The sequence below is a fragment of the Chiloscyllium plagiosum genome, unplaced genomic scaffold, assembly GCF_037043375.1.
Source record: "Chiloscyllium plagiosum isolate Xiang-an unplaced genomic scaffold, Cpla_swu_hap1 HiC_scaffold_48, whole genome shotgun sequence".
NCBI classification, from domain to species: domain Eukaryota; kingdom Metazoa; phylum Chordata; class Chondrichthyes; order Orectolobiformes; family Hemiscylliidae; genus Chiloscyllium; species Chiloscyllium plagiosum.
In genome coordinates, this window is record NW_028270186.1 from 48,079,170 (window position 1) to 48,223,348 (window position 144,179).

The window sequence follows — 144,179 nt, forward strand, 5'->3', positions numbered from 1 at the left end:
TTACTTTAAGATGTCCACAAAGTTTTCGCTTTCTCTGGAGAGTCAGACGAGTTCGTAGATCCATTGAAAGCAATACAGAGCACCGCTGGCTACCGTAAGGAATACTGAATCCAGAGTTCCCTTCCCCTTCTTTTGATCTCATCAAAAGATTTTCTTTCTTGAATCACCGCCGCTGAAAAGTCCTGAAAGAACATAATCCTGGAGCCCTCGTGAATTAAACCCATCGGATCTTTCCACTGGGTTCTGAAAGCTTCCATAAGTCTTTGTTTGTCCCCTGAACTATGTAATCGCGTAAGGACGGGATGAAGGCGTTGGTCTGAGTCTGACTTCCGCGCCGTAACTGTCTCCCTCTTCACCCGTCCCTCCTCAGTTTCGAAGTGAAGGAATCGCTGCAGCCAGTTCTTGAAAAAACTCACCAGCTGACCACTTTCTGTCCGCTCCAGCAAAGCGATGATGTGAATATTCTTCATCTTACCCCTGTTCTCGCGCTCGTCATCTTGTTCAGTTAAGGTGCAGAACTGTTTTTCAAGGGTGAGGATCCTCTCCCAAGAGGAATCGTTCACAGTCGCTGTCGCTGCAGTTCGCCGCTTAGCATCGTCTGTTCTGTTTCCAAGGCTGTCAAGTTGCTGCTCATGTTTTGGAGCACGGCTGAGAGCGGCTAGAGCCACGGCTGAATCCTTCTTCAATCATGCCTTCATTCGTTTCACGTAACTTGATGAACTCAGTGACCAAGGCCTGGTGAGTAACTTGGTCCATCGAACGAGCAGAGTGGGTTGCAGCTATGGCCTCAGGTATGCTCGATGCTTGTTGGGACTTACTCGATCCTTTCCTCATGTTTTGTCACTTCACTTTGACAAATCGGGATTAGTAAAGATGCTATCGCTCTTTTAGTGTTGAATTTTACGTAAATGGCTGGGATGGGGTGGGTTAGAGAATCACTTTGCCCGTGTGTTGATGTAGAGCCCAGCAAAGCAGACCTTCTGGATCACCGCCGTCTAGTATTGTCGTTTGTATAGTCCAAATTTATTGTCATTGTCATAGAACCTCGACAGTGTGGAGGCAGGACGTTCCGTCCATTAAGTCCACACTGACTCACCAAACAGCATCCCACCTGGACGTGCCCCACCAATCTTATCCATGTAACCCGGCATTTCCCATAACTAACCCCCCTAATCTATGCACCCTGGGCACTATGGGCAATCCACTTTAAACTGCACATATTTGGACTGTGGCAGGAAACTGGAGCACTGGGAGGAAACCCACACAGGCACGGGGAGAATGTTCAAACTCCACATAGAGGGTCGCCCGAGGTTAGAAATGAACCCAGCTCCTTGGTGATGTGAGGCAGCAATGCTACCCACAGATCCAACATACACCTCCGTTAGTTCTGTTAGTAACCTGTGGCTGAGTAATGAACTAAGCCTGACTTGTTCTTATCACTGGACCTGACCCAGTCTGAGACCTTTATTACCGGCCGTATCACCAACCTGTTTACATTTAAAATTTGTTGTTAGCAGTGGAAGAGTGGGACGAGAAAAGGAAAGAGTGACACCCTCCATCCTCTGTCACAACTGTAGTGAGAAAAAAATCACAAAGTGGGAATTCATTCAAGTGGGAATTCTCTTTCCCAGAAGTTTGGGATGGCTGAATCTTTACATTATATCAAGGTTGGCTTCGTCTGATTTTCCATAGACAGGTGAATCAGGGATAATGGTGCATGGAGAGAAAAGTACAGCTGGAACCACAATGAGATGAGCCATGACCTTATTTACTGGTGGAGTAGTGTCAAAGGGCCGAATGGCCCACTCGTGTCCCTCAGCTCTGTGTTCTGATGTTCCGTTCAGCCCTTTGGATCTGCTACATAGGGGCCGATCAAGGCCACTCCGATGGTTAGGTGCAGTTTTGGAAATGTACTGGGAAAATCCAGGCTGGGTGAGGAAGTGACAGTCACCCCCAATCTATGTTTCCAGGCTTCCCCTCTCCGCAACCTCTGCTCCAGATGTGAGTGGTGTCACAGACTCAGATTTACTGTGAATACAGCCCCCATACCCTACCCAGCGTTAACTCAAACAAATCCTCATTCACCGAGTGTAGCATTACATAACACAACTTCCCGGAAAATAACCAGTTACTTTGCAAAAGCATAACATGTGAAATTAATAAATAGTAAGAAGAATAGGGTATTCGGCCCCTCAAGCTTGCACTGTCTTTTAATACCACATGGCTGATCTACTCCAGGGCTCGACTCCAATTTCTTCCCGAAACCTTGTATCCGTCCACACCTCTCTGGGTTAGGGAATTCCAGACATTCACTACCTTCTGAGAGAAGACATCACTTTGCATTTCAGATAAATACCGAATATAGAATATCGATTTCTATGTCCTCGAGTTCGAGACTCCACTCAGGAATGGTAACAACCTTTCAACATCTACCTTCTCAAGTCCCTTCTACGTCTTGTATTTTGCAGCAGTATCACTCCTCATTCATTTAAACCCCAATGAATAATCGCGTCTCCATTTTACAGATTCTCAATAACACAACCCTTTCATCCCTGGAAGCCGGCTAATGAACCAACCTACTTATTTGCTGCCCCAACATGCTGACTTTATGTTTCATACACAGGAACACTCCAATCCCTTTGTACTGTTCTTTTTCTGGAAGTTCTCTCTATTAAATAACAGCCTGCCTTTTGATTCTCAGTGTCATCCTCAAACTCGAATGTATATTGCACTCAGCTCCCTCCTTCAGACTATCAGTATAGAGTGTAAATAATTGATGCCATCGGACTGATATACCTTTATCATGACGATCCATTAATCCTGACTGTCCGATTTCTATATGTTAAGCAATCATTATCCCATGTTAACACATTTTCCGTAATCCTACGAGCTTCTGTCTTGTGTAAGCACTTTTATTTTGTAATGCCTTGTGGAAAAATTCTGGAAAGCCTGGTGTCTAAAAGATCCCCTTTATCAAATCCGCTTGTTACTTTCCCAGGCATCTCCAGAAGTACTTTGCATGATTTTACAGGGCAAAATATAATTTATCTTTCACACAACCTCACTCAATCTGCGTGAAGCTTTTCTGAATGTCCATGCTGGCCAGGTTTTCCAAATTAAGCTAGTCCCATCTGCTTTCATTTGGCCCATATGCATCTAAATGTTTCCCATCCATATGTTTGTCCAAATGAGTTTTAAATGTTTTAGCTGTACATGGATTTACCACTCTTCCTCTGGCGGCTCATTCCATACCCACGCCACCCAATGTGTAAAAACACTGCCCCTGCATCCCTCTTAAATTTTCCCTCTTTCACCTTAAACCTGTGCCTTCTATCGCTGAACTCCCCCATCATGTGGAAAAGACCTTGGCTATTCACCCTATCCATACCTCTCATGATTTTAGAAACTTCTCTAATGTTATCCCTCAACCTTCTACACTCCATCCAATACTAACTTCAAGAACATCTATTTAAAGATAAATAGTGCAAATTTGAAACTATAGTAAACATGACAGGTAAACAATACTGAGCCCAAACTTCATACTGTGATTTGTTTTTTTTCCCCATTACGATACTAAGGCAGCATGAAACGCTTACTAGTGCCAATAAGAAGTCAAGCACCTGATATCCTTTGTCTGAAGGAGGTGATGATCTCGACAGTGAAAACGCATTTATGGCCAGATCTTTATAATGCCACATAGTCAACATTCTCCCTCCTGGCCTCCCTATGACCTTGTGTGCTTGTGTCTTCTTTATCTTGCACTCAATAGAGAGAACCTCCTACTCCTTAATTTAAACCCATTTTATATCAGCTTCTCGTTCACTACTGCTAAAAGCCGGTTTATCTTTGCCACTCCCTCTTTTCCCTGTCACCTCTGGCAAACTATTAAAAAGCCAAGTTTCCAATGCTTTTCAGTTGTGAAGAAGTGTCACATTGGGCTTGAAATGCGAACGCTGTTTCTCTGTCTCTGCAGATACTGACAGACCTGCTGAGTTTCTCCAGAAATGAATAGGCACAGAACAAATTTTCACAACACAAATAACTATGGATACTGGCAATAAAAATGCCAAAATTGCTTGAGAAACTGGGAGCTTTGTCGAGGGTCACTGGACCTGAAAGTTTAACACTGCATTCATTCCAGAAGATGCTGCAACATCTTCAGCAATTTCTGTTTTTGGATAATTTTCAATGTAGGATGTCAAAGATGCTCAAACATCCTGTCCAACATGGAGTGACGAATATTGGGAACTGAACAATAACGCATGGTGCGCAAGTTCCTTGACTCTTAAACAACATAAGTCTGGCATCACTGACACTACGGAGCTCTTAATCATGGTCAAGGAGAAAAACAGAGGGAAACACATTCAATTCCAATACAGAAGGTGACATTGTGGAAGAGAAACGATTTAGATCATTACTTTAAATGGATTGAGTTAAAGTAACAAATTAGAGGCGTGACACCAGGGAGAGGCCCTCAGCAGAATGACAATGTGACAATGCAAGTGTTACCGCATCAGAAACCAGGTTAGGTAGAGAATACAGGGCTGATGGGTGAATGGGTCTCGGTGTGAACTGGGGGAAAGTCAGTAGAATTGAATTGTAGATATTGCAACTCAAACTGGGTTATTATTTGATGCTGTAGACCACAGCAGCAGCAGAAACAAAATTGTATTCAATGACAATATGAAATATTTTCCCGACGATAATTCATCAGTCTACCATTAGCATCAGCCGATCCATGGTTCAGTGATGAGTGTGGCTGAACATGCCAGGGTCTAAATCACGTGGACCTAAACCTGGTGACAACCCAATAAAGCTACCACACTTAACTGGTTATATTCCGACCAGCGGAACTAATGTCTGATGGAGAGGGGAAATGATCCTAAGACTAACAGATCAGATCTAAGCTCTGTCATCCTGCCAAATCCAAACATAAATGTCGATGAATGATTAAACAATTTGCAGGAGGAGAGGACTCCACAAATATCCTCATCCTAAATATCTGAACAGCCCTGTACGTCATTGAAAAAAGTCAATGATGCGGTGTCTGCACTATCCTCAGCCAGACTTGTTGAGTTGATGGTCCAACTCACACTCATCATGATTCCTGTAGAATCACAGACGCCAGCCTTCAATCAATTCGATTCGCTGTACGTTCATGAGGAAACAGCTGAACACGACAGATACGACAAAGGCAATGGACCCTTACTCCATTACTGCAATAGGACTGAAGACTTGTGCTGCACAACAAGCCGTGCCCATGTGGAAGACGTTTCATTCCATCTCTAACTCTGACATCTCCCTGGCAATGAGGAAAATTACTCAACTATGTCCAGTCCCTGAATAGGAGAATAATTACAATCTGACCAATTACCACACCCTCAGTCGCATCTCGACTGTCAAATTGTTGGGAAAGTAGCACCAAAATGATCAGGTCAGTGTGGTTTCTGATCGGTCCCCATGTGGACATGGTGCTGTAGTGGACATAACATTGGATTACGAATCCAGACCAGGCCAATGCTCTGGCAGCTGGTGGAAGTTAAGAATAATTAATAAAATATCGAGACCTAAAATCTGGTGTCAGTAATAGTGTCCAATGTTGATTGTAAACATCGATCTCCTTCCCCAATGTACTTTCAGGAAGTTAATCTCCCGTGCTTTCCTGGTCTGGCCGAAAAGTGACTCCAGACACACAGACATGGTCTCTGAATCGGCCAAGTGAGACACGCAATAGTATCAAACTTCCCTGATGTCTTAAAGGATAAAACCTGACAGATCATCCGGCATCAACCTCGTTATCAGAAAAGTGAATGGGAAACACAGTCCTGTTGACCCTGCATGGACATCCTTCCTAACATCTGAGAGCTTGTGACAACATTTACAGAGCTTTCCCACAGACTGCACAGACACATCGGGAGAGGAGGAGGTCATTCAGCACATTGAGCTTTCCCCATGCTAATTCATGGCGGAACATTTCCTCAATGCAGTTTTCCCCACACAATGTTCATATCCTAAAATATGTTTAAACATGATGGGCCTTCGGCTTGTTTATTAAGTATGATTTGACTGCAATGCAATTCCTGAACCATTTTCTATAAAGTGAAATATCATCTCTGCTTCAAATCCGTCACACTCTGTCAGAGTTTTATATATCACAGAGATCTCCACCCATTTTCCTAAAGCCCGTTGTTTACAGTCCGAGTCACCCCAAACTCTGCTCCCACAACTAACCTGTCATCCCAGAGATCAGTCTGGTCATCCTTCACTGCACACCCTCAATGTCATATTTGCCCTTTATTAGGTAAGGACACCAAAACTGCACACAACACTGCACAATGTTCGAGATGGGGTCCCACCCTTTTACAGTTGCAGTAAATGAGCCTTACTCCAGTATTCTAAATCCCCCTGGAATGAAGGTGAATACACCATTTATCTGCCTACCTGCTTTCTGCTCCTGCAATATTGCTTTCAGTGACTGGGAAACAAGGAGATCCAGATTCTTTTCACTGTTACAGCTCCCCACTTTCTGGGTCTATGTTCACTCTATACAGCGTGCCATTGCCATTCCCAGTATTGACTTCTGTGTTCAGAACTCACTGCCCTACATGGACTCGGAAGGTTGGGCAGAAGAAAACTAAAATGCAGCATAAGTTCATTTATTGCTCAAAATTTTCAACCAATCACTTTTCAAATGATGGGCTGCCATTCAATTGATCCCATCAAAGTACATAACCTGTCATCTCTGCCATTGCTCTCCATCTGCCAGGTTTTTGCCCAGTCACTCCACTTGTCTCAATCACCTTGGAACCATTTTTACATCCTCCTCATCCACTCACAAGCTGACATCATTTAGTGCTGTCAGTGGTCTTGGGAATATTGCAATTGAGCCCCTCAACCAAAAAATATGATGTGTATTAGGAGTAGCTAGATGCCAAATCTCGATCCTTGTTATATCCTCCAAGCCTTCCATTCAAAAAACATTGTTTTGTTCCTACTCACTGTTTCCTGTCAGCTCTCTCATTCTAAAACCATGATCATATATTAGCCCCAGTCCCACAGAATTCGAATTTGCACAAAATGCTTGGGGATTAACAAAAAAATCTTTCTGATTTTCCAATCGTATTGCGTTGATACCTTCTCTATAATTTTGCTCAAATATGATTCCTATTTCATAAACCTCTGTTGACTTTGTCTATGCCTATTAATTTAAGTCCAATATTTTCTCTAAAACGTTTTAGTTGCTAATTTCATTATATTCACTTTTTCTCACCAGATTAAAGTTCAGCAGTATTGCGAGGAATCTTTGCTTTTTTAAACAGTGGGTGGGAACCATCCCACATCTTGCTAAAGGTTCGGTTCAGTCTGATACATAGAGCCAAAGGTCAAGCAAACATCACACTTTCCATTCACTTCTACAAAGGGCTGACATCACATTTCTTCAGGATTTAAAGTATTTTATAAATTACTTATAAAATCATTTGTCACGTTAAAGAACTGGACAATAAATGTCATTGTATACAATAAGAGTGAAGCCTGTGACAGCAGAGTTAGCTTTGGAGGACAGTGTGTGCACTTTCTAAATTCTGGGAGCAGCACTTTGGGAGACTGCTCCCAGATGGTGATAGTGAGCATATCTGGAATGCACTGTTTAGATTTGGGAATCCATGGGAAACAATCTGTGGTTTCACTAATACTTGGCTTGCGTTGTTGGTGTACAGTAAGCAATTCATAAGTAGCTTTATGTATTGGTGTTGACTACCTGAATGGTATTCAAATCTGCCAGGTTGCCTTCAATAGTGTGAATGCATCTATTGTAAATATTTGGAATATTACAGAACTGCCCAGTGCTTGGCAAATTCAGGGGGGACAGAAAATCACTGAGTAATTTGAAATTAAGAATCCAAGAGGACGTAACCACTGAAGTATTCAATTCAAATAGTTAAATGAAATGCTCACATCTAAAATACCTGTAATCCATAGGAATGGATGGACTGACAGAATTGGGATCAAATTCCTGGCTGGAGAGTGTGAAATGTGCTTTGATAAAGTCACCTGCATTTACCAACAATAATTTGGCAAGCTCAGAAATTTAAAAAACAATACAAGCTTCATTGCTGCTCCAGTCGGGTCCCAAACTGTGAAAAAAAACAATGTTCCGGTTTATTGCATACACTCTGAAACATGTGTTTCTTCTACAGATCTTGCAAGTTTCCCCAATGAGCATAGTCCATCTGAATGATGTTGCTAACTTTGGCCAACTCATTTCTTTCCGAGCCTCTATAACCTGAAGAGTGACCAGAAGCAATTACTCCACATAGGTGGGAACATTACCGACGAGGATTTTTTCCTTCAGAATTGACTTCCATATATTCAGTGCCCAGAGCAGATAAAAAGCTTGTTACCTTATATAGAGCAATGATTCAGTGGGAGTAAAATGCTAACCTTTTCTTGCTTAACAATCACGCTGCCTAAATTTTAAACATGAACACTTCTGAATAGTTCACCACATCCTAATGAAATATTTTGTGCGAAACAAATCACATGATCCATAGTTATTCAGATAATAAAACAAGTTTGTTCATTGAAGAAACCAGAGGAAAAGGTCATGAAACAATGTGAGTTTGACATACCTCAATCATCATTGCAAGTGCATTCTCTGCGTAAATTCTCCTTTTCCTCATCGAAGTATTTAACTTCTTGAATAATTGAGAGAATGAAGTCACAGTTGTACAACACAAAATCAGACCCTTCAGTCCAACTTGCCCATGCTGACCAGATATCCAAAATTAATCTAGTCCCATTTGCCAGCATTTGTTCCATATCCATCTTAAACCCTTTCTACTGATTATCAGTTTATTTTACATATCAGACTTGAAATACTGAACTTTTGTTTCTCCCAACATTGGTGAAAGAAATCATAAGTTCATTCATCCAAATTAATTTTGTAATCTTTCACAAAGAAACAAGTGAGAACAACATATAGCTGAGTGCAAAACAAAATACTGCAGCTGCGTGATATCGAGAAAAACTCTAAAGCTGAGGCACTGATATTGCACAGGTTTGTCAGCACGGTTTCAATTATTAACAATAATTTAGTAATGTCGTAGCCTTCACATAGTAAAGGTAAATGTGAGATATATGAATTTCATGAATTGATTCCTATTGCACTTTGAGAAGATTTAACCAAGAATAATTTTTGTTGATAAAAGGAGAAAGTGACGACCAAAGAAGCTGGACATCAGAGTCGAAAAGTGTCATGCTGGAAAAGCACAGCAAGTCAGGCAGCATCCGAGAAGCAGGAGAGTTGATGTTTCGGGCATAAGCCCTTCATCAGGAATCACAGGCTTCAGAAAAATAACTGGCATAACTTATGCCAATCCATATGCAGAAGGGTCAGAGCATGTTACTATCAGATTAGAGACTAATTTCAGATTTGGTACCATTCATGCAACATTTCAGTATGATATTTACATATGTACCTAAAAGAGAAGTTGTCTAAAATTACAAGCTCTAGAATGATTATACGATTAAACCTGGAAATAAAGCTGGTGAACAAGAATGGCAAAGTGAAGTCCCATCAGTATCGCCTTGGGCAGTGTCAAGTAAGAATTTGACAACAGAGTTATCACTTTGGTGTAACCTGCAGTCTGGCCAAATTGCAGCAAAAATCTGTTCAATTTTATCTGCAAACTATAGAATGCAAAATCCTCCTTGCATAATAATGAGGCAGCATTTTGGCATGTCATTTTTAAAATATATTATTTTCAAAGTTACTCACAATTAACAGTGATCACTTGGTGCTGTCTGCATAACACAGTACGAAAAGGAATTAACAAAAAAAACATTATAACCCAAATTCAGAGTCACTAATTCATTGATATTGCATGGGTCCAGCATTTATAAGTAATCAATTTTTAAAAATAAATACAGATACATTTACTAACTATATTGGAGTACAGTCAAGTTTCTTACTGAACAGTGACAGGATTGGACAGAGTCCGCATGGATTTAAGAGAGGGGAATGATACTTAGCAAATCTACTGAAAGAATCTACAGAGTCGAGTCTTAAAGAAAAAATTGCAGGACATTTGGAAAAGCTTATCATTAAACATGGTAGACTGGGTTTTGTGAAAGAGAAACTATATTTGACAAATTTACGACAGTTCATTGAGGAGATAACAAGCAGGGCTGACAAAGGGCAATCCAATGATGTTCCGTATTTGGATTTTAAAAATGTAAATGATAAGGTGCTACATAAAAGTTAATTGCACAATTTAGGAGCTCATGGTATCGGGGTAATGTATTAGCATGGACTGAGGATTGGTTAACCACACTGGCTGTTGCTGAGTCCTCACTTGGAGTACTGTATACAATGTTAGCTCCCATATTTAATAAAGGATAAAGTAACATCGGAGACCATTCAAAAAAGATTCACTTAGCTGCTTTGAGGACAAAAGGGTTGACCTATCAAGAATAGATGAGCAGGGGTGATCTTATGGAAACAAGATTCTGAGGAGCTTGACAGGGTAGAAGTTGACTAGATCTTCGAGCACCAGTGAAGTCTCAAACCAGGGGATATTACGAAGGGAACATACATTTTAGAAAAAGTAAAGAATTTTTTCTCTCAGTGAATGGGTAGAATTTTCTCGCCCAAACAATTGTGAAAGTTAAATGTGGGAGGGGAATGGTTGGGTTACTCTTCGGTGGGTTATTCTGGCTTGTTGGGCTGAAGGGCCTGTTTGTTTCCACACAGTAGGGAATCTATGATTCAATCACAAATTATTTTAAAAGAGGGCAGATAGATTTTTGAAATATTGAGCAGTTGAGGGCTATGCGGATCAAGCACAAAAGAGGTGTTGAGGTCTGGGTTGGCCCAGCCATGATCTGATAGAATGGGGGAACAAGCTGAAGGGGATGAATGTCCTACTCCTGCTCCGATTCCTTGAGTCTCCGTTTCATGTTTTTTTTGTTTCCAAAGAAGAGTGTGATACAATGTGCTAAAGATCTCAGATGTTGTGAAAAAGTGGTGTTTATGTACTGATTCAGGTGGCATTGATTCATCAATCACAGCTGTACAGTCATGAGTAGGAAGGCAATTCCCTCCATGAATAAAGGAAATCTCCTGCAGAGCTCACACAAAGGGAATCCTTACCCTCAGCAAACTCTCCCATCACATGACCCAACATATCAGCTAAAGCAGGACACACTGCGCATGCTCTAGCCAACAAAGGGACCCGGGTGATTGATGTCAGCACCGGACCAATGAAAGGACGGTGGGCGGAGCTGGAGGACCGAGCGGGATGTTAGTCCTCCAACCAATCAACGTGAATGAAGGGCGGAGCTAAACTAAACCATGTGATCACCCTCGCGCGCGGCGCAGAGTCGCTGTAATGAATGCTCGGGAAGTTGTGGAGAGAAAGGATACGGTAAGGAAAGAAATAAACAGGGAAGCGGAGAAAAACTGTGTTGATATGAGCGGAGAGGTTTTACAAACAAATTGTGCGCATCGGAAAATACAAATTTGAACGTCCCAGTCCCGTGTTTGCAGTAAATGGGGAATTGCCTCAGCGCGGCTGCAGGCCTGAGTGAGCGCCGCCATCTTTATTCGGGACAACGATTCACTGGACACGTGCGGAGCCGCCATCTTTGTAGGGGGCAAGGTGCAGCCAGGCGCATGTGCAGCCTTTCTCTGGTATAGAGTCATTGTGACCATAGCAGCCAATACAGCTCTGATTCACCTCTGGGCTCCCTCATCACCACTTTGTCAATATCTAGCTTCCTCAGTCTCGAACCATGGGTGTATTTTTGGTCTGTTTACTACTGTATTATTACTTTTATAGACCTTTGCAAATGAGTTTTTCACTGTGGCCCAGCCCCTGACCATGCGCTGCTCTATTATCAGATTACTTTTTTCTTGAATATTTTTGACAGTCAAGAATTCTTTTCTCCAATAAGCAAATGTATTTTCCTTCCATTTCTGATTATCAAATTCTGCACCATTTTCATTCCCTGTAAATCCATTTTGCACTCCATGAAACATCAACTGTGTTTCTCCTTCCACAGATACCAGTGATTAATGCCAAAACCCTGTTGCCTGGGGAAAGGGTGATGTTTGACTTTCTTGTACAGCTGCAGTTTGTGTGGTGAAGGTGCTCCGACAATGTGGTTGGGTAAGAGACATTACAGAGTATTCATTACAGCAACAGTGATGATTTGAAAATAATGTCAAATCAACAACAGTTTGTATTTTTATTATCATGCTTATAATTTCACAAAAATACTATTGAGAACTTTAGACATAAGGCCAGAGATGGAGATATTAGGTCAGGTGACTAAAAGCAGGTTTTGAGGGATGTCTTAAAGGTGGAAAGCAGACCTGTGAGATTTTGGCTGCGAATTTCAGACCATGCTGCTTCAGTAACTGTAGAAACAGCCACACAGATGAAGTAATGAATTAACAAATGGTTGGGAGTCTCAAAGAAAATGGGTTGTCGAGGTCTCAAAGGGTGTGTGGTGCAGGAGGCTAGGGATTATCACAGCCAGGAATTAAATCAAGTGTGAGAAATTTAAATTGAGGGATATTGGCCACATGCTGGCAGGTGAGACTAGATTGGGTTGGGATATCTGGTTGGCATGGACGGGTTGGACCGAAGGGTCTGTTTCCATGCTGTACATCTCTATGACTCTATGTTGTTGCTTATGAATAGGAGACTTTTGATGAATCAACAAGCAGATATTTAGATGTTCTTGAGATTAAAGGGAGGTTGAATGTGGGAAGCTGGCCAGGGAGTGAGTTTGGATAATGAAGTCTAGAGATAACACAATGTGGATGAAAGTATATGAGCTGAGACAAGGGTGAAATCAGCTAGAAATAGTGATCTTGGAGTGGGACTGAGCTATCACCCTCACCTCACCTCTGGGATTCAGCTGGTTGTCAGGTTGTGAATCAGGCGGTGACACAATCGGGAGCTGAGTGGCCCTGGTGGAGCCTAAAGTGAGTGTCGCTCAGCTGGCTGTTGTTGAGCAGCTGCTGCTTGGTAGCCCTGTTGATGACTACTTCCATCACTTTACTGCTGATCGAGTGTGGACTGATAGATGGAAATTGCCTGGGTTGGATTGCCCTGTGTTTTTGTGTTGAACATCCCTGGGCAATGTTTCGCATTTTTGGTAGATGCCAGTGCTGGAGTGGTACGTGGCTCGGTTGGTGGCAAGTTCTGGAGCACAAGCCATCAGTATTATTGCCAGAATATTGGCAGGGCCTGTAACCTTTGCACGACTTAACCATTTCTTGATGTTATTCAAACTGAATCGAACTGGTTTAAAACTCACATCTGTGATGTTGGAAACCACTGGAGAAGGCTGAGATGGATCATCCCACTTTGCACTTCTGGATGCAGATTGCTGCAAATGCTGTCATCTTATCTGGTGAATGGATGTGTGAGGCCCCTCCATCAGTAAAGGTGGGGATATCTGTGATGCTTCCATCAGTGAGTTGTTCAATTGTCCATCATCGTTCACAACTGGGTGTGGCAGAACTGCAGAGCTCCGATCTGTTCCATTGGATGTTGGATCACTTAGCTCTGTTGCTTGCTGCTGATGCTGTTTGATATGCAGGTAATTCTGTTTGATAGCTTCACCAGATTAGCACTTCATTTTTCGGTCTGCCTGGTGCTGCTCATGGCATGCCCTCCTTTACTGTCCATTGCGATGGGTGAGAGCAGGATTTACAACCCCATGAGATTACAGATTGTGCTGGAGTACAGTTCTGCTGCTGTTGATGTCCCACAGTGCCTCATAGATACCCTGTTTGAGATCCTACATCTCTTTGAAGTCTGTCTCATTTAGAACTGTGATGGTGCCACTCAACACAGTGGAGGTTTTCTCAACTTTAAGGCAAGGCATTGTCTCCAAAAGGAACATGTGATGGTCGTTCTTACCGATACTGTATGGCCAGGCGTATCTGCAGCTGGTCAATTCATAACAATGAGATCAAGTATGTTTTTTTCCCTCTTGTTGGTTCCCTCACCACCCGCTGCAGACTCAGTTGAGCAGCTATGTCCTTTAGGACCTGGCCAGCTCAGTCAGTAATTCTGTTGCAGAGCTAGTCTCGATTGTGGACATTGAAATCCTGTACCCAGAGTACGTTTGACACCATTTTATTGCCTCAGTGCTTCCTCCAAATGTTGTTCAACACGAAGGAGAACTGATTCATCAGCCAAGGGAGGACAGTACGTGGTAATCAGCAGGAGCCATGAGACTCCCAGGGCGAATCCTCCCTGTCTGTACACCACTGTGCCACCACCTCTGTCTGGTCTGTCCTGCCGGTGGGACAGGACATATCCAGAGATTTTAGGAGAAATTGAAGACTGCAGATGCGGAGGTCAGAGTCAAGAGTCTGGTGCTGGAAAAGCGCAGCAGGTCAGGCTGATGAAGGGCTGAGGCTCAAAACGTCGATTCTCCTGCTCCTCTGATGCTGCCTGACCTGTTGTGCTTTTTCAGCACCACACTCTCGATATCTCGGGATGGTGATGGTGGTGTCTGGTCATTGTCTGTAAGGGATGATTCCGTGAATATGACTATGTCAGGCTGCTTCTTGACTAGTCTGAGGTACAGCTCTCCACGTTTTGGCACCAAAAACTAGATGTTAGTGAGGAGGACGTTGCAGCATTGAGAGGGCTGATTCTGTGATTGCAATTTCTGGTGCCTTGTTAGATGCCACATGGTCCATTCAGTTTCATTCCTGTGTTGAGACTTGGCAGTGATTAGTACAATGAATAGCTGGATGGGCTGCTGTCAGGTTGGCAGGATTTTTTTCACCATTGACAATGATTCCATGGAGATCAGGAGATTCCTAATTCCAATTATTTCTCGTGAATTCAGATTCTACCATCTGCCAAGACGGGATTCGAACCAGGACTTCAGTCGTTTGTTTTAATATTCTGGATAAAAGCTAAATACATCAGGTTTGTTCACTCATTTTAAATATCACTAACCCTGGATTTGTTTCTTGTAAAACACTGTCCATCATCCTGTCTCCTCCATCCTCCCCTCCAACAACGAGTGAGGGGCACATGGAGTTTCTCTGTCACTAAGACTGAGATAATCCGATCTGCTGCTTCCCTCCCTCCCACTAGCCCACTGAGCCAAACTGCCTCACGTGGTGTTCCTGGTTTTTGTCCTAAACCTACATCTTTCTCCAGTCTCTTGTTAAGCCTTATCAGAGCTCATCTTAACAATTTACCCAACGCTCGCTAAATCACAGACTTTCCAACACTCTGTCTCCTCCTCCTCCTCACCGATTCACAGATCTTGTTCTGTCGGTCTGTCTTTTCTGGTTATGCCCTTCTCTCCCCTTCTTTGAAAAACCTCCTTTTGACCTCACGGTTTTTGGAAAATCCTGCTCCATTTCCACTCTCTCTTTCCTTTCTGAATTCCTTGCATTTGGTGTCCCTCCAGTATCTATCCTTGCTCTCTCCTCTATCTCACCTACATACTGCCAGGAGTTGATATTGTGAAAAAGCACCATGTTAGGTTTCACATGTACACTGACACTGCCCAGCTCTCCCTCCCCATCATCCCTCTCCATTACTCCACTGTTACTCAGTTACCAAACTGCTTATCACATTCCCACTACTCGATTAGCTGCAGTTTCCTCCAGTGAAACATTGTCACGGTTAAACCCATTGCCTTCAGTTGTTATTCCAAATTCCTTTCTCTTACTGCTGAGCCTCTCCCTCTCCCTGGTAACTGTCTGAGGCAGAAATATGTTCTTCACAATATTGCTGTTATATTTGACCCCAAGGTGACCTTCTGATCAGACATCTGCACAATCCCAAACACCAGGGAATTCCAATCTCTTAAACATTGTTTGTCTCCACCTCACCCCAGCTCCATTGCGACTGAAACCCCTTACCCGCCTCTGTGTCGCCTTAAACTTGACGAATCTGAAGCAGAACCCTTGATTCCGCGACTGACCCAGAATCTGTTTCCAGACTCCCTTTTCAGTATTAACACTCGGAAACATCCACTCAGTATTTATCCTGTCAAACCCCTTAAGAATCCCATCTGTCTCAATGAGATCACCTCTCTTTCTCCAAAATCCAGTGAGTAGAGTCCCAACCTGTTCAGCCTTTATTTAAAAGATAATCCATCCAAACCAGGGATCATCCCAGTGAATCTTCCCTGCTGAAAAATGTGTTGCTGGAAAAGCACAGCAGGTCAGGCAGCATCCAAGGAGCAGGAGAATCAATGTTTCGGGCATAAGCCCTTCTTCAGCTTATGCCCAAAACGTTGATTCTCCTTCTGCTTGGATGCTGCCTGACCTGCTGCGCTTTTCCTGCAACACATTTTTCAGCTCTGATCTCCAGCATCTGCAGTCCGGACTTTCTACTCGTGAATCTTTCCTGAAATGCCTCCAATAAAGTGACACATTTCCGTATCTAAAGGGACCAAAACTGCTCACTTTACTCCAGATATGGTGGTCTCACCACCACTTCCTCATGTTACTCTCAGGTATATACTCCAAACTCTCATACTGAAAACCCTCTAAACAAAACATTCCATTCCCCTTCTTGATGACCTGTTGTAACTATGTACAGTAATCCTGCGCCAGGAGGAGGGGATGGTGTGGGTTTCTAACTTGAACTGAGAGTGACAGATTTTATAAACTTGTATTACAGGATATTACAGGTGGACATTCAGATGGTAATCTCAGTAAATGTTCTGCCAAACTCTGAATTACTCAGTACATCAGGACCTGGATATTCGCATTGTGAGTATTGCATTCCAGATCAATCCCTTTTGCTGCTTAAAAATTCTCCTTTGAATCATCACATTCTCTCAAAAGGTCTCCCCAAACCATCATGTGTTATGTAATCTTTTTATAATGATGTAATGAGTGTAAGGTTTATTATTCGAATGTGTAATTTTTGTATAAGAATGTCTCAGAGAGGGAGAGAATATTCTTCAAGGGGAGAGTAACCATTTTGAGGGGAGGCTGTTGTTTATTGGTATCAATGACATAGGAATAGAAGAGTTCACATTGTTGGATCATTCGAATCTCTTGTGGGGTAGAATTGACCTCCATCAGAAGGATGGATTGTACCTGCACTGAAAGGGAAGAGTTGCTAGTGCTATTCAGGAGGCATTAAACCAGTGAAGGAATGGAGGTAAACTCAAAAGAGTGAGGAAAGAGCCAAGTCTGAGGCTGGTATAGTTCAGGCGTCAAACAGTCAAGGCAGGCAAGGGCAAGGCACAGAATGAGGTAGGACTGAGCAGTTACACTGCATTTATTTCAATGCAGGAGGCCCGATAGGTCAGGCAGAGGAGTTCAGGGTATGGTTTTGAAAATGGCACTGGGATATTACAGCAATTACAGAGGTATGACTTAAGCTACTGGTCCTAACAATTCCTAATGTTCCAAGGTATAGATGCTATAGCAAGGATAGAAAGGGGGCAACAGAGCAGGGGGGTGAGGTGGTTTTGATGAGGGATAACATTATGGCTGGGCTTCAGGAGGATATTCCTGGAAGTACATCCAGGCAAGTTGTACAGGTGGAACTGAGAAATAAATAGTCAGCCGGGAATTGAGAAGCAAATTACCAACAGATCACTTATCTGTAAGAATAGTATGATTGTATACAAGACTTGACCTTTTTTAATTCATTCACAGGATGAGGGTGTCACTGGCTGGGCCTCAAGGGCAGTTAAGATTCAACCACGTTGCTGTGGGTCTGGAGTCACATGCAGGCCAGACCAGGTAAGGATGGCAGATTCCTTCCATGAAGGATATTAGTGAATCTCATGGTTTTTTTTTTTTGCAACAATCAACAATGGATTCATGGTCTTTAATCGATTCTTACTTCCAAATTTTTATTGAATTCACATTCCACTGTCTGCTGTGACGGGATCCAAATTCTAGGCCCCAGAACGTTATCTGGGTGTCTGGATTATCCATCTAGCGATAGTATCACTAGACCATTGGGCAGGGTGAGTGACTGAGGTATCAGTGGGGCAGCACATCAGCACCAAATATCCCATGGTCTCTGTGGAAGGGCTGGGGAGGGAAATATATCCCTGGTGGTGGGGTCTGACTGTAGGTAGCGGAAATTTCAGAGGTTAATGCGCTGTATCTGGAGATTCGTGGGGTGGCAGGTGAGGACCGGTGGATTATATTCTTATTGTGGTTGGAGGGGTGAGGGGAAGGTGGAGGTACAGGAAGTGGAGGATATGCATTAGAGGGCATTGTTGATCACGTGGGAGGGAAATGCAGTCCTTGAAATAGGAATCCTTTCTGGGATGTCCTGGAGTAGAATTGCTTCTCCTGGAAGCAGATATGGCAGAGGCGGAGGAATTGGGAGTACAGGTTCATGTTTTTACAGGAATATACTCAAGGGAAATCAGATGAGCAAAAAGGGAACATGAAATATCTCTAGGAAATGGTTTAAGTAGAATCCAAAGCGATTCTACAAATATATCAAGGATAAAAGAAAAAACAGACAAAGAATACAACTTCTTAAAGATCAAGAAGGCCATCTGTAGAACAACAGGAGGTGGGAGAGATACTATGCTACTCTTTTCTGGAGAGTTTGGAGAACTTGATAGTTAACAACAGTGATAACTTGAAAAGAGGAGGTGGTACTGGATGTCTTAAATGGCATCAAGGTGGATAAATCTCTGGGTCCTGATCAGGCGTATCCCAGAAATTTGTGGAAAGCTAGGAAAGCAGTGCCCCTCCCTGAGGTATTTATATCATCGTTTGTGACAGGTGAGGTGCTGGAAGACAGGTGTTGTTATTTTAAAAAGGTGGTAAGGAAAGGCCAGGGAACAAGAGAACAGGCAGCCTGAAGTCAGTGGTAGGCAAATTGTTGGAAGGGATTCTGAGGGATAGGATTTATATGTATTTGGAAAGACCAGGAAAGATTAAGGATAGTCAACATGACTTTGTGTGAGTAATTCTCTCTTTCTAACTTGATTGAGTTTTTTTGAAGATGTGACAAAGATGATTGATGAAGGCAGACTGTGGACGCTGTCTATATGGACACTGAACGATGTTCCACAAAGCAGACTGGTTAGCAAGGTTAGATAACATGGAATGTTGGGAGAACGAGCCATTTGGATACAAAACTGGCTTGAAGGTAGGAGGCAGAGGGTGGTGATGGAGGGTTGCTTTGCGGACTGGAGGCCTGTGAGCAGCAGTGTGCTGCAGGAATGGATATTCGGTCCTCAAATAAATGACTTGGATGTAAATATGAGATATAGTCAGTGGGTTTACAGAAGACACCAAAATTGGAGGTGTCGTGGACAGCGAAGAATGTTAGTTCAGAATACAACAGGATCTTGATCAGATGGGCCATTGGAGCAAAGAATGGCAGACGGTGTTCAATTTAGACAAATGCGAGGTGCTGCATTTTGGAAAGGCAAATCAGGGCAGGATTTATACACTTAATGGTAAAGTCCTTCGGAGTGTTGCTGAACAAAGAGACCATGGAGTTCAGATTCATTGTTCATTGAAAGTAGAGCCGCAGATAGTCAGACTAGTGAAGGGTGTTTGGTATACTTATATTTATTGGTCGATGCATTGAATACAGAAGCTGGGACATCATATTGTGGCTGGACAGGACATTGATTAAGTCATTTCAGGAATTCTGTTTTAAGTTCAAAATCCCCTGTTCTGGGAAGGATGTTCTGAATCTTGAAAGAGTTCAGACAAGATTGACAAAGACTTTGCCAGGGTTGGAGGATTTGGGCTACAGGGAGAGGCTGGGGGTAATTTCCCTGGAGAGTCAAAGATTGAGAGGTGACTTCATGTAGATTTGTAAAATCATGAGGGGTATGGATAAGGTGAACAGCCAGGGTCTTTCCCCCCCCAGGTTAGGTGGTTCCAAAACAAGATCACATGGGCTTAAGTCAAGAGAGCAAAGATTTAAAAGGGATCTGAGGAGCAAAGTTTTCAAGCTGTGTGTGGTGTGTGTATTGGATGAGCTGCCAGATGAAGTAGTGGAGGCTGATACAATTACAACATTTGAAAGGCATCTGATTGGGTACATGAATAGGAAGGGTTTCGAGGGATACGGATCAATAGCTGGGAATAGGATTCCATTAGTTTAGGATTCCTAGTTGGCATGGACAAATTGGACCAAAGATCTGTTTCTGTGCTGTACATCTCTGTGATACGAATAAATGAAAATAAGATGTGTTCCTCTTTTGTAGAGAGCTAGCAGAAGCACAGATAATTGTATGTGGAGCTGAGAAGGTTAAGCAGTGAGTTTGACCAGCTGCAAATTTGTGTCTAGGATATTTAATTTGCAGAGAGAAGGGAATTGTGAACAATGTCACAATTTTAGTAACTATTTTCAGGTAATTGGCAAACAATATGTGAACATGTGAACAATATTTTATTCAGTAAAGTCTGAGCATCTGGAACTGTCTGATTGGCAGCTGGACACAGACTCGGCAGTTATTCATAAAAAGATTTGGAATTTTACTTTTTAGGGGAAGATTTGGGGGGGCTATGGGCAAATGGGAAGGGAATTGGGACAGATGTGCAGCATCTCCAGAGGGAGAGAGTACAGTCCCAATGGGCTGAATAGCTCCCAGCCCCTGTGCTCTGTGATACTGCCCCATTCACTATGAATGATGAAGCTCATCCCAGGACAGAGAGAGGGAGGATCCCACCACTCACCTCACAATGGGTCTCGTGTGATTGATGTCAGCGCAGGCCAATGGGGGCAGAGGGCAGTACTAGAGGACCAGGTCGTACCAGTTTGTCTTCCAACCAATCAGAGTGAATGAGGGCATCCTCAAGGCTGGAACTAAAGAAAGGCACTTGTAGCAGAGATCTGAGAAACTGGAGGACATGAGATAGGGAGCGTTCTGTGGCTGGTGAGGAATTATATAAATAAGGAAGAGTTGTGAGGCTGGATGAGGTGACAGTGATCAGGAGAGTTGAGGATGGAGGGATTTAGAGTTAGTGAGGATTAGAGTCATAATGTTATACAGCAAGGAAACAGACCCTGTGGTCCAACCAGTCCATGCCAACCATAATTGCAAACTGAACTAAGTGTACGTGCCTCCGCTTGGTCCACATCCATCCAAATATTTCCTATTTATGTACTTATCTGAATGTATTTTAAATATTGTAATTGTATTCACAGCTACCACTTCCTCTGGAAATTCATTCCACACGTATATATATTTTTTAAAACCCTTATGTCTTTTCTCAAACCTTTCTCATTTCTTCTCAAAATGAATGCACCCGAGTTTTGAATCCCCCTCTCCCCTGGCTATTCACCTTATCTACACTCTTTCTGATTTTATAAACCTCTAATAAGGTCACCCCTCAACCTCGTGCACGCCAGTGGAAAAAATTCCCAGCCTATCCAGCCTCTCCTTAGAACACAATCCCTCCATTCATGGCAACATGCAGGTAAATCTCTCCTGAACCTGCTCCAATTTAATAATATCCTTCCTATAACAGCACAACCAGAACTGGACAGAGTATTCCAGAAGAAGCCTCCCCAACGTCCTGTACATTCTCAACATAACGTCCCAACTCCAGTACTCAAAGGTCTGAACAATGAAGGTAAGTGTGCTAAGCACCTTCTTAACCACCCTGTCTACATGTGACACAAACTTCCAAGAGTGAAGCCCTCGGTCTCTTCGTTCCCATATCACTACTCAAGGCCCTACTTTTATTGAGTGTAAGTCCTACCCTCGTTTGTTTTGTCAGAATGTAGTATTTTGCATTTATTCCAATCCAAAAGTCCTTCAAGTATAAAGGCAGTAAGAGTATAATTAAGAGGGAAATCAGGAGGCAAAAAGGGGACGTGAGATAGCTTTGGCGAATAGGGTTAAGGATAATCCAAAGGGCTTTTATAAATACATTAAGAACAAAAGGCTAACTAGGAGAAAATAGAGATCAGCAAGGCAGTCTTTGTGTGGGGCTTCAGGCGATGGGCGAGATAGGGAAACAATACTTTGCATCAGTGTTTACTGTGAAGAAGTACATGGGCGATATAGAATGTGGGGAAATAAATGGTGACGTCTTGAAAAATGTCCATATTACAGAGGAGGAGATGCTGGATGAGTGGCTAAGGAGCTGGTGCAGGGGAAAATGATTCACATTTTTGCATCATTGTGATCTCCTCTGGAGTAGAGTTGACCTGATAAGAAGGATGGATAGTACCTGATTTGGAAGGTGTGTAATATCTGGGCAGGGAGATTTGTTAATGCTACTCAGGAGGCATTAAACCAGTGAGGGAGTGGGTGTGATTGCAAATAGATAGTGAGAAAAGAGGTATGTCTGAGGCTGGTGCAGTTCTGAGGTCAAATAGTCAAGGCAGACAAGGGCAAAGCAGAGAATGAGGTCAGACTGAGCAGTAACACTGCATTTATTTCAATGCAAGAGGCCTGACAGGGAAGGCAGATGGGCTTAGGGTATGGTTTTGAACATGGCACTGGGATATTATGAGTATTACAGAAACGTGGCTCAGGGATGGATAGGACTGGCAGCTTAATGTTTCAGAGTATAGATGCTATAGGAAGAATAGAAATGGGGTCAAGAGAGGGGGGGAGTAGCGTTTTTGATCAGGGATAGCATTATGTTTGTGCTTAGGGAGGATATTCATGGGAGTACGCCCAGTGAAGTTATTTGGGTGGAACTGGGAATTAAGAAAGGCTTGATCACCTTATTGCGGTTGTCTGCGTGGATTGCATCCGGGTTCTCTGGTTTCCTCCCACAGTCCAAAGATGTGCAGGGTAGATTGGATTATCCAGGCTGAATTGCCCGTAGTGTTCAGGGATGTGTAGGTTGGGTGGCCCTGGAAAATGCAACATTACAGGGGGAGGTTAGGAGGCTCTGAGCGTCAGTATCGATGTGATGGACCGAATGGTCTCATTCCACACTGTTGGGATTCTGGGATTCTCTGATAATTCTATTAATTTTAAAATAGTTACAGAAAATAATAGACCAGATTGTCCAATTTAGAAACTTAACTTTTCAAAGGTCAATTTTGATGGCACAAGGCAAAAACTTTCATCTGACCCCTCAAACCTGCTCTGCCATTCAATAAGATCAGGGTTGATCTTTTCATGGCCTCAGCTCCACATTCCTGCTCTCTCACCATAACCCTTAATTCCTTTCCTGTTCACAAATCTACCTTTTGCCTTAAAGGCAAATAAAGTTGATAGCTCAACTGCTTCACTCAGCAGGGAATTCCACAGATTCACAACCCTTTAGCTGAAGAAGTTACTCCTGAACTCAGTCCTAAATCTGCTCCACCTTATTTTGACGCTACGTTCTCTAGTTTCACCCACCCCTGGTGAAAATAAACTCCCTGCTTCTATCTTACTTACTCCCTTCATAATTTTGTTTTTTTACCCCATCCAATCTCCCATTCTTCTAAATTACAATGAGTTTTCTCAATCTCTCCACATACACCAACCCTCTCAACTCCAGGCCCAAATTAGTGACCCTCCTCTGCACCCCCTCCAGTGCCAGTACATCCTTGCTGAAGTAAGGAGATCAAACCTGTACACACCTGTACCAGGTGTGGCCTGTACAGCTGCAGCATAACCATCCCTCGAGCAAGGAAGCACAATATTCCGTTCACTGCCTTAATTACCTGCTGCACCTGCAAACCAACTTCCTGTGATTCATGCAGAAGGACACCCAGCTCCCTCTGCACAGCAGCATGCTGCAAGTTTTCACCATTTCATCATCCAGTTTGCTGTTAGTCCGACCAAAATGGATGACCTCTCATTTCCCAACATTGTCCTCCATCTGCCAGATCCTTACCCACTCACTCAACCGATCTGTATCCCTGTGCAGACTTACGGTGGCCTCTGCACACATTGCTCTACCTCATCTTTGTATCAAATCTGAACTCTGACACCGTACACTTGGTCCTCAACTCCAAAACATTTGTGTAAATTGTAAACAGTTGTAGTGCCAACACTAATCCAAACACCCGTTTATCCCCATTCTTTACTTTTTGTTGGTTAACCGATCCTGTATCCATGCTAATACATTACCCATAAAGCCGTGCAGTCTTTATCTTATACAGCAGCCTTTCATGTGGCAACTTGTCGATTACTTTCTGGAAATCCAGATACACCAAATCCACCGGGTCCCCCTTGTCCAATGCATTTGTGATGTCCTCAAATAGTTCAAGTAAATGCGTTAAACATGAGCTGCCTTTCATGAATCCATGCTGTGTCTGCTCAATGGGGGATAGTTTCTGCCCAGATAACTCGCTACTACTTCCTTGAGAGGTTCAAGCATTTTCCCCACTACAGAAGTTAAACTAATGGGTGTTTTTTTTTAAAATAGTGGCATCACATTTGCAGCTTTCCAATCTGTCAGATACGTCCCAGAGTCCAGCAAATATTCGGGAATTATCATAAACACATTTGCTATTTTCCTGGCCATCTCTTTTCGCCCCTGGGATGCATTCCATCACGGCCAGGCACCTCTTTTACCTTTAGGCTGTTCCCATTCCCAGCACTTCCTCTTTACTGAGAATGATTGATTCTCTGTCCACATCTGCCATTGCCTCCGTAGGCCTGTAAAAATGAGACAATGAGAGTACACAGACAGTATGTTCCTGTTAAGGGCAAGGCTGGGAGGCGTAGAGAATGCTGCCTGTCAAGAGAAATTGAGGCTCTGGTCAAGAAAATGAAGGAGGGATATGACAGGTACAGACAGCTGGGTTTGAGTGGGTCCCTGGAGGAGTATAGAGACAGTAGGAGAATACTTGAGGGAAACCAGGAGGGCAAAAAGGGGACAAGCGATGGCTTTGGGAAATAGGTTTAAGGAGAATCCAAAGAGATTCTAGAAATACACTAAGGACAAAGAGTGACCTGGCAGAGAATAGGGACCCTCAAAGATCAACAAGACTGACTATGGAACCGCAGGAGGTTGGAAAGATTCTATATGAATATTACACATTGGTTTTTACTGAAAAACGATATGGAAGCTAGAGAATTTGCACAAATAAATAGCGATAACTTGGCAAGTGTCCATGTTACAGAGGAGGATACCCTGAATGTCTTAAAATGGATAAAGGTGGATAAATCCCTGGGACCTGATCAGATGTATCCCAGAAATTTGTGGGAAGCTAGGGAAGTGATTGTTGGGCCCCTCCCTGAGATATTTGTGTCATCAATAACTACAGGTGAGGTGCTGGAAGATGTGTGCCATTATTTGAGAAAGGTGGTAAGGAAAAGCCAGAGAACTATAGACCGGTGAGCCTGAAGTCAGTGGCAGGCAAGTTGTTGGAAGGGATTCTAAGGGACAGGATTTGCATGTAATTGGAAAGGCAAATAATTGGGGAGAATCAGCATGGCTTTGTGCATGGACATCGTTAACATGGACTTCAGGAAGACACAATGTTCCACATAACAACAGACTGGTTAGCAAGTTCAACATCATAGAATACGGGGAGAACTAGCTATTTGGATTTTTAAAAAAATGGCTGAAAGGTCATTCATCACAGAGATATACAGCACAGAAACAGACCCTTCGGTCCAACCCATCCATGCCAACCAGATATTCCAGCCCAATCTATACCACCTTCCAGCACCCGGCCCATATCCCTCCAAATCTTTCCTATTCATATACGTATCTAGATGCCTTTTAAATGTTGCAATTGTACTAGCCTCCACCACTTCCTCTGGAAACTCATTCCATACACGTACCACCCTCTGCGTGTAAACGTTGCCCCTCAGGTCTCTTTTATATCTTTCCCCTCCCACCCTAAACCTATGCCCTCTAGTTCTGGAAGCCCCCACTCCAGGGAGGAGACTTTGTCTATTTATCTTATTTATCCTATCCATGCCGCTCATGATTTTATGTACCTCTGTGAGGTCACCCCTCAGCCTCCGACACTCCAGGGAAAACAGCCCCAGCCTATTCAACCTCCCCTTGTCGTGATTTCGACCAGGAGCAGATTTGTCTCCAGGATATTTAGTTGACAGAGAGGGAAAGTAGAAAGTTTGTCACAATTTTTAGTAACTGCATTCATGTAACTGGCAAATAATGCAAGGTAAAAATGAGAAGATTATTTTACTGAGTCAGTTCTGAGCATCTGGAACAGTTTGAACAACGGCTGAATGCAGATTCAACAGTTACTGTCAAAACAAATGTGGAATTCAACTTTTTAAGGAAAGATTTGGAGGGCTATGGACAGATGGGAGGGGAGTTGGGACAGATTTGCAGCATCTGCAGAGGGAGAAAGTACAGCTCAAATGGGCTGAATAGCCCCCAGCCCTTATACTCTGTGATAATGCCCCATTCACTGTGAATGATGAAGCTCATCCCAGGGCAGAGTCATCGAGCCATAGAGATGTACTGCACAGAAACAGACCCTTCGGTCAAACTCGTCCATGCTGACCAGATGTCTTAACCTAATCAAGTCCTATTTGCCAGCACTTGGCATATATCCCTCTATACCCTTCCTATTCATATACCCATTCAGATGCATTTCAAATGGTGTAATTGTACCAGGCTCCACCACTTGTCCTGACTGAAAATTCCATGCATGTAGCATCCTCTGATTGACAGAAGTTGCCCCTTAGGTCCCTTTTAAATATTTTCCCTGTCAACTTAAACCTATGCCCTCTCATTCTGGACCTGTCTATTTATCCCATTCATGCCCCTCATGGTTTTATAAAACTCAATGAGGTCACCCTTCAGCCTCCAACACTTATGGGAGGATCCCACCAACATGACACAATGGGGCCCAGGTGATTGACAGCAGCTGCAGACCAATAGGAGAGTTGGCGTGATCCTCCAGCCAATAGAAGTGAATGAGGGGTGTGGCCAGCAGGCCAGCACGTGACCATGAGCTGTGCAGGCGCAGTGTCACTGTGAGGGGGGACTCAGTGAGTGTGATGGGAGTGGCATAGACTGGGAGAAAAATGGAGTTTGTGGGTACTGGGGCGGTTTATAAACACACGGTGTAGGCTGCTTGACATGAATTACAAGCTCCCGCTAAATAAAAACCAGAAAAAATTGTGGATGATGGAAATGATAAACAACAACCAGAAAGTGCTGGAAAAGCTCAGCAGGTCTGGCAGCATCTGTGAAGACAAATCAGAGTTAACATTTCTGAACCTATGAACCTTCCTCAGAACTGATGTGACTGAGGGAAAAAATGTTGGTTTATATGCAGAAGGTATAGGCTAAAGAGTAAGTGATTGGGAATAGAGCCCAAAGAGAGAGAGAGGAGAAATTGGACAAAGGAGTGTATATCGATCTGGCTGGGGAAGGGTGAATAGCTGTTTATGGGGACTGTTAGTGGCTAATCACAGATAGTGTGTAATAGCAGGCTATGTAATAACAAGGCCTGGTGTGTGGGGTAGGGGGCTAGGATGCTAGGACGTGGGAGAGTTCAGGATCTAAAATTGTTGAATTTGATATTGAGGCCAAAGGGCTGAAGGGTCCCCGAGTGGGTGATGAGGTTTTGTTCTTCCAGCTTCATTAACATGTGGCACTGGAAACACACAGCAGGTCAGGCAGCATCCAAGTAGCTGGAGAATCGACGTTTTAGGTATATGCCCTTCATCAGGAATGTGCGGTGTGGGAAAGAATGCTGAGAGATAAATAGGAGGGGGTGCGTAGGGCTGGGGGGGGGGGGGGAAGGGAGCTAGGAATGCAATAGGTAGATGCAGAGGTAATGGTGAGAGGGTGGAGTGGATAATGGGGAAGGAAGATGGACAGGTGGGTCAGTTCAAGAGGCCAGTGCCGAGTTGGAGGGTTGGAGCTAGGATAAGGTGGGGTGAGGGGAGATGAGGAAACATTGATGCTGTGTGGTTGAAGGGTCCCAAGGCGGACGATGAGGTGTTATTCCTCCAAGCTTTGGGTGGCTTGATTTGGCGATAGAGGCAGCCCCGAACCTGCATGTCCTTGGCGGAGTGGGAGGGTCCGTTGAATATGTCGACCACAGGGCAGTGGGGTTGGTTGGTACATGTGTTCCAGAAATGTTCCCTGAAATATTCCGCAAGTTGGCGTCCTGTCTCCCCACTGTAGAGGAGACCACATCGAGAGCAAAGGACTCAATAGGTGAGGTGTTTGAATGTAAGAACTATCTCTGCTGAATGTGGAAGGATCCTTTGGTGTCTTGGATGGAGGTGAGGGGAAGGTGTGGGCACAGGTTTTCCACCTCTTGCAATGGCGAGCGAAGGTGCCTGGGAGTGGAGGATGGGTTCGTGGGGAGCGTGGATCTAACAAGGTAGTCACAGAGAGAATGGTCTCTGAGGAATGCTGAAAGGACTGGGGAGGGAAATATATCTCTGATGGGGTCTGATTGTAGGTGGTGGAAATGGTGGAGGATGATGTGTTGTACCTGGGTGGAATGTGAGGACTTGGGGGATTCTATCCTTGTTGCAGTTGAAGTAGTTGGGTTCAAGGGTGGAGGTGTGGGAAGTAGAGGAGATACGGTGGAGGGTATTGTTGACCACATGGGAGGGGAAATTGCTGTAATTGAAATACGGAGCCATTTGGTATGTTCTGGAGTGTTCTGCCAGTTTGTATCAAGCTTCACTGGAACTTTGCAGTAAGTGTGAGACAGGGATACTGGCCAGGGAACAGGCTCGTGTGTTGAAGTGGCAGGCAACTGGAATGTCAGGGTCTTTTTTGCGGCAGAACGTACATCAGCCACCATTTCCATCCCATCCACTGAGATGCTGCCAGGCACCGGTTCCTGTTCCCTCCATTAACAGCTATGCACTCTCCCAGCCAGATCGCTATCCAGTCCTTTTTCTTTCCAAATGTTCCTTTGGGCTCTGTCCCCACCTATTATTCACTCTTTAACCCCTATCTCCTTTGCCATTGCACTGGGAGCTAAATTGCCCACAGTTTTCAGAGATGTGTAGGTTAGGTGCAAGATAAATATTTGTCTTTACTATTCATCCTGCACTGACTGTGAGTGTTGTTGTGTGAATTCATTTTATGGGATATTAATTGAGACTGGGATCTCAGAAACAGGTTTTTACAGTCAGCAGAGACATCAGGACCTGAATATAATTGGCATTTAACTGTGAAAACAGAAAGGTTTGTCTGTTCTGTCTGTGAGAAAATATCTTCAATACTTTTGTCAAGCAAAAATCAGAGAGATGGACAAATTTGTGGCTGGATCACCCTTTGGGTGTGTGCTCTGTTCTGGGCCCTGCAGCTGAGGAAGGAGATATTGCCCTGAGAGGGAGCACAGATTTATCCAAATTGCACCTCATCTCTTTGCAGCAACTGTCAGATTTAGTCCCCCAATCACCCACTTCGTAATGTTAACCTGTAAACTCCTTATTTTCAGTTCTCTGCAAACTACCCACTAAAATTCCTTATGGACTCAAATTCCTTATGAACTAAAATTCCAGCATCTTTTCAGGTGGAATGTTCCAGATTCTGACAACTGAAAATGACAGGGCTGCACTGAGAGTGCTGCTTGGCTCAGTGAGTGTGTTTTGGAATTGGGTGAAAACAGTGAGGTGAGACAGGGAGAAGGTGATGCTGAAACTCAGGTTTAGTTCAGGCCATTCAGAAATTCATATGCTCCCAATGGGAATAGCCAATTTTTATGAGATACCTGCTGAATATTTTGTAACAGGTTTTAAAGTATAACATGTCAGCTTAAGTAAAGGTCGGGGATTTAGATTATAATGGACATGCTTGAAGTGAAGAAAGGTTGCTAGCTCATTTAAGTTCTCGCGATGGGAGAACTAGCTGAATCTAGAGAGACATTGTTACAGGAGACCTCAGATCCGCGGTGTTCTCCTCTTGCACAATGTGGGAAATAAGGGATGCTTCCAGTGTCCCTGGCGACAATATGTGCAGGAAGTGTGCCCATCTGCAGTTACTGGGAAACTGCTTTTCAGATCTGAAGCTGTGAGTGGACTCACTGTGGAGCATCTGCAATACTGAGGATGGACAGCACGTTCAGTGAGTTAGGAAAGGGAATGGATGACTATCAGATCAAGTAAAAGGCTCAGGAAGGAAATGCAGGAGTTCCCAGTGATCATCCCGTTATCAAACAGATACTGTATCCCGCTTCGGATTCTGCACCGAACGGAGGAAAGAGAGTAACGGGGATTCAATAGTCAGGGGTACAGATAGGCACTTCTGTGGCCACAGACATGAATCCAGGATAGTATGTTACCTCCCTGGTGCCAGGATCCGCAATAGCATGGATAGGTTATTGGACATTGTGGAGCTGGAGGGTAAACAGCCAGTGGTGGTGGAATCCTCTCACTATGCAGACCGTGTATCATTTACATTCTCCACTGCTTCTCACTCATGTCTGCTTCAAAAAGAGGGAATCACTGAGAAACACGGAATAAAATGGGGTCAGAGTCTCTGGTATAAAACTGTTGAACACAATGCCCCCATCTTCTCCATATTGGTCATCAAGCACACAGACCCACTGCGATCATCTCATACCTTTTTGATATTAGAATAGATGATAGATGATTGGTTAATGTTTTGGGGAGGCAAATGAGCAGAGAGGTTTAGTAGGAAATTCTGGAGCTCAGGGTGCAGGAATCTGAGTTAAAAATGGGCTATCCTCAAGGCTGGAATTACAGAAAGGCACTTAGCAGAGAGATTTGTGGGGATCGAGATGACAGAGATAGGGAGGATTGTGTGATTGGAGGATGTTACAGAGATGCTTATGATAGCAGAGATAAGGAAGAGTTGTGAAGCTTCATGAGGTGACAGTGATAGGGAGAGTTGTGAACACGAAGACACCGAGAGTTAGAGTTTCAAAGTTATATATCATGGAAATGGACCCTGTGGTCTAACCAATCCATGTCGACTATAATTCCACCTAAACTAATCACACCTGCCTCTGCTTGGCCTATATCCCTCCAAATATTTCCTATTTATGTACTTATCCAAATATCTTTTAAGTATTGTAATTGTGTTCACAGCTACCACTTCCTCTGGGAGTTCAACCCATAAGTGCAAAAATAGAAAAACTCATGTCTTTTTAAAATCTTTGTCATCTCTTCTCAAACTGTATGCACCGGTGTCTTGAATCCCCCTCCCATGCAGCCATTCATCTTGTCTACACACTCCATGATTTTATAAACCTCTAATAAGGTCACCCCTCAACCTCCTGCTCTCCGGTGACAGACATCCCAGCCTATCCATCCTCTCCTTCTAAAACAATCCCTCCGTTCATGGCAACATCCTGGGAAACATCTTCTGAACCTTTTCCAATTTAATGACATCCTTCCTCTAACAGGGGGACCAGAACTGAACACAGTGAAGAGGCCTCACCAACATCATGTATAACCTCATGACAGTGTCCCAACTCCTATACCTAAAGGTCTGAGCAATGAAGGTAAGCGTGCTAAACACCCACTTAACCACCCTGTCTACATGTGACACAAACTGCAAAGACCTGAACCCCTCGGTTTCTTTGTTCCACATTACTACTCAAGGCTTTACTTTTAATTAGTGTAATTAATTAATGAGGCTAAAGGAGATTTTGTTTTATAAAATATAATATCTTACATTTATTCAAATTAAATTCCATCTGCCACATTTCAGCCCATTCACCCAATTGATCAGGATCCCTCTGTATTCGTGGATAACCTTTTGTTACTGTCTACCTTAACAGTTTTTGATGTCACCCACAAACAAACCATGCTTTGTGTATTCTAATTCAAACCATCTACATACATGACAAACAAAAATGGACCCAGCACCGATTCCTGGAGAACACTGCTGGTCACGGGCCTCCAGTGTGAAAAACAACCCTCCACTATTACTGTCTCCTATTGTTAAGCTAATTTTGTATCCAGTTGGCAAGCTCTTGCTGAATCCCATGGGATCGAACTTTACAACTTCGTCTCCCCTGCACAACCTTTTTAAAGACTTTACTAAAGTCCAAATAAACAATGTCTGCCACTCTGCCCTCATCGATCTTCTTGGTGACTACCTTAAAAATCTCAATCAAGTCTGTGAGACACCCTGTTAAGTAACCATGTTGAGTGTCCCTAATCATTCCTTAACTCTCCAAATACATGCAAATCCTATCCTTCTGAATCGCCTCCAACGGCTTACCCACCACTGAGGTCTATAGTTCCTGGGCTGCTCCTTATACCCCTTCATTAACAAAGGTACAACATTAGCCACTCTCCAGTCATCAGGCAGCTCACCTGTAGTTATCGATTATACAACTATTTCTCCATGGTGCCCACAATTTCCTCTCCCCCAAACTGTTCCCGTCCTATCACTTCAGTCACTTGCCCTGTCTGATCAGACAAGAAAAGGTCAGGTGTTGCTTGCTTCCTGATAGGAACATTTAAATATTGATAAAGAACATTTCTTGAACTCATTTAACACATTCTTTACCAACCAAACCTTTCACACTATCGTAATCACCTACGACCTTATTGTTGTGACTGTATATCGGAGATCTCTCTGTATATTTGTTCCTTATATTCTCCCTGATTATTGCAGCGTCTATAGTGCCATCCGACCAAGGTGATTTTTTTTTAAAGTTTGAAAACACAATTTTGTTTTTAAAAAAGCTTTCCTCTGCGATTTAAATATAAATCTTTTTTTGTTTATTCACTCAGATGTGGATGTTTACCCTGAGGGCAGTTGGGATCTAACCACATTGCTGTGGGTCTGGAGTCACATGTTGGCCAGACCGGGTGAGGATGACAGTTTCCTTCCCTAAAGGGCATTAGTGAACCAGATGGGTTTTTTCCTAACAGTCGACAATAGTTTCATGGTCATCATGAGCCTTTTCATTCGAGAATTTACTGATATCTGATGCCACCATCAGCCATGATGCTACCATCTAACCCTAATCCTCGGAACATTGCTCATATTACTCGTCTAGCAAGAATATCATCTGGCCATTGCCTCCCTTTTTAGCAATGTATTTTTTAAAAAAAGCTCCATCATTCTCCGTGTACAATTTGAGGTAAAATTACACACATGCAATTTCTGAAGCTGGAGGGGGATTACAGAGACAGGGGGGGATGTGGGTCTAGTGGGGGATTGTTGTCCAAACATCACTGTGGTGTACATGGACTGCAGCATTTCAGGGAGGCCGTTCACCACCATTTCTCCAAGACACATAAAGGTGGCCAATAAATACTGGTCTGGGAAGCAAAGGCAACCTCCAGTGAATAAAACCGAGCAGTGACCTCTCCCAGCTGACTTCTTGTGAAGGTATAAACCGCTCGGAAATGCAGCTTGGAGAAAAGAGAAAGAAACAGTGACATTTCACAGCTGTCCTCAGAGAGACCTCGCTCTGTGAGCTGCTCACAGCCGGGATCAGCTCAGTGGGTTTCAGTCTCTTGAAACATCAATTTTAGACGGTTTTATTATATTAATAGTGAGAAAGGTGAGGGTTTCTTTTTCATGTCTTTCGGTCTGTTGTTAAAATGTTTAAAATATAAAGCGTAAGCATTAAGTTATTCTCAGGCAGTATTTTTCGAGCAGTAAGACTGTGCCTTTGTCTTGGTCTGTAGATTGTTAAGGCGGAGAGATGGCCTGTTGTAGAGTGGTGTGCTGTTCCTGTCGGATGTTGGAGTCTAGAGAGAGTTTCAATGATCCTGATGATTGTGTCTGCAGGAAGTGTCTTTGCAAATCCTATCAAATCACATGGATTGGTGAAGGAGTGATTAAAGGCAGTGAGGAATTGACAGGGGTCAGGGGTGTGAGAGGTGGCAGTCTCAGGATTGCAGGATACTGCAGATACAGTCAGGTAGGTGGGTTACCTCCAGGAAAGCTAGGAGGGGTAGGCAAGTACTGCAGGAATATCCAGTGGTTATCCCTAGCTCAAACAAGTGTACTGTTTTGGAAAATGTAGGGGGTAATAGACTTTCAGGGGAATATAGCACTGACTGCCAAGTTACTGCGACTGAGACTGGCTCTAACATAATGTAAGGTATACCCAGTTCCACGCAAACGATGGTGATAGGGGACACTCTAGTCAAGGGCACAGTCTGCCATTTCTGCAGCTGACAGTGAGACATCAGAATGGGGTGGTGCCTCCCTGATGCTAGGGTCAAGGATGCCTTGGAGAGGGTGCAGAATATTCTCAAAGGGGAGAATAGCCAGTGGGAGGACATTGTACATTGGTACCAATGGCATAGGAAGGGGAAAGCATGGGGTCCTGATGAGCAGGGAGAATTGCTAGTTCCACTCGGGAGGTATTAAACCAGTGAGGGAGTTGGGGTAAACCTAAAGAGATAGTGAGAAAAGAGGTATGTCCAAGGCTGGTACTGTTCAGATTAGACTGTCAAGGCAGGCAAGAGCAAGCCACAGAATAAAGTGGGACGGACCAGTTACACTGCATTTATTTCAGTGCAAGAGGCCTGACAGGTCAGGCAGGTGGGCTCAGGGTATGGTTTTGAACATGGCACTGGGATATTACAGCAATTACAGAGGCATCACTCAGGGATGGATAGGACTAGCAGCTTAATGTTCCAGGGTGTAGATGCGATAGAAAGGGGGCAACAGTACAGGGGGAGTGGCATCTTTGATTAGGGATAACATTACAGCTGGGCTTCGGGAGGATATTCCTGGGAGTACATCCAGGCAAGTTATTTGGTTGGTACTGAGAAATAAGAAAGGGATGACCATCTTAATGGGATTGTATTATAGACTCTCTCCCAATAGTCAGCGGGGAATTGAGACACAATTTTACCAGGAGACCTCAGTTATCTGTAAGAATATTATGGATGCAATGATAAGGGGTTTTAACTTTACCAACATAGACTTGGAGTGCTGTAGTGTTAAGGGTTTGGATGGAAAGGTATTTGTTCAGTGTGTACGAGAACGTTTCAGATTCAGTTTGTAGGATGTACCTACGAGAGAAGGAACAAAACCTGACCTGTTTTCTTTATTCATTCACAGGATGAGGCTGTCACTGGCTCGGCCAGCATTTATTGCTTTGTTTAACCAGAGGGCAGTTAAGAATCAACCACGTTGCTATAGGTCTGGAGTCACATGCAGACCAGACCAGGTAAGGATGGCATTTTCCTTCCCCTAAAGTCATGAGTGAACCAGATGGGATTTCCCAACAATGGATTCATTGTCGTCACAAAATTAATTTTTCCAGATATTTATTGAATTCACGTTCCAAAATCTGCTGTGATGGGATTCAAACCCAGGTCCCCAGAACATTATCTGGGTCTGTGGATTAATTGTCTAGCGATAATTTCACTCCGTCATCGCTGCCTCTTAGGAAATGAGGCAGGGTGAGTGACCGAGGTATCAGTGGGGCAGCACATCATCACCAAAGATCCCACAGTATTGTGGCTTAGTGGTTAGCGCTGCTTCCTCAGCACCAGGGACCTGGGTTTGATTCCAGCCTCTGGCGACTCTGTGTTGGAGTTGGCACGTTCTCCCCAGTGTCTGTGAGGGTTTCCTTCGGGTGTTCCAGTTTGCTCCCACAGTCCAAAGATGTGTAGGTTAGTTGGATGAACCATGTTAAATTTCCCATAGTGTCCAGATGCAGTAGATGCGGTTTTGGGATGTGCGGAGAAATCTCTGCCTGATGTGAAAAGATCCTTTTCGTGTCTTGGACAGAGGTCAGAAGGAGGTGTGGCCGCATGTTTTACATATCCCGTGGCGGCAAGGGAGGGTCAAGGGTGTGGAGCATGGGTTGGTGGGAGGGGGTGGACCTAACAAGGGTGTTGCCGAGGGAATGGTCTCCGTGGAACACAGATAGGGGTGGAGAGGGAAATATGTCTGTGGTGGTGGGATCCGACTTCAGATAGCAGAAATAACAGAGGTTAATGCACTGTATCTGGAGATTAGTGGAGTGGAAGGTGAAGACTGCAAGGTTATAATCTTATTGTGGTTGAAGTGGTGGGATAAAGGTGGAGGTGCAGGAAGTGGAGGGTATGCATTGGAGGGCATTGTTGATCAAGTGAGAGGGAAATTGTGGTCCTTGAAGTCGGAGGTCTTTCTGGGATGTCCTGGGGTGGAATTGCTCCTCCTGTGAGCAGATATCGCAGAGGCAGAGGAATTGGGAGTACAGGATCACGCTTTTATACTTGAAGGAAATCAGGAGAGCAAAAAGAAGACATGAATAGCTTCAGGCACTGGTTTAAGTAGAATCCAAAGAGATTAAACAAATATATCACAGACAAAAGATTAACTCGACCAGAGAATAGGACCCCTTAAAGATCAACAAGGCTGTCTATGGAACCACAGGGAGTGGGAAAGATATGCAACTATTTCTTGCCATCTTTTACTGGAGAAGGATATGGAAGTTCGGGAGTTTGGAGAAATAAACAGAGATAACTTGAAAAGTGTCCATGTTACAGAGGAGGTGGTACTGGATGTCTTAAATCACATCAAGGTTGATAAAGCCCTGGAACCTGATCAGGTGTATCCCAAAACTTTCTGGAAATCTAGAAGTGATTGTTGGGCCTCTCCTGAGGTATTTGTATCGTTGATAGCGACAGGTGAGGTGCCATTATTTTAAAAAGGTGGTAAGGAGAGGCCATGGAACAAGAGAACAGTGAGCCTGAAGTCAGTGGCAGGCAAGTTGTTGGAAGGATTTCTGAGGGACAGGATATCCATCTATTTGGAAACATAAGGAATGATTAGGGAGTGTCGATGTGGCTTTGTACGTGCACAATCATGTCTCACTAACTGGACTGAATGTTTTGAAGTGACAAAGAAAATTGATTAAGCCAGGCGGTGAACGTTGTTTATATGGACATTCAACAAGGTTCCACAAAGCAGACTGGTTAGCAGGGTTAGATAACATGGCATGCAGGGAGAGCAAGCCATTTGGATACAAAACTGGCTTGAAGGTAGGATACAGAGGGTGGTGATGGAGGGTTGCTTTGCGGACTGGAGGCCTGTGAGCAGCAGTGTGTTGCAAGGATCGATATTGGGTCCTTAAATAATTGACTTGGATGTGAATGTGTAAGGTATGGTCAGTAGGTTTACAGAAGACACCAAAATTGGAGGTATAGTGGACAGTGAAGAAGGTTAGTTCAGAATTCAACAGGATCTTGATCAGATGGGCCAATGACGCAAGGAATGGCAGATGGAGTTCAATTTAGACAAATGTGAGCTGTTGGATTTCGGAAAGGCAAATCAGGGCAGGACCTGGACACTTAATGGTAAAGTCCTGGGGAGTGTTGCTGAATAAAGAGACCTTGGAGTCCAGGTTCATAGTTCCTTGAAAGTCGAGTCACAGGTAGGCGGGGTAGTGAATGCAGTGTTTGGTACACTCCCCGTTATTGGTCAATGCATTGAATGCAGCTGTTGTGACGTCATATTGTGGTTGTACAGGACATTGATTAATGCTCTTCTGGGATTCTGTTTTCAGTTCCAATCTCCCTGTTCTCGGAATGATGTTGTGAAACTTCAAAGGTTTCAGAAAAGGTTGGCAAGAACTTTGCCAGGGTTGGACGGGTTGAGCTATTGGGAAATGCTGAATAGGCTGGGACTATTTTCCCTGGAGAGTTAGAGACTGAGAGGTGACCTTATAAATGTTTATAAAATCATGATGGACCTGGATAAGGTGAGCAGTCAGGGACTTTTTCCTGGGTTCTGTGGGTTCAGAACTAGAGGACACAGGCTTAAGATGAGAGGGAAAAGATTTAAAAGGGATCATTTTTCTCAATGAACAGAGTTATCAGAATCTGGAACATTCCACCTGAAAAAGGTGCTAGGATTTGAGTCCATAAGGAGTTTACAGGTTAACATTATGAATTGGGTGATTGGGACTAAATCTGACAGTTCCTACAAAGAAATGAAGTGCAATTTGGATCATTCTGTGCTCCCTCTCAGGCCAAAAAAGACCCTGAGCTCCCGGTTGCCTGCCCCTTTAACACGCGAGTGTGTTCCCTGGCCAACATCTGTCTCATGCTTAGGTGCAGTGTTCCAGTGAAGCTTGATGCAAGCTGGCAGAACACTCCAGAACATACCAAATGGACCATATTTCAAGGACTGCAATTTCCGCTCTCATGTGGTCAACCCCAATGCCCTCCAGTGTATCTCCTCCACTTGCGACACCACTGCCCTTGAACCCCACCCCTCCAACCCTTAACTCACACACATTGTTATCACATTGCCTGCCATTACACACTACCCACGATTAACCACTAATTGTCTCCGTTGACAGCTATCCCCCACCTACATCACTCAACGATTGGAGCTGCCAAGGACACAAACCCCTGGAATATCCTCCCTAACCCCCTCTGTCCTCCTTTAAGATTGTTGGGCCTCTCCTGAGATATTTGTATCATTGATAGCGACAGGTGAGGTGCCATTATTTTTAAAAAGGTGGTAAGGAAAGGCCATGGAACAAGAGAACAGTGAGCCTGAAGTCAGTGGCAGGCAAGGTTGTTGGAAGGGATTCTGAGGGACAGGATATACGTCTATTTGGAAATGATTAGGGAGAGTTAAAGTGGCTTTGTTTGTGCAAAATCGTGTCTCACTAACTTGAGTTTATTTTTTTTTCTTGAAGAAGTGACAAAGACAATTGATGATGGCAGCCTGTGAACGTTGTCTCCATGGGCATTGAACAAGGTTCCACAAAGCAGACTGGTTAGCAAGGTTAGATAACATGGAATGCTGGGAGAACGAGCCATTTAGATACAAAACTGGCTTGAAGGTAGGAGACAGAGAGTGGTGATGTAGGGTTGTTTTGTGGACTGGAGGCCTGTGAGCAGCAGTGTGCTGCAGCAATGGATATTGGGGCCTTCAATAAATGACTTGGATGTGAATATATGAGATATGGTCAGAAGGCACCAAAATTGGAGGGGTAGTGGGCAGTGTAGAAAGTTAGTTCAGAATACAACAGGATCTTGATCAGATGGGCCATTGGAACGAAAAATGGCAGACTGAGTTCAATTTAGATATATGTGAGCTGTTGTATTTTGGAAAGGCAAATCAGGACAGGACTTATGCACTTAATGGTAAAGTCCTGGGGAGTGTTGCTGAACAAAGAGACCTTGGAGTTCAGGTTCATTGTTCCTTGAAAGTAGAGTCGCAGGTAGGCAGACTAGTGAAGGTGGTGTATGGTATGCTTATATTTATTAATCAATGCATTGAATATGGAAGCTGGGACATCATATTGTGGCTTCACAGGACATTGATTAAGCCATTTCAGGAATTCTGCTTTCAGTTCGAATATCCCTGTTCTGGGAAGGATGTTATGAAATTTGAAAGGAGTCAGACAAGATTTGCAAAAACATTGCCAGGGTTGAAGGATTTGGGCTACAGGGAGAGACTGGGGCTATTTTCCCTGAAGAGTCAAAGACCGAGGTGACTTTATGGAGATTTATAAATCATGAGGGGCATGGATACGGTGAACAGCTGGGATCTTTCCCCCCCCCCCAGGTGAGGTGGGTCCAAAACAAGAGCACATGGGCTTAAGTTGAGAGGGCAAAGATTTAAAAGGAATCTAAGGGGCAACGTTTTCAAGCTGAGTGTGGTGTGTGTGTGGAATGAGCTGCCAGATGAAGTAGTGGAGACTGATACAATTACAACATTTGAAAGGCATCCGTGAATGGGATGGGTTTTGAGGGATAGGGCCCAATAGCTGGCAAATGTGACTCCAGTAGTTTAGGATTCCGAGTCGGCATGAAAGAATTGGACCGAAGGTCTGTTTCTGTGCCGTCCATCTCTATGACACTAATAAATTAAGATGCGTTCCTCTTTTGTGGAGAGCTAGCAGAAGCACAGATAATTGTCCTTTGAGCTGAGACGGTTAAGCAGTGATTTTGACCAGGTGCAGATTTGTTTCCAAACAATTAATTTGCAGAGAGAGAGGAATTGTGAGCACGATCACAATTTTTCATAACTACTTTCAGGTAACTGGCAAATAACGCAGAGTGAAAATGGGAACATTATTTCACTCAGTAAGTTCTGCGCACCTGGAATAGGCTGAACAGCAGCTGGACACAGATTCAGCAGGTGTTCTCAAACAGATTTATAATTTTACTTTTTAAGGAAAGACTTAGTGGGCTTTGGGCAAGTGAGAGGGGAGTTGGGACAGATTTGCAGCATCTCCAGCGGGAGAGAGTACAGCCCCAATTGGCTGAATAGCCCCCAGCCCCTGTGCTCTGTGATACTGCCCCATTCACTGTGAATGATGAACCTCATCACAGGGCAGAGAGAGAGAGGATCCCACCACTTACCTCACAATGGGGCCCGGCTAATTGATCTCAAACAAGTACACTGTTTCGGAAAGCGTCAGAGGTCACCCTCTCAGGGGCATATCGCACTGACAAGCAAGGTACTGGTACAGAGACTGGCTCCAATGTAATGAGAGGTATATGAGGTTCCTGGTGATCGATGGTGATAGGAGATTCTCTGGTATAGGGCACAGACTGCCGTTTCTGCAGCTGACAGTGAGACATCAGAATGGGTGGTACCTCCCTGGTGCCAGGGACAAGGATGTCTCGGAGAGGGAGCAGAGTATTCTCAAAAGGGAGTATGATCAGTGGGAGCTCATTATACATTAGTACCAATGACATCGGAAGAGGAAAGGATGAGGTTCTGACCAGAGAATATAGCAAATTATCCTGGAGGATAAAAAGTAGGTCTTCGTGGGTAGTAATATCTGGATTACTCTTTGTGCCGCATGCTAGTGAGAGTAGGAACAGCAGGATAGAGCAGATGAATGTGTGGCTAAGGATCTGGTGCAGGGGAGAAGGATTGCCATGTTTGGATCATTGGAATCTCTGCTGGGGTAGAATTGACGTGCATAAGAAGGATGGATTGTACCTGAATTGGAAGGTGTCTAATATCCAGGCAGGGAGATTTGCTAGTGCTACTCAGGAGGCATTAAACCAGTGAGGGAGTGGGGGGTAAACCTAAAGAGATAGTGAGAGAAGAGGTATGTCTGAGGCTGGTACAGTTGAGAAGTTAGGCAGTCAAGGCAGGTAAGGGCAAGGCACAGAACGAGGTGGGACAGAGCAGTTTCACTGCATTTATTTCAGTGCAAGAGGCCCGTCAGGGAAGGCAGATGAGCTGAGGGTATGGTTTTGAACATGGGACTGGGATATCATGGATATTACAGAAACGTGGCTCAGTGATGGATAGGATTGGCAGCTTAATGTTCTAGGGTGCAATGGGAAGGATAGAAAGGGGGACGAGAGGAGGCGGAATGGCGTTTTGGATTAGGGATACCTTTATGGTTGTGCTCAGGGAGGATATTGGGAGTATTTCCAGTGAAGTTACTTGGATAGAATTGGGAAATAAGAAAGGGATGATCACCTTGTTGTGGTTGTCTGCTTGGGTTTCGTCTGGTTGCTCTGGTTTCCTCCCACAGTCCAAAGATGTGTAGGATGGGTGGGTTATCCAGGCTGAATTGCCCATAGTGTTCAGGGATGTGCTGGCCAGGTGGATTGCTCATTGGAATTGCAACGTTTTTAGGGGTAGGGTAGAAGGCTCTGATGTTCAGTGTGGATCTGATGGGCTGAATGGCCCGCTTCCACGCTGTCTGGATTCTCTGATAATTCTACTAGCTTTAAAATAGTTACAGAAAATAATAGACCAGATCTAATAGGTAGCCTTCTGAATTGGACAATTGCGATGGCACAAGGTAAGAACTTGCAAAATTTGTTTGCGGGAGGTTATTTCCAGGGAAAGGGATGGCTGGACAAAAGAGTAACCAGGCAGAGAATAGCAACCCTCAAAAATCAGTAAGGCTGTCTATGGAACTGCAGGCGGTGGGAGAGATTCTGTAAGTATTTCACATCAGTTTTTACTGAAAAATGATATGGAAGCTAGAGAGTTTGGAGAAATAAATAGTGATAATTTGGCAATTGTTCACATTACAGTGGAGGAGCTACTGGATGTCTTAAAAAGCAGAAAGGTGGATAAATCCCAGGAATCTGAGCAGGTGTATCCCAAAACTTTGTGGGAAGCCAGGGAAGTGATTGTTGGGCCCCTCGCTGAGATATTTGTATCATCAATTGCCACAGACAAGGTGCTGGAAGTTGGATGCCATTATTTGAGAAAGTTAAAAATCACACACCAGGTTATAGTCAAACAGGTTTATTTGGAAGTGTGCTTCTAATTAAACCGTTTGGACTAGAACCTGGTGTTGTGTGATTTCTAACTTTGTACACCCCAGTCCAACACTGGCATCTCCAAATCATTATTTGAGAAAGGTAGTAAGGAAAAGCCAAGGAACTATAGACCGGTGAGCCTGAAGTCAGTGGCAGGCAAGTTGTTGGAAGAGATTCTCAGGGACAGAATTTACATGTCATTGGAAAGGCAAGAAAAGATTAGGGATAGTCAGCATGGCTTTGTGCATGGAAGTCATTAACTTGGACTTGAGAAAGACACAAGGTTCCACATAACAGGCTGGTTAGCAAGTTCAACACCATAGAATACAGGCGGAACTAGCTAATTGGCTGGAAGATCAAAGAGTCATAGATGTACAACACAGAAGCAGAGACCCTTCGGTCCAACCAGTACATGCTGACGAGATATCCCAACGCAATGTAGTCCCACCTGCCTGCACCCGGCCCTTATCCTTCCTATTCATATACGCAATAAGATGCCTTATAAATGTTGCATTCGTCCAACCTCCACCACTTCCTCTGGCAGCTCATTCCATACACGTACCACCCTCTGTGAAAATGTTGCCCCACAAGTCTCTTTAAAGTCTTTCCCCTCTCACCCTAAACCTATGCCCTCTCGTGCTGGGATCCACCACCCCAGGGAAGAGACTTTGTCTATTTATCCTATCCATGCCCCTCATGATTTTATATACCTCTATAAGCTCACCTCTCAGCTTCCGACGCTCCAGGGAAAATAGCCCCAGTCTATTCAAAATCTATTCAACCCCCAGCTGAGCTCAAATCCTCCAATCCTGGTAACTTTATTGTAAATGGTTTCTGAACCCTTTCAAGATTCACAACATCCTTCCGATAGGAAGGAGACCAGATTTGTACGCAATATTCCAATAGTGGCCTCACCAATGCCCTGTACAGCCACAACATGACCTCCCAACTCCTATACTTAATGTTCTAACCATATGCCGCCTTCACTATCCTATCTACCTGTGGCTACACTTTCAAGGAGCTATGAACCCGCACTCCAAGATCTCTTTGTTCAGTAACACTCCTCAGGACCTTACCATTAAGTGTATAAGTCCTGCTAAGATTTGATTTCCCCAAATGCCACTCCTCAGCTCATTCACTCATCTGATCAAGATCCCGTTGTACTCTGAGGTAATTGTTTTCACTGTCCACTACACCTCCAACTTTGGTGTCATCTCACTAACTATGCCTGCTATGTTCACATCCAAGTCATTCATATAAATGACGAAAAGTAGTGGATCCAGCACCGACCCTTGTGGCACTCCACTGGTCACAGGCCTCCAGTCTGAAAAACAACCCTCCACCACCACCCTCTGTCTTCTGCCTTTGAGCCAGTTTTGGATCCCAATTGGCTAGTTCTCCCTGTATTCCATGAGCTCTAACCTTGCTGAGCAGTCAGTGTCTTGGTGGAGGGTGCTTTTAGGACTGGAAACCTGTGGTGAGCAAAATGCTGTCAGGCTGGGTGCTGGGTCCACTGCTTTTTGTCATTTATATCAATGATTTCCATGTGAATATAGGAGCTATGGTTAGTAGGTTTACAGTAGACACCAAAATTTGAGGTGCAGTGGACAGTAAAGTTACCTCAGAGTACAATGAGACTCCGATCAAATGGGCTGAGGAGTGGCAGATGAAGTTTAATTTTGATAAATGTGAGGTTCTGCATTTTGGAAAAGCAAATCAGGGCCGGACTTCTACACTTAATGGGAAGGTCCTGGGCAGTGTTGCTGAACAAAGACACCTTGGAGTGCAGGTTCATAGTTCCTTGAAAGTGGAATCATAGATAGGCAGGGTAGTGAAGAAGGTGTTTAGTATTCTTGCCTTTATCAGTCAGTACATTGAGTACAGGAGTTGTGACGTCATTTTGCGGCTGTACAGGACATTGATTCAGTCACTTCTGGAATTCTGCTTTCAGTCCTGGTCTCCCCACTATCGGAATGATATTGTGAAACTTGAAAGGATTCAGAAAAGATGTGCAAAGATGTTTCCAGGGTTGAGCGATTGAGCTATAGGGAGAGGCTGAATAGACTGAGGCTGTTTTCACTGGAGAATCGGATGCGGAGGGGTGACCATAGAGGTTGATAAAATCGTGAGGGGCATGGATAGGGTAAACAGCCAGGGTCTTATTCCTGTTTAGGTGAGTCCAAAACTAGAAAGCACAGGCGTGAGGGAAAAGATTGAAAAGGGATATTAGGGGCAAAGTTTCAAGCTGAACGTGATATGTGTATGGAATAAGCTGCCAGAGAAAGTGTGGAGGCTGGTATAGTTACAACATTTAAAATGCATCTCATTGGATATGTGATTGGGAAAGGTTTAGAAGGTTATGGGCCAAGTGCTGGCATATGGGATGAGATTAATTTAGGATATCTGGTCGGCATGGACAATTTGGACTGAAGGGTCTGTTTCTGTGTTGTACATCTCTACGACACTAATAAATTAAAATTAAGATGGGTTTCTCTTTTATGGAGAGTTAGCAGAAGGTCAGACAATTCTCCTTGGAGCTGAGAAGGATAAGCAGTGATTTCGACCAGGAGTTGATTTGTTTCCAGGGTATTTCATTTACAGAGAGACAGAGTGAGAAATTTTTAACGTCACAATTTTTAGTAACTACATTCAGGTAACTGGCAAATAATGCAGGTTAAAAATGTGAAGATTATTTTACTCACTAAGTTCTGAGCATCTGGAACAGTTTGAAAGACAGCTGAATGCAGATTCAGTAGCTATTGTCAAAACAAATTTGAAATTTAACTTTTTAAGGAAGGATTTGGAAGGCTATGTCCAAGTGGGAGGTGAGTTGGAACTGACTGGCACGATCTCCAGAGGGAGAGAGTACAGCCCCAATGGGCTGAATAGCTCCCAGCCCCTGTGCTCTGTGATGCTGCCTCATTCACTGTGAATGATGAAGCTCATCACAGGGCAGAGCCGTAGAGGTGTACAGCATGAAAATACACCCTTTGGTTAAACTGGTCCATGCTGACCAGATATCCCAACCTAATCTAAGTCCCATTTGCCAACACTTGGCACATGCACCCTTCCTATTCATATACCCATCCAGATGCCAAATGGTATAATTGTACCAACATCCTCCACTTCCCGACAGAAGATTCCATACACGCACCAACCTCGGTGGGAAAAAAAATTGCCCCTCTGATCCATTTTAAATTCTTCCCCTCTCATGTTAAACCTATGCTCTCTCATTCTGGACTCCCCCACCCCAGGGAAGCGACCTTGTCTATTTTTCCTACCCATGCCCCTCCTGATTTTATAAACCTCTGTGAGGTCACCCCTCAGCCTCTGATGCACCTGGGAGGATCCCACCACTCAGGTCACAATGGGGCCTGGCTGACTGACACAGCTTCAGACCAATAGGAGAGTTGGCGTGATCCTCCAGCCAATGGGAGTGAATGAGGGGTGGGTCCAGCAGGCCAACACATGACCATCAGCTTTGCAGGCGCAGTGTCACTGTGAGGGGGAACTGAATGTGAAGGAGTGGGAGAGACAGCAGAGACTGGGAGAGAGATGGAGGTGGTGTGGACTGGGAAGGTTGATAAACACTGTTTCAGTCTGCTGGACCTGAATTAGATACTCCGGGTAAATTGAAAGAACCGTGGATGCTGTAAATCACACATAACAACTGAAAGTACTGGAAAAGCTCAGCAGATCTGGCAGCATCTGTGAAGTGAAATCGGTTCGCAATTTGGATTCGGTGACACATCCTCAGGAACTGATGCTACTGAGAAGAAATGTTGTTTTTTATGCAGAAGGTAGGGGTTAAGGAGTAAATGATAGGGGGGGAATAGAGTCCAAAGAGAGAGATAAGAACAATTGGACAAAAAGAGTGGATAATGATCTGAGGGGGAGGGTGAATAGCTGTTTATGGGGACTGTTAGTGGCTAACCATAGGTAATGTGTAATGCCAGGCTATGTAATAACAAGGCCTGGTGTGTGGGGTAAGGGGCAAAGACACTAGGACGTGGGAGAGTTCAGGACCTAAAATTATTGAATTTGATGTTGAAGCCAGAGGATTGTAGGGTCCCCGACTGGGAGATGAGGTGTTGTTCTTCCAGCTTGTGGTGCTGGAAAAGTACAGAAGGTCAGGCAGCATCCAAGGAGCAGGAGAATTGACATATTGGGCATGTAAGCACTTCATCAGAAATGTGGGAGGTGGGAGAAGAGGGCTGAGAGATAAATAGGGAGGGGTGTTTGGGGTTGGGGGGGAAGGGAGCTACGAAGAGACTAGGTAGATGTAGATGGGGTAGTGGTGAGAGGGTGGAATGGATAATTGGGAAGGAAGATGGACAGGTGGGACAGTTCAGGAGGCCAGTGCCGAGTTGGAGGGTTGAATCTGTGATAAGGTGGGGGAGAGGAGATGAGGAAACCGTGTGGTTGAAAGGTCCCAAGGTCGAGGATGAGGTGTTCTTCCTCCAGGCATCGGGTGGCTTGGATTTGGGGGTGGAGGACACCCAGGACTTGCATGTCCTTGGCAGCGTGGCGGCGGAGGGGATGTAGCTGAAGTGGTCGGCCACAGGGTGGTGGGGTTGGTTGGTGCATGTGTCCCAGAAATATTCCCTGAAATATTCCACAAGTTGGCGTCCTGACTCCCCAGTGTAGAGGAGACCACGTTGAGAGCAAACGACACAATAGTTGAGGTGTTTGGGTGGGCAAGGAATTCTCTGCTGGATGTGGGAGGATCCTTTGCTGCCTTGGATGGAGGTGAGGGGGAGGTGTGGGCACAGGTTTTACACCACATGCAGTGGCAAGCGAAGGTGCTGGGAGTGGAGGATGGGTTGGTGGGGAGCTTGGACCTAACGAGGAAGTCACAGAGGGAATGGTCTCTGTGGAATGCTGAAAGGGGAGGGGAGGGAAACATATCTCTGGTGGGGTCTGATTGTAGGTGGTGGAAATGGAAGAGGATGTTGATGTGTTGTATCTGGGTGGAAGGTGAGGAGTGGGGGGGATCCCATCCTTGTTGGGGTTGGAAGGGTGGGGTTCAAGGGCAGTGGTGTAGGAAGGGGAGGAGATACACTGGAGGGCATTGTTGACCACATGGGAGGGGAAATTGCAGTCCTTGAAATAGGAGACCATTTGATATGTTCTAGAGAGTTCTGCCAGCTTGTACCAAGCTTCACTGGAACACCGCAGTAAGCATGAGACAGAGATGTTGGACAGGGAACAGTCTTGTGTGTTAAAGTGACAGGCAACTTGAAGCTCCGGGACCTTTTTGCAGCCACAATGTAACTGATCAGTCACCATTTCCACCACAGCCACTCAGATGCTACCAGGTTCCTGTCTCCTCCACTAACAGCTTTCCACCCTCCCACCAGATCGTTATTCACTCCTTTGTCTTTCCAAATGTTCCTGTCTCTCTTTGCACTCTGTCCCCTCCCTATTATTTACTCTTTAACCCCTATCTCCTGTAGTCCAAAGATGTGCAAGTTCGGTGAATTGGCCCAGCTAAATTTCCCGTAGTTTTCAGGGATGTGCATTAGTCCGGGGAAATGGAGAGTAATAGGGAGGGGAATGGGTCTGGGTGGGATGAACTTCAGAGGGTGGGTGTGGAATTGTTGGCCCGAAGAGCCCGTTTCCACGCTATAGGGATTCTACTTTTCCCAGCTGTCTTCGGTTCTGCTGAAGGGTCACAGAACCCGTGATGACCCTTGGTGTTTGCAGGAGGCAGAAAGGGGAGAGTGGCAGCAGAAACTGGATGAGATGTATCATTGTGGACTGGGAGGGTTTAGTCATACTCTGTGCAGGTTGTTAATCTAAATTAGAAAATCTTGGTCCCATGTTTGCAGCAAAGGGGAAAACAGCTGTGGGCCTCAGGCAGGGAGAGGTCCTGGGTTATGGCCGCCATCTTTATTTGAGGCAAGGTACAGCAAGAAGCATGCACATGTCTTCTTTTGGGGGGAGCGGGGCGATTTAAAGAGGAGCGTTTACACATCAAACACATACCAAGAGAAGTGTTCGCCTTCACTATTCACCTTGCACTGATTGTGAGCTTTGTTTTGCGAATTCATTTTATAGGATATTAATTGAGAATAATTGAGACTGGGATCTCAAAAACAGTTTCTACAGTCAGCAGAGTCAGGATCTGAATATCATTGGCATTTAACTGTGGAACGATAAAGGTTTGTCTGTTCAGTCTGGGAAAATATCACCAATAGTTTTGTCAAGCAAACAGCAGAAAAATGTTCAAGTTCCTGGTCAGATCACCCTTTGGGTATGTGTTCAATTCTTGACCCTGCAGCTGTGGAAGGAGGTATTGGCCTGAGAGAGAGCACAGATTTATCCAAATGCCAGATTTAGTCCCAGTCACCCACTTCATGATAACCTGTAAACTCCCTACTTCCAATTCCCTGCAAGCTTCTCATTGAATTTCCTTGTGGACACAAATTCCAGCACCATTTCAGGTGAAATGTTCCAGATTCTGACAACTGTCTGTTCATCCAGAAACTGCTGAAGTCCATGTTGACTCTGGGGTTACAAAGGGCTGAACTGAAAGATGAGATGCTGGTCCTGAGCTCCCATTGAGATGCATTGGAACAGTACAGGAGGCTGAGGGCAGTGTAAGTGTGAACAGACAATGAAAATGACAAGGCTGTACTGAGAGTGCTGCTTGGCTCAATGAGAGTGTTTTGGAGTTGGGTGTAAACAGAGTGAGGTGAGACTGGGAGAAGGTGAAGCTGAAATTCAGGTTTGGTTCAGGCCATTCAATAATTCACGTGGTCCCAATGGGAACAGCCAATTTCTCAGAGATACCTGCGGAGTATTTAAGTTTTTAAAGTATGACATATCTGCTGAAGTAAAGTTTTTTTTTATTATAATGTACATGTTTGAAGTGAAGAAAGGTTGCTCACTCATTTAAATTTTCTTAATGGGTGTAACGAGATGAATGTAGAGAGATGTTGTGATATGGCACCTCAGACCCGTGGTGTGGTCCTCTTGTACAATGTGGAAAATAAGGGACGCTTCCTGTGTGCCTGACGTCTATGTGTGCTGCAAGTGTGTCCATCTGCAGTTACTGGGAAACTGCTTTTCAGACCTGGAGCTGTGAGTGGACTCACTGTGGAGCATCTGAGAATGTTATGGACAGCACGTTTAGTGAGTTAGTCACACTGCAGGTGAGGGCTACACAGGCAGAAAGGGAATGGGTGACCATCAGATCAAGTAAAAGGCTCAGGAAGGGGGTGCAGGGGTCCCCAGTGGTCATCCCCTTCTCATACAGATGCTGTATCCCGCTTGGGATTCTGTAAGGGCGGGAATGGGTGGGGTAGCTTCTTGGGAAATCAGCAACAGCTAGGGTCATGCCGCCAGAGAGAGCTCCGCTGCACACAGCGGGAGGAAAGAGAGGAAACACGGCTATAGTGACAGGGGATTCAACGCTCAGGGTTAGGGCGGGCACTGCTGTGGCCACAGACGTGAATCCAGGATGGTATGTTACCTCCATAAAGCTTGGATCCGCAATATCATGGAGCGGCTGCAGGACTTTCTGGAGCTGGAAGTTAAACAGCCCGTGGTGGTGAAACACACAGATACCAACGACATCGCTAAACAGAGGGATGAGGGCCTGAAAGCTAGATATAGGGAGAGCAGAGATGCATTAACCGAGCTGGAAGTTTTTGTTGCAAATGTTTCGTCCCCTGTCTAGGTGACATCCTCAGTGCTTGGGAGCCTCCTGTGAAGTGCTTCTGTGATCTTTCCTCTGGTTGTCAGTTCCAGCTGTCCGCTGTAGTGGCCGGTGTATTGGGTCCAGGTCGATGTGTTTTGTTGATGGAGTTTGTGGATGAGTGCCATGCTACTAGGAATTCCCTGGCTGTTCTGAATTCCTAGAAGCATGGCACTCATCCACAAACTCCATCAACAAACACATCGACCTGGACCCAATATACCGGCCACTACAGCGGACAGCTGAAACTGACAACCGGAAGCGGCAGGGACAGGCCACTATAAATGCCGGAGGAAACACCACAGAAGCGCTTCATAGGAGGCTCCCAAGCACTGAGGATGTCACCTAGACAGGGGACGAAACATTTGCAACAAAAACTTCCAGCTCGGCGAACAGAACCACAACAACGAGCACCCGAGCTTCAAATCTTCACACAAACTTTGAAGAGATGTAGCTCCTGAAATGTACCAGAGACGATAACCCCATTTTATTTTGTTTAGACTTACTCCCAGTGCCATGTGCTAGTGAGAGCAGGAATAAGAGGGTAGATCAGCTGGATGTGTGGCTGGGGAAATGGTGTACCAGAGAAAGGTTTAGATTCTTCAGGCACTGGGACTGTTTCTGGGTGGGTCCTATACCAGCCTGACCGGTTATCCCTGGGCAGAGCTGAGACAAATCTGATGGGGGCTTTTGCAGTTCCATTGGTGAGGTTTTACCTAGTCTGGCAGGGGGTTGGGAACTAAAGTGTCGGCTTAGATGGGTCAGATTCGGGTCAGGGAATGGGAGGTAGAATATTAGTGATGTAGTCAGCAGCTCAGAAAGCCAAAGAAAAGGAAGATTAAACGAGGATTGAGTCCCTCTTCAGCCATCAGTCCTGACATCTCAGAAATGTGAGTCAACAAAATATGGAGCTGTATACATGTCTATGACTCTATGTGCTTCAGCAAAATGGTGGAAATCTGCAAGAAGAACATAAATTGCTGGACATCCTCAGCAAGTCTGTCAGCATCTGAAATGGTGACAGATGCAGGAAACATTGCAGCCTTGAAGAAGTGTTTAGATGATCACACCAAGATGTTACACGGAGTGCCAGAACGTGGGACTAGAATAAATAGGCGCTTGATGACCAGCATGGATACAATGGGGATGGAAAGTTGATGTTTCGGGTCAGGACTATTCATCCGGACTGACAAACTGTCCTGACCAAAACATCAACTTTCCTGCCCCTCTGATGCTGCCTGACCTGCTGCACTTCCCCAGATCCACATTGTATAAACTCTGACTTCCAGCATCTGCAGCCCTTAACTATCTACACATCCCAGGACTCAGGCTGGTGACCCTCCTTTACTCTCTCTCAATAACCAGGCTAGCTCCCCTTGGGAAAGGGGAACAAAGGTACACACAGTACTCCAGGTGTGGTCTCATCAAGGCCCTTCCAGAAAGAGATCCCTGCTCCGGTACTCGAATCCTCTCACTAGGAAGGTCACACATCATTTACATTCTCCACTGCTTCCCACTCCTGCCTGCTTCTGAAAAGAGGGAATCTCAGAGAAACACGGAATAAAATGGGGTCAGAGTCTCTGGTATAAAACTGTTGAACACAATGCCCCCATCTTCTCCATACCGGTCATCAAGCGCACGTTCCTGGTGTAATCATCTGAACACTTCTTCCAGGCTGCAATGTTTCCTGCCTCTGTCACCATTTCAGATGCTGCCAGACCTGCTGAGGAGCTCCAGCACTTTGTTTTCTCTGTTGTAGAGTACTGAAAGGGGGAATTTGTAGTTGAGAAATTCACATTGAATTTCATGTTCAGTTTTGACAGTTACTTGATCCGTGCCGATCTGGATATCATTGGCCTTTTCATCTGGAAGGAAAGGTGTGCATTCTGCCCGTGAACGAATATTTCAAATGTCAGTGTGGCTGGAAAACAGTACTGAGACAGCGAATTCCATGTTAGCGTGGGGACTGTGGAGAGAAATTTCATTTGGTTTTTGAAAGTCTAAAAAATCATGGCACATTTCCCAGGAACAGTTAAGCCCCAGATTGGTTTTGTATGAGGACAATTAACCATGAAACCAGAAAGACAAAAGGATTCCTGCATCATGGAAAAAGCTATGAAAATGGGATTGTTATAACGGAGTGAATTATCGATCATGGATTGTAATCCATTGGTGTTGTCACGTCGATTCCAGCACCGTGGGGAAACACGGGAAATGTGATGGATGCAGTGTAGGTTTCAGTTATTCAACTGGAAAGGTGCAGAAGAAATTTACAAGGATGATGCCGGGTCTCAGGGGTCTGAGTTACAGGGAGAGGTTAGACAAGCGAGGACCTTTTGGTTTATAGCAGAGGAAACCGAGGGGGAATATATTAAAGAAGTGTATAAGATCATGAGAGGCCTGGGTAAGGAGAGGCAACATCAGGTAACCCCCCGCCTGTCCGATGTGCCACTCCCATTCTTATACCTTTGTGGTAATGCACTCAGTCTTTTTCCCAGGGAACTAAGGACTGGAGGGTATCAGTTTAAGGTTAGAGGAGAAAGACTAAAAGGGAACCTGAGGGGCAACTGTTCTACACAGAGGGCGGTATGTATATGGAATGAACTGCCAGTGGAAGTGGTTGAGGCAGGTCTGTTAACAACATCTAAAGGGCATTTGGACAAATACATGGATAGGAAAGGGTCAGAAGCAGATGAGTCAAGTGCATGGAAATAGGGTTAGCATGGATGGGCATTCTGATCGGCATGGGCCAGTTTGGGCCAAAGTGCCTGTCTCTGCTGTAGGATTCTATGACTAAGTGCATTTGCTATTTCTCCCCCTAACTCTGTTGGTATCTTGGGATGTATTCCATCAGGGCAAAGAGACTTTTTTTTTTAGATTACTTACAGTGTGGAAACAGGCCCTTCGGCCCAACAAGTCCACACCGACCCGCCGAAGCGTAACCCACCCATACCCCTACATTTACCCCTTTACTACGGGCAATTTAGCATGGCTAATTCACCTGACTTGCACATCTTTGGAGTGTGGGAGGAAACCGGAGCACCCGGAGGAAACCCACGCAGACACGGGGAGAACGTGAAAACTCCACACAGTCAGTCGCCTGAGGCGGGAATTGAACCCGGGTCTCTGGCGCTGCGAGGCAGCAGTGCTAACCACTGTGCCACCGTGCCGCCCACTTGTCTACCTTTAGCTCCATTAGCTTGCCCAGCTCTAACTCTTTCATGATAACTGTTGTTTCTAGGTCCTCACCTTCCTCAGTCTCCTTATCAATTCCTGGCATGGTCTTCGTATCCTCCACTGTGAAGACTGACTGCTGTGTCCTCATATTCCTGAACCCTGCTGGATAGGAATAACTAGGTACAGAACTCTGAGAGGTCTTCTTTGAGTCTTTATTGATGAGACATGGTAGTTACCTGGATATTTTACGTGCAAAACACCTCCAGGCAGCATCAGGTAACTCCCCGCCTGTCCGATGTGCCACTCCCATTCGTATACCTTTGTGGTTTGTGACTTTGAATAGAGACTATCTCTCAGGATTATCTCCATGGCAACAGCAGTTAAAAAGTCTAGTTCAGTTCAGCACTTTGTGGTTAAACCACACACCCCTCCCCCCACGCCCCTTTGGCTCCCTCAAGTACCTGACATGCACTTCAGTTTCAGTGGGGCTGTCTATCAGGATTCTGATGTGGAGGAGCCGGGGTTGGGGTGGGATGGACAAAGTTAAAAACCACACAACACCAGGTTATAGTCCAACAGGTTTATTTGGAAATACAAGTTTTTGGAGTGTGCTGTGATTTTTAACTTGATCAGGATTATCTCTATGGTAACAGTTAAGTGCTCCAACAATTACAGTGGCCATATGTTCCCCACACAATAGCTTCCCCTCCAGCAGTGTAAACTGCTATTCTGTCCCTGGAGATAGCTACTCATTACATTTTATCCCGAATCCCATCAAGCTTTCTGTTGATCTTTGAAGTTTTTCTAATCTCCTGGTTTCTCCTTGGTTTTTACCAATTTGTATGCCTTCTATTTCAATTTGACAGACTCCATTATTTCCTTAGCCACCCATGGCAGATTACTCCTTTTCCGACAGTCCTTCCTTTTCACTGATATATGTTTTTACTGAGCACTTTGAAAAATTGCTTTGATATTCCTCCACTGTCTGTCAACTGTCCCACCCTAAAGTCTTTGCTTCCAGTCTATATTAGCCAACTCCTGCCTCATCCTATTGTAGTCTCCTTTGTTTAAGCACAGGATCTTGGGATTGGATTTAATCTTCCCACTTTCCATCTGTGTTCTAAATTCAACCAGACTTCTCAGGTCTTTTATCAGATTACGAGGTGAGGCGGTGTTTTGGTTTCATTGTCAAAGTTGAAACTTTATTGCTGGAACAGCACAGCAGGTCAGGCAGCATCCAGGGAACAGGAGATTCGACGTTTCGGGCACAGGCCCTTCTTCAGGAATGAGCAGAGAGTGTTCAGCAGGAGAAGATAAAAGGTAGGGAGGAGGGACTTGGAGGAGGGGCGTTGGAAATTTGATAGGTGGAAAGAGGTCAAGGTGAGGGTGATAGGTCGGAGTAGGATGGAGGCGGAGAGGTCAAGAAGAAGACTGCAGGTCGGGAAGGCGGTGCCGGGCTGGAGGGATCCGGCTGAGACAAGGTGGGGGGAGGGGGGATGAAGAAACTGGTGAAGTCCAAGTTCATCCCCTGCGGTTGGAGGGTTCCCAGTCGGAAGATAAGACGCTCCTCCTCCGACCGTCGGGTTGTTGTGGTTTGGCGGTGGATGAGTCCAATGACCTGCATATCCTCGGTGGAGTGGGAGGGGGAGTTGAAATGCTGTGCTACAGGTTGGTTGGGTTGGTTCGTCTGGGTGGCCCAGAGGTGCTCTCTGAGATAACTCATTGTCAAAGACCTTGGCTTTGTAGTAAAGTATAGGATAGATATTCCCAATGGAGTATTCTGGACGCTGTGAATGTCCTACACAGTCGAAAACCGTAAATCACTGTCTCCCCTCAGTGTAAAATTGCAAAATCATTATCTCCTACTCGCTTCCTCACTATCTAAGTTTGGAACGCTAATCCACCTGAGTATCCTGCATTTTGTGAAGGTGGTGAGTTTTGGGTTCAGCTTTCCAGTTATTACCGTAAGGAGATAAGCCCTGGGCACAGGAGAGGCAATGCAGCCCTTCGAACCAGCTCCACCATTTAATACAATGATGACTGAGCTCACCTCGCTCTCAGCTGGATTTTCCCGCCTGCCCTCTCTCACCCTTCAACTCATTGCAAATGAAACATCTGTATCTCTTCAGTAAATTTGCTCATTGCCCAGGCATCCACCGCATTTTGAATAGGGAATTCCACAGATTCAGAACGCATTGAGATAAGTACATTCTTCTTCATGACAATATAATAGAGTCCCTATAGTGCAGAAACAGGGTAATCATCCATCGAGTCCACACCAACCCTATAGTGAGCATCCCATTTAGACCCATCCATTCCCTGTAACCCTTCTTTCCTGTTGTTAATTGTCTAACTGGCACATGCGTGGACCCTGTGGGCAATTTAGTATGGCCAATCCATCAAACCTGCACATCTTTTGACTGTGGAAAGAAACCGGAGCACCCAGAGGAAACCCACGCAGACATAGGGAGAATGTGTAAACTCCACACAGTCGCCTAAGGCTAGAATCAAACCCGGCTCTCTGACGCTGTGAGGCAGCAGTGCTAGCCACTGAGCCACCTCTCTTAAACTTTGCTGCCCCTTATTAACCTCCCCACCCCCCAATTGGCTGAATGTATATTCCTTACGTCAGAACTCAGGTTGTCTAAGCAGATGTCTCCGTAAAACCCAGTGACTGCCCACATGTCCTGTGTGTCTGAATGGGGATCCAACACCCTCTAGCCCACAATTTTCATTCACTTTCCAGAGGCTTCATGGGGACAACAACTCCCACAATCCCTGAGGCAGGGACCACACGTGTGGGGAAACCTGGCATTGTACATGTACGGAATATGGGCGTGTTCTGGAGCATTTGTTTTGGGTAACTAGCAGAAAGCATTTCACACTGATTGGCTGGAGAAGGGACGCATCTACTTATAGTATTGATCGGTTTGGGGGGGGGGGGGGGTGTCAATGTGCCATCACACCCACGTGGAACCAAGTTCCATCCCCAACTTGTTGTAACGCTGGAAATCGACCTATGGGGAACGAAGAAGGATCTGACCCATTCCCTCAGACTGAAGGTTCCTGTTCTGTCCAGGATCTGTCACCTCCCTGTCTGTTTCCTTTTGTTTCATTCTGCTGTTAAATTACTGACTTGCAGCAACTGAAGGGAAAGGAAGTGAACCCAGAAAGGGTGCAGCGTCTAACCAGGGACGGGAAGTGGTGGCATGGATCTGTTTATCAGCAACTCCATGAGAATGTGGAGGGTGTACATTAGGGGGTAGCAGAGGCAGAATGGTGGGAGAGTGTAAGTGGGCTGGAGGGTTACAGCTTTGGGGGAAGAAAGGGGAAAAATATTCCAGAGAAATTAGAATTGTCTGTTCTGAATTTCTAACCTGTACATATTCCTTTATACAGGGTGCTAAATGGTGAAGATTTGCAGACTGAAATCTCAAAATCATGTGCAGATCGTGATTAAGTTAACCAGCATTTGAAGAACCAAAGATAGAGACTCACTCGGCCAAAATCCTGAACACTCTCCCTCCCAGTATTGTGGGTCTCTCTGCACCAAATGGACTGTGAATGGTTCAAGACAGCAGCTCACTACCATCTTCACACGGGTAACTAGAGATGGGGTTTAAATGCTGGCTGAGCCAGTGATGCCCATATCCTGGAAATGGTTTCTATCTCTAGTTGCTGAAACGCGGTTGATGTTACTGCAGGATGATGAGGGATGCTGAGTGCATCCTCCAGGAGGCAGCACCATCACATTACCCCTGTCTACACCCACACAGTAACACCGCAACGCCACTGAAACAAAAGGCAGTGAAACCAAAGGAGGACTTCGCTGAATTTACCTCGAAGAACTATATCTAAGGGGATTGGAACACAGCAGGAACAGGTGACTGAGCTGGATGGTCAGCTGGTTCCCATTGGTTGGTGGAGCAGGATTGAAAAGCCGAATAGCTGCTTCCTGCTATCTCCCAGGTATGTATATAGCCATGGAGCCCAAGTAGGAAGAAGTAGGCAGGGCAGGGATTCTCCAGGAGATTGCATCAGTTTTCAGTGAAGGAAGGTTTGATGGATTTTATTTAATATTTGTCTTTTACATTTAAAAAAAAATAAATTTGCAAACCTTATATTCAGGTTTATCCCAGAATAAAAGTAAAAGAATCGAAAAAATCTGAATATAACATGTTTTTGAAATTTCAAACGCCTTGTAAAACAAAATCCTGTCTATTCCCGGAAACCATCACTTCCCAGTTACTCAAACTCCAGAGAAATATTCCCTCCCTGACTGAACCTTTGGTTTGATTTAACTGATTTTCAGTTCTCGTTCTGTGAGCTGTGAAGCGTTCTTTTCCCCCCCATTTCTCCTACCCAGGAATGTTATCTCTCACAGCTGTGCAACCTTCCCACCATCAACATCATCATTACGCCATTTTGCTTTTTGTTACCAGCAGTAAGTCACCCGTGTAACCAATTGAATATTTCCAAACAAGACCCCTTACAGGCAAAGCAAACCATTACAAGTGACAAAGTGAGAAGGGACTAAATCAAGGTAGAGTTGTAGGGAGGTGGCAGCGACAGAGATAAAGCACGTATCCCGTGCGGTGCCCACCTCTGTCTAAAGGCATTGAGAGCATTGATACACACCACATGCTCCTTCTCCAGGGACACCCTGCTGTGTAGCGTTTATCCTCAATCATAGAATAAAATCCCTACAGTGTGGAAGGAGAGCATTGGCCCATCAAATCCCTGTAATACTGCATTTCGCATGGCTGATCCACCTAGTCTACACATTCCTGGACACCATGGGCAACGTAGCACGACTGATCCACCTAACCTGCACATCTTTTGACTGTGGGAGGAAACAGAGGACCCACACTATCATGGGGAGAATGTGGAAACTCCACACAGGCCGTTGACCAAGGCTGGCCTCTGACCTTGTACCTGGTGCTTTGAAGCAGAGGTGCTTCAATCCCACTATAAATCAAAACAGATAATTCCTGCTCATTGTCACATTGCTGTTGGTGTAGCCTTGTGCTCAGAGAGACATCCTGAGGTTCAGAAATGGGATTATAAATTCAGTCAACTCCAGCCCAGTTAATGTGGCTAACACCAACAACAACATCAATATTCCAACAGTGTCATCATATACAAGGTCCGGTCCTGACTCTGATGAACAGTAACTGCAGAATCAGAGTCCTGCAGTGATGTGTGAACTCTACCCCACACGGAGCAGGGGGATGACCACTTCCCTGTGTGCACTCACTGGTCTCTCAGTCATGTTGAAGATGCAGCAAATCCCTTGTCACACTGAGAGGTAAACAACTCCTACCCAGTATGAACCCTCTGGTGTATCAGCAGGAGGGATGAATCACTGAAACCCTTTTCACACACTGAGCATCTGAATGGTCTTTCCCCAGATTGGGCTCACTGGGGTCTCAGCAGATCAGAAGACTGGCCGAATCCTTTCCCACACGTGGAGCAGGTGAATGGCCTCTCCCCGGTGGGAACGCACTGATGTCTCTGCAGGAGAGAGATTTGAATGAATCCTTTCTAACACATGGAGCAGGTGAAGAGTCTAAATCCTCTGTGCCCTCTCTGGTGCCTCAGCAGATTGCAAGAGTGAGTAAATCCCTTCCCATACATGGGGCAGGTGACCAGCCTCTTCCCAGTGTGACTGTGTCAGTGAGTGTCCCACTGGGAGGGGTAAGTGAATTCCTTCCCACAGTCCCCACGTTTACACAACCTCACCCTGGTCCCGTCATAATGGTGTCTTCCCAGATCACATGACCAGTTAAATCCTCAACCACATGCACAACACGAATGGTTTCTCTGGGCTGGGAATGCTGCTTTCCCCTTCCATATTATGTATAATGTTCGGGACCTGCGAAACTGGGTGCGTTAAATGTGATGTTAAAGCTGAGTTTCCCATCTGTGAACTCTCTCTCTGTAAAACAAGTTTATCTCCTTCATTACTACAGCTCCCAACACCAGCTCTCCCTTTAGTTCTCCTGAAATTCTAAATTTGGACTAATGCAATAATGTGGCTTTCTCTCACTTGTTTCTGAAAGTAAATTAGGATGATTTTGAATAACGACTTTACTAGCCAAACTCGTTCCTACTCTATCATATACGACTTTTAACCCATGGGAAATGTGTTACCAGCTTTGATAACCGTTATAATGCTCTGACCACTTCTATGGAGTCTGTATAAGTTGATTCTAACAATTATCAATAGATCGTATCTAAACAGGATGTCCACACAACAGTAGGCGCTCTGACACTCAATGCCTGTAAGTTATTTTTCTTAAAGCCCCACATGTGTCTGGCAATCTGGCAATACAATTGAAGATAGTTTATACAGTAACCTTACAGTCTTAGTTGCCAATTCCAATCCATGAAGCAGTCAGTAACATTCCCCAGTGAATTGAATTCTATTAGCAGCTTTCTCCTGTCAGGAGAGATTAAGGAGCATGAAGCTGTCTTCTCTGGAGGACTGAAATATGAAACACTTGAAATGAACAAAATTCTTCAAGAGCTCAATAGGATAGATATAGGACGATGTGCACCCTGGCTGATATGTCTTGAATGAAATAAGCACTAACTGCGGTGTCTTTACCCAGCATCCCCTTTAGCTGCATAAATGTTCAAGATTTATTTGCTGCTCTAATTCCACTCTCTTATTGAATCCCATTTGTAATGTTGGTTGCCGTGCAAATTGGTAACATTTGATTCAATCTATCCTGAAACCTCTCTGTATCTGTGTCTCGCTTTTGTTCACCAAGACCCTCATTCAGTCTGACCTCTTTACAAACCCTGCCCTGATATTTCCCTAGAGGGCTCAGAAATTAAATGTCCACAGAATTGTTACTGCACAAAAGGAGGCTGATTGGCTCATCAGCTCTCCAAAAGATCACCTCACCGAATGCTATTCTTCTACCTTTACCCCATAAACCTTCCCATTCGTCCTCTTCCAATAACTGTTCTGTTCAATTCTATTCTCTTCATTATACCTGGCTCCCATTGTACTCTTTGGCAGTGCATTCCTGACCATAAACTGTCTCTGCATGAAAACACTTTGTATCATGTTACATGTGCTTCTTTTGTCAATCCCTTGACATCGGTGCCTCCTCATTATTGATTCTTTCATGAAAGAGAGCAGTTTCTCCTGGTCCACTCTCAATAGATCCCTTTTGGAGGTATCTTTACCCAGTATCCCTCGGGATGGTGAATATCATCTCTCCTGGTTACAGGAGACCAGTGCGAGACCATTCAGTAGCTTTCACTGTGGGGCTGGGTTCAGGACACCATCCAGCCTCACTGTACTCCAGCGAATACACACTGGGGAGAGACCATTCACTTGCTCTGAGTATCGGAAGCAATTCGCTCAGATATCCAGCTTGGTGAAACACCGGCAAATTCACAAGTAACCACAGCGATTGGATTTATTTTGTTTGTTCATGGGATCACGGCATCACTTGCTGGGGCAGCATTTGTCATCCATTCTGACTGCCAAGAAGATGGTCCAGGGTCAACCCCATTATTCAGGGTCTGGATTCACATGTAGGCTGGTCAAGGTCAGAATTAACACAGTTTCCGAGACCCAGTGACATGAAGAGTTGATTTCTGGCCTATTATTTATGTGATGATAATGAATAATTTTTGCAGTTGAATTAAAAGTGAAAGACCAAAATGGGTTTTATTCTGATTGAGAACGTCCTCCTGTTTTCTCAGTTGTTATTGACAGTCTCATTCCCCTCGCACCACAACCTGTTCAGAGAGGGTTACAGAAAGGCAGAATGGTCAGCTGCAGCTGGTCACCTGACCCGTCACTGGTTCCGAAAGGTTCACTCTCCACAGATGCTGCCAGACCTGCTGAATTTTTTTTTTAATTTCTGATTTCCCAGCATTTGCAGATGGTTAGTTTTTCAATATTCATCTTGTCTGTTGCAGAGGAGTTTATTGATGAGTTTAGAGAGTTTTGAATGGCAGAGCAGGGTTGAGGGGCTGAATGTCCACCTCCCCTTCCAGTGAAAGTTGTCCATCTGCAGCTTGTGTCAACATTTCCCCTCGCTGCTCACTTCACATCCATGTCTAACACACTGTTACTGACTGAGCAAACCTCCTGTGTTTGAGCTTAAACCTGCTAATGTTCAGTGTGCCTCTCCTGCCACCCAGGTTTAACTCTCATCGTGGAATGTTGTCCCGTATTACTGCGGGAATGCCCACAATGGACTCAGCCTGGAGTCTGTATCCCATGGGATCCACAAACCCGGTTTATTTCCTCCTTCCTCTTTCATTCTGGCTATTGAACTCTCGGTTTCAATCCAATCTCCTGTCATGCTCTTCAACATGTCCATGTGGGTGGACTAGAGGAAGCTGGGATTTAATGATAGGAAGTGGGGATTAGGCGGAAGTACGAGGAGCGGTGACAGCAAAGACAGTACTCATTGTAACGGCAGAGTTTCTCCATGACCCAGTGAGTGGTGAGGCACCTGAGTTTGTGGGGGAGACAGATTCAATCAGGGATTTGGTAAGACACTCAGACATTGACCTGTCCATTGATTGTTAACTCAGACAGAAAGAAAGATGCACATTTAGATAGCACCTTTGATGACCTGGGGCAATAAAACATGCTTCCATCCCAATGATTTCAACCACAAATCTCTGAAAACACAGGCACAAAGATTAGATTAGATTACAGTGTGGAAACAGGCCCTTCAGCCCAACAAAGCCACACCGACCCGCCGAAGCGAAACCCACCCATACCCCTACATTTACCCCTTACCTAACACTATGGGCAATTTAGCATGGCCAATTCACCTGACCTGCACATCTTTCTTGTACCAGGTTGTCTCTCAGTCTCCTCTTGAGAAAAGAGTTTTAAGCTGTTTAGCCTTTCCTGGTGATTATAACCTCTGTGTTCCTCTAAGATTTGTGACTGAACCTTTATTTTATTGTTCCTTGTGAGTGATGCCAGCAGCAGAAACAGCTCCTGACCTGTGCGGGTTTTGATTGGAGTTTTTGTATTTACAAATTCATTCTCACCCTCACGTACAGTGTGAAATTGCTGTAAAACAGAAGGAAAGGATTGAGTGAGAACCCACAGAAACACAAAGGCAGCGTGTGTACCTGAGCTGAATGAACCTGGCATGAGGAAAACGTGACAACAATCACAACTAGTTAGAGTCACAGAATCCCGTAGGTGCAGAAAGAGGCTATTCGATCCATCGAGCCTGCAATGAACTGCTCTCCCACCCTACCTCCATAACCTCTCATTTACCATGGCTAACCCAACCCGCTAAACCTGCACACTACAGGCCATGTTAGCACAGCCAATAGAGCAAACCTGCACATCTGTGGGAGGGTCACAGATTACATCCAAATGCTTGAAATTGTGGATGGAGCCTCACGAATATTTGACTCTGATACAAATGCTCTGTTTTTAAAAATAAAAGCTGGGGGAAACTGCAACCAGAAAGATTTCCACTTATCTCTGGAGGAAGAGAATTCAAAACTCGTGCCATTGACCCAGGGAACACAGTGAAGTCACAGAGGTCTGGGAACCATCAGAAATGTGCGGCACGGTGGCACAGTGGTTAACACTGCTGCTTCACAGCGCCTGAGACCCGGGTTCAATTCCCGCCTCAGGCGACTGACTGTGTGGAGTTTGCACATTCTCCCCGTGTCTGCGTGGGTTTCCTCCGGGTGCTCCGGTTTCCTCCCACAGTCCAAAGATGTGCAGGTCAGGTGAATTGGCCATGCTAAATTGCCCGTAGTGTTAGGTAAGGGGTAAATGTAGGGGTATGGGTGGTTTGTGCTTCGGCGGGTCGGTGTGGACATGTTGGGCCGAAGGGCCTGTTTCCACACTGTAATGTAATCTAATCTAATGTAATCTAAAAAAAAATGTAACAGGTTGTGAGCAAGGTGGGGGTGAGACAAGGACAAAAAGACAGTCTGTCACACAGGGGAAGGCAGGAGAGATTAAACAGCAGAAATGGTAGTCCCTCAAGGCCACAGGGAATAGAGTTCGGGATGGGATCGAAACTAGGAAACAAGGAGTGCAGCTGTCAAAGAAATACATTGAAAAACAGATAATAAGAACATAGAGGGCAGAGTTCACAGTCTGAAATTGTTGCTGTCAATGGTGAGTACAGAATGCTGTAAAGCCTGGATAGTTCTATTACAGCCAACACATACAGGATGGGCCAAGTGGCCGAGGTCTGTGCTGCAACTTTCTGATAAATTTATTCCGACATATCAAGACTAATGATGCTCATAAATTCTCAAATTCGACTTGAGTTTAATATGCTGGAGAAATGTCAAATAAATCACATTGATCCCATTCTGCAGACTTTAGTCCGCAGCCCTGCATGTTCCAGCATCTCAGTTACATCCATAACCTTTTGTCCTAATGTGATGCTGGTTACTGCCTCTGCCACCCCATCAGTGAGCTCCTGCTCCTCACCATCTCCGAGTGAAATGAAGTCTCCCCTCCCCTTCTTTCTGAGAATTAGTTTCAATCTAAAACCTTCAGTTTCTGACCTCTCTGTTAATGAATAGCTCCTCCCTATCCATTCGATCTAGATTCTTCAGCATTTTATAACTTCAATTAAATCTCAGCTCATCCTCCTCAGAAATCATCCCCAGTCTATCTAACTTTTCCTCAGAGCAGACATTTCCAATCGGAGAAATATTCTGATCAATCTCCTCTCTGGTGTGATCACATCAACCCTGGAATGTGGGGATCAGAAATGTGTGCAGTACTTTAGCTGTGGTCAAACGAGTGTTCCTGACATTTCCCGTGTCACCTCCGTGTTCTTGTGGTTGTCGCTCAGACAAGAAGTGTCTTGGATTTCCCACATGGAACTGGATATGCACTCCATGAGGCTGGGATTCCCTACCATGTGTTTATTTGTTAACTAATCCTAAATTAACTTCAGATTAAAACAAGATTATCAGCTACCCACCAATCAACTTCTTCCATTATACTGAAGTCACCTTACTTGTTAAAAATTTCTTTAAAATTATTACTATCTAAACACAACATGCTTTAATTTGCTGATCAAGTATTCAGATGTCTCCACTGTTACAATCACTTGAAGATTATCTTTACCTTCAGCTACATTTGGTCAATTGAATACTGATTGTAAATATATGAATATCAAAAGGACTTGAGTTTTATGATGATTAATCCAGTCTGACGTTCTTGTTGGTTAATATCTTGAAGAGAACTGTCCTCAGAACTCCAGCTGTGCTCTGACTTCATTGACAACAGTCCATGGCTGGACTGCAGATCTTCGATCTATTCTGTTGTTTCCCGGATTGCTTCACTCTGTCTATCACTTGCTGCTTATGCTGTTTGGAACACAAGTAGTCCTCTTTGGGAACTTCATCAGGTTGACACTTCATTTTTAGGTATTCATGCTGCTTTTACTGTAAGTTTTGTTGGAGTATAATTTTACTGCTGTTGGTGGAAGGAAAGAGCTAAACTCTTACACTGTCGGCCCCATACCCAAGAAGCTACATGCAGTATCATGAACACTGAAAGGCCAAGACATGAAATACGAGCAACTCTGTACGATGATGCAGGGTCACAACTGCAGCAAGGGGAGTTTAAGATCCAACCCGACATAGGAGTATGGAAAGAAGCAGCTGATCAGATTGTCTCATTCAGAGTCACAAAGAGACTCTGTGAGACTATTGTACTGTTGGGGGTGAGGATGGAGGAGGTTGGGGAGATGGAGAGCCCTTCAAAAGAAACTAATCTGTCTGAGAGTTATGGGATTGACTTGATTGCCATGCATTTAACAGAAAGCTAATTGAAACTGTTTTTATCCCCGTTAGATAACAAGGCATCAGAAACAAACCCCATGATACATGGTTCTGAGATGGATGTCAATAGCCCATCAACATCCAACTCTTGCAATGAATAAAGGAAAATAAAAGTCTCTACCCAGTGTGAATATGCATGTTCAACGATGTTGTGAACATTTCCAAAACTAAGTTCTCTATATGCAAAACTTTATGAACTGCCAAAACCATTGTTCATTACTTGGTGTGAACAAGAGAAAAAAATCCTTCAACTTGTGGTTATGAGTAAATTGACTGGTGTCTCAGCAGAATGGATGCCTGAGTGAATCCCTTCCCACCCACCCCCCACCACCACACACACACACACACACACACACATAGTAGGTGAACAGCTTCTCCCCAGTCTGACTGGTTTGGCCAGTTTCCAGGTGGGATGGGTAAAGAATTCCCTTCTGGCATTCCCCACATTTCCAGAGTCGGTCCCTAGTGTGGCTGCACTGGTGTTTTGCCATTTCAGTTAAATGCTGGCAGACTGTTATACACACCGTTACACCCCCCTCCCCTCCCCCACCCCCGAACCCAGTATAAAACAGTAAACATTATCTCCTGCTGTGGAGGGACAGCCTGTGTTGGTCTGAGTAGGAACACTGAGCAGATTTACCTCAATGACAATTTAATTGGTGACCAGAGCAAGTTAAGTAGGTCCAAATAATATGCATTATAGCACAGAGAGAGGCCCATCAAATCCAAGCTGGCTCTCTGCAGCAGAATCTCACATTCTCATTCCCCATACGTACCCCAAACTCTGCAAGTTTATTTCCCTCAGAACTGATCTAATTGTTTTTATCAATTATTCATCTTCTCCTCTGCCTGCACCACCATAATAGGCAGCATGTTCTGCATATTTCCAGCCAATACAGACAGCAGAAACAATGGCTCATCTCCCACTGCGTTTTTGCCGGTTTGATGGTGAGTTTGGGGAGGCGCAGTGGTAGTTTGGATCACTGATCTTTACACTGCTGAGGCTAAACGCCAGCTCACAGACACCTCCTCCTCCTTCCCCCTTGACCATGACCCCACCACCTCCCACCACCAAACCATCATCTCCTAGACCATCCATAACCTCATCACCTCAGGAGATCTCCCACCCACCACCTCCAACCTCATAGTCCCACAACTCCACACCGCCCGTTTCTACCTCCTGCCCAAAATCCACAAACGTGACTGCCCCGGCCGACCCATTGTCTCAGCCTGCTCCTGCCCCACTGAACTCATCTCTGCATACCTCGACACGGTCGTGTCCCCCTTAGTCCAAGAACTCCCCACTTGCATTTGGGATACCACCCAAGCCCTCCACCTCCTACATGATTTTCGCTTCTCCGGCCCCCACCGCCTTATCTTCACCATGGACATCCAGTTGCTATACCCCTCCATCCCCCATCACGAAGGCCTCCAAGCCCTCCACTTCTTCCTTTCCCACCAACCCAACCAGTACCCTCCCGCTGATACCCTCCTTTGACCTGGTCCTCACTCTTAACAACTTCTCCTTCCAATCCTCCCACTTCCTCCAAATCAAAGGAGTAGCCATGGGCACCCGCATGGGCCCCAGCTATACCTGCCTCTTCGTCAGATATGTGGAACAGTCCATCTTCCGCAGCTACACTGGCACCACCCCCCACCTTTTCCTCTGCTACATCGAAGATTGTATTGGTGCTACCTCGTGCTCCCATGAGGAGGTTGAATGTTCATCCACTTTATTAACACCTTCCACCCCGACCTCAAATTCACCTCCACTGTCTCAGACTCCTCCCTCCGCTTCCTCGACCTCTCCATTTCTATCTTGGGCGACTGACTCAACACAGACATTTACTATAAACCGACCGACTCCCACAGCTACCTAGATTACACCCCCTCCCACCCTGCCCCCTGTAAAAACGCCATCACATATTTCCAATTCCTTCGTCTCCGCCGCATCTGTTCCCAGGAGGGCTAATTCGAATACCGAACAACTCAAATTGCCTCCTTCTTCAAAGACCCCAATTTCTCCTCCGACGTGGTCGACGATGCTCTCCACTGCATCTCCTCCACTTCCTGCTCCTCCACCCTTGAACCCCACCCCTCCAATCGTCACCAGGACAGAACCCCACTGGTCCTCGCCTTCCATCCCACCAACCTCTGGATAAATCGTCTCATTCTTCGTCATTTCTGCCACTTCCAGACAGACCCCACCACCAGGGATATATTTCCCTCTCCAACCCTATCAGCATTCAGGAGAGACCACTCCCTCTGCGACTCCCTCGTCAGATCCACACCCCCCACCGACCCAACCTCCACTCCCGGCACCTTCCCCTGCAACCACAAGAAGTGCAAAACATGCGCCCACACCTCCCCCCTCACCTCCCTCCAAGGCCCCAATGGATACTTCTATATCTATCGCAAATTCACCTGCACCTCCACACACATCATTTACTGTATCCACTACAGCCGATGTGGTCTCCTCTACATTGGGGAGACAGGCCGCCTACTTGCAGATCTTCAGGGAACACCTCTGGGACACCCACACCAACCAACCCAACCGCCCTGTGGCGGAACACTTTAACTCCCCCTTCCACTCCGCCAATGACATGCAGCTCCTTGGCCTCCTCCATCGTCACACCCTGGCCACACGACGCCTGGAGGAAGAGCACCTCATCTTCCACCTAGGCATCCTCCAACCACGAGGGATGAATGTAGATTTCTCCAGCTTCCTCATTTCCCCTCCCTCCACTTATTCAGCACCGCCTTCTTGACCTGCAATCTTCTTCCCGACCTCTCCGCCCCCACCCCCTCTCCGGCCTATCACCGTCCCCCTCACCTCCTTCCACCTATCGTATTCCCAGCACCCCTCCCCCAAATTCCCTCCCCCTTACATTTTATTTCAGCCCGCTTGGCGCACTAATATCATTCCTGTAGAAGGGCTTATGCCCAAAACGTAGATTCTCCTGCTCCTAAGATGCTGCCTGGCCTGCTGTGTTTTTCCAGCACCACATTTTTCAACTCCCGCTGTCTCAAAACCTTACATCTGATCTTAATTCTTATGCCATCACCTATTGAATACAGATATTTTTGTCTGCTATATCTAGGTCTGTTGTAATCTTATACAGCTCTGTCAAAAATATATTCTACATCTTCACTTCAAAGAAAATAGCAATTTCTTCAAATCAATCCAGTGACAGCATTTTCTTCATCAGTGAACCACTCCAGTGAGTCTGTACTCCACACTCTGAAGATCACTCATATCCTTCATTGTTGATGTCTATTTTGTTCCACAAACCCAGACGACGCAAGTTTTCTGCACAACAGCAGTAGCTTTATTATTGGACAGCCGGCGAGAGTTTCAAAGCATCTCTAAAGTAGCTGAGTGTCTACTTGCAGAGGCTGTTCTTCCTGAATCTCTGCCTTACCCACAGAGACAGTATATTTAATAGGAATTAGACAAAGGCATATCAGTCACATGGGCGATTGTCAATAGATAGTTCTAAGTAGGTAATTATGACCTTACAAAGCTTGATGAATGGCGATGTCCTGTGATAACGTGTGAATGGATTACAGAAACTGATTATCGTATTGTTCATGTTTATGTGTTGATGGGAAGAGATTAAGGCAGAAGGGTTCTTCCTTCAGTTAGTGGGGGATTCACTTACCTATGCTCATATGGAGGGGAGGTAAGATAATGGGACCGGGAGGCAGTTTAACAGGCTTGTGCCCAGGGCTCTCAGTCTTGTCTGGCAAGGGCAAATCCGTCTGTCTGGGGTTATGGTGGAATTCACATGTCCTGAAAGAGAAGCAAATTATGGAACTGGCCCCTCTGTGGTATTTTAACTTCCTCATTCTGATCAGGAATCTGTTGACCAGAATTGGATGCAATGATTGACTGTGACCTAACTAGAGCTTTGTCAAGGGTTAGCATCTTTTCCGTGTACAAAGTTAAAAATCACACAACACCAGGTTATAGTCCAACAGCTTTAATTGGAAGCACACTAGCATTCGGAGCGACGCTCCTTCATCAGGTGATAGTGGAGGGCTCCTGATGAAGGACCGTCACTCTGAAAGCTAGTGTGCTTCCAATTAAACCTGTTGGACTATAACCTGCTGGTGTGTGATTTTTAAATTTGTACACCCCAGTCCAACACGGGCATTTCCAAATCACAATTTTTCCGTGAGTTTGTTATCATTCCCCCTATTAATGAAGCCGAGCATCCCACATGTTTTCCTCAAAACAATTTATGTTCTCTCTCCATTAATGATATGTACACTTTGTTCCCCATTCCTGCTGTCCTGCTTTCTGTATCTGTGCCATTCAAATTATATATTCCCTTTCTACATTACTTCTCTCAAAATGCATCAACTTACTGTATGTTCTAAAGAAGAGACATATTCCATTCAAAATATTATCTCTCGATCCACGCATTCTACCCCCTGGAAAACAGAACAGCACAGCACAGGAATAATCGGCACACCATGTCTGTACGGATCATGATGCTATTCCAAACTAATGCAATCTCCCTGTATATGATCCATATCCCTGACAACCCATGCCTGCTTATGTGTCTGTCCAAATGCCTCTTGAACGTTGTGATTGCTTCTGCTTTTACTAACTCCCAGGGAGTACATTCTAGTCACTGACCACCTTCTGCTCAAGAAATTTGTCTGACACAGCTTCCTTTAAACTTGCAAAGATGTTGTTAGAAATGCTCAGCAGGTCATGCAGCATCTGTGAAGAAAACTCAGTTAATGTTTCGGTTCTGGTCACCCTTCAACAGAAACGTTAACTCTTATTTCTCTTCACAGATGCTGATAGAACTGCTGAGTTTTTTTCCAGAAACTTCTGTTTTTCTTTCTGGTTTACAGCATCTGCTGTTCTTTCGGTTTTCATTTCCTTTGAACTTCCCCCTCTCCCCTTAAACCTATGGCCTCTAGAATTTATCATTTCCACCATGGAAAAAGATTCAGATTATTCACTCTGTCTGTGCCTCTCGGATTATTCCGCAACCACTGACTTTCCAAAGACAGCAATTCAAGATTTTCCAACCTCTCCCAATCCAGGCAACATCCTGGTAAACCTGTTTCCACCCTCTCCAAAGCCTCCACATCCTCCTTATAACGTGGTGATCCAAACAGCACAAAATACTGCAAAGGTGGCCTAATGACAGTTTTATATTCACTCCCCTGACAGAAGAAAGCTTTATTCCTGATGAAGGGCTCTTGCCCGAAACGTTGATTTTACTGCTCCTCGGATGCTGCCTGAACTGCTGTGCTCTTCCAGCACCACTAATCTAGAAGAAGGCAAGCCTGCCATCCAGCTCCTTCACCACATTCAGGGAGCCATGAACTTGCACCTGAAGATCCCTCTGTATCCCAATGCTGCTCAGGGCCCTTCCGTTTAGTGTACACATTCCTTTTACAATGAGCCTCCCAAAATGTATCATCTCACACTTATCTGAATAAAAATCTATCTGCAATTTCTCCACATAACCTTCCAACTGACCTCTTCCTTGCTGTATCCTTCGACAACATTCTTCATGATTCACAACTTCATGAGTTTGTACAATCTACAAACTTGCTAATTAAATCATTTACATTTTCAAACTAATCATTTATATATTACAAACAACAGATGTCCCAGTTCTGATCCTTGTGGAACAGCACTAGCCACAGACCTCCAGCTGGCAACTTGCCCCAGTACAACTGTTGCTGGGAGAAATATCAAAGAGGAGCCTTCAGTTCTGTGCTGTGCAGCACGACCGACGTTTATTCAGAGCTCCTTACTAATGCATGATGGGAGAGTTCCCTCTCTAGCTCCCCCAGCCAAGTCCAGCGTTTTGCTGCATTTCCTTCATACGTTCCAGTAATATATACCCCCTGACCCAATCTCCTGGGTTTGGGATGTCAGCTTGGAGGTTTCTCTGCTCCCTTTTCCAATTTCTGATTCTCTACCGTTCTGCAACTTCACCTCTCAGCTCATGCATTTGCTTAGCCAGTTCTTTCACAAATTGTTTAACCCTATCCTTACCATTGCACATCTTGTGCTCTCCTACTGCCACACCCTCTGGCAGCTGCATAGTCCATACAATTCAAAGGTGAACAGCCCCGTTCCCTTTGCTGGGGTTGCCCTCAGTTTCATTGGGATGATGGGGAGTACTCTAACCATCCCTGCCTGTCTCTGTCAGGGCCTTAGTCAGACTAGCTGTCAGTGTCTGCTTCATTCCTTCCGCTTTACCTGAGCTCTGGGGGTTGTGTGGGAGATGGGATTTCTGTTCAGTAACAAACAGGGCACAGATGTGTTTAACTACGTGTCCCTTGGTCAGAATCTGCAGGAGAATGCTTCCACCCACTGCTTAACCTATTTATTAAGATCCAGCAGGATTTCCTTCCCTGGGCTTGGGATGGAGGTGTATGTAAAATCCATCTTAATTATTCCCATCTCCTTCTGGGTCTCAGCTGCTCGATCCACTTTATCCTGATTGATTTCTCTGGCTCACATAGTGTACAGACTACACACCTTCGACAAAACCTCTCCCTGTTCCAGGTCACCCCGGTAGTGGGTCATCTGATATTACATGGTATCCTGCCCAATATGGTTCAGCCCATGATATGTTTTTAATAATGTTTGTCTTATATAGTGTAGTGGCACTGCTGGATCATCCAGACTCTGCCGTGTCCTATTATTGCCCCACCCTTTTCCTGTTCCTGTTTCTCCAGTTGTGTGACTGTTTATAAGAATGTCTTTAAACTTTCCTTTCTTGCTTCTGTAGCTACTGTGACTGCCACTTCCTCAAATGTCTGCACTGTTTCAGTCAGTATTTTACCTGCCTTACCCACATACTCACTGCCCTGTTGGTGTGGAGTTTCTACTTTTGTGAGCTTTAATCTTCATCATTGTTGCTTCACTGGGAAATTTAGCTGTTCCACTAACTCTCTGACCTGTTCCTCATGCTCTATGTGGCTGCCAGAGGGTGATGTACCCTCACCGAGCCCAGGCTAACACATGGTCATGAACAATGTCAAAGGCATGCTGTGTACATGTTTCCTCCCTGTCCCCTGGCTAATGCGAGTGCTTCTTTCAGGGCTTTAGATGGCTCTACCAATTCTGGATATTACTTACAAAATTCCCACAGTAGTTAAACAATCCTAAGGTTTGCCTTATGCCCTTCACGGTGTGCGGGTGGACAGTTTTAATATCATAGTTTTTGGTTCTGCTGGGACTGTCCCATCACGCTTCATGATTTGATCTCCCCAGTATGATATCCCTACCTTCCCAGTTGCACTCTCTGTGAGTTAATTTTAAGCCCAGCCTGGATGACCTGACCCAATACTCTGTTTAATATCCAGAGATGTTCTATCTCACCGACTGAGGTGATAAGGTGTTGGTAAGATCAATGTGACTAACTCCATCAGCCATATACCGGTGGGATATACTGGAATATTGTGGGATCCCTGAGGTAACTGGATCAAGGTGTACTGTTTCCTCAGACAGCTATCCGGCTTCTGTCAATTAGTAAGGGATACTGTCAGTCTGACGATTCTCTGCTGCTCTCAATCTGTCACTGTCACAATTACAACCTCCTCAGCCCCAGCTTTAAAGGGATCCTGTTTGTGTGGGGAGTGAGAGGGTCCTCGATCTTTACAGGATCTACAGATAATAACCCACATTCCTGTTTGGGTTACCAACACCGCTGAGTGGGTCTTAGCTGTAACTCCCAAGATTCCCTGACTGTCCCACTCTCCCTGCAATTCAGCTACTTTGGCGATGTCGCCTCTTATTTTCTTCCTGTCCCATTACTGGCTGGAGCGTCCCTATGTCATAGTCCAGGTCTCTACATCAATAGTTGCTCCTAATTGTTCCAAAATGGCAACTACCAGAATGGTCCTTTCCTCAGTTTCACACTCCCATATCTGAATGTATTTTGTCATATTCCTGATTCACATCGGGACAGGTTCCTCCAGCTTCATCCAGCTTCCTCAGTTCCCACTCCGACTGCTCTCATTTTAGTAATTGAGAGGGTAAGGGGTAAATCCATATCGGTAACTGATATAGATGCTCCTGTGTTAACATCATGTGTTGCTGGAGCCCTAACAGCGTGTCAATAAATATTCATGGGCTATGCATGTGCACACGTGGACACAGGCCACACACAATGTGAACACCTATCTCCCTCTCTCTGCCTACGTTCCTTGTCTATATGCCCTTTTCTGCTTCCCTTGCAACATTGCGAGTCTGGTTCCCCTCCCTGTACTGCAGCTATTCCCTTGTGTTTCTGAGTTTGCCTCAGCTCTCATGGCCCAATTCAGAATTTGTTTAGAATTATCTCCCACTGGGAGTCCCATGTTTATAATTACAGTTACATGGGGTTTCATGTCATCTTTTAAATACATCAAACAAATTTCATCATCACAGATTGAGGTTTGGTAATCCCGTGTTCCTTATACACCTCAAGCTTCCTCTCTGTACGATCCTCGATATTACCCCTGGGCCCTGAGTCACTAAGGTTATTTTAGCCCATTCAGCCTGTCCCCTCCCCAGTGTGTCCCTGTAATATCTGTAAATGCCTGGAGCCACTGATCGGCTGTGCACTGGGGGGAACCGGCTCCCACCCCCACCCTCTCATTGCAGGGACAGGTTCTGCTGTACACGTTAGGGCAGCTTGGCCTGAAAGGATTTGGCCTGACATCCTCATCAGTGAGATTGCGCACTTCAATTAATTCATCCATATTCTCCCAATAAGACCCATTATAACAATTTCTCTATCAGGCTGGGTGTTCATTCACCAATATCTGTCATTCAGCCGGATAAACGGTTCGGGTTTGGTTTCTGTCAGTTCCCTTTGTTGCCCCCTCCTGTCTGTCCAAGTTTGAGTTTTGATGGTCGGCGGTGCCATAGACACGGCCTTCTGGACTTTACAGGGCGGTGGGTCATCCCACCCAACACCGGCCCTCTCTCTATACATACAGTCATAGAGACATAGAGATGTCCAGCATGGAAACAGACCCTTAGGTCCAACTCGTCTCTGCCAACCAGATATCCCTACCCAATCAAGTCCCACCAAACCTTTCCTTTTCATATACCCATCCAAATGCATTTTAAATGTTGCAATTGTACTAGCCTCCACCACTTCCTCTGGCAGCTCATTCCATACACATACCACCCTCTGCATGAAAAAGTAGCCCCTTAGGTCTCTTTTATATCTTTACCCTCTCACCCTAAACCTATGCCCTATAGCTCTGGACTCCCCAACCCCAGGGAAAAGACTTTGCCTATTTATCCTATCCATGCCCCTCAAAATTTTGTAAACCTCTATAAGGTCAACCCTCAGCCTCCGACACTCCAGGGAACACAGACCCAACCTGTTCAGCCTCTCCCTATAGCTCAAATCCTCCAACCCTGCAACATCCTTGTAAATCTTTTCTGAACCCTTTCAAGTTTCACAACATTTTTCCGATAGGAAGGAGACCAGAATTGCACGCAATATTCCAACAGTGGCCGAACCAATGTCCTGTACAACCGCAACATGACCTCCCAACTCCTGTACTCAATACTTTGACCAAGAAAGGAAAGCATACCAAACGCCTTCTTCACTATCCTATCTACCTGCGACTCCACTTTCAAGGAGCTATGAACCTGCACACCAACGTCTCTTTGTGCAGCAACTCTCCCTAGGACCTTATCATTAAGTGAATAAGTCCTGCTCAGAATTGCTTCCCAAAAATGCAGCACCTCCCATTTATCTGAATTAAACTCCATCACCACTTCTCAGCCCATTTGCCCATATCCTGCTGTAATCTGAGGTAACCTTCTTCGCTCTCCATTACACCTCCAATGTTGCTCTTATCTGCAAACTTACTAATTGTACCTCTTATGCTCGCACCCAAATCATTTATGTAAATAACAAAAAGTAGAGGACTCAGCATCGATTCCTGTGGCACTCCACTGGTCAGAGGCCTCCAGTCTGATAATCAACCCTCCACCACCACACTCTGTCTTCTACCTTTGAGCCAGTTCTATATCCAAATGGTTAGTTCTCCCTGTATTCCATGAGATCGAACCTTGCTAATTAGTCTCCCATGGGCAACCTTATTGAATGCCTTACTGAAGTCCATATAGATCACATCTATTGCTCTGCTTTCATCAATCCTCTTTGTTACTTCTTCAAAAAACTCAATCAAGTTTATGAGACATGATTTCCCATGCACAACGCCATGATGACCATCCCTAATCAGTCCTTGCCTGTGTTGGCTGTAATAGAACTACCTAGGCTTTACAGCATTCTGTATTCACCGATGAGAGCAATAATTTCAGACTCTGAATTCAGCCTTTCATGTTATAACCTGTTTTTTCATTGACAGCTGCATGCCATGTTTCCTTATTTGTTTCCCAGCCCTAACTCCATTCCCCGTGGTTTTGAGGCACTACCATTTCTGCTATTTAATCTCTCCTGCCTTCCCCCGTGTGACAGACTGTCATTTTGTCTTTGTCTCACCCCCACCTTCCTCACAACCTGTTACATTTCTGATGGTTCCCAGGCCTCTGTAACTTTTGCTGCGCCCCCCTGGGACAATGGCACGAGTTTTGAATTCTCTTCCTCCAGAGATAATCGGAAATCTTTCTGGCTGCAGTTTCCCCCCGATTTTATTTTCAAAAACACAGCAATTGCGTCAGTCAAGTATTTGTGAGAATTCATCAACAATTCCAAGCATTTGGATGTAATCTGTGACCCTCCCACAGATGTGCAGGTTTGCTCTACTGGCTGTGCTAACATGGCCTGTAGTGTGCAGGTTAGGTGGGTTGGGTTAGCCATGGTAAATGTGGGGTTATGGGGATAGGGTGGGAGAGCAGATCATTGCAGACCCGATGAGCTGAGCAGCCTCTTTCTGCACCTCAGGGATTCGAACGTGTTGTGATTGTCATCACATTTTCCTGATGCCTGGTTTGTTCAGCTCAGGCACACATGCTGCCTTTGTGTTTCTGTGGGTGCTCACTCACTCCTTTCCTTCTGTTTACATCAATTTCTCACCGTAGGTGAGGCTGAGAATGAATTTGTAAATACAAATATTCCAACCAAAACCACTCACAGGTCAGGACCTGTTTCTGCTGCTGCCGTCACTCACAAGGAACAGGAAAATAAAAGTTCAGTCACGAAACTTACAGGAGCATAGAGGTTATAACCACCAGGAAATGCTGAACAGCTCAAAACGCTTTTCTCAAGAAAAGAGGAGGCTGAGAGACAGCCTTTTACAAGTAGGAAGCTATGTGTTTTTGTGTTCAGAGATCTGATATTGGAATCATTGGGTCTGAAGCATGGTTCACTGCCCCAGGTCATCAAAGTTGCTACCTAAATGTGCATCTTTCTGTCTATCTGTCTGAGTTAACAATCAGATAGACAGGTCAGTGTCTGAGTGTTTTCCCAAATCCCTGATTGAATCTGTCTCCGCCCACAATCTCAGGTGCCTCACCACTCACTGGGTCACAAAGAAACTCTGCCGTTACAATGAGAAATGTCTTTGCTGTCGCCGCTCCTCGTGCTTCCGCCTAATCCCCACTTCCCATCATTAAATCCCAGCTGCCTCTTGTCCACCCACATGGGTATGTTGAAGAGCATGACAGGAGATTGGATTAAACCGAGAGTTCAATAGCCAGAATGAAATAGGAAGAAGGAAATAAACCGGGTTTGTGGATCCCAGGGAATACAGACTCCAGGCTGAACACTTTGTGGGCATTCCCGCAGTAATACGAAACAACATTCCATGATGAGAGTTAAACCCGGGTGGCAGGAGATGGAGCCACTGACCATTAGCAGGTTTAGCTCAAACACAGGAGGTTTGTTCAGTCAGTAACAGTGTGTTAGACATGGAGGTGAAGTGTACAGTGAGGGGAAATGTTGCCACAAGCTGCAGATGGACAACTTTCACTGGAACAGGAGGAGGCCATTCAGCCCTTCAACCCTGCTCTGCCATTCAGGATGATCATGGCTGATTTGTGGCCTAACTTGCAATTTTCAAAACCCTCCAAACTCATCAATAAACTCCTCTGCAACAGACAAGATGACTATCTGCAAATGCTGGGAAATCAGACACAAAAACAGAAATTGCTGGAGAAATTCAGCAGATTTGGTCGCATCTGTGGAGAGTGAACCTTTGGGGTCAGGTGACCAGCTGCAGCTGACCATTCTGCCTTTTCTGTAACACTCTCTGGAACAGGTTCTGGTGCGAGGGGGATGAGGTTGTCAATAACAACTGGGAAAATAGGAGGATGTGCTCAATCAGAATAAAACCCATTTTGGAAAAAGTGAGGACTGCAGATGCTGGAGATCAGAGCTGAAAATGTGTTGCTGGAAAACTGCAGCAGGTCAGGCAGCATCCAATGAGCAGGAGAATCGACGTTTTGGGCATAAGCCTGAAGAAGGGCTCATGCCCGAAATGTCGATTCTCCTGCTCCTTGGATGCTGCCTGACCTGCTGCGCTTTTCCAGCAACACATTTCAGCGCTAAAACCCATTTTGGTCTTGCACTTTTAATTCAACTGCAAACATTATTCATTATCATTTCCAAAATAGGATAATAGACCATAAATCAACTCTTAATGTCACTGGGTCTAGGAAACTGTTACTTCTGACCTGGTCCAGCCGGCATTTGAATCCAGACCCTAAATAATGGGGTTGCCTCTGAACCATCTTCTGGGCAGTTAGAACGTATGACAAATGCTGCCCCAACAAGTGATGCTGTGATCCCATGAACAAACAAAATAAATCCGATCACTGTGGTTACCTGTGAACTCGCCGGTGTTTCATCAAGCTAGATATCCGAGTGAACTGCTTCCCACACTCAGAGCAGGTGAATGGCCTCTCCCTGTTGTGTATTCACTGGAGTACAGTGAGGCTGAATAATGTCCTGAACCCAATCCCAGATTGAGAGCACCTGAATTGTCTCGCACTGCTCTCCTGTGACCGGGAGAGATGTAGTCACTATTCCAGCGTATGGTGGGTAGAGATATCTCCAAAAGGGATCTAGTGAGAGTAGATCAGGACAAACTGTTCATGTGCATGAAAGAATCAATAATGAGGAGGCACCGATGTAAAGGAATTGACAAAAGAAGCACATGGGACATGAGGCAAAATGTTTTCATGTAGAGAATGTTTATGGTCAGGAATGCACTGCCAAAGAGTGTGGTGGAGTCAGGTACAATGAAGAAGATAGAATTGAACAGTCATTGGAAGAGGATGAATGGGAATATTTATAGGGTAAAGGCAGAAGAATAGCATTCAGTGAGGTGATCCTTTGGAGAACTGATGAGCCAATCAGCCTCCTTTTGCACTGTAATAATTCTGTGAACAATTAATTCTGCGCCCTCGAAGGAAATATCAGGGCAGGGTTTGCAAAGAGGTCAGATTGAATGAGGGTCTTGGTGAACAAAAGTGAGACACAGATACAGAAAGGTTTTGGGATAGATTGAATCAAATGTTATCAATTTGCACAGCCACCAACATTACAGCAGTTACAAACAGGGGTGATCAAGAGCATGGAATAAGAGCAGCAACTAAATCCTAAACATTTATGCAGCTGAGGGGGATGCTGGGTAAAGATACCACAGTTAACGCTTATTTCATTCTAGACACACCAGCTAGGGAGCACATCCTTGCAGTATTTATCCCATCGAGCTCTTGAAGAAGTTTGTTCATTTCAAGTGTTTCCTTTTCGATACTCCAGAGAAGACAGCTTCATGCTCTGCAATCTCTCCTGCCAGGGCAATGCTGCTGTTAGAATTCAATTCACTGCGGGTTGTTACTGGTTGCTTCATGGACTGGAACTGGCAATTGAGACTGTAAGGTCACTGTATAAAATATCTTCAATTGTATAGCCAGATTGCCAGACACATGAGGGGCTTTAAGAAAATAAATCTTAACTTACGGGCATTGAGTGTCCATTGTGTGGGCATCCTGTTTAGATAAAATCTATTGATAATTGTTAGAATTGACTTGCAATGGCTCCGGCAAAGTGGTCAGAGCATTATGGCAACAAACTTCCCCTGGGTTAGAACTCGTACATGATAGAATAGGTGTGGGTCCTTCTTGTAAAGTTATTCAAAATGGTCCTAATTTACTTTCAGAAACGAGTGAGAGAAAGGCACATTACTGAGGTCAATGCATTAGTCCAAAATTAGAAATTCAGGAGGACTGAAGTGAGAGCTGGTGTTGGGAGTTGTAGTAATGATATGGAGAAACTTTAAGTTTTACAAAGAGAAAGCTCCACATGGGAAACTCAGCTTTAACATCACATCAACTACAGGGTCGTCCAATTCCGCAGGTCCTGATCCTTATCGGTAATATGGAAAGGGAAGCAGCATGCCAAGAACAGAGAAATCATTCCTATGCTCTGCATGCAGTTGAATGTTTAACCGGTCATGTGATTTGCGAAGACACCAATGTGACGGGACCAGGGCTAGGGTATGTAAACGTGGGGACTGTGGGAAGGAATTCGCTTACCCCTCCCAGCAGGACACACACCGACAGTCACACTGGGGAGAGGCCATTCACCTGCCCCACGGATGGGAAGGGATTTACTAAATCTTACAATCTGCTGAAGGACCAGAGAGGGCACAGAGGATATAGACCCTTCACCTGCTCCATGTGTGAGAAATAATTCATTCAAATCTCTCACCTGCAGAGACATCAGTGCATTCACTGGGGAGAGGCCATTCACCTGCTCAGTGTGTGGGAAAGGATACACTAGGTCCACTGAAATGCTGAAACACCGAGCTCACTCTGGGGAAAGGCCATTCACTTTCTCACAGTGTGGGGAGACATTCACTCAAGTGCACTACCTGCAGTGACCCCAGAGAGCTCACTCTGGGGAAAGGCCATTCACTTGCTCCCAGTGTGTGGGGAGAGATTCACTCAAATGCATCATCCCCCGAGACCCCACTGAGCCCACACAGGAGAGAGGCCATTCAGATACTCAGTGTGTGAGAGGGAATTCAGTGATTCATCCTGCCCCTGAGACCCCAGTCAGCTCACACAGGGGAGAGGCCATTCAGATGCTCAGTGTGGGAGAGAGGATTCAGTTATTCATCCTGTCCCCTGAGACCCCATCGCCTTCACACTGGGTAGGATCGTCTCTGCGTGACAAGGGATTTGCTGAGTCTTCAACACGACTGAGAGCCCAGTGAGTGGACACAGGAAAGTGGTCATCCACCTGCTCTGTGTGGGGTAGAGTTCACACATCACTGCAGGACTCTGATTCTGGAGTTACTGTTCATCAGCGTCAGAACTGACCTTGTACATGATGACACTGTTGGAGTATTGATGTTGTGGTTGTTAATCACATTAACTGGGCTGTAGTTGACTGAATTTATATTGCCACTTTCTGAATTTTGGGATGTCTCTTTGGGCAGTAAGTCTCCACAAACAGCAATGTGACAGTGAGCAGGGATCATCTATTTTGATTTAAATTGTGACTGTAGCACAGCTGCTTCACAGCATCAGGTACAAGGTTGGAGTCCAGCCTTGGTCAACGGCCTGTGTGGAGTTCCCACATTCTCCCCATGATAGTGTGGGCCCCCTCCAGGTGCTCCGGTTTCCTCCCACAGGGTAAAGATGTGCAGGTTCGGTGGATCAGTCGTGCTAAATTGCCCACAGTGTCGAGGATTGTGTAGACTAGTGGATCAGCCATGGGAAATGCAGTGTTACTCTGGATTGGTCTGGGTGGGATGCTCTTCCGATGGTTGGTGGGATTTGATGGGCCAATGCTCTCCTTCCACACTATAGGGATTCTATTCTATGATTGAGGATAAAGGCTACACAGCAGGGTGTCCTTGGAGAAGGAGCATGTGGTGTGTATCAATGCTCTCAATGCCTTTAGATAGAGGTGGGCACCCCTTTATCTCCAGCCCTGCCCCCTCACCACTAACTCTACTTTGATTTCGTCCTTTCCCACTCTCCCACTCGTAATGGTTTGCTTTGCCCATAATGGGCTTTGTTTATAAATATTCAATTGGTTATTCAGGTGGTTTACTGCTATAATGGCATAATGATGATTTTGATGGTGGGAAGGTTGCTGTGATAACACTTCTGGGTCGGAAAAATGGGGAAAAAAGAAAATTCCACAGCTCACAGAACGAGAAGTGAAAAGCAGTTAAGTCAAACCAAAGGTTCCGACAGGGGGGGGGAATATCTCCCTGGAATTTGAGTAACTGGAAAGTGATGGTGTCCGGGAGTCATCGGGATTTTGTTTTATACGGCGTTGAAATTTTAAGACTGTTATATTCAGATCGTTTTGTTTCTTTTCTTTTCGTTTCATTTATCGTGGAATAAACTCTTACATGTTTTAAAACCAAATTTACAAACTTTGCATTAAAGACAAATGTTAAACAAAGTCCATCAAACCATCCCTCACTGAAAACTGATGTGGAAGTGCAATCTCCTGGAGAGTCCCTGTCCTGCCCACTCCTTCCTACCCGGGCTCCATGGTTATATACAGAGCTGGGAGATAGGGGCAGGAGGGGGGCTTTCGGCTTTTCAATCCTGCGCCACCATTCAATGGGAAACAGCTGACCATCCAGCTCAGTCTCCTGTTTCTGCTGTGTTCCAAACCCCTTTGATGCCTTTACCTTTAAGAACTATACCTAAGTCCTCCTTTAGCTTCATTGCCTTTTGTTCCAGTGCCGTTGCTGAGTTACTGTGTGGGTATGGCAGGGGTAATGTGATAGTTCTGCCTCCTGGAGGATGCACTCAGCATCCCTCATCATCCTGCAGTTATAATCAGGTTTCAGTAAATAGAGATAGAAACCATTTCCAGCATATGGGCATCACTGGCTCAACCAGCATTTATTCCCCATCTCTAGTTGCCTTGAGAAGATGGTAGTGAGCTGCTGTCTCGAACCAATCGCAGTCCATTTGGTGCTGATAGACTGACAATGCTGTGAGGGAGAGTGTTGCAGGACTTTGGCCGATTGACTCTCAGTCTTTGGTTCGTCAAATGCTGGTTAACTTAATCACAATCTGCACATGATTTTGAGATTTCAGTCTGTGAATCTTCACCATCTAGCACCCTATATAAAGGAATATGTACAGGTTAGAAATTCAGAACAGACATTTTTAGTTTCTCTGGAATATATTTTTCCCAGTCTTTCCCTAAAGCTGTAACTCTGCAGCCCACTTACGCTCTCCCTCCATTCTGACTCTGCTACCCCTAATGTACACCCTCCCCATTCTCATGGAGTTGCTGATAAATAGATCCATGCCACCACTTCCCGTCCCTGGTTAGACTCTGCACCCTTTCTGGGTTCACTTCCTTTCCCTTCAGTTGCTGCAAGTCAATAATGTAACAGCAGAATGAAACAAAAGGAAACAGACAGGGAGGTGACAGATCCTGGACAGAACAGGAAACTTCAGTCTGGGAGAATGGGTTAGATCATCCATGTTTTCCCATTGGTCGATTACCAGCATTATGAGGCATTGGGGATGGAACTTGGTCCCACGTGGGTGTGGTGACACATGAATTCCCCGGCAGATCAATACTAAAAGCTGATATGTTACTCCTCCAGCCAATCACAGTGTGAAGTATTTCCCACTAGGTACGCCAAAGCACATGCTCCAAAGCCCACCCACATTCTGCACATGGACAGTGCCGGGTTTCCCCACTCACGTGTGGTCCCTGCCTCAGGGATTGTTGGAGTTGTAGTCCCCAGGAAGCTACTTGAGCCCTGTCTCTGGAAAGTGAATGAAAAGTGTGGGCTGGAGGGTGTTGTCTATCAAACCCCATTCAGACACACAGGACATATGGGCTGTCATTGGGTTTCACTGAGACATTCGTTTCCACGACCTGATTTCTGACGTGAGGAATATAGATTCAGCAAATTGGGTGAGAGAGAGGTTAATAAGGAGGAGCAGATTTTAAGCAGAGGTAGCTGAGTGGTTAGCATTGCTGCCTCACAACGTCAGCGATCTGGGTTTGATTCCAGCATTAGGCGACTGTGTGGAGTTTACACATTCCCCCCCATGTCTGTACGAGTTTCCAGCCGTGCTCCAGTTTCCTCCCATAGCCCAAATATGTGCAGATTAGGTGGATTGCCCATGCTAAATTGCCCAGTTTCCATGCATGTGCTTTTTAGGCAATTAGCCACGGGAAATGCAGGGTTACAGGGAATGGGTGGGTCTGAATGGGAGGCTCATCATAGGGTTGGTGTGGACTCTGCACTATAGGGACTCTATTGTTTTCTCATGAAGGAGAATGTACTTATCTCAATGTGTTGTGAATCTGTGGAATTCCCTATTCAAAATGCGGTGGATGCCAGGACAATGAGCAAATTTAATGAAGAGATACAGATTTTTAATTTTCAATGAGTTGAAGGGTGAGATAGAGCAGGCGAGAAAATCCAGCTGAGACCGAGGTGAGCTCAGTCATCACGGTATTAAATAGTGGAGCTGGTTCGAAGGGCTGCATTCCCTCTCCTGTGCCCAGTGCTTATCTTCTTACGTTAATAACTGGAAAGCTGAATCCAAAAATCACCACCTTCGCCAAAAGAGATTTGCAGGAAAAGTAGGATAGTCAGGGGGATTAGCATTTCAAACTTAGAAGATGAGGAAGCGTGTAGGAGATAATGATTTTGCAATTTTAAACTGAGGGGAGACAGTGATTTATGGTTTTAGATTGTGTAGTAAATTCACACCGTCCAGAATACTCTGTTGTGAATATCTATCCTGTACTTTATTACAAAGCCAAGGTCTTTGACAATGAAAACCAAAACACCCAGGTAACATCGTCTCACCTCGTAATCTGATAAAAGACTTGTGATAAGTATGGTCAAATTTAGAATACAGTTGGAAAGCGGGAAGATTAAATCCAATCCAGATCCTGTGCTTAAACAAAGGAGACTACAATAGGATGAGGCAGGAGTTGGCTAATGTAGACTGGAAGCAAAGACTTTACGGTGGGACAGTTGACGGACAGTGGAGGAATATCACCGAATTTTTCAAACTGCTCAGCAAAAGTATATATCAGTGAAAAGGAAGAACTGTAGGAAAAGGAGTAATCTGCCATTGATGGCTAAGGAAATAAGGGAGTCTATCAAATTGAAATAGAAAGCATACAAATTGGCAAAGACCAAGGAGAAACTAGGAGATGAGAAAAACTTTAAAGATCAACAGAAAGCTAGATGGGATTGGGGGAGAAAAGTGATGAGCAGCTATCCCCAGGGACAGAATAGCAGTTTACACTGCTAGCGGGGAACCTATTGTGTGGGGAACATATGGCCTCTGTAATTGTTGAAGCACTTAACTGTTACTACAGAGATAATCCTGATCACGTTACAAATAACAGCACACTCCAAAAGCTTGTACTTCCAAATAAACCTGTTGGACTATAGCCTGGTGATGTGTGGTTTTTAACTTTACCCACCCCGCTCCAACACCGGCTCTTCCACATCAGAATCCTGACAGACAGCCCCACTGAAACTGAAATGCCTGTCAGATACCTGACTGAGCCACAGGGGCGTGGGGGAGGGGTATGTGGTTTAACCACAAAGTGTTGAGCTGAACTCGACTTTCTAACTGCCGTTTCCATGGAGATAATACTGAGAGACAGCGTCCCATTCAAAACCACAAACCACAAAGGTATAAGAATGGGAGTGGCACATCGGACAGGCGGGGAGTTACCTGATGCTGCCTGGAGGTGTTCTGCATGTACACTATCCAGGTAACTGCCATGTCTCATCAATAAAGACTCAAAGAAGACCTCTCAGAGTTCTGTGCCTAGTTATTCCTATCCAGCAGGGTTCAGGAATATGAGGACACAGCAGTCAGTCTTCACAGTGGAGGATACGAAGAACATGCCAGTAATTGATAAGGATACTGAGGAAGGTGAGGACCAAGAAACAATCATTATCACGAAAGCGTTAGAGTTGGACAAACAAATGGAGCTAAAGGTAGACAAGTCTCTTTGCCCTGATGGAATACATCCCAGGGTGCTAGCAGAGATAGCGGGAGAAATAGTAAATATACTTGGAGTCAGAGTCCTACAGCAGAGACAGGCCCTTTGGTCCAACATGGCCCATGCCGACCAGAATGTCCATCCACGCTAACCCCATTTCCATGCACTTGGCTCATCTGCTTCTGAAACTTTCCTATCCATGTATTTGTCGAAATGTCTTTTACATGTTGGTAACAGACCCGCCTCAACCACTTCCACTGGTAGCTCAGTCCGTATACATACCACCCTCTGTGTAAAACAGGTGCCCCTCAGCTTCCCTTTCATAATTTCTCCTCTAACCTTAAACTGATGCCTCCACTCCTTGATTCCCTGGGAAAAAGACTGAATGCATTCTCCTTATACAAGCCTCTTATACACTTCCAGAAAAGATCCCCCCTGTTTCCTCTGCTCTAAACAAAAAAAAAATCCTCACTTGCACAACCTCTCCCGCTAACTCAGACCCCTGAGCCCTGGCAAAAATCCCTGTAAATTTCTTCTGCACTTTTTACAGTTTAATAATTGAAACCTACATTACATTCATCAGATTTCCAGTGTTTCCCAAAGGCACTGGAGCCGACGAGACAACGCCAATGGATTAAAAGCCACGATCGATAATTAAGCCCTTTACAACAGTCCCGCTTTCATAGTTTTTTTTTCCATGGTGCAGGTATCGTGGTGTCTTTCTGGTTGCATGATTAATTAAAAACTTGTCCTCATACAAAACAATTCTGTAGCTTAATTGTTCCTGGGAAATGTGCCATGTTTCTTCAGACTTTTAAAAACAAATGAACTCTCTCTCCACAGTCACCACACTAACACGGACTTGGCTGCGTCTCAGTAATGTTTCCAGTCACTCTGACATTTGAAATATTCGCCCATGGACAGAATACACACCTTTCCTTCCACATGAAAAGGCCAATGATATTCAGATCGGCACGGATCAAGTAACCATCAAAACGGAACAGGAAGTTCAATTTGAATTTCTCATCCACAAATCCGCCCTTTCAGAACCCTACAATAGAGAAAACAGGTCACCACCGTTAGCACAGGATGGAAATTCATAAAACAATTATAGTATTACATTGTAGTTTCTTTGTTTTCCCCAAAGCTGAAAATCTCAGTCTCACAATTGCTCTCTTCTGTGAACTGAAATCCAAACCAATCTCCTCACTCCTTCCCACCACACCCATTTCCAACACTCTCTCCTCTCTTTTAATTCAGTTTCCTCGCTCCTGCCTGCAGACTAAGAACCAAAAAAGTGGGCAGCACGATGGCACAGTAGTTAGTACTGCTGCCTCACAGCACTAGGGTCCCAGATTCGATTCCAGCCTCGGGCTCATTCTCTCCGTGTCTGCGTGGGTTTCCTCCGGGTGCTCCAGTTTCCTCCCACAATCCAAAGACTGATAGTGCAGGTCAGGTGAATTGGTCATGATAAATTACCCGTAGTGTTAGGTACTTTAGTCAGAGGGAAATTAATCTGGGTGGGTTGCTCTTTGGAGGGTCCGTGTGGACTGGTTGGGCCAAAGGGCCTGTTTCCACACTGCAGAAAATCTAATCAAATCAATGAGTCTGACTCAGAGCCTCGTGGGTGTTGATGAATACTTCCCCCACCTCCCAGGGTGTCCTTCCTGGTCAGATCCACATTGATGTTTTCCCCCCAATCTGGAACGTCTTACTCATTTCCCCCACTCCGACCTCTGATGAGAACCATCCTGCACACACTGTCCAAATCATATCTGGTTGAACTAAAATGAAACAGATTAGAACTCTAATTACAGGTCCACCCCTGTCCCTTTCCATAACATTCCTGAATCATCATAAGAATGCTTCCCCATTGACACTTTGGCCACTCGTCAGGATACCAGGGAAGGGGCCATTCCGCTGGGTCCTGTTTTCAGAGGGAGGAACTGCCAATGACAGATTAATCCCACACACCCACAGCCTCCCTGGCACTGACCCATACTGCACATACGCCAACAATTGCCCAGCACTGCGCCTGTGCACTGGTCTCGCCTCCTACATCACATGCTCCAGATCACACGGGAGCCTGGGTGATTGACAGCAGCTGCTGCCCAATAGGGTGGAGGGGGCGGGGCTGGCGGACTGGGACAATGGGATTGAAAACCATGAATGAATGTGGAGGACACTGGGGGATGGACAGGTCAGTGAGGGACAGGAGCAGTGCAGCAGCAGGAGGGGATCCTGGACAAACTGAGCAATGGGAGAGTCTGACAGGAGAGAAACTACAGGAATGTTCTGGTTCGAGGCTCAGGCAGGGACAGCTGGAAGATAGCATGGCCTGGTGGCTTGGGCACGTTTTCTAATCAGCCTCTTCAAAGCCGCTGTTACCAAACCCTGAACCCAAGAGGCAGATGGAGTTTAATTTAGATAAATGGGAGGTGCTGCATTTTCGAAAAGCAAATATTAGCAGCATGTATACACTTAATGGTAGTAAGGAGACTATCACTACTTCTTTGTGGGCTGGTGGGAAGAAGGGAAGATTTTCTCAATCTCACTCACATGGAAACTCCATGAACTCCTCCCACTTACTTTCTACGGTGGGGATGGAGACAGAGCAGATGGGAGTGGGTTAGGGATATAGGGACTGCCTTTCAAATGGAACTCACCTGTGTTGGTGATATCAACAAGACTCAATACACAGTCACTAACATAAAGCTGGCGTGCGTGAACTTTATCCAGAATATTAACACCCATAACTGGGTGACGCAGACCCCAATGTACAGAGTTAAGTCCTGGATATTATAACACCTTTGTGTGTGAGAAATTACGTCTCATGAACTTGAGTCAATTTTTTTGAAGTAACAACAAAGTGGATTGATGAGGGCAAAGCGGTGGAAATGATCTACATGGACTTCAGTAAGGCGTTCAACAAGGTTCCCCATGGAAGACTGGTTGGCGAGGTTAGATCTCATGGAATACAGAGAGAACTAGCCATTTGGATACAAAACTGGCTCAAAGGTAGAAGACAGATGGTGGTAGTGGAAGGTTGCTTTTCAGATTGGAGACCTGTGACCAGTGGGGTGTCACAAAGGATCGGTGCTGGATCCACTAATTTTCATAATTTATATAAATGATTTGGATGCAAAAATAAGAAGTAATGTTAGTAAGATGACACCAACATTGGAGGTACAGTGGACAGTGAAGAGGATTATCTCAGATTACAACAGGATCTTGATCAGATGGTTGAATGTGCTGAGGACACGCAGATGGAGTTTAATTTAGATAAATGTGAGGTGCTGCATTTTAGAAAAGCAAAATATCAGCACGGTGTATACACTTAATGGTAAGGTCCTCGGGAGTGCTGCTGAACAGAGAGACCTTGGAGAACAGGTTCATAGCTCCTTGAAAGCAGAATCGCACGTAGATAGGATAGTGAAGAAGGTGTTTAGTATGATATCCTTTATTGGTCAGAGCACCGAGTATAGGAGTTGGGAAGATATATTGCGGCTGTACAGGACATTGGTTAGGTCACGCTTGGAATATTGCATGCAATTCTGATCTCCTTCCTATCAAAACAATATTGTGTAACTTGAAAAGGGTCAGAAACAAATTACAAGCATGATACCAGGGTTGGAGGATTTGAGCTACAGGGGGGAGGATGAATACACTGTTTTCCCTGGAGGTTCAGAGGCTGATGGGTGACCTTTTAGAGGTTTATAAAATCAGCAGGGGCATGGATAGGGTAAATACACAAGGTCTTTTCCCTGCGGTGGGGAGGAGGTACGATGGGAGGTTGGAGACAGAGGGGAGAGAGCGAGAGCGGAGGGTGACCGTTATTTTGTAGATTACAACGCAACCCTGTTCCTGTTTTCTCCCTACCCCCTTCAATCTCTCCGAAGGGCTCAGAACAAGTGCACAGTCCTTGGAAAGTAGAGCTTCAGGGTGATCAAGTGCTGAAGGTTGTATTTGGGACGCTGACCTTTATTGGTCTGTGCACTTATCAATAAATGGACCTGGGTTCAATTCCACTGTCTGGATTCATGTCTGTGGCCACAGACACGCCTGTCGCTGACCCTGACTACTGGATCCCCTGTCACTATAGCTCTGCCATTCTCCTTCCTGCAGTTCTGTGCAGCGGAGCTATCTGTGGTGTCATGTCATCATCTGTTGCTGATTTCCCCGAGACCCCAATCCACCTGTTCCCCACTTGTAGAATCCCAAGCGGTGCACAATATCTGTCTGAGAAGGGGAACGATGACTGGGGAGTCCTGCACTTCCTTCCTGAGCCTTTTACTTGATCTGATGGTCACCCATTCCCTTTCTGCCTGTGTAACCCTCACCTGCAGTGTGACTAACTCACTAAACATGCTGTCCATAACATTCTCAGTATTGCTCCACAGTGAGTCCACTCTCAGTTCCAGGTCTGAAAAGCAGTTTCCCAGTAGTTGCACATGGGCACTCTTCCTGCACATATAGCCGTCACGGACACTGGAGGCGTTCCTTATTTCCCATATTTTGCAAGAGGAGCACACCACTGGTCTGAGGTATGCTGTCACAACGTCTTTCTAGTTTCAGCTGGTTACTCCCATTAAGAGAATTTAAATGACCTAGCAACCTTCCTTCACTTCAAACATTTCCATGATAATCAAAAGCCCGATCTTTACTTAAGACGACATTTTACACTTTTAAAAACTGTTAAAAAAAAACTCAGCAGGTATCGCTTACAACTTGGCTGTTCCCATTGGGAACATGTGAATTTCTGAATGGCCTGAACTAAAACTGAAGCTGAGGTTCACCTTCTTCCTGTCTCACCTCGCTCTGTTTACACCCAACTCCAAAACACTCTCATTTTTGCCAAGCAGCCCTCACAGTGCAGCCCTGTCATTTTCATTGTCTGCTCATACCTACACTGCCCTCAGCCTCCTGTACTGTTCCAGTGTGTCTCAATGGGAGCTCAAGAACAGCATCTCATCTTTCAATTCAGCCCTTTGTAACCCCAGAGTCAACATGGACTTCAGCAGTTTCTGGATGAACAGACAGTTGTGAGAACCTGGAACATTTCACCTGAAATGGTGCTGGAATTTGAGTCCACAAGGAATTTTATTGAGAAGTTTGCAGGGAATTGAAAATGAGGAGTTTACAGGTTAACATCATGAAGTGGGTGATTGGGTCTAAATCTGACAGTTCCTAGAAAGAGACGAGGTATAATTTGGATCAATTTGTTCTCCATCTCAGGCTAATACCTCCTTCCACATCTGCAGGGTCCAGAATTGAGCACAAACCCCAAGGGTGATCCAACCACAGTTTGAACATCTTTCTTCTTTTTGCTTGAAAAAAAGATACTTGCACACAGACAGAACAGACACAACTTTCACCTTCCACAGTTAAATGTCAATGGTATTCAGATCCTGATGACCCTGCTGATGATAGAAAATTGCTTTTGAGATCCCTGTCTCAATTATTCTCAATTAATATCCTATAAAATGAATTGAAAAAACAAAACTCACAGTCAGTGCAGGCTGAACAGTAAAGACAAATATTTCTCTTGGTATGTGTTTGATGTTTAAATGCTCCTCTTCAAAACAGCCGCACCCACCCAGGAAGAGGACATGTCCATGTGCCTCTCTGTACCTTGCCCCCAATAAAGATGGCGGCCATAACCCAGGACCTATCAACGCCTGAGGGCCACAGCCATTTTCCCTTTTGCTGTAAACGTGGGACCAAGAGTTCTAATTCAGGCCTAACTACATGTACAGGGTGTAATTAAACCCTCCCAGTCTAAACCGGATCCAACTCCCCTTTCCTGTTTCCTCTTCCTGCACACACCAAGGGTCATTCTAGGTCCAGTGACCCTTCCTCAGAACCGATGGCAGCTGGGACAATTAGAATATCTACAGTGTGGAAACAGGCCATTCGGCCCAACAAGTCAACATCCACCCTCTGAAGAGTTTCTCAACCAAACCCATCCCCCGACCCTATTATTCTACACTTCCCCCGACTAATGCACCTAACCTCTACATCCCTGAACACTACGAGAAATTCTGCTTGGCCAATTCACCTAACCTACATACCTTTGGACTGAAGGAAATAGGGGTATAAAGAGTAGATAATAGGTGAGGTCAGTGCCCAAAAGAAACAGTAACATTTGGAAAGACAAAGGAGTGGATAACAATCTGGTGGGAGGGTGCTTGGCTGTTAATGAATGGCACAGGAACCTGTGTCTGGCAGCATCTCAGTGGAGGTGGTGGAAATGGCAGCTGATGATCTACGTTCTGCTACAAAAAAGACCCTGAACTTCCAGCTGCCTGCTACTTTAACACACGAGTCTGTACCCTGGCCAACATCTGTCTCATGCTTACTGCAATGTTCCAGTGAAGCTTGATGCAAGCTGGCAGAACACTCCAGGACATACCAAAACGCCCCGTATTTCAAGGACTGCAATTTCCCTTCCTGTGTGGTCAACAACACTCTCCAGTGTATCTCCACCACTTCCCACACCTCTGCCATTGAACCACACCTCTCCAACTGCAACAAGGATAGAACCCCCTAGTCCTCACCTTCCACCCAGATACAATGTACCTGCAATTGCACCACCTACAATCAGATCCCACCAGAGGTATATTTCCCTCTCCATTCCTTTCAGCATTCCACAGAGACCATTCCCTGTGAATTCCCAGTCAGATCCATCCACCATCCACTCCCAGCACCTTCACTTGCCAATGCAAGAGGTGTAAAACCTGTGCCCACATCTCCCCCTCACCCCCAAAGGATTCTTCCACATCCAGCAGAGATTTTCCTGCACATCCAACCACCTTACCTATTACGGCCTTTGATTTCGGTGTGGTCTCCTCTCCACTGGGGAGTCAGGACACCAACTTGCGGAATGTGTCAGTGAACATTTCTGCGATGCATACACCAACCAACCCCACCATCCTGTGGCCGACCACTTCAACTTCCCCACCCACTCCGCCAAGGACATGCAAGTCCTGGGCCACCTCCACAACCAAATCCCAGCCACCCGACGCCTGGAGGAAGAAAACCTCATCTTCCACATTGGGACCCTTTAACCACAGAATCAAGGTTTCCTCATCTCCCCTCCCCTGCCTTATCCCAGATCCAACCCTCCAACTCGACACCACCCTCTTGAACTGTCCCACCTGTCCATCTTCCTTTCCAATTATCCACTCTACCCTCTCTCCATTACCCTCCATCTATATCTACCTATTGCCTTCCTAGCTCCCTTCCCACCATCCCAACACATCCCTCTTATTTATCTCTCAGCCCACTTACTACTCCCCCTCCCCCACCAATCCCGGTATTCCTGATGAAAAGAATATGCCCAAAATGTCAATTCTCTTGCTCCTGAGATGCTGCCTGACCTGCTGTGCTGTTCCAGCGCCACACGTTAACGCAAGCTGGAAGAAAAACAACTCATCTTCTACTTGTGGACCCTGCACACCTCTATCCCCAGTATCAAATTCAATAATTTTAGGTTCTGAACTCTCCAATGTCCTTGCGCCCGAGCCTTTTACCCCACATACCAGGCCTTGTTATCACAGCCTACCATTACACATTACCTATGGTTTGCCACTAACAGTCCCCATAAACAGCTATTCACCCTCCACCAGCCAAATCATTATCCATTCCTTTGTCCAACTGCTCCCATCTCTTTGGACTCGATCACCACCTATCATTTACTCCTTACCCCTACCTTCTGCATATAAACTGACATTTCTTTTCAGTAACATCAGTTCTGAGGAAGGGTCAGCAGATCCAAAATATTAACTCTGATTTCTCTTCACAGATGCTGCCAGACCTGCTGAGCTTTTCCAGTCCCTTTTGGTTGTTGTGTGAGATTTACAGCATCCGCAGTTCTTTTGGTTCGAATTTACAAGGAATTTCTAATTCAGGTCTAGCAGCCTAAAGCCATGTATTTATAAACACTCCCAGTCCACAATAGTTCTATTTCTTCCCCAGACTTTGCAGTCTCTCCCACTCCCTTCACACTCACTAGGTCCCCTCTCACCGGGACACTGAGCCTGCACAGCTTATGGCCACAAGTTGGCCTGCTGGACCCATCTCAATTCACTCCCATTGGCTGGAGGATGACGCCTATTCTCCTATTGGTCTGAAGCTGCTGTCAATCACCGGGGCCCCATTGTGACATGAGTGGGTTCCTCCCATGAGCATCGGATGCTGAGGGGTGACCTCATAGAGGTTTATAAAATCCTGAGGAGTATGGATGGGAAAAATAGACAAGGTCTTTTCCCCGGGGTGGGGGAGTCTAAACGAGAGGGTGTAGGTTTAAGGTGAGAGGGAAAAAATTTAAAAGGGACCCAATAGGCAACTTTTTTCACACTGAGATTGGTACGTGCATGGAATCTTCTGTTCAGGGAAGTGGTGGAGGCTGGTACAATTACACCATTTGGCATCTGGATAGGTATGTGAATAGGAAGGGTGTTGGCAAATGGGACTAAATTAGGTTGGGATATCTGGTCGGCATGGACCAGTTCGACCAAAGGGTCTAATTCCATGCTGTATGTCTCTATGACTCTGCCCTGGGATGAGCTTCATCATTCACAGTGAATGGGGCAGTAACACTGAGCACAGGGGTTTGTGGCTATTCAGCCCATTGGGGATGTACTCTCTCCCGCTGGAGATGGTGCCAATCTATCCCAACTCACCTCCCATTTGTCTGTAGCCCTCCAAATCCTTCCTTAAAAAAGTTAAATTCCAAATTTGTTTTGACAATAACTACTGAATCTGCATCCAGCTCTCGGTCAAACTGTTCCAGATGCTAAGATCTTAGTGAGTAAAATAATCTTCACATTTTTAACCTGCATTATTTGCCAGTTACCTGAAGGTAGTTACTAAAAATTGTGACGTTAACAACTTCTCCCTCTGTCTCTCGGTAAATTAAATATCCTGGAAACAATCCTGCTCCTGGTCGAAATCACTGCCTAACCTTCTCAGCTCCAAGGAGAATTATCTGACCTTCTGTTAACTCTCTATAAAAGAGAAACCCATCTTAATTTTAGTAGTGCCATAAAGATGTACAGCAGAGAAACAGACCCTTCGATCCAACTTGTCCATGCTGACCAGATATCCTAAATTAGTCTCATCCCATATGCCAGCTCTTGGCCTATATCCTTCTAAACCTTTGCTAATCACATACAACATCTCAAAGGCATAATTGGGTAAATGTACCAGCCTACACACTTCCTCTGGCAGCTCACTCCATACACGTACCATGTTCAGCTGGAAAACATTGCCCCTTAGATCCCTTTTAAATCTTTTCCCTCACACCTGAAGCCTGTGCCCCCAAACTTTGGACTCACATATCCTGGGAATAAGACCCTGGGATTTCACCCTATCCATGCCCCTCATAATTGTATCCAATGCTCCAGGGGAAACAACCCCAGCCTATTCAGCCTCTACCTATATAGCTCAAACCCTCAACCCTGGCAAAATCTTTGCAGATCTTTTCCAAGCCCCTTCAAGTTTCACAATATCATTCCAATAGCGGGGAGACCAGGACTGAAAACAGAATTCCAGAAGTGGCTGAATCAATGTGCTGTGCAGCCGCAAAATGACGTGCCAATTCCACTACTCAATGCACTGACCATTAAAGGCAAGTACACCAAACATCTTCTTCACTACCCTGCCTATGATTCCACTTTCAAGGAACTATGAACCTGCACTCCAAGGTCTCTCTCTCCCAGGACCTTCCCATTAAGTATATAATTCCTGCCCTCATTTGCTTTTCCAAAATGGAGCACCTCACATTTATCTGAAATAAACTCGATCTGATAATCCTCAGCCCATTTGATTGAAGTCCCATTGTACTCTGAGGTAACCTTCTTCGCTGTCCAGTGCGCCTCCAATTTAGATGTCTACTGTAAACCCACTAACTATACCTCATATTCACATAGAAATCATTGATATAAATGTCAAATTATAAATGACAAGCAGTGGACCCAGCACCGATCCTTACACCATATTGCTCATCACAGGCCTCCAGTCCGAAAAGCACTACCCTCCGTCTCCAACTTTCCAGCCAATTTGTATCCAAACAGCTGGTTCTCTCCGTATCCCATGGTGTATAACTTGCTAACCAGTCTGTTATGTGGAACCTTTTTGAATGTCTTTCTGAAGTCCAAATTAGTAATTTATGTACAAAGCCATGCTGACTATCCCTACTCACTTCTTGTCTTTCCAATGACATATAAACCTGTCCTTCAGAATTCCTTCCAACACCTTGTCTGCCACTAACTTCAGGCTCATCAGTGTATTGTTCTCTGGCCTTTCCTCATCACCTTTCTCAATTAATGGTGCCAGTCTTGCAGCACCTCACCTCTGTCTATCAGTGATATAAAAATCTCAGCGAGGGGCATGGCAATCACTTCCCTAACTTCCCACAAAGTTTTGGGATACACCTGATCAGGTCCCACAGATTTACTCAGCTTTATGTATAAGACATCCAGTACAACCTCCTCTGTAATATGGACAGTTGTCAAGTTATCACTATTTATTTCTCCAAAGTCTCTAGCTTCCATATCCTCTTTCACTAAAAGCTGACATGAAATCCTCAGATAGTATCTCTCCCACCTTCTGTGGTTCCACAGACAGCCTTGTTGATTTTTCAGGGTCCGTATTCTCTGACTGGTTACTCTTTTGTCCTTAATGTTTTGTAGAATCTCTTTGGATTGTCCTTAAACTTCTTTCCCCCCAAAGCTATCTCATGTATCCTTTTTGCCCTCCTGTTTGCCCTCGAGTGTACTCCTACTGCCCCTATACTCCGAGGGATTCACTCAAACCCAGCTGTTTGTACCTGCCATATCCCTGCTTCATCGTTTTGACCAGACCCTCAATTTCTCCAGACACACAGCATTCTCTATACCTACCAGCCTTGGCCTTAACAGGAACATACTGTCTATGTACTCTTGTTGTCTCATTTTCACAGGCCTATGGAGGCAATGGCAGATGAGGACATGGAAACAGTCATTCTCAGTAAAGAGGTAATGTTGGGAAAGATAACAGCCCAAAAGTACATGGGTCTCCTGGCCATGATGGAATGCATCCCAGGGGACTAAAAGAGATGGTGAAGGGAATATTGTCCTTCATTGCCAGAGGGATAGTTATGCTGCAGCTGTACAGGGTGCTGGTGAGGTCACACCTGGAGTACTGTGTACAGGTTTGATCTCCTTACTTCAGCAAGGATGTACTGACACTGGATGGGGTGCAGAGGAGGGTCACTAGTTTGAGTCGGGAGTTGAGAGGGTTGGTATATGTGGAGAGACCGAATAGACTGGGACTGTACTTGTTGGAATTTAGAAGAATGGGTGGTTGTATTGGAAAAAATAAAATTAAGAAGGGAATAGATAAGATAGAAGCGGGGAGTTTATTTCCATTGGGGGAGGGGCGGGTCAGCCGAGAGAGCATAGCATCAAAATAAGGGGGTATCTGATTTAGGACAGAGTTGAGGAGGAACTTCTTCAGTAAAGGGTTACGAATCTGTGGAATTCCCTGCTGAGTGCAGCAGTTGACGTTATCAACTTGAAAGACAAAAAGTAGATTTGCAAACAGGAAATGAATTAAGGGTTATAGTGAGGGAGCAGGAAAGTGGAGCTGAGGCCATGAAAAGCTCAGCCCTGACCTTATTGAATGGCAGTGCAGGCTTGAGGGGCCAGATGGTCTACTCCTGCTCCTATTCCTTCTGTTCCCATGTTCCCACTTCCCAGCCATCCCTTTACCTGGGGGTTGCAAAGAAATATTGAACGTTCTCGCCTTGTACCGTCAGAATTCACCTTTGTCCAACTTCGAACACCAACTTTTAGATCTGGTCTATTATTTTCTGCAACTATTTTAAAACTAGTAGAATTATCGTCAGAGAATCCCAAGTGTGGAAGCAGGCCATTCGGCCCATCACATCCACACTGACCCTTAGATCCTCCTACCTTACCCCTGTAACGCTGCATTTCCCGTGGCCAATCCACCCAACCTGCACATCCCTGAACACTGTGGGCAATTCAGCCTGGATTATCCACCCAACCTGCACATCTTTGGACTGTGGGAGGAAACCAGAGCACCCAGATGAAACCTACACAGACAATCTCAATAAGGTGATCATCCTGTTCCTATTTCCCAGTTCCACCCAAGTAAGTTCATCGGGTGAACCCCCATGAATATCCTCCCTAAGCACAACAATAATGTTATCCCTAATCAAAAACACCATTCCACCTTCTCTCTTATCCCCCTTTCTATCCTTCCTCTTACATCTATTCCCTGGAACATTAAGCTACCTGTCCTTTTCAACCTAAGATACATTTCTGTAATACCCACTATATCCCAGTCCCATGTTCAAAACCATATCTTAAGCTCATCTGCTTTCCCTGTCAAACCTCTTGCACTGAAATAAATGCAGTGTGCAGTGCTATCAAAAGGACAGACTGATGGGCAGAGGGGGTGGGATGGCCCTGTTTGTGAGGGATGACGTTCAGCCCCTTGCAAAGGGGGAGACACAGAATCAGGAGATGTACCATTAGATTGGAGGGTGGCTAATGTTGTCCCAATTTTCAAGAAAGATGGGAGAGAGAAAACAAGGAATTATAGACCGGTTAGCTTGATGTCAGTGGTGAGAAAGATGCTGGAGTCAATTATAAAAGATGAAATTATGGCTCATTTGGATAGCGGTAATAGGATTCGTCAGAGTCAGCATGGATTTCCTGTCGGAATGGCAGGCAGTAACTAGTGGGGTACCACAAGGTTCGGTGCTGGGACCGCAGCTGTTTACAATATACATTAATAATATAGATTAACGTATTAAAAGTAATATTAGCAAATTTGCTGATGACAAAGCTGGGTGGCAGGGTGAAATGTGAGAAGGATGTTATGAGAATACAGGTTAACTTGGACAGGCTAGGTGAGTGGACGGATGCATAGCAGATGCAGTTTAATGTGGATAAATGTGTGGTTATCCACTTTGGAAACAAGAACAGGAAGGCAGATTACTATCTAAATGGAGTCAAGTTTGGTAAAGGGGAAGTACAACGAGATCTAGGTATTCTTGTACATCAGTCAATGAAAGCAAGCATGCAGGTACAACAGGTAGTGAATAAAGCTCACTGCATGCTGGCCCTCATAACAAGAGGAATTGAGTATAGGAGCAAAGAGGTCCTTCTGCAGCTGTACAGGGCCCTGGTAAGACCGAACCTGGAGTATTGTGTGCAGTTTTGGTCTCCACATTTGAGAAAGAGCATTGTGGCTATTGAGGGAGTGTTGGGTAGGTTCACGAGGTCAATTCCCGGAATGGCGGAATGATCATATGTTGAAAGATTGGAGCGACTGAGCTTGTATACACTTGAGTTTAGAAGAATGAGAGGGGATCTGATTGACACCTACAAGATTATTAAAGGGTTGGACATTCTGGAGGCAGGAAGTATGTTTCCACGGATGGGTGAGTCCAGAACCAGAGGACACAGTTTAAAAATAAGGGAGAGGCCATTTAGAACAGAGTTGAGGAGAAACGTCTTCACCCAGAGAGTAGTGGGCACATGGAGTGCACTGCCCCAGAAGGCAGTGGAGGTCAAGTCTCTGGATACTTTCAAGAAAGAGATGACTAGAGCTGTTAAAGATAATGGAATCAAGTGTTACGGAGATAAGACAGGAACAGTATACTGATGGTGGACGATCAGCCATGATCATAATGAATGGTGGTGCTGACTCAAAGGGCAGAATGGCCTATTCCTGCACCGATTGTCTATTGTACCTTGTCAGTTCTACCTCATTCTGTGCCTTGCCCTTGCCTGCCCTTGCCTGTCTAACTTCTCAACTGTACCAGCCTCAGACTTACCTCCTTTCTCACTATCTCTTTAGGTTTACCCCCACTCCCTCACTGGATTAATGCCTCCCAAGTAGCACTAACAAATCTACCTGCTTGGACATTAGACACCTTCCAATTCAGGTGTAATCCATCCTTCTTATGCACGTCAATTCTACCCGAGCAGAGATTTCAATGATCCAAAAATGTGAATCCTTCTCCCCTGTATCAGATCCTTGGCTGCGCATTCATCTACTCTACCCTGCTAGTCCTACTCTCACTAGCATGTGGCACCGGGAGTAATCCAGATATTACTACCCACAAGGACCTGCTTATTATCCTACAGGCTAATTTGCTATATTGTCTCATCAGGACTTCATCCTTTTCTCTTATGTCATTGGTGCCAATGTACAGCGACCTCCCACTGATCATTCTCCCCTTTCAGAATACTCTGCAGCCTCAGAGCCATCCTTCACCCAGACAGTAGGGAGGCACCACCCCATTCTGATGTCTCACTGTTAGCTACAGAAACTGCAGTCTGTGCTGCAGACTAGAGAGCCCCCTATCACCATCGATCGCGTGGAACCTGATATACCTCACATTACACTAGATACTTGGCTGTCAGTGCGATATTCCCCTGAGAGTGTAACCCCCGATGCTTTCCAAAACAGTATACTTGTTTGAGATGGACATAACCACAGAAGACTCCTGCACTACTTGCCCTCCACTCCTCCCTTTCCGAGAGGAAACCCATCTACCTGACTGGATCGGAAGTTTTCCTAACTTTCTGAAACTGCCACCTATCACACCCCCTGGCTCCTGTAAATTCTTCATTACCTTTAACCATCGCTCCATCTGATCCATGAAATCCTACAGGATTTGCATCCTCACTTCCTGCAGACAATCAGGATCATTGAAACTTTCCTTAATCTCCTACATCCAACAGGAAGAGCACATCACTGTACGAATGGCCATCTCTGCACCTTAACAGTCCACAGACCCAGAAAAAGGCACACAGTCTTACAGCTGTACAAAACACTACTCTAGAATAAATTAGTACCAATATTTTATATTAAAAAACTTAACCAAAGTATCATAAGATGTGTATTTAAAGATATAAACCGTCGCCCTACTGAATGTTGTAGCTTTACTAAAATGCAACAGACTAAGTTTTATCTTTGAAGAGACTGAAACCCACTGAGTCACAGATAAACAGCACTAAACAGAACCTTCGGTCAAATTTGTCCATGCCGACCAGATATCCGAACCTAATCTTATCCCTCTTGCCAGCACCTGGGCCATATCCTCTAAAATCTTTCCTATTCATGTCAAGTATCCAAATGACTTTTAAATGCTATAACTGTCAGCCTCCACCACTTCTTCTGGAAGCTTATTCCATACACGCACCACTCTCTGCGTGAAAAAGTTGCTCCTTAATTTCCTTTTATATCTTTCCCCTCTCACCCTCAACCTATGCTCTCTATTTCTGGACTCTCCTGCTCAGGGAAAAGACCTTGTCTGTTTACCCTATCCATGCTACCAATGATTTTATAAACCTCTACGGAGGTCACCCCTCTGTCTCTGATGCGCCAGGGAAAGAAAGCCCCAGACTTTTTGCTCTCTTCCTGCAGCTCAAACCCTGGCAATATCCTTGTAAATCTTTGTTGAACCCTTTAAAGTTTCACAACATCCTTCCTATTGATGGAGAACAGAATTGCACACAATATTCCAAAAGAGGCCTAACCAATGTCCTGTACATGACCTTCCAACTTTTATACTCAATGCTCTGATCAATAAAGGAATGTATTCCAAACACTTTCTTCAATATCCTATCTACCTGCAACTCTACGTTCAAGGACATGTGAACCTGCACTGCAAGATATCTTTGTTCATCAACACTATCTAGGAATTTGCCACTAAGTGTATCAGTCCTGTTAAGATTTGCTTTTCCAAAATGCAGCACGTCACATTTATCTGAATTAAACGCCATCTGCCACTTCTCACCCATCTGAACAACATCCTGTTGTAATCTGAGGTAACCCTCTTCGCTGTCCACGATATCTCCAATTTTGGCGTCATCTGCAAACTGACTATCTATACCTCCTACGCTCATATCTAAATCATATATATATAAACGACGAAAAGTAGTGGACCCATCACTGATCCTTGCAGCACTCCACTGGTCACATGCCTCCAATCTGAAAAACAACCCTCCACCACCACCCTGCCTTCTACATTTGAGCCAGTTCTGTATCCAAATGGCTACTTCTCCCTGTATTCCATGAGACCTAACCTTGCTAATCAGTCTTCCATGGGGAACCTTGTCAAGCGCCTTACTGAATTCCATAGATCATGTCCATCTCTCTGCCCTCATCAATCCTCTTTGATACATCTTCAAATAACTCAATCAATTTTGTGAGACATGATTTCCCACGCACATCGTCATGCTGACTATCACTAATCAGTCCTTGCTTTTCAGAATACAACTGTGCAAGCTCAGTGGGCTAACATGACAGAGCTGGGACTGAATTCCTTCTGGGGTGTTTGGGAGGGATTGGAAATATCTTGGTGTGTGCTTAGCATCCAAAAAAGAATAGTAAAGGAACTACCAGGATTCTCAAAATAATGTGATATGCAGTTGGTACTAATTTACAACAACAGGTTTAAACAGTGGAAGATGGAGTGAGAAAGAAACCCTTAATCTGTTATACTCTGCATGGTTGCTGCAGTCCCCAGAAACAGTGTCAATGTCCCAGGAATTCTCCTGCTGCACCATCGTTCCAGTCACATGCTCATCTACCTAAAACTCCGAGTTCTGTTCTCACTTGGACACAGCACTGAGATTATTGCAGGGTTTGCTACATCTGAGGTCCCGCTTGCTAACCATCCATCTGGCTCCCTAAATTCTGATTCCCAGACGACTTCACCCTTCCTACCCAGGTCATTCCTACCAACATGGACATGACCTTTGACTGCTCATTGACCCCAGACGAATGACCTGCAGACACCTTGATATTCTAAACCTCACTATACTGGAATTACAGAAACACTGACACCTTCTTCAATTTCCTGACTCCCCTGTGCGTATTGCTTCTCCTTCCTTCTCCCCCCCGCCCCCCCTGTACAGTCAGGCTGCTTGTGGTGCCGCAGACATGACTCCGACTTCCTTCCCTGAGCAGCCTGCACCTTCATCAGCTTCCAAAACAGGAAACTGAATTGGGAGGGAGATATCAGGATGTCCTTACATTCTCTGAATGTTTCTGTTCGATTGTCTAGTCCCTTATTCGCTTTCTTCTTCTCGGCTGTCCTGTCTGAAGGGTGATCTGCTCCCACTCCACTCTGCTCCCTCACAGGGTCACCGTCTCTGTGACTCCCAGGCACGATTAGGCCTCAATCCTCTGTGCTGATTAATATCTTCCCACTTTGCTGCCTCTGTAACTCCCAGGAATGATAGCCTCATGCTCCTGCTCCAAGTGGCTCCCTCACACGGTCACTCCCTCTGTGACTAGGTGCTGATTTCGAGCCTTCTGCTCTGCTGTTTCTCCAAATCCAAGTCCCAGGAGGCCTCGATCGCTCGCTGCTGATTTATATTCACCCGCTCTGTGCTGCTCTGTCTTTGGTTATCTGCCCTTGTGACTCCCAGGTAATGATAGACCTCAAGCCTCAGTTGAGATTTATAACATCCCATTCCGCACTGCTCTCATACAGGATCTCTGTTGTGCTTGGAAAACAATGGAAAAGAGCAGGATTAGACAGAGCAGAGGGTGTTACAGTGATTGGGCGAGCAGTATGGGATGGAACAGGTTATCTGGGGAGCGAGGCAGATCTGCAACAACTAAAGGAGGTTACTAGAAGTTACAGCGAGAATTGCAGGCACTGAAGAAGGCAAAGGAAATAGAGAGATGTTGGCTTGTTCATGATGGAGCTTTGTGGAGTCTAAAGGGCTTTTTCTGAGCTGCTTACAGAGATGTGCAGACATCAACAAATGCAAATTGATAGTCAGGAAGTGTTGTATGGTACTGGAGACTGTTGGATGTTACAGAGTTGGAAGACTTGCAGTAATTGGGGGGAATATAAACTTTTGGAGCACTGGTGGTGTTCAAGGACCCTCAGGACATGAGGAGGTGCAGAGAATGGGAGCATTCCAAATACTGGTATTGTAGGGGCTGGAAGTCTGGAGATGGATAAGGAGGATGAAAAATGCCAATTTAGAATACACGACCATTGTAATTATAGAGATTTAAGGAAGGGAACCCGTGCTGTCATTTATTACAGTGAGATGGAGAGTTACAGAAGCTGACGGGGTTACAAATTTAAAAAGGGAGAGAATTTAGGTGATCAGAAGTTTAAACAAGAATAAAGAAATGTTAGAGCTCTCTAGACGGCAGGTAAGAATGGAGGAGGTGCGATTTTGTGAGGAACGATAAGAGTTATAACTCGGGGAGGCTGTCAGATATAAAAGGAAAAGCTGCGTTGTCTGTATGTAGTTACAGACATGAGGCGTGTTGTAGCGTCAGCTGGAGAGTATACAGATAACAACAGTTCAAACGGCTGGTGCAGTGTCTCTGGAAGGCAGCTCAGTAGGTAACAACAATAACTGCAGATGCTGGAAACCAGATTCTGGATTAGTGGTGCTGGAAGAGCACAGCAGTTCAGGCAGCATCCGAGGAGCAGTAAAATCGACGTTTCGGGCAAATGCCCTTCATTTTGAATACAGGCAGAGAGCCTGAAGGGTGGAGAGATAAGTGAGAGGAGGGTGGGGGTGAGGAGGAATTAGCATAAAGTACAATAGGTGAGTGGGGGAGGGCATGAAGGTGAAAGGTCACACACACACACACACACACAAACACACACACACATGCGTATACATACACGTTTATGTGTGAATTTGCACTTGCTCATTTGTATTTTCATATATAACCCGCTTTGTTCCAAATACACACAATTCGTAGACAATTGGTCATTGTGGTATTTATCGCCTTCTTTTTTGCAAATGAACCCAGTCTGACTCCAAATGAAGAGAAAGACAGACTCCAAACAAGACCTCATGACTAAAATGCATTGTTTGACCGGAGGGGTCACCACCTTTCCATCGATAATACCTGAAGGTATCTCCAGGCAACGACATGAAAGAAAAGCGGACACTTGCATATTAATCAAACAAAACCTACTCCTTCATTCTAATTGATTAAAGATTTAAGAGCCATCTTAGGTGTGTTCAATTAAAGCGCATGAGTTTACACCCTTTGATCTTTTTCCTTATAAATCCAATCCCTAAGCTCTTCCTCTCTCCCTAAGACCTGGTGAAGAAGCAGCTCTCAGAAAGCTAGAGTTTTCAAATAAATCTGTTGGAATATAATCTGGTGTCGTGCAGATTTTGGCCTTGTCCAACTCAGTCCAAAACCAGCACCTTCATATCATGGCTTTTATTAGTTAGCCAATCCTCTCTCCAAGCACGTTTTTTTCCTAACATAATGTGCTCTTGTCTTGCATATTATTCGTTTTTGAGGCACGTTTTGCAATTGCTTCTGGAAGTCCAGATATAATACATCTATAGGATCCCCTTTATCCATCCTGCTTGTCACATTTTTTTAAGTGTTAGTCAAATCATTCAAACATGACTGATGCTTAGTAATACTATGTTAACTGTCATGGGTCGTGTCTTGACTTTGAAAATATCCAGTTATTAGTTCCTTCATACCAGATTCTAACAATTTGTCTTCAATCCCAATAATTTGTCCAATACTTTCCATTCCCTAGTGAAGCTGGTTATTCTAAGTTCTTCCCTTTCTATAACCCGCACACTCTCTTTCAATTCCTGTGATACAGGCAAAAAGCTGTAAAAGATCTGCTCCAATTGCTGTGTAAGATGAATGAGTGGCTGATTGGACTCATTCTGTTCAAAGTTTGATCAGGGGTCGTGAGTGTGAACTCATCAGATGGAAGTCATACCGAATGAATTTTTTTGATTTATTTCAGAGAGGTCATTTATTTGGTTTTTCAGCCAAGCCTTTGACAAAGCCCCTCGGGGGAAACTGATGAAGGAAGTACAATCTCATGGTATCAAGGGTAACTTGGTAAGTGGCATTCAAATTGTCTTAGTGGCAGGAGACACAGGGTGGTGGGAGAAGGCTGTTTGTGTGACTGGAGACCAATGTCCCCTGGTGTACCACAGGGGTCAGTGCTGTGTTCCTTATTATTTGTGGTGTTCATAAATGATATAGATGTGAATGTGGAGGGGGGAGGGAGTGTGCGACAAATAAGTGTTTGTTTGATACAATGATTGGCCGGGTGGTTGCCAGTGAGGAGGAAGGCCTGATGTTGCAGGAAGATACGGATGGAATGGTCAGATGGGTGGATCAATGGCAGATGGAATGTCACCCTGATAAATATGAGGTAATGCACTTTGGAGGAAGGAATGAGACAGGGGAGTACTCAATGAATGGTAGCACACTAGGAAGCTCAGAGGGTGCTTCTCCACACATCCCTGAATGGGACTGGACAGGGTAATGGGTTAGGTAAGAAGTCACATGCGACTGTTAGCATAGCTTTTATTAATCGAGACATAGATTGTAAGAGTTAGACAGGACTGTGATTCGGGCAAGATGGAATACTGTGTACAGTTCTGGGAACCACATTACAGGAAGGATGTGATTGCACTGGAGGGCTGCAGAGGAGAGAGACTGGATAAGCTCGGGTTGTTTACTTTGGAGCAGAGAAGGCTGAGGGGATGTGATTCAGAAGGATGAGGTTAAGCAGAGTATGGAGAGGGGAGATAGACAGCAGTTGTTCATTTTAGTCAAAGGACCAAGACGAGCAGCAGACATTTAAAGTGAAGGATTTGAAGTTTAGAGAGGATTTGAGGATTGTTTTTCACGCAGAGTGTTGGGTCAGGAATAAACTTCCTGAGAGGGTAGTTGTGATGGGTAATCTCACAACCTTTAAACAGCAATTGGACCAACACTTGGAGTATCATAACATTTCTGGCTATGGATCTCATGGAAGAAATTAGGACTAATGTAGATCATGTTTTTTTTTGAGGGAACAGAGTCCATGCTTCTGTGATTGTTTCTTTGTGGAGGAAGGTAAATGGTGTGTTGACGTTCATTTTAGGAGGATTTATGTACAGAAGAAAGGGTGTGTCACTGTCACTGTACAGGACTTTGGGTTGTCATAAGGTTTAGCTACACATGATTCTGACTCTGGCATGTTCACCCACAGTCATCACTGAACCATAAATCGGCTTGATGGTAATGGTAGACTGACGGATTATCCTGGGGGATAAATTACAGATTATGATTGAATACAATTCTGCTGCTGCTGTGATCTACAGCGCCACATGAATGCCCCGTTTGAGCTACAATATCTGCAATTCAATTCTACTGACTGTCCCCCAGTTCACACCGAGACTTATTCACACATCAGCCCTCTACTCAGTGACCTGACCTGGTTTCTGATTTGGTAGCACTTCTATTTCCATATTCTCATTCCACTGAGGGTCTCTCCTTGATGTTATTGTCTCCAATTTATTGCCTTCCTTAAACCCTTTAACATATTCATCTGATTTTTTTTTCCATTCTCTTAATACCGTCATCTGTGTTTGATGTGAATGTGTTCCCTCTCTCTGGCCATGAGTAAGAACTTTGTAGTGTCAGTGATGCCTGTCTTATGTAGATTCAGAGCCAATGAATGTGTGCACCTAATGTTACTGTCCACTTTCCGGTGACAGCGCTCGATATCAGACCGGGCGTTCGAGCAGCTTTGACACACGTCTGTGGAACTTGCTCAAAACAGATATTGCTGAAGAAACAATGCAGGTCTGGCAATATCTTGTGGAGTGAACGTAAAGTTGACTTTTCAGGTCCAGTGACACTTCTACAAAGCTCCCAGTTTCACCAATAATATTTGCATTTTTCTTTCCAGTATCCATAATTATTTATTCAATTGAAAATTTTTTCTGTGCCTATTCATTTCTTGAGAAACTCAATAGGTGTGGCAGCATCTGCAGAGACAGAGAAACAGAGTTAGTGTTGCAAGTCTAGTGTGACAATTCTTCAGAACAGAGAAGGATTGGAAACTGGGCTTTTTAATCCCTTGAGAGAGGTGAGAGGATGGGTGATGGGGAAAAGAGGGCATGGCAAAAGACAAACCGGCTTTTAGCAGTGGTGAACGCGAAGATGATGCGAACTGGCTTTAAATTAAGATGTGAATGGGGAAAGGGGTTCTCTCTGTTGAGTGCAACATAAAGAAGACACAATCACAAAAGCTCATAGGGAGGTGAGGAGGGAGAATGCATGAAACATGGAGGACAGCCATAATGGGTTCAGGCTGTGAAGTTATGAAATTGAATATTAACTCCTAGAGGCTGTAACGTACCAAAGTATAAAATGAGGTGCTATATGAGCTTGGGTTCTGTTTCAGTGAGACTTTGCAGCAGCCCAGGAACGAAAAGTTAACATGAGAGCGAGGTCGATTATTGAAATGGGAAGCAATGACAATGTCAGAATTATTTCTCCAGAGTGGGAGTGTTCCACAATGCAGTCTCTGTTTGGTCTCCCCAATGTAAAGAAGACTGTATTGTGAGCAACAATGACAGGAGACTGGATTGAAAGAGTACAAGTGAAATGTTGCTTCACCTGGATGTTGTTTTTGGGGCCTTGGACAGTGAGGAGGGAAGAGGTGAGTGCGCAATTCTTGCAGCTTCTGCAATTGAACGGGAAAGTGCCATAGGGAAAGTGGGGAAGTACTCGGGGTGATGGAAAGTGTCACAGAAGTCCCTGAGAAATACTGACATTGGACAGGAGGAGAAGATGTGTTTGATGGTGCTGTCCTGCAGGTAGTGGTGGAAGTGGCGGAGGATGATTCTGTGAATGTGGATTCTAGTGCAGTAGGAAGTGAGGGCAAGGGGAGATCTATCATTGTTCTGGGGAGGAGGGGACGGAGTGAGGGAAGACAGTGGGCGATGGGACAGTCACAGCTAAAAGCCCTGTCCACGAGAGTTAGGGGATTTCTGGTTTGAAGGAAAAGGAGGTCACGTCAGAGACAGCTCACTGGAATGTGGCATCATCAAACAGAAATAACAGAGACGGAGAAACTGGGAGAATGGGGTCAGCCTCTAATTTGAGGATTTCTGTCTCACATTTGGTCTGAAGCGGGATGTGGAAATAGACCCAGATGAAGGTCAGTGGGTATGCACGGGCAGAAATTCAAGCAGATATCCCTTAACGCTCAGAAATTATAGTTTCTGTTCAAAAAGAAGGACTTGATAAGGAGATGAACCACCTATTGTTGACAAAAGCTGTCAAGGATACTATTCAATCACAATTTAATAAGCGTTAGTGTAGGGCTTGGTTTGGATGTTTATTTCAGGGAGCAGAAGCAGATGCTGAGCATAAATTTCAGCTGTGCTTCCTGAATTACCCCAGACATCTCTACCATTGCTGCTCCATCCTCTTCCCTGCTCGTCTCCCCTTCCTGTTTCCAGGTTCTCCCTCTCCAATTACAGAGCACATTCTCTCACATTATAGTCCCCCCCGCCCCACTTCACCTGAAGCTCTTTCATCAATTTTACCTTCCCTGCACTAGCATCAAGGTGCGTTTTGTGCTGCTATTTTGCCTGTGGTCTCAGTGTGGCTGGACCTCCCACTCACATCTCATTCCAGAAAGTTTTCTTCTTGTAGTAAACCTTATTGAAAGCACCTCTCTACCTTCGCACTGAATTCACACTGTGATCCAAAACCCAAAAAAGTATACTCAGCCTTCATCTCATCCTGCTAAAGGTCCCTGCACGCTGCCCGTGTGGTATAAGAATTCCTTTCCTTACATAGATCCGGCCAGAGATACGTATTCGCTGTAGAGATCATCACCCCCTTTAGACCAAGGAATTCAGGAGCTTGATGTCTTATTGGCACTAGTAAGAGTTTCATGCTGCCTTAGTATTGTAACATGGAGTTAAACATATCATATTATGAAGTTCGGGCTGAGTGTTGTTTCCCTGTCATTTTTAATATTGTTTAAAATTAGCAGTGCTTATCTTTAAATGTTTGTTCTTGAAGTTAGTATCAGATGGAGTCTAGTAGGTTGAGAGGTGACATTATAGAAGATTATAAAATCATGTGAGGCATGGATAGGGTGAATAGCCAAGGTCTTTTCAGCAGGATAGGAGTGTCCAAAAATCGATGACGTAGCTTTAAGGAGAAAAGGGAAAAATTTAAAAGGAACGAAGGGGCAATGTTTTCACACAGAGCGCGATGTGTGTATAGAATGAGCTGCCAGGGGAAGAGTGGTAGATGCAAATACAGCTACAACATTTAAAAGACATTTGGACAAATATATGAATGGAAAAGGTTCAGAGGCATATGGGCCAAGGGCAAGCAGATGAAACTAGTTTAGTTTAGAAAACCTGTCAGCATGGACAAGTTGGACCAAAGGGTCTGTTTGAGCGATATGACTGTATGAATCTAGAAAGCGAGGAAAAAGGAAGAAAAGCTATTATGTAAGCAAATTGGCAAGAAATATAAAAACAAGCGGCATGAGCTTTTCCGTGTATATAAAGAAAATCCAATATGAATGTGTGACCTTCGGTAGAAATGAATTCAGGAAAGTAGATTGAGGACGTTTGGACGGTGTGCCTGGAGAGAATAGACAGATAATTTACACCAGAATTTTGCACTATTATTCACAGGGGAAGGCACTGTAAGTATTACAATGATATAAACAAAATGGTCATAGGAGGGAAGTTCTTGAACAGCCTCTAACAAAAGGAACAAGGTTTTTTTTTAATAAACAGATAAGACTAATGGTAGACAGGTCAGTACAACTTCATAGTTGGGTTTAAAAGCAGCGGTTACACAATTACTGCTGGTACTGAGGGAAAAAAAAACTATAACTCTCTGGATTGCAGGAATGAACCAGCGATTTTAGAGACCATCCAATGTGGCGCCTGTCTTCAATAAAATAGCGAGACTGAAAGCAGGAACCATTTAGCCTCACCATTATTGCTGGGAATCTGTGAGAGTCTGTTATTAAGGAAAGGACTGCAGGACATTTAGAAAAGCTACACATGGAGTCAGCATGGTTTTGTGAAAGGGGTTCTATAATTTCCCTGTAAAATCATTCAAAGCTTTTTGTGGAGATCCCTGAGAATGTAACAAGCGGACTTGATAAAAGGGAGCTGGTAGACACGATGCTTTCCAGAGGGTTTCCAAAAGGTATCACATTACTGGAGCTCGTAGTATGACGCTTAATATATTAGCATGGGATGATGGTTGATTAACACATAGAAATTGGAGAGTCATGGTTAATGGATCTTCCTGATAAAAAGTATCTGCTGGAGTATCACAAATATCAGTGCAATGGCACGATTTATTTACAATCTATACTGATAGCCTGACGGCGAGAGCTGAGTGCATTATACATCCGAGTTTGAGGATGACACTGAGAACTAAAAGGCAGGCTGTTATTTAATGGAAAGGACTCACACAAAAAGAACAGTGCAAAGGGATGGGATTGTGCTTGTGTTTGAAACATAACGACAGCATGCTGATGCAGCAAGTAAATTGGTTGGTTCGTTATGCGGATTCCTGGGATGAAAGGGTTGAATTATTGAGTACATCTAAAAGGATGAGGCGATTATTCATTGTGGTTGAAATGAATGAGGGTGATATTACTGAAATGCACAAGATACAGAGGGGGCTTGACAATGTAGATTTTGAGAATTTGGATCCATTCCAGGGCAGAGTGTCGAACTCCACGATGGAGATACAGAATAAGGGATATGCAAAGATATGTCTTCTTTCAGAAGGTAGTGAATGTCTGGAAATCCCTAACCCAGAGAGTGAGGGGGCTGGGACACTGAATGTATTTACAGACTGGGTGGATAGGGTTTTGACATATCAGCGAGTCCAGGGATACAAGGGGTTAGCAGGAAATTGGGGTTGAGCTCTGAAGTAGATCAGCCATGTTCTGATTAAATGACATTGCAGGCTTGAGAGGCCGAATGACCTGGTCTGGTTCATATTTCTTACGTTCTTATGTTATTCTTTTGGAAAGTAACTGGTTATTTTCCTGAAAATGGTGTTGTACAATGTTGCATTCAGGCAGAGCAAAGGATTTGTTTGAGCTAACCCTGGAAGCGGGTAGAGGGCTGTACTCAAAGCGAATCAAGGTCTGTAACATGACCCACAACTGGAGTAGCAGTTACGGAGAGGGAAGGCCTGGGAAGAGGGATTGGGGTGGAGGTCAATTCCTGACTCAGCCTGGATTTTCCAAGTACTTTTCCCAAACTACACCTAAGCATCGGAGTGGCCTCGATCTGCCCCTGTGTAGCAGGTCCAAAGGGCTGAATGAAACAACATAACAAAAATCTGAGGGATAGGAGTGGGTCATTCTGCACTTTGACACTACTCCAACAGTAAATACGGTTGTGGCTAATTTCATTGTGGTCCCAGTTGCACTTTTCTCTCCCTGCACCATTTCTCCTGATTCACCTGTCTATGGACTACCTGGCGAACCCAGCCTCGATATAATATAAAGATTCAGCCATCCAAAACTTCTGGGAAAGAGAATTCCCACTTGAGTGAAATCCCACTTTGTGAATTTCTCCTCATTCCTGTTTTGACAGAGTTTGGAGGGTGTCATTGTTTCCTTTTCTCGTCCAACTCCTTCACTGCTCACAACAATTCTTAAATATCACCTGTTTGGTGATATGGCCGATGATAAAAGACTCAGATTGGGTCAGGTTTAGTGGTAGGAACAAGTCAGGCAGATTTCTTTAGTCAGCCACAAGTATAACTAACAGAACTAACAGAGCAGCATGGTGGATCTGAGGGTAGCGCTGCTGCCTCACATCACCAAGGAGCTGAGTGCAATTCCATCCTTGGGCGACCCTCGATGTGGAGTTTGAACATTCTTCCTGTGTCTGTGTTCGTTTCCTCCCAGTGCTCCAGTTTCCTGCCACAGTCCAAAAATGTGTATCTTAGAGTGGATTGGCCATGCTAAATTGTCCATAGTTCCCAGCGATATGTAGATTAAGTGGATTAGTCATGCGAAATGCAGAATTACATGGATAGGGTAGGGGTCAGGACTGGGTGGGATGCTATTCGGTATGGCTGTGTGGATTTGATGGGCAGAATGTCCTGCTTCCACACTGTCGAGGTTGTATAACAATGGCAACAAATTTGGACCATTAAAATACCTAGTGGGTATCTACCTGATCCACTCTGTTGGAGGTCTTGTATGTTTCAATGAGATCATCTCTCTTTCTATGTGTAACCTGTTAAACTCTCCATAATATAAGGCCTTCATCCCTGGAATACATGAGTTGAAACATCTCTGAACTGCTTCCAATGTGATTATATCCTTGTTGCAAGGTTTGTGAAGGTTTGTTGCTCAGGTTGAGGTTTAGGGTGTAGGTTTGCTCGCTGAGCTGTGGGTTTGATATCCAGACATTTCATTACCTGGCTAGGTAACATCATCAGAGGCGACCTCCAAGTGAAGCGAAGCTGTTGTCTCCTGCTTTCTATTTATATGTTTGTCCTGGATGGGGTTCCTGGGGTTTGTGATGATGTCATTTCCTGTTCATTTTCTGAGGGATTGATACATGGTATCCAGATCTATGTGTTTGTTTATGGAGTTGTTATTGTAGTGCCAGGCCTCTAGGAATTCTCTGGCATGTCTTTGCTTCGCCTGTCCCAGGCTGGATGTGTTGTTCCAGTCGAAATGGTGTTTTTTTCATCCGTGTGTCGGACTACGAGGGAGAGAGGGTTTTGTATTTTTGTGGCTTGCTGGTGTTCGTGTACCCTGGTGGATAACTTTCTTCCTGTTTGTCCTACGTAGTGTTTGTGGCAGTCCTTGCATGGAATTTTGTAGATGACGTTGGTTTTGTCCACTGGGTCTTTTAAGTTTGTTCGTTTTTTTTTTAGAGTATTGGTGGGTTTGTGTGCTACTAGGATTCCGAGGGGTCTTAGTAGTCTGGCTGTCATTTCTGAAACTTCTTTGATATATGGTAATGTGGTCAGGGTCTCTGGCTGTGTTTGGTCTGCTTGTCGTGGTTTGTTCTTGAGGAATCTGCGGACTGTATTTTTTGAGTATCCGTTCATCTTGAATACGTTGTAAAGGTGGTTCTCCTCTGTTTTCCGAAGTTCATCTGTGCTTCAGTGTGTGGTAGCTCGTTGCAATAGTGTTCTGATACAGCTTCGTTTGTGTGTGTTGGGATGGTTGCTGGTTTAGTTAAGTATTTCGTCAGTGTTTGTCAGTTTTCTGTATACGCAGGTTTATAGTTCTCAGTTGTCCATAGTCGATAATCTGAAAACATTTTAAAATGCAAACAGTGATAGAACAGAGTTCGAAAGGACCATGGGGCCGCTCTGTCATGAGAGAGAGAACACTCGTGGTGGTTTGCCCTGAGAGTTACTACACCTCGGGTGATGGGGTGTGGTTAAGAGAGCGTCCCCTTCATGGTAACCTCTGTCAGTGTAGGGAATTGAACTGCCAGTGATTTTCACACCCACAGTACTCCTTGTCATGCCACAATGGATGTATGGAGCTGTAAATGGATGGGAGCCACACATCCTGTCATTTCCAGCATGGGCTGCAATTTTCCCCACGCTGTGCAGTGATCTAACACAGTGTTACTGAGAAATGCACTGGGGTGGTGTACACAGACCTACATGCTGGGAGGGTAACTGCTCCTGGTTTACAGATCAATGCGCTAGGGTTGTGCGCACAGCTCTACATGCTGGGAAGGTAACTGCTACTGGTTTGCAGATCAATGCAGTGGGGTGGTGTACACAGCTCCACATGCTGGGAGTATAACTGCTCCAGGTTGACAGATCTATTCACTGTACAGCTACTCATACTGAACAGAAACCTTGTCGCATTTATAAAGCAAGGCACTGGTGTGGGCCGCAGACAGACTGATTCACCTGGATTACTGAATCAATGCACTGGTGTGGTCTGTGCTGGTCCCCATGCTGGACAGATAGCTAATGGCCTGGTGAGACCTGCGCAGTCTTCCATCCTTGGACAGATTGCTGGTTTGTCTGAGCGTGGCCTGCACAATATTCCACCCTGGAGAGATTGCTGTGTTGTAATGAGTCTGGTCTGGACACATTGCTATTTTATTCTGAGCCTGGTCTGCACAGTGCCTCATGCTGAGCAGATATTTCATCTGGGCGTATAAGTGTCTGGGCTGGATCTGTGAGGTGGATTAAGTATCCGAAATAATTCCTGATCGAGCTATCACTCCTTTAACTCAACACATTCCCTGTCAAACCCTGTATTTCTGCAACATGTTGCCCATGAAATAATTATCCAAATAAAACGCGAATATCTGTCCTTCTTGCGATCCAAACGCGCAGAAACACCTGAAAATATATGATGAAGGCAGTCGCAACCAAAAGGATTTCTTATTTCAAAGGTTCTCTGTTTCAGATGCATTTTGCTTGCTCAAAGTGTTCGACACTGAGCAAAATACAATATATTCAAACACAGTAGACAAAATGCAACAAAAACTTAATTCTATTGGACAAGATAACATAATAATTGATTATTTAAATATTACACAGTAACTACTCCAATATGGTAACATCCTTGAGACACACCCTTGTCATAAAACAAATTCAGGAATCAGATTGGCTCACATGCAGTTCTCCAATCCAGGAGGAAAGAACAACAAAAGTCAATTCTGAGAGAAATCTCAGGGAGAGTGTCTGGCAGCCTGCAGAGGTTTCCTGCCTTCTGACCCTGCTGAGACCCAAGCCATAACTGGCAAAAGGTAAAATTAAGAATCCTGCTTCTGTGACAGCTTGACCATCACTCTACAGGACCCGGCTGTGATTGCAAGGACAAAAAGGAATGGACGGTATCTGTGCAGTCTATGCCAATGTAGGAGCCTCTCAAAAATGCCTAACCCCACCTAAGCAGTTAAATGATGGCAAGATAAATATCAAAGTTCAACATAAATAAAAAAATGAAAGGATGTAGCAGGCCTGGTGGTCAGATACAGACGGCCTCGGAAGCCTAGCAATTCCTACCCTGCCAAAACACAGTCGAATCATCATGCTAGTGAAGAGAAAGCATTATCTCTCTCCGTCACTCTAACTTTACAATTGGAGATGTGCCATTCACCCAATAGTCAGTGATGTCAACATCCCAACCCAGACCAAGTATGTTTGTGGTCTATAAGCGATGTAGTGAAGTGGGTTAACTGGAGCTGTTTGTTCGGTGACTGTGATTGATTTTACTCTTCATGGACCCTAACTGTGCCACTGGATAGTTTCCCTCTTCCATAATTAAGGGGCTTCTTTTAACCTGTTATTCCATAGTATCAGGGGCAGCGTCATCCTCAACACGATAGGGATCAGCAGCTCCAGAGAGAGGGAGAGGAATTGAATTTGAGAACAATAGACTGGAGTGTTCCAAACATGAACTGGAGTTTATCTGATAGTCTTTACTGGCGTTCTCAGGATTGGCCATGGTTAGAGTTGCGGATCGAAGCCGTACTGATGATTATTCAAGCCGGTTACTATCCGATCCTAACTATTATTGGTATTCCTGGTAAGTCTTTCCCTGTCAATTCTATAACCTATGGTGAATATCATTGCTAATTCTGTTATTTATATTTCGCAAAGACGTAGAGTATTTTCTTCCGGTTCAGTCACAATCTCCACTTCCTTTAAATGAATTTCAGACTCTTCACTCAGAAACATCTGAGAAGGATCAAGACTGTCCAGAACCTCGAATTTGACTTTTGCCCTGAACTGCTTTATATTTCTGTATTCTCTCTGTCATCAAATCTGCCCACACCCACCTCAATAATATCCCCAGTCTCCACCTCTGCCTCAGTGCTGTTGCTGAAATAAACATCATCTACCCCTTTGTTAACTTCACAATTTATGGCTCCAGTTGTATTCTGACCTCTCTTCCAGTTACAAATATTTTGACCACAAGCTTGTTCTCGTCACTACAGTTACTTCACAACTGGTACTCTGTATCAGATTCATGATGTCACTGGAGGTGTAATTCAGTGGCGCAGAATATGACTTGAAAGCCATTGTTTGAAATCCGACCACAACAGATGACTAAACTAAAATTTGAATGACAAAAATTGGCATGACATGTCACTGATGGAAACCATAAACGATCAGAATTTCTTTTATTATTAATCGTCTTTGGTAAAGAAACTTAACATTATTGCCCAGTCTGGATTAAGTGTGACTTCAGACCCACAATGAAATAGTTGGCTCCATGTTGTCTTGACAAATGGCCTCACAGTCAAGGGCAATTAGGATGGACAACACATCCTGCCCTTGCCAGTGATGCTGACATACCATGAAACAACAACATTAAAGGTGAAATAAACCAAAGAACTGTGGATAATGGAGATCTGAAATAAAATTCTCCAGTATCCGCAAGTGTTGGAGAATCTCAATAGGCATGACAGCCTCTGTCAGGAGAAAAGCATAACTTTTTGAGTTCAGTGATTCTATCGAAACTCAATGCAACTGGGAAGTAATATTATTATATCAGGGATGGTTGGAAGGGTAAGTGGGAGTTTTGTGTTGAATGGATAAAGAAATGTCCAGCAAACGAGAGAGAGAGAAAGGAAAAGCAAACAAAAGGATTACTAATGATGAACTTGAAGGAAAATAGAATGGGAGGTTATTCTAACATTCCTGCCTTTCCCATATTCCCGAATATCACGTCCATTGAGGTAAGTACCTGGTTAAAGTGAATTCTGTTCCCTCTGTCTCTCTTCTCTGAGTGTGATGATCTACTCCATTGGCAATAATGGTGTTGCCCGTCTAGTTGCTGAGATACAGGGAAAGGTAGTGTTACAGTGTCAACTGCTTCTTTCGATAGAGGAATTGTTACTGCGGGACTGTGCAGAGATGTAACGGTTTTCTCAGCCAGGAACATAAACTGCCGAGATGAAGGAATTTTCAACACTGAATGGGTGCAGCATGCGTGTGGGGCATTGACTTGCTGCTGTCATTAGAAAGTCAGTGGAGTTTCTGTGAATGGTGTTCTTAGGTTTGTTTTGTCAGCTGCTGAGTTCATTCCGGGAGACCAGAGGGTCTGGTGACCCCACTCTGGATACTACATTTACAGAGTGTCTGGGTCCATGATAAACAATTGGAGCAGAGACTACAAAGAAGGGAAGCTCTGCAAACAGGGAGGAGCAAGGAACTGAACTTTCCTCTCTGGCATTTCCAGAAACATTTGTCTAAGCTGCAACCATTCATGTGTAAAATGTTTCAAAAATGAGGTGCTCACTGAGCTGTATCCTCTCTTTCGGAATAACCTATAGTCTCTCACCAGGGACAGGACTGTGCAGACTCTCACCGTGAAGTGAACTGTTTCAATTCTGAAACATTCCAGGCAGGCGTGTGTAATATATCCACCATACCTGAAGTATAGTCCTCCGATGTAACACGAGCTGACCAAAGCCACCTGCCTGCTGAGAGGAATGCATTGGTTCCATCTCCACAGAGAAATGTACATAAATAACTTTCAGAAATATGAAGATACAGAGTGAATTGTAAAAATGAGGAACTGCAGAAAATTAGAATTAATGAAGAGCATTTTTTGGAAATCTAATTGAATTGAAGTTTCATAAGTTGCTGCATCTGATGAGCTACATCCCAGAGTATTGAGGAGGTGAGAACAGAGCCAGTGAAATAATTATTCTTCAAAGCTGATTAGATTCTAGAAAGGATGCTGCAGACTGGAAAGTAGCTATTGTCAACCTAAACATTTAAAACAGGATGGAGAGAGAAAACTGAAAACTAAATAGCTTGATGTCAGCGGTCAAAAAACATTGAAACATTTTATAAGGAACGTGACAACTAGGCACTTGGAGAACAATGATATAATTTGGTAGAGTCAGCCTAGATTCAGGAAAGAGAAATGATCTTTGATAAACCTGCTGGGGTTTGTTGAGATTGTCCATTGTGACATCGAAATTGAGAATCAACGGGAGTGAAGTATTTGAATTTTCAGCACATACTTGACCTGGTTGAAAACAGGTGAGTGGGGAATGTTAGACTCCATGGGTAGGTAGGTGTGGAATATATACCATATGGATTAAAAATTGGGTAATAGAGATATGAGAAGAGAAGTGTTTTTGGCTGGACTGAAGGCTCGTTGGGTATCAGATGAATCAGTGTTTGGGCAATAGCTGTTCACAAGGTACAAAAATGATCAGATGGGAACAACAAATATCTTCATGTCCATTTATGTTTATTAAATGGTGAGACATTGGGAAAAGGTGTTGTTGAAAATGACCTGGATCTTCTTGATCTTAAGTCATAAACAAATTTATACGGGGCAGAAAGTAAATGATATGTGGCTCTTCATGCAACACGATTGAAGTACCAGAGTTATATATTTCTTAATGGTAGTGTCTTGATGATAGAGTATTTGGTGCATTGTATACAGATTTGGCCTGCTTTATAAATAATGATCTCCATGTCACCGAGACAGTGCAAAGGAGTTTTATCAGACTAAACCCTGGCATGGTGGTACCATGAGGAGAGAGTGCAGGAACTGTATGTTTACTCTGCAGCGCTACGAGAGAATAAGAAGCTGAAATTTGATGGTTATTGAGGGACATTCATTATGTCTCAATCAGCTGAATAAGGTGAACATTCCATACTTTTCAGAGGATGTTGGATTCCCGATAGTTTACATGCATCTGCGGACATGCCCCATGTCGATTGATAGAGAGGTACATGCTCTGAACGAACTCTGGACACTTGAATGCACAAGTGTGACATTGCATTGAATGTCACTTTGCACACAAACCTGTCAGCAGCCACAGTAACTGAAAGGGACCAGTGGAAATCGGTTCTGGAAACTCTACTATTTGTTATTTTATAAATGAACTGGATGTTGTAGGTTACAACGGGACATGGACAGGATGCAGAGCTGGGCTGAGAAGTGGCAGATGGAGTTCAAACTGGAAAAATGTGAAGGGATTCCCTTTGCAAGTTCGAATGTGAATGCAGAATACTTGGTTAAAGGCAGGATTCTTGGCAGTGTGGAGGAACAGAAGGATCTTGGAGTCCGTGTCCACACATCCCTCAAATTGGCTACCCAAGTTGATGGGGTTGTTAAGAAGGAATATGTTGTGTTGGCTTTCATTAGCAGGGGATTGAGTTTAAGAGCCATGAGGTTATGTTGCAGCTCTATAGAGCCCTGGTTAGACCACACTTGGAATATTGTGTTCAGTTCTGGTCACCTATTATAGGAAGGATGTGGAAGCTTTAGAAAGGGTGCATAGGAAATTTACCAGGATGCTGCTTGGACTGGAGGGCAGGTCTTATAAAGTAACCTTGAGGGAGCGAGGGTTTTTCTCAATGGAGCAAAGAAAGATGAGAGGTAATTTGATAGAGGTGTACGAGATGATGAGAGTCATCGATAGAGTGAATAGCCAGAGGCTTTTTTCCCAGGGCAGAAATATCTATCACAAGGGATCATAATTATAATGTAATTGGATGAAGGTTTAGGGAGATATCTGTGGTAAGTTCTTTAGACAGAGAGAGGTCGGTGTGTGGAATGCACTGCCAGCAGTGGAAATAGAGTCAAATACGTGATGAAAACTGAAGAGAATCTTGGATAGGCATATGGAAGAAAGTGATAGGAAGCATGTCGGTGAGACTGATCTTAGAGTAGGATAAACGGGGGGCACAACATCGAGTGCCGGATGACCTGTACTGTGCTGTACTGTACTTTGTTCTGTGTTCTATGGAAGTGCTCGTAGAGGCTGGAGATGGCTGCAGAGCAATATTTAAAGTGGCCTCACCAGCATCCCGTACAAGCGCAATATGCCACCCCAACTCCTTTACTCAAAGTTATGACCAATTAAGGCAAGCATGCCAACCGCGGTCTTCACTACCCTGTCTACCTGTAACTCCACTTTCAAGGAACTATGAACATGCATCCGGGGTCTCTTTGTTCAGCAACATTCCCCAGGGCACTACCCTGCTTTAACTTACCAAAATGCAAAACCTCACAAATATTAAAATTAAACTCCATCTGCCAGTTCTTGGCCCATTGACGGTCAGTGGTGCTGTTGTACTCTGAGCTAATCTTCCTCACTGTCTTCTGCACCACTTCTTTGATGTTATCTGTAAACTTACTTACCGTGCTTCCGATATCCACATCCAAGTCGTTTATATACATGATGAAAAGCTGTGAGCTCAGCACTGATTCTTTCAGCACACATCTGGCCATAGGCCTCCAGTCTGTAAAACAATCCATCACCTTCAATCCAATTTTGTATCCAACTGGTTAGATTTTCCTGGAAAGCACATGACCTAACCTTAGTCATCTGTCTCCGATGGGGAAATATTATTAAACGCCTTGCTGAAGTCTGTGTAAACAATGTGTACCACAGTGCCTTCAATTTTCTTTGTCACCTCTTCAGAATACTCAATCACATTAATGAAACATGATTTCCATCGTACAAAGCTATGATGACTATCCCTAATCAGTCCTCGTCTTTCTAAATGGATGTAAATCCTATCCCTCAGAATTCCCTCCAACAAACTCCTCGACACTGACGTTCGGCTCACTGAGTCGATAATTAACTATGTTTTTGGATCAATGTTCCCTTTTCTAGTCCTACTCGTCCACTGGCCACAAAAAGAAAATATAACTAGGTTGGTGATATGGCCAATGCTATAGTTCTCAGAGTGTGTCAGGGTCAGTGTTAGGAACAAGTCAGGCAGATTTCTTTAATCTGCTAAAACACGTTTGTGACCAAAACAAAATTACTCAAACTATGATGGAAAGAATGACGATTGGGCATTGCAAATATGTCACACACACACACACAGACACTAACACACACACACACGCACGCACACGCACACGCACGCACACCCACACGCACACACACACACGTATGTTTGATAACAAATTGAAAAACAAAATAACTGCAAAGTTAACTTGAAAGAACTTTGTCCAAATATTATTCGAACTCATGACCAAAAGAAAAATGAGAGTTTGAACCGAATGCTGTTCTAGTTATAGAGCAATCAAGTCCTACAGCATGGAGAGAGGCCTTTTGGCCCAAACTGATCCATGTTGACCCAAAGGTCCATCCAAACTAACCCCATTTCCCAGCACTTCGCTCATAGCCTTCTCGTCCTTTCCTGTCCATGTACCTGTCCAAATACCGTTTAAATATTGTTAATATAAATGCTTCAACCACTTCCGCTGGCAGCTCTTTCCCTTTGCGTACCACTCTCTGGGTAAAACAGTTTCCATTAGTTTGCCTTTTATTGTTTCTCATCTCATCTTAAACTGATGCCCCCTCCTTCTCGATTCCCCAACACCGGGGAAAAAGGCTGAATCCATTCACCCTATCCATGCCTCTCATAATCTTGTACACTTCTATAAGATCCCCCTCAGTCTCCTACGCTCTAAAGAAATGTTCTCGCTTGTCCAACTTCTCCCTATATGTCTCACTGTTGTGTCCTGACAACATCTTTGTAAATTCCGTCTGCACACATTCCAATTAAAAACATCCTTCTGATCGCAATGTGACCAAAACTGAACACAACACTACGAGTGCAGCTTCACCAACATCCTGTAGAACTGCAACATAACTTCCCAACTTCTCTCCTCCATGTCATGACCGATGCATGCCAGTGTGCCAAAACCCTTCCTCACTGCCATGTCTACCTGTGTCATAACTTTCAGATAACGGGGGAACTGAACGCCATGGTCCCTCTGTTCAACTACACTGCTTAAGGCCTTACCATTCACCATGAAACACCTACATTGATCTAACTTTGCAAAAATATTCCTCGGCCCACCTCTCCAGTTGATCAAGTTCCTGCTGCAATTTCTTATAAACTTCCTCACTGTCCACGATACTGCCTACAAATTTATTAATCATGCGTTGTACATTCTCAAGAATATCATTGTTATAGAGAATAAACAACAATGTGCCCAGCACTGACTCCTGAGGCACTTCATGTGTCACAGGCCTCCAGTCCTAGAGCCTCCTTACTACGATCAAGCCCAGTTTGCCAGTTCCCTCTGGATTCCATGCGATTCTAACCTTCCAGACCAGCCGACTAAGGGTAACCTTGTCAAAGGCCTGCTGAAAACCATACAGACGACGTCTACCGCCCTGCCCTCATCAAAGAACTCAAAGAAATTTGTGAGGCATAATCTCCCTTTCACAAAACAATGCAATGTTTCCGGTATAAAAACATCTATTAATAATAATTATTAAAATTACTAATTACAAACAATAATAAATAATAATAAGATGACACTTTCAATGGAGAATAAAGTATCCATTGTATGTGATCTTGGAACATAAATCATGGGTGAAGGGCAGAATAGATTTTGTACCTCTGTCATTGAACTGTACTAAAAAAAGCAAGGGTGGCATGGTGGCTCAGTGGTTAGCACTATTGCCTCATAGTGCCACGGATCCAGGTTTGGTTACAGCCTCGAGTGACTCTCTGTGTGGAGTTTGCACAATCTACCTGTGTTTGTGTGGGTTTCCTCCAGTTGCTGCATTTTCCTCCCAAAATCCAAAGATATACAGGTTAGGTGAATTGGCCGTGCGAAGTTACACATAGTGTTATGTGCATTAGTCGGGGTAAATATAGGGTAGGAGAATGGGACTGGATGGGTTGCTATTCGGTGGGTCAGTGTGGCCTTGTTGGGCCAAATGGCCTGTTTGCAAACTGTCGGGAATCTGAAAAAAAACACTTCTAATCAAATGCTGTCTTTCCAAATACACGTACATCTTATCCCTCAGAGTCTTCTCAAGTAACCTACCTACCATAGATGTTAGGCTTTTTGGTCTATAGTTCCCAGATTTTCTTTGATTCCCTTCTTGATTAATGGCACAACATTTGCTACCCTCCAGTATTCTGGACCCTAAGCTGCGGCTAACGATGATGCAAAAATATCAACCAGGTTCCTGTAGTTTCTTCTGTCGTCTCTAAACGTGTTCTTGGAAGCATCTGTTTAGGACCAGGAGATTTATCCACCTTCATACATTCTAATGCATCCAACAAGACCTCTCCTGTGATATTGACTAACCCAAGATATCACCGTGATCCTTCGTTAAGCTCCCAAGTCTTCATGTATTTCTCCACTGTAAAGACAGGGGAGAAATATTCATTGAGAATCTCACAAATCTCCTATGGTTGTAGACATGCATGTCTAGTTTGGACCTTGAGGGGGTCATATTCGCATTTAGTTATTCTTTTTGTCTTTAATATACTTAAATAACCTCTTTGGACTCAGCCAAATCTTCTCAGCCAAGGTTATCTTGTGCCCCCTTTTCGCCCTCCTGATTTCCTTCTTCAGTAAACACCTGTATCCCCCTATATACCTCCAGGGATTTCCTCGATCCCAGCTGCATGGAACTGAGCCACGCCGTCTTTTTTCTGGTCAAAGCCTCAATATCTCCTGACATCCAGTGTTCCCTATTCCTGCTATCCTTGCCTTTTACCTCAAAGGAGTATATAGACCTTGAACTCTCGACATTTCACTTTTCAAGGCCTCCCACTTGCAGGAGGTCCCTTAGCCTGCAAACAAACTCCTCCAACCAACCCCGACAAGCTCCTGTCTAATTACATCAAAATTCGCCTTGCCCCAACTTAGAACTTGAACATATGGACCAGTTCTGTCCTTCTCCATAACTATTTAAAAACTATACAACTATAGTCACTGGTCCCAGAGTGCTCCCCTACTGTTACCTCAGTCACCTGTCCTGCCCTAGTTCTTCGAGTAGGTCAAGTTTTACCTCTTCCCGAGTTGCACCCTCTGCACACTGCTTGTGTAAACCTTCTTGGACACACTTAACAGATGCACCCCATCTCAGTCCTTAACTCTATGTCCTTCCCAGTCTATGTTACGAACATTAAAATCTCCTACTATGGCAATCACATTGGCCCTGCAAGTCTCCCCAATCGCTCTACATATTTTTGCTCGGCTAATTCCTCGTTTACTATTTGAGGGCCGATGGAACAACCCAAAAAATATCACCATTCCCTTCTTATTTCTAAGCTCCTCTACAAATCCTCACTGGATATTCCTTCAGTTATGTTATTTCTGATTACTACTGTGATTCTCGCCTGAATCAAAAATGAAACTCCCCTTCCCCTCCTTCCACCATCTTTGTCTCGCATAAAGCACCTGTACCCTGGTACATTAAGCTGCCAGTCCTGTCCCTCCCTTAGCCATGTGTCTGTAATGACTATAACATCCCAGTCCCATATACCTATTCACGCACTGAGATCATTGGACTTACCTGTCAGCCATCTTACATTGAAACAGGTGCAATTCAATCCAACAGGCATTCGTTGCTCCCTGTCATAGAATATAGAACATAGAACATAGAAGAATACAGCACAGTACAGGCCCTTCAGTCCTCCATATTGCGCCGATCCACGCCCACCTAACCTACACTAGCCCACTATCCTCCATATGCCTATCCAATGCCCGCTTAAATGCCCATAATGAGGGAGAGTCCGCCACTGCTACTGGCAGGGCATTCCATGAACTCACGACTCGCTGAGTAAAGAACCTACCCCTAACATCTGTCCTATACCTACCCCCCCCCCCCCCCCCCCTTAATTTAAAGCTATGCCCCCTTGTAATAGCTGACTCCATACGTGGAAAAAGATTCTCACTGTCGACCCTATCTAAACGCCTAATCATCTTGTACACCTCCATCAAGTCACCCCTAAAACTTCTTTTCTCCAATGAAAACAACCCCAAGTGCCTCAGCCTTTCCTCATACGATCTTTCTACCATACCAGGCAACATCCTGGTAAACCTCCTCTGCACCCGTTCCAGTGCCTCCACATCCTTCCTATAGTATGGCGACCAAAACTGCACACAATACTCCAGATGCGGCCGCACCAGAGTCTTATACAACTGCAACATGACCTCAGGACTCCGTAACTCAATTCTTCTACCAATAAAAGCCAGTACGCCATATGCCTTCTTCACCACACTATTTACCTGGGTGGCAACTTTCAAAGATCTGTGTACATGGACACCAAAATCCCTCTGCACATCCACACTACCAAGTATCCGACCATTAGCCCAGTACCCCATCTTTTTGTTACTCTTACCAAAGTGAATCACCTCACACCTCGCTACATTGAACTCCATTTGCCACCTTTCTGCCCAGTTCTGCAGCTTATCTATATCCCGCTGTAACCTGCCACATCCTTCCTCACTGTCTACAACTCCTCCGACTTTAGTATCATCCGCAAACTTGCTCACCCAACCTTCTAACCCCTCCTCCAGTTCATTTATAAAAATGACAAACAGCAATGGTCCCAAAACAGATCCTTGCGGAACACCGCTAGTGACGGAACTCCAAGATGAACCTTTGCCATCAACTACTACCCTCTGTCTTCTTCCAGTCAGCCAACTCCTAATCCAAACCTCCAACTCACCCTCAATGCCATACCTCCGTATTTTTTGCAGTAGTCTACCATGGGGAACCTTATCAAACGCGTTACTAAAATCCATATACACCACATCTACCGCTTTCCCCTCGTCCACCTCCTTAGTCACCTTCTCAAAGAATTCAATAAGATTTGTGAGGCACGACCTGCCCTTCACAAAACCACGCGGACTATCCTTGATCACATTATTCCTATCCAGATGTTCATAAATCCTATCCCTTATAATTCTCTCTAAAATTTTGCCCACAACGAAAGTGAGACTCACCGGCCTATAGTTACTAGGGTTATCCCTACTCCCCTTCTTGTACAAGGGAACCACATTTGCTAGCCTCCAATCTTCTGGCACTACTCCTGTAGACAACGAGGACATAAAAATGAAGGCCAATGGCTCTGCAATCTCCTCCCTTGCTTCCCAGAGAATCCTAGGATAAATGCCATCAGGCCCAGGGGACCTATCTATTTTCACCCTTTCCAGAATTTCCAACACCTCTTCTCTACATACCTCAAAGCCATCCATTCTACTTAATTGTGACTCAGTATTCACATTGACAACAATGTCCTGTTCCTGATTGAATACTGACGAAAAGTATTCATTCAGTGTCTCCCCAATCTCTTCAGCCTCCACACGCAACCTCCCACTACTATCCTTGACTGGACCTATTCCTACCCTAGTCATTCTTTTATTCCTGACATACCTATAGAAAGCCTTTGGGTTTTCCCTAATCCTACCAACTAAGGACCTTTCATGTCCCCTCCTTGCTGCTCTTAGCTCTCTCTTCAGGTCCTTCCTGGCTACCTTATAACTCTCAATCACTCCAATTGAACCTTCACGCCTCATTTTACATAGGCCGCCCTCTTCCATTTAACAAGGGATTCCAATTCCTTATTAACCCACGGCTCCTTCACACGACCCTTTCCTCCCTGCCTGACGGGTACATACTTATCAAGGACACTCAATAGTTGCTCCTTGAACAAGCTCCACATATCAATTACGCCCTTGCCTTGAAGATTATTTTTCCAAGCCACACATCCTAAGTCATGCCTCACAGCATCATAATTTCCCTGCCCCCAGCTATAACTCTTGCCCTGCAGTGCACACTTATCCCTCTCCATCACTAGAGTAAAAGTCACCGAATTGTGGTCACTGTCCCCAAAGTGCTCACCTACCTCTAATTCTAACACCTGGCCTGGTTCATTATCCAGAACCAAATCCAGTATGGCCTCACCTATTGTTGGCCTATCTACATATTGTGTCAGGAAACCCTCCTGCACACATTGGACAAACACTGACCCATCTAACGAACTCGAGCTGTAGCTTTCCCAATCAATATCAGGAAAGTTAAAGTCCCCCATAACAACCACCCTATTATTTTCACTCTTCTCTTGAATCATCCTCGCAAACCTTTCTTCTACGTTTCTAGGACTATTAGGAGGCCTGTAAAAAACTCCTAACAGGGTGAGCTCACCTTTCCTATTCCTATTCCTAACCCATGCCCAAACTACCTCAGATGGCGAGTTTTCATCCATCGTCCTTTCCACAGCTGGAATACTATCTTTGACAAGCAATGCCACACCTCCCCCTCTTTTACCCCCACCTCTGACCCTACTAAAACATTTAAACCCTGGGACCTGCAACAGCCAATCCTGTCCCTGTTCTACCCATGTCTCCGTAATACCCACAACATCGAAGTCCCAGGTACCAACCCACGCTGCCTAACCTATCTCTGCACTTTACTGTTTGTGATTACGGTATCTCCTTCCAGCCTTGCACTTGCAACCCTGCTGTTGAGGATCCCACGCTGTCCCCCACGCCAGCCAATCTAGTTGAAACACTCCCTTGTAGCACTAGCAAACCTGCCTGCGAGAATATTAGTCCCCTTCCAATTCAGGTACAACTTGCCCTTCTTGAACAGGTCACCTCTGCCCCACAAAAGAGCCGAATAATCTAAAACTCTGAATCCCTACCTCCTGAACCAATTATTTAGTCACGCAATCATCTGCCATGACGTCCTGTTCTTACCCTTTTTAGCACAGAGCACTGGATGTAAACTGCATATTACAACTGTCGTGGTCTTGTCTTTTCCCCTTTTTCCTCGCTCTGTATAGTCACTCTGCAGGACCTCATCACTATTTCTACCTGTGTCATTTGTACCAATGTGTTCAGTGGCTTCTGAATGCTCCCCCACCCCGGTGAGAACATTCTGCAGCCGCTCTGAGACATCCTGGACCCTGGCACGCAGTTGGCTATGCATCATCTTGGATTCCCATTTGCAGCCACAGAATCTCTTCTCTGTTCCCCTCACTATCGAGTCTGAATAATTACTTCTGAAGTTATGCATCTCGCATAACCTTCTGACAATGGGATTTCTTCCTGAAACAGTTGGATTTGGCTGAATTGATTTGCTTCAGGCAGTGAACAATTCCAACGAATCCTCATCAGGAATCATCCATGAGTGGGAAAGGCGACTGTTTATTTTTTCACTCCCAGGCATTGCTGTGATGAGCGGTAGGGAAACAGAAAGGGAGCAATAGACTGCTCCTTCACAGATAGGGTATATTTTCCCATCTCCAAGTTAAATCAGTAACGTTATCAGACCCCAAACCGGACCATGTGTGTTCTCCTTGAATATTGTCTGAACTATATGACTCCATCACATTCTCGACTCCAGGTCAGTGCATTATTGCTGTTATCGTACGCAGAATCAATTCATTTATAATAAATGGGCATACTTGTTTTGATGATGTGTTAATATGTGCCTGCATGATGTAAACATAAGCATTTGATGACTTCACAATATCTGTGTTAAGAAGAATATGTTATATTCTTAAACAAATACAGAAATTGCTGGAAAAGGTCAGCCTGACTGGCATCAGATATGAAGAGAAATCAGAGTTCAATGTTTCGGTCCAATGACCTTTCCTTTGAACCTGGCTTATTCTTAAATTATTTCCCCAATTTCATTCTCCCACATAAGAAGAAATATCCATCCGGTATTCACCAACTACACTCTTCTCAAGATGTTATATGGTCAATAAAACATCTCTCATTCTCAGGCCGGATTGTTCCTTCTTTGTAATGTAATGTCTTCATCCCAAGAATGAGTAAAGAAAAAAAAATGAAACGTTTCGAAAGTAACTTTGTTTTTATAAGTTAAGACAATTATGACTACGCATGATACATCAGATGTGATCTCAGCAATGTCCTGTACTGATGCAAAAAAACATCGCTAAGATCAAACACAACACCCCTTGCACGTAACAGATTAATTCCATTTACCTTCCAAATCACCAGCTGCATCTTCAGAGTAATTTGATGTGATTCATGCACTAAGACACACAAATCCCTCTGGACCATTGAGTTCTACATTCTCCTTGCATTTAAATAATTTTCTGCTGTTTTGTTTTTTCCCCCAAAACAGAAAATTCCCATCAGATATATATTGCACTTTTTTTTCTGCTGAAGGTTTGCTCAAAACTGTCCTCTGTCTGTATGCCATTGCTTGATGCTCTGCCACCCCCGTCTGTATCCCATTGCAGATGTTCTGCCCTCTCCTGTCTGCATCCCATTGCAGACGCTCTGCCTCCCCGTCTGTATTCCACTGCAGACGCCCTACCCTGCCCCTGTCTGTATCCAATTGCAGACGCCCTGCCCTCCCACTGTCTGTATCCCATTGCAGACGCTCTGCCTCCCCGTCTGTATTCCATTGCAGACGCCCTACCCTGCCCCTGTCTGTATCCAATTGCAGACGCCCTGCCCTCCCACTGTCTGTATCCCATTGCAGACGCTGTGCCTCCTGAGTCTATATCCAAGTGCAGATGCTCTGCCTCCCCGTCAATATCCATTTGCATATGTTTCCCTCCCCCTGCCTGTATTCCACTGCAGACGCCCTACCCTGTCCCTGTCTGTATCCAATTGCAGTCGCCCTGCCCTCCCTCTGTCCGTATCCAACTGCAGACGCTCTTCCCTCCCCCTGTCGGTATCCCATTGCAGACACTCTGACTTCCCACGTCTTCATCCCTTTGCAGACACTCTGCCCTCCCCTGTCTGTATCCCATTGCAGATGCTCTGCCCTCCCCCGTCTGCATCCCATTGCAGACAGTCTCCCCTCTCCCTGTCTGTATCCCATTGCAGACACTCTGCCCTCCCCCGCCTTCATCCCATTGCAGACACTCTGCCCTCCCCTGTCAGTATCCCATTGCAGCTGCTCTGCCTTCCCCTGTCTGCATCCCATTGCAGACGATATTCCCTTCCCCTGTCTGTATCCCATTGCAGACACTCTGCCCTCCCCCGCCTTCATCCCATTGCAGACACTCTGCCCTCCCCTGTCTGTATCCCATTGCAGGTGCTCTGCCCTCCCCTATCTGTATCCCATTGCAGATGCTCTGCCCTCCCCCGTCTGTATCCCATTGCAGACGCTCTGCCCTCCCCCTGTCTGTATCACTTTGCAGATGCACTGCCCTCCCCTGACTGTATCCCATTGCAGATACTCTGCCCTACCCCCATCTGCGTCCCATTGCAGATTATCTGCCCTCCCCTGACTGTATCCCATTGCAGATACTCTGCCCTACCCCCATCTGCGTCCCATTGCAGATGCACTGCCCTCCCCTGACTGTATCCCATTGCAGATACTCTGCCCTACCCCCATCTGCGTCCCATTGCAGATTATCTGCCCTCCCCTGTCTGTATCCCATTGCAGATGCTATGCCTTCCCCCGTCTGTATCCCATTGCAGACGCTCTGTCCTCCCCCTGTCTGTATCCCATTACACACGCTCTGCTCTCCGCTGAAACTGTCCCATTGCATACGGTCTGCTCTTCCCCCGACTGTATCCCATTGCAGACTCTCTGCCCTCCCCCTGTCTGTATCCCATTGCAGATGATCTGCCCAACCCCCGTCTGCGTCCCATTGCAGATTATCTGCCTTCCCCCATCTGTATCCCATTGCAGACGCTCTGCCCTCCCCCTGTCTGTATCTGATTGCAGATGATCTGCCCAACCCCCGTCTGCGTCCCATTGCAGATTATCTGCCCTCCCCTGTCTGTATCCCATTGCAGACGCTCTGCCCTCCTCTGTCTGTATCCCATTGCAGATGCTCTGCCAGACTCACGTCTGCGTCCCATTGCAGATGCCCTGACCTCCCCCTGTCTGTATTACATTGTTGACGCTCTGCCTGCTCCTGTACGTATTACATTGCAGATGGCTTCCTCCCCCTGTCTGTATTCCATTGCAAATGATCTGCCGTCCCCCTGTCGCTATCACATTGCCCATGTTCTTCCCTCCCCTGCCTTTATCCCATTGAAGACTCTTTGTCCTCCCCCTATCTGTATCTCATTGCCGATGTTCTTCCCTTCCCCTGTCTGTGTCCCATTGCAGACGCTCTGCCCTCCCCTATCTGTATCTCATTGGAAACGCTCTATCTCCACTTGACATCTTATTGATTGACTATCCTGATGTATGAGCACACTGAACTCCATCCCTTTCATCCAATTCATTGGTATGGATTGTAAGTTGTTGATGATCTGACACAGATCCCTGAAGAATTCCACGAGTTACAACTTTCCAAACACAAAATGAATAATGATCTCTACTCTGTATTTCCTGACGCCACCCAAGGCGCCCCTGCTCCTGCGTAACAGCCCGGGATGGTTATATGATGTCCTCCTGTGCTGTGTAATTAACTGAAATAACTTCAATACTTCATGCTATTCCTGTCTAACCCCGTGGAGGTGCATTATGGCCTACCCCTGCTATATTGTCACGATGCTAACTAGCTGAATGGGATCTTTCTCTCCATCTGTAACAGCCTCGGGAGTTAATTGACAGAACAACGGGTGAGGTAGGAGCAGCAGTTGGCCATTCGTCCCCTCCAACTTGCTGCTCAGTTTAAAAACATCATTGCTGGCCTGATTGTAGCTGAATACCCCTTTCCTCTCAGTTCCCAATAAACAATGACTCCCCTATCAATCAAAGGTCAGTCAAGGACAGCCTTGAGTATCCTCAATGACGCAGACTTCACTGTTCCCGGAGGATGAGAACGCCACAGATCGCACAATCCAAAGGAGAACGGAGCAACGTTATCTCAAATGGAAAAGGGAGATTCCTTTCGTTTTAAAGTGTGTTAACATCACAGCAAGTCAACTCCTCTTTTCAGAAACAAGGGCACAGCAAATAGGAACAAACATATACCATTCAGCCCCTCAAACGTAACCCATAGTCCCATTGACTGTTCAGTCAAGTATTTATCAAACTGAGCTTCTACAGCACACTTGTAAAATAATCCTGACACCTTAAGACGCAGAGCAGAGGAAATTGGAATTAGGCCATTTGGCCCATCAGGTCTACTTTGCTGTTTGATCCTGTCTGGTGTGTTTCTCAACACAATTTCACCGCCTTCTCACTGTAACTCTCAATCGTTGTTTTAATCTAACCTTTGTCTTAAATACATGGTTGCGTCCGTGTCTCTGGATGTGAGTGTGATTGCGTGTGTGTTTCTGTGTATATCTGTTTAATGGCAGGAGACAGGGTGGTGGTGGATGGTTGAGTTTTGAACTGGACGTCTGTGGGCAGCAATGATCCAGAGGCAAAATTGTTGGGTCCACTTTTGTTTGTCATTTACATAAATGATTTAAATGAGAATTATAGAAGGCAAATTTCGCAAATTTGCGGATGACATCAAGTTTGGGTGTACAGTGGACAATGTTTGTATAATGGTGAACAACTGAAGATTACAAAGAGACCTTCATTAATTAAATCAATGATTCATAGAGATGTACAACAGGGAAACAGACCCTTCAACTCGTTCAGGTCTTCCAAATATTCTAAATTAATCCACTCACATTTGCCAGCATTTGGCCCATATCCCACTAATCATAAAACCACCCAGTTGACTTTTAAATGCTACAATTATTCCAGCCTCCACCAGTTTCTCTGGCAGCTTATTCCATAGAAGCACCATCTTCTGCAGGAAAAAAAAAATGCTCTTCATTGTCTTTCAAATATTTCTCTTCCCACCTGAAACCTATACCTTCTAGTTTTAGACTCTCCTACCTTGGGGGTGGGGGGGGGGGGGAAGGAACCTTGACCACTCACCCTATCCATGCCCTTCATAATTTTATAAACCTCTAGAAAGTGTAAATGTAACTCCAATCAAGACAGTTGGCTGCGCTTTCAGTCACCCTGGGTCTATAGTCTCAAATTCAGTAGTCGTACCTCTTCCTTCTCCATCAAGGTACGTTTAAAAAAAAGTTTAATCAACTTGTTCAGACATATTATGAAACAGCTCTGTGGGATTTGACATTAGAATTTTCAGCGCAGTGATAGGGACACTACCATCTTTCAGCATTAACCCCTAAAGCTGCATCATGATGCTTCTGTGTGTTTGTTCTTCAGCGTGTTGTAATATGCTGTGATACACCTCCACAGGACATGAATACACACCATATTCTCCAGAGATAGGGGCACTCCCACACGTTCATGGACTGGAATCGAATTCAGAGCTCCGGCTCAGAAACGTGGGCACCACCCCACTACACAAGGCCTAAACCATGCCCAGATTTTGGGTCTTATTCTAAGTATATGGATATATCAAATTCTGCTTAACATTAACAAATTATATAGGGGACATTTCTCATTGAAAAAAGTACGTTATTAGCCTCAACTATAGGACGTTGAGTGCAGTCGCTGTGCCATTGAGATAAACTATGAACATCTTTAATTGCTTGGCGATGATTACCGGTTTAAATGGCTGTTCTCAGTCGTCTGCTATATCAGGGAAAGAAATCCTGCAAACACACTCTGCACTATGAAGGTTCTCAATTAGATATCAATACTGAACACCAGAGACGAGGAAAGAGCACAATTCTGGGCCCAAAACACCGGTCACTCTTTCAAATCTCTAACATGTGGCTTTCCTCTTCCGAAAATTATGAAGTTATGCAAGAGAACTGTTCACTATCCAGCTTGTCCTTACCCACTCCTCCCTCTGCCTGCGCAAGGCAATCCAAGCTCTGGGTCTTTGGGAAAGTCAAGGCTGTTGTTTGTGGGCCTACTGGAGAGGGGAGTATCGTTTTAGTCCGAAGGGAGAATGTAGAGGGGGTAGTAATATCACTCACTGGGCTGACGTGTGGCAGATGGAGTTTAACTTGGATACATGCGAGGTGTTGCATTTTGAAAAAATCAAACAAGGGGAGGGCTTGTACAATTAATACTGGACGTTGGTAGTTATGTAGGAAAGAGGCACCCGGGACGCAGGTGTAATTCTTTGAAGTTTATGCTGCAGAGTGTTTAAGGTTACTTCATTGCTCAGACCTTTGAGATTAGAAGTTGAGAAGTCATGCTGAGGTTGTGCACAACATTGATGAAGCCTCTTCTGTTGTACTGTGTGCAATTATAGTCGTTATGTTATAGGAGGGATATTATTAAGCCGGAGAGGTTCGGAAGAGATTTACCAGGTTGTTACCATGAACACTTCATCTTCTGCCTCGGGAGCCTACAAACACAAGGCATGAACATTGAATTGACCAGTTTCCAAACCACCCTCACCGACCCACCCTCCCAAAACCAACTCTCCGACTCAGGTCCGCCCTCTCGAGGGGACGTACCTGTCCATGTTCCTTCCCAGCGACCGCTCCACACTCCCCATCGACATATCACTATCACCTCTCACCTTCGTCCACGTATCGCCTACCTTTCCCCAGCCTCACTCCACCACCCATTTGCTCTCAGCCCTCTTCCCCCTCCTCAGTCATGAAGAAGGGTCCTGACTGAAAAGTTGACTCTCTTGCTCCTCGGTTGTTGGCTGAACAACCGTGTCTTTTCGACCATCACACTTTATCTACACTGAATTCTCCAACATCTGCAGTCCCCATTGTCTCTTAGGTACAATTCTCTGTTAACATAATGTCGCTGTCTGTTGTAAACGCACATAGTCTAAGGGACATTTTCTTCAAGACCATTGATGATAGAAGCTCTCTTAATGTTTTATTGATATTTTAATGCCAGAGCAGCAGTTACAGGATGTATGCTTCCATTTATAAACAGGGAAGCATATTCATGTTCCGATAAATCTCCAGTATTACTCCCATATCCAAGACAGATTGAATTGAATTGGCCTACAAACCCCAACATTCGTTCATTCAGTCACCCTCACATATACCTATCAGAATGTGTAAATATTAATCGTTAGTTTGAATTTTAATAAGATAGTATTGAATTGAAACAGGTTAACATTAGTTCAGCGAATGTTATTGATGTCAGTCTCCGTGGATCCTAATTGGGTCATGGGAGGATTTGCCTCTTCTCTTAATTAAGGATTCGGTTAAACGAATTATCCCATAGTATGAGCAGGAGCTCACCGACAGCACTAACAGAGATAAGCTGCTCCAGAGAGAGGTGGAGGAGAGATCAGAATCTGAGAACATTAGAGTGGAATGTTCCAACAATGGACAGGAGTTTGTCCTATGGTCTTTACTGGATTTCCCAACCTGGGATATCATTATCTTGGTGGATTTTTAATTTACTGCTGGTTATTGAAGCTGGTTACTATCCCATCCTCGCTATAGCTAGTGTTCCTGGTAAGTCATTCTATCTGTTCATTAAGCCAGGTTAAACTGAATTGCTGCCGATATTATTTAAAATTTAGAAAGGTGGACGTCAACATTTTCAATTCTAATGAAATATTCCATTTCACACAAATTATAACGAGCAAATTACTCATGACACATTACTCACCAATATGCGAGGAGGAACCAGACTGTTCTCAATCTCCATAATCCTTCAAGCCCTGCACAGATCTACATTTCTATATCCTCCCCATTCACGAATCCTGTCCAATACCACCATCATAATATCCCCGTCTCCTCCTCCACCTCAGTGTATCTTCTAAATAAACCATCAATTGCCCCTTTGTTAAATCTGGACACACGTTATCAAGTCATTTCTAACTACATATTAATGACAGAATAATTGCGCTTGAGTATATTGAACTTGTTCACTGCACAGAATCCGTCAGGCAGACAGGCACTGCATGCTGCTTAAGACATTGCACATAATCTAGAGGCACAGAATAATAGTCTGTTGATATCTCCTGAAGGAAATTGATGTAATTGATCTGAAACCACCATAATTTGTGAGAAAACGCCCATCTGCCTGCATCATGTCCTTCAATGAAATCAATGGGTTATCCTTCCCCAGTCAGGTCTGCGCAAACTCACAGCAATGTGTTTTACTCTTTATCGTCCTGTGGAACAGCTGAACCAGTCACTCAGGTCGAGATCCATATAACATGCTGGTCTGGCCAGGGCTGCACACATCCCGTGAGAGAAGAACAAAAGTAAAGTTAGCTCCCTTCCTCTGCCTGTTTTTCTTATTCCTACACTTCATTTCCATTCAGGTAGGTGACCATTCCCTATTTCAAGTGCATTCTTTCTGACTGAGTCGCTCCCCAAGAGCGATGGTCATCTCCACGGGCGCCTCTGGTGCTGGCTTTACTGATGCTGATATACAGATGTAAGGAACTTTTAAATTCCACAACAGTGGCAGTGCATAGAGACGGAATGGGGTTTTACATCATAATAAAGAAATGGAGACCCGTAAGTGAGGGAAAGGAATTATTATGATCATCGCTGAGAGTGTAGTTGAGGCAATATTTGGGATATTGTGGATAGGTTTTCACTCCTTTAAAAGGAATGATCTCATTGCAACAGAGACAGTGTAAAGGAATGTCACCAGACTAGTCCCTGGGCTGATAGAAAAAGAGGAGTGAGTAAAGGTTAATCTGTAGCACTGTCCGAGAATAAGGGGTCATTGCATTGAAACTTGACAGTGATGGACAATCACACGTTATGTTCTACACAGACACTGAGAAGGTGATAAATTCCATGGCTTGTATTTTTTTTTATTTTAGTCGGGATGTATGATTCTGGATATTTAAGTGCCTCTGAGGATGAAATCTTTAATCAAATCCTGCCTTGATATCCGGCTCAATCCCTCATACCTGAGTAGATCCGTTAACCCCGATTGTTAATGTTAATAGGGTGGTGTCTGTCTGGAGAGTGTTTTCATCTAACAGAGGGTAGTGAATGTCAGCAATTTTCAGTCCCCTAGAAAGTTAGGGGAGCTGGATCACTGCAAGTATTTAAAGAGGAGATAGATGGATTTTTGACCTGTCAGAGAGCTGAGGGGTTTGAAGCATTTGCCATTACAAAGGAGATAATGCCAACAGTCCGTCAGACATGATCGCATACAATCGCGTGAGCATCCGAGTTACCTACTCCTGTTTCTTATGTTCTCATATTATGTCTTTGGAAAGTGAACTGTTGCAATTTTCCTGGAAGTGCTGTTATTGAATGTTGAGGACAGTGCGAGACATGTATTCTGTGAGCCATCTCTGGGAGAGATATGGGCCAAATATTCACAGTGATTCTGGGTCTACAACATGACCAACAAATGAAATCCCAGTTACAGAGAGGAGACACTCTGTAAAGAGATGGGAGGCCTCTTTCGTAACCAGCCTGGATTTCCCATCACATTTTCCAACCCACAACAAACCACTCAGTGTTAATGACGGAATGGTATCCTGTGTTACTGTGGACCAGGTATTTGGAGCAAGTGGTCTCTATCTGCTCCTGTTACGGTGGTTGTAAGGACTGAATGGAACATAGGAAATAGGACTGAGGAGCAGGACTGGATCAATAAACACTTAATAATTGCTCGACCAGACAATAAGTTCATGGCTGATCTGAGTGTGGTCTCCGCAGCACTTTTCTGTCTGTCCACAATTTTCCTCCATTCACGTCTGTCAAATGTTGAATAAATTCAACTTTGAATAAGTAGTCGGAAACTGCACAAAGTCAAAGTGAAAAGGCAGCACAAGTCTGGAAGGCAACAGACATTTATCTATCAGTCTTGTTCCTATCCATTTAATTCTGCTGCAGTTTATCATTTTTGATTTGTTCATGGAATGTGGCTATTGTTGGTAGGCCATTATTTATGGACCATGTGCAATTACGCTGGAAGTGGTGGTGCTGAGCTGCCATCTTGGGATGAAACTTCGGGGGAAGAGAATTTCCATTTGAACAGCCCCGGGGGAATTTCTCATTCCTGCTGCGACCACTGTTGGAGGGTCACTGTTTGCTTTACCAGCCCCACTTCTCCACTGGTTACAACAGATTCTAAGTGTAACCTAGGTCATTTTCCCCCAAAAAATGTGAGACACAGAGTCATACACGTACAGACGCATACACAAATGCACATGTCTTAAGACGAAAAAGAATAAGGAAAGATTTCCAGAGTTTCATAGTAGTTGAACTCATATCAAATGGAAAAGTGATAATGTGTCCCAACTGCTATTTTGTCTCCGATATTAGTCTACTCAAACAAACTGCTCGTATCAGAATTCTTCCTGGAACAGTTGGATTTGGTAGAATTTCCTTTCCTTCAAGCAGTGGAGCGATTCCCATGAATACTCAACAGGAATACTCCATGATTAATAAAGATGACTCAGGGTTTTTTACTCGCGCACTTTGCTGTCAGGAGAGGAAGCAATCGGCTGCGGCTGACGACCATAAGATCATCAGACATAGGAACAGAAATTAGGCCATTCAGCCCATCGAGTCTGATCCACCTTTCAATTATGGCTGACAAGTTTCTCAACCACATTCTCCTGCTTTCACCCTGTAACCTTAATCCCATTGATACTTAAGAGCCTATCTATCTCTGTCTTAAATATACTTAATGACCTAACCTGCACTGCCTTCTGTGAAAATGTTTTCCATAGATTCTCCACTCTCTGGCTGAAGACGTTTCTCCTTTTCTCCATTCTAAAAGGTTTTCCCTTTACTCTAAGGTTGTCTCCTTGGGGCTTAGAGTCTCCTACCAATGGAAGTCTCCTCAACATCCACACTGTCCAGGCCATTCAGTATTCTGCGTGTTTCAATTAGATGCCCCCTCATCCTTCTGAACTCCATCAAGAACAGACCCAGAGTCCTCAAACGTTCTCATATGTTAAGCTTTTCATTCCTGGAACTATTCTCGTGAACCTCCTCTGAACCCATTTCAAGGGCAGCACATCCTTCCTGAGATATGGGGCTGAAGACAGGGCACAATACTCCAAATATGGTCGGACAGGAGCCTTATAGAGCCTCAGAAATACGTCCCTGCTTTTACATTCAAATCATTTCAAAATAAATGCCGTCATTGTATTTGCCTGCCTAACTACTTTCTAAACCTGCAAGTTTACGTTGAGAGAATCCTGGAGTAGAACTCTCAAGTCCCTTTGCACTCCAGATATCTGAATTTTCTCCCCATTCCGAAAGTAGTCCATGTTTGTATTCTTTCTACCAAAGTGCATGTTCCCACAATTTCCCAATTTGTACTGCATTTTCCAGTTCTTTGCCCATTATCCTACCCTGCCCAAATCCTTCTTGAGCCTACACCTATCATTGTATCATCTTCAAATGTAGCCAGAATGCCTTCACTTCCTTCATCTGGATCGTTAATGTATACAGTGAAAACTTGTGGTTCCAACACTGTGACTTGTGGAACACCACTTGTCACCGAATGTCAACCTGAGAAGGACACTTTTATCGACACTCTTTGCTTCCTGCCAGACAGCCAAACTTCTATCTATGCTAGCACCTTGCCTCTAACACAATGGGCCCTTGCCTTACTCAGTAGCCTCCTGTCGGCACATTGTCAAAGACCTTCTGGAAGTCCAGGTGAATGACATCCAACGGCTTTCCTTGTTCGAAGCTGCTCATTACGTCCTCAAGGGTTTCTAGCAGATTTTCCAAAAATGACCATGCTAACTTTGTCCCACTTTACCATCCACCTCCAAGTATTAAGAAATCTCATCCTTGACAATGGATTCCAGGATCTTACCCACAGTCAAATTTAGATTAGTCAGTCTGTAAGTTTCCGTACTTTGCTTTACTCCCTCTTTAACAGAGGTATCACGTTAGCGATTTTCCAGTCCTCTGGGAATCTCCCTGATTCGCACGATTCCTGAAAGATCACCACCAACGCCTCCACTGTCTCATCAGCTATCTGCCTTAGAACACTGGAGTGGAGTCCATCTGGTCCAGGTGATTTACTTACATTCAGGCCATTCAGTTTTTTCCAGCACTTTCTCATTGGTGATGGCCACCTTACTCTTTTCAATTTTTGGAATATTACTCGTGTCTTCCGCCGTGAAGACTAGCACGAAGTAATTATTCAGCTCCTTAGCCATTTCCTTGTTCCACACTACTTTCTGTCTTGTGTCAATTTGTGTGGGATCAAATGCCCATTTTTGCCTCTCGTTTGCCTTTTATGTATCGAAACAAGCTCTTACAATCTTTCTTTACATGATTGGCTTACTTACTCTCATATTTAATTTTCTCACACCTTGTTTATATTTTCGTTACTCTCTGTTGGTCTTTGCAAGTGTTACAAAATGGCAGTGAACCCCTCTGTTAAGTAAAATGAACACCCAGGAAAGCTCACCTCACCTCGTAATCCATTAGAATATGAGTGACAGAGAACTCCCACACTTCACTATTTAAAGAAAATAATGTCAATTTATGTTTTAACTCTAAAAGTGAACATTGCACAACAATTATTCACAAGTCTAATTCCTCCCCCCCACAACTGCTTATTATCTGACTCCAACTCAATAACGTTATGCTGTTTCAATAAGACACTTATGAAGATTACATCAACTTAATTTCAAAACCGCACAGCCACAGCCATCCTCTGTGACGTCACTCTCCTGGCTGTTGAATTCCCTGGGTCGTCATATTTCTGTTTACTGTGAATAAGTTTCAAATGAAAAATTATCTTTGATAGAGAGTATTTCCTAATGTCTTGCAGAGCAAGATAGTTGATCCACAGGCTTCTTCCATCTCGATGGCATCTTCTCTCTATCCAACTTTCAAAATGTCCGCATTTTTAAATCGTCTAACTGGTTCGATGTTGACAAAACTATAAATTTAAATTCAATTTGCTTTCAGTGACAGAGAGAGTGGAGGAAAGAGATTGTTGCATGCAATAGTGAGAGTGGTGGAGCAAGAGCCTTGTTCGGTTATAGGTGCTATAACAGATATGGCAAAAGTGAGAACTGTGGATGCTGGAAACAAGATTTACATCAGAGTGGTGCTGGAAAAGCACAGCGGGTCTGGCAGCATCCAAGGAGCAGGAAAATCGACATTTCAGTCAAAAGCCCTTCATCAGGAATATAACAGATATACAGTGAGTGTGAGGGAGTAGAGAGAATACGGAGACACTTGCCCTGGCCGAGCGGAGAAGGTTATTCATGCTTGTCCTGTATTGATGGGCATTTCTTCTGATCATCTCAGCATCGGGGTGAGCCTCCCCAATGTCTTGTCCACGTCTGTCACTAATAACAACACATACCACATCCCTCAGCTTATTCAGAATCAGTTTGCTTAGGTCTTGTAAACAACAATGAGAAACACACATTGGTGCCTTACATATCTAAACCAAAACTGTTGTGGAAATTTTGAGCATCCTATGCTCTGGAAATTAGATATGCAAATATTGTCGGTGTTGCAGTAATACTGGATGATCTAAAATTGCATCTAAACTGGGTTAACTAAATGATTGCTAATGCTGTGAAAAGGTAGGTTGAAGAGTATGTTGTGAATCAAACTAGAGAGCAGGTAATTGCGGGCGTGGTGTTGTGTAGTCACAAGGGCTAATTAATAATCTTGCTCTTAAGCAGCTTTTGAGGAATCGTGACATTAATATGTTGCATTTTACACGGCGTCTGCATGCAATATACAAGTTTTGAACATTAAACTCAAATATCATGGAAGCCCAGAAACGAGAGGGTCAAGTGAATTGGAAAAATACAATATGACATTTAGTGTGAGCCAAATAATGGTTGTTATTGATAGACATACTGCAATGTCTGAAAAATACGTACACATCACTAAGGTACAAACATCAAAGAAAGGGAAGGTGACTCAATGGTGGTTAATGTAAGAAATTAAAGATAGTGTTAAATCAACGGATGCAGTTTCCGGAGAATTCCAGGTATTGTGGAAACCTGAACATTCTGAGGGATTTACTTTTTCGAAAATAAGGAAGGAGAAAGTGTTAAGGAAATCAAAAATAACATGAATACAAACAAACAGGAAACACACATACTGCTTACATCTACGATCCATATACTAAAGAAAACAAAAGCAAGGTCAAATGTGGAAATTTGTAAGATACAGGAGAATTTATTGTGGGGGAAAAGGAAACGTGCAGAGAAACTAACCAGTTACTTCACATTTGTCTTCATGGAGAAAGCTCCAGGAAATCTCCGAGGGAAAGTTACATGGGACTTGTGGAACTAAAGACATAAAGTCAATGCGTATCAGCAAGAAGGTAGTACTTGAAAGTATAGCTAGATTGATCATTGCCAAGTATGATGGGCCAGATGTACTTCATATCAAAATGTCAGAAAGAAAACAGCATATTAATTGAACTGTCGGTGACTGCGTTTTATTTTCCTGTAGATCCTGCAAAGGTCATAAGCCATTGTAGATAACAGGGCCGTTGTAAACATGATCCAACTATATACGCAGGCAAGAAGAGATAATGTGGAGGACAGCAGACCAATTACTTTGACATCTGTAGTGAAACAGTTGGAATCTACTATATAAGATGTGATATTGGGTATTTAGAAATGAACAATAACATTGCAGAGAATCTCTATTTATTTCTGACAGAGAAATCATACCTAATAAACTTCGGAATTGTTTGAAGTTGTTTCTTGCAGCATAGACAATGGACAATCAGTGGAAGTCGTGCATTTGGATTTTCAGAAGTCTTTCTGTAAGAACTCACACAGTGAGCGCGTAAATATAATTACCGTGAATAGTATTTGGAAGAATACATGAAATTGGAAAGTTAAAGTTAGGTTGGCCTTCGTTTATGGGAATATAGATGTAAAGACATCATTAAGCAGTTGCATAGAGTGTTGGTCAGAATATACTTGGATAATTGTTTACAGTGTTGGTGACCCAACGTAAGAAAGAGTATACTGATCACAGAGGACGTGCAATGGACATTCTCCAGATTAATCCCTCAGATGACAAGATTTTCTGATGGGGGGACTTGTCTTGTGACCTCCCCAGTTTCAAAGAACGAGAGGTGATCACAATGAAATTTAGAAAATCTACGAAACATGTCACAAGGTGGAAATAAATAGAATGTTTCTCTGGATGTCTACTCTACATTTAAGGAAAATAATGGCAGGATAAGAGACAGGGCATTTAAGACCGCAATAAGAAGGACATTCTTCACTCAGAGGGGACTGACGCAATCAGGTCCATGGAAACCTGCTGGCAGGGCAAGATTAGGGAGCATCCCCAGATATTCTACAGGTATGTTATCTGGAACAGAATAATCAGTGAATACGTAGGACCTATTAGTGACTTGCCAAGTTGCATCCAAACACAACTTCGTGGTAGAAGGCTGTTTGTGTGTCTGGAGACCAATGTCCCCTGTTGTGCCGCAGAGATCAGTGCTGTGTGCCTTATTATTCGTGGTAACCATAAGTGATGTGAATGTGAAGTGGGTAGGGGGAGTGTGATTAGCAAGTTTGTGTTGGAAACAAAGATTGACCGGGTGGTTGGCAGTGAGGAGGAAGGCCTTAAGTTACAGGAAGATACTAGTGGATTGGTCAGATGATAACGATCAATGGTAGATGGAATGTAACCGTGATGAATATGAGGTAATGCACTTTGGAATAACAGGGGAGAATTCAATGGATGGCTGCACACCAGGAAGTTCAGAGGGTGCTTCTCCACACATTCTTGAACGTGACTGGATATGATCATTGATGAGTTAAGCAGGACCGTAGCATTTGATCGTTGACCCAAAGATCATAAGAGTTATGTAGCACTTTGGTAAGGCCAAATTAAATACAGTGTGCAGTTCTGGGAGCACATTACAGGAAGGATGTGATTGTATTCGATGAGGTGCAGAGGAAAGTCACTGAGATGCTTCCTGGGATGGATCATATGTGCTGTGGAGAGGAGCTGTATAAGCTCGGGTTGTTTCCATTGGAGCAGAGAAAGTTGAATGGGTAAGTAATTCAGGCTTAAGATTACAAAGTGCATGGACAGGGTGAATAGACAACAGCCGTTCTTTTTAGTCAAAGTGTCAGCTTCCTTACAGTCAGAAACCAAGGAATGGAGAACAAAGAAACATGAATCAACTACTTTACTTCTGTCTTCACAGAAAAATGCATAAACAACTCCTTCCCAGCAATAAGAGAAAACCTGAGACTGAGGAAAAAAGTATATAGTATGAAATTAGTAAATAAACTAATTTGGGAAAATTATTGGAACTGAAAATAATGGGTATAGATAAAAAAAATCAACACACATTAATGAAATGGGAAACATATTTGAGGAAACTGACTGGTAGATTGTTTACAGAAAAGCAATAGAGGAACAGAACTTGGATTTTCAGCAAGATTTTTAATAGAATCTCTTTTGGCTAAGATCAAGTGTCTGTTCATATCAGGACAGGTGTCGATTTGCTAGTCATCACAGCTCGTCGAGATCATCGTTGGATCGTGATTGGACGTTGAAGAATCGTTTGGTTCTGCTGTCCTGCTCTTGGTGGATCTTCATGCTGGCTTCGGCCTAACGCCAATTCAGGGACCAGCCAAGCTAGGAGCTATGGATTCAGCAGCAGCCTGCAGCCCAGACCAGGGCATTCGCAACACAGTCAGGGTGACTGTGAAGAAGGTGGAGGATCTTATACCTGTGGATCGGACGGTATCCGTGAATAAGATTTTGCTCGAGGACTGCAGGTTTGGAGCAGCTGATGTGTGCAGGATTTTCCTCGGGCAGGTTGTTTTGATGTGACCTTCAGGAGTGTGAAGCACTGTAAGCAACTCCTGAAGGTTTTCATGGAGGTGGAAGGGGACCCTCTGTTCTCCATCCTGTCAGCGATCCTGATGTGTGTGCGTCGTGCACAGAGCAGGCAGGGTGTTACGATTCATATGTACAGCCTCCACGTCCCAGCAGCTGATGTCCTCACCTTCCTGAGAAGATACGTCCAGGTTGAGGCAGAAAGCACTGATGTGGTTGACCCTTTCAGGATCTGAACCAGCAAGTGGCAGGTCAGGGTAACCCTGAGGGTCGATGCAGTGGGAACATCATCCACCCACCCTCCAGCTTTGCAATCGGAGGGAGCAGAGGGTACCTGACATACGCAGCCCAGCCAAAAGTGTGCCAAACCTGCAGG

At 44.6% G+C, this 144,179-nt stretch overlaps 2 long non-coding RNA genes across 10 annotated transcripts; one reads left to right on the top strand and one right to left on the bottom strand.

Annotated features, from left to right (window-relative positions):
* Positions 1-11,375: 11,375 nt before the first annotated feature.
* On the top strand, positions 11,376-64,867 carry LOC148135915 (uncharacterized). Of its 9 annotated transcripts, none has more exons than XR_015754840.1 (10): positions 11,376-11,426; positions 12,064-12,170; positions 14,881-14,963; positions 16,680-16,771; positions 17,672-17,758; positions 21,479-21,583; positions 31,239-31,337; positions 34,877-34,985; positions 56,288-56,857; positions 64,727-64,867. It is a non-coding gene; the product is annotated as an uncharacterized LOC148135915 (long non-coding RNA). The 9 variants fall into 9 exon arrangements; XR_015754838.1 differs by lacking the exon at positions 64,727-64,867 and adding an exon at positions 32,581-32,658 and having other exon boundaries at positions 56,288-57,787; XR_015754845.1 differs by lacking the exons at positions 21,479-21,583; positions 64,727-64,867 and adding an exon at positions 32,581-32,658 and having other exon boundaries at positions 56,288-57,788.
* A 16,585-nt stretch (positions 64,868-81,452) lies between these two features.
* Positions 81,453-99,442, bottom strand: LOC148135916 (uncharacterized). The gene is made up of 3 exons (XR_015754920.1): positions 99,308-99,442; positions 85,585-85,702; positions 81,453-81,772 (listed from the first exon to the last, which is right to left on the bottom strand). It is a non-coding gene; the product is annotated as an uncharacterized LOC148135916 (long non-coding RNA).
* Positions 99,443-144,179: the final 44,737 nt, after the last annotated feature.